This window comes from Cibotium barometz, chromosome 63 (assembly GCF_041138505.1).
Source record: "Cibotium barometz isolate CiBa-2024 chromosome 63, ASM4113850v1, whole genome shotgun sequence".
In the NCBI taxonomy this organism is placed as follows: domain Eukaryota; kingdom Viridiplantae; phylum Streptophyta; class Polypodiopsida; order Cyatheales; family Cibotiaceae; genus Cibotium; species Cibotium barometz.
Genome location: NC_141108.1, coordinates 77,438 through 221,616, shown reverse-complemented (window position 1 = coordinate 221,616; position 144,179 = coordinate 77,438). Strand labels below are relative to the sequence as shown.

Below are 144,179 nucleotides of genomic sequence, written 5' to 3'. Positions count from 1 at the left end.
CTTGTATATAAGTAAATTTTTCTCATAACACAAATATACTCTCCCACAATCAAGTCTTGCTCCACTAATCATCTTCCTAATTAGATGTGGGTGAGGTGAGAGGAGGGACAAGGACCTATAGGCAATGACAACACTCGTTGTAGGAGAGAAGCGATGAAACTAGCTTCCCAACAAGGAGGCATGGGAGCTCTTAGCTACCTTATTCTAATAGTATTTGGAATAGAGTTTGAGTGTTTTCCTTGTGTCTAATCCTATATAGATGGCAAACTTGGCATCAATGTTCAAGAAGCTTGATTGTAATGTTGGGAAAGACAATGGTGGCTATGCACTTGGTTGTGCTCATAAGAGGAGCAATTAGCTCTTGTGGTATGTTCTCCTCCTAGCTCATAGGTGGAATTGACCGGTTATGCCCAAAGAATAAAGTTTACTTTTATGCAAAATAAGGTCATGTGAAAGGATAATTTTGGTTCAAGTTCAAATTTAGGGAAGAGTAGCAGTGGAGAAGAAGATCATGATAACTTAGACAGAGCAACATCTTGGATGTGAAGACTACCAACAACTGATAACTATGGGTTGAGGGATGCTATTAAAAGAAAAAAAGAGGATGCTCATAAGCAAATAAGGGGAAGAAGCCATGAATGATGCAGCAAAGGATTTGGAGGTTGCTCCTCTGAAGTATATTCTTCTCAAAAAAGGAGAGGTAAGGGCTTTAAAATATCTTTAGGATGGTTTGAAAGTCTCTACATCTTCTAGGTAGGTGATGATGATGACAACACATTCCAATATTCGATAAAATTTTTAGATTCATTTTAGACGGCTTGTCAATATTTGGCTCATGCCATGACCCCGGTGAGGGAATTACATGAATTAAAAGATCTTAGATGTAAGATCCCTCTCATGAGTATTAAATTGAGTATTCACAATGCAAATAGAGAAACTATGTAAATTCTTTATAAAAATCTCATAATTAAATTATTAAAAAAGTCATTTTGAGTAAAATTATCAAGGTTCATATGAGGAAAACCCTTGTGTGCACTGGGCATAGGTGCATTTAATTTAGGTCAAAATGAAAAAATGGTGAAGTTAATTGGAAAAGAAAATAAAAATTTATTAGGTTAGTGCTAATATTTAATTAAAAATATTCATGCCAAAATCGTAAGGGTTCTCATGGAAAAATAAATTAATACAGTGTATTGTGTATGGGTGCACAATAATTTAATTTATAAGGTAAAGGGTAAATTTTTGTAAGGTTCATAAAACCATGGTTTAGCTAAAACTAGGTGGATTTTGGTTGGCGGGTGGTATTTAAATTACCCATGGTATTTATTTAGTGGTGGGTGATTTATGGCAAATGTAAAACAAGAGTTGTGCATTTTATTTTAGGTCAAAAGGGATAAAGTCCATGCATAAAAAGCAAAGGTGGAGTTTAATCCCCAAAATTCTATGGTTTGCATAAAATGCATGGTACACATGGTCTGACAACCGCTTATATAGTCCATGCACATGTAGGGCTCTCATCACTCTATTCATGTATAAATATCCCTCCACCCCTTCTCAAGGAAAAATCCATGATTTTTTTCTCAAAGAAAGAAAAGTTTATTTTATTGTTTTTAGTGTCTGATACTTGTCAGAATCAAGTACAGTCAATTTCTTTCAGTCTTCTCATTCTAAAGTACTTATTTTATGCCAAATTAGGACCTGTATAGCCACCTAGGGAAAACTCATGGCCTTCTAGGGAGTTGTGCATCCCATCCAAAGGCATCTACTCCAAGCATTAAAGCGATGGCTAGAGGTACTTTCAACATCTATACCTAACTTTTAAAAAAAAAATCATTTTCATGTATTTTTTTTTGTTTTTGATTGGTTAAAATTAGTTATTTCAAATTTTCTATTCGACTCGTTGGTGGCCAATAACCAACCTACTAGGGTGCGACCTCTTGTGGCACCTTTACTTTATAGGTCGACTAGTCCCATCGCCTTCCCCTTCACAATCAAGGCAGCCTAGCATGGTAGCCTCACATGAGGTCGACCAACCTCGTAATATTTTGCCACCTCTAAGGTGTGTAGCTAGCTTGGCTCCAAGGCGGCACCCACAACCAATCGGCCAGTGCGTGCTTGCTTGCTTGCATACGTGGGTTGCCTATCTAGAGCATGTCAAGTTGGATCCACTACAGATGGCTATGGAAGCTTGAAATGTTTCTATTGTTCCACACCATCAACTTGCATCTCTGAATGTCCTGGCAAGCTAGTTATTTTCTTGTCCTCAAAGATTACCGCCGGTAAGAGAATAACCAGAGGGATTATTCATCTTGGCTATCACTTGCACCCTATGGTGGGCAGAGGGTGTGACAAAATAAGAAGTGGTGGAGGTCCAAGCAAGAGTAAAGGACATGGTATCTAAAGATTTTCAGCTTAGAAACACTTGCTTTTCGACTACTTCCAAAGCATGGCTTTTCCTAGATAGTTAGAGTTCTATGCTTTGAAAGGTGTCATGTATTCAAAATGTTAACCCAAGAGGTTAGTAATGGTGTGGAGCTAGTTAATAAAATGAAACCAGGTGGTGAATTAGGGAGCTGTTGGGTTTGCTTTAACTTTATTAAGAGGATGCATGAATGGACAACAATGGCTTGCATGTTTACAAACCCTATGTGTCGAAGAGATGCAACTCATAGAAATTGGAGACTTCAAGGTGGAGGACATAGAAGCACAAACTCTTTTCTGGACCCTATTGAATTGATTGATGAAGAGGAAGGGATACAAAAAAGACCTCAACAATATGGTATAAATGCCACTAATGTAATACTTTTGATGCAAAAGACCCATGTTGTATTGCGGAATGCCCTCACAAAGACCTTACACCAAATCCCCCTTGAGATCTCCGAGCACTCTAAATATTGTGCCAAATCCTCACATATACATGTTATAAGTGTGGATTTAACCATGCTTATAAGGATTATCCCAATAGAGTTATAATTGCCCTCATGGTGGGTAGAAGCATCTACTACTACCACTTCAACGAGCCTTAACTTATCAAGCATATAAGGAGGACTTATTCATAGAGTTATCCTTAATGCCATCACAAGGCTCCAAGCTAAGATGAGGGTGGTAGCAAAAGAAACATCCAAGACTACCAATAAGAAAAAAACCCATGCTTCAACTTTAAAGCAAGCTAAGATGAGGGTGGTAAAACCAAGGAAACAACCAAGGCTACCAATAAGCAAAAAGCTTAGGCTTCAACTTTAAAGCAAGCAACAAAAGAGCCAAAGGTGCAAGCCCCAAATGTTACAGTGGCCCCTAAAAAGGCTAATGAACTAGAACCAGAGGTCCAAAAGAATAAGACCTCAAACACACAATCAATTATCAAAGGGTAACAAGAGCTTTAAGGCTATCCCTCTCCAAACCTATAAGCATCGTGCAAGATACACTCAAGACCTTTGGATTAAGCTTCCTTTACACATTCAAGGTGATGGATTTTCAAAGAAGAGGCTCATACATGATGATCCTTGGAAGGCTTTACATGAGAGAAGCAAGGTTAGTTCATTATTGGGAAACTTATCACATTTATATATAAAAGGGCAACCAATCTGCAAAGATAAACCTAAAGACAAGAAGACTCATCCTATGGGTTGAGGCATCCTTGCCAATGATTATGACACAACTATCCAAACCACTTTAGTCACAACAACATGTGTAAATGTTTCAATAAGTTGCTAGATAGTGAAGATGAGAACCAAGACTACAAGTCTCTACCAAATCTTGACAACTCTGAGGATTGGGTCCATGTCCTAACAACCATGGGCACTCTTCCATAAAAACTTGGGACAATGTTTTCATGATTGGACAGTGCCAAAATCACATCCATGTTCGTGCTCGATCTATTGGAAATAGAATCAATTGTGGAACCTAATCGCCTCCTTGAGTTAGACCACCTACTTACATGGCCTACCTTATTTAACACAGGGACTAACCACAATGTGCTATCTTAGGAGACGTGGACCTCATTAGGCCACCCACCCCCTACACCATCTATAGCAACCGTTATTGTGTAAATAATTCCCAATCCATGATCCTCTTAATTGTTTTGAAGTTGAGCTAAATTTTATATTAGAACTTGTATCTCTTAAAATTTTTATATGACCCCCACAAGTATAATGAAATAGAGCATTATCCTTAGGATGGGATGTATTATGGCAACAACTAATTGTGTAGTCAGTTGGTGGAAAAGAGCCATGAAGCTTGAGCTTCCTCATGAAATGGTTACTGTATCCTTGGTGGATGATGAGGGCATCCCACACCTTTCAATATCCCAAGCCTTGTCCTTCACTTATAAGCCATCACCTTACATAAACCCTAACACTTAACACTCCTCTCATCTCTCGCCTCACCACATAACCACCCCCTAAACACTCAACACTCCTCTTGCCTTACTATGTATCCACCCCCTCAAACCATTATAGAGATCTATAACCTCAAACCATTATAGAGATCTATAACCTCTCGTCAAAGATGAAGACCACCCTTTCAAGCCTCAACCTCAACAACCCTTCAAGGAGGTCACCGAAAAGGAGTGGGTACCCAAGAGTACCCTTTCCAAGGAAACTATGATGCCCAAGCAAAGACCTAGCAGCCACCATCTAGCTAGAGGTCACCAAAAAGGAGTGGGTACCCAAGAGTACCCAAGAGTACCCTTTCCAAGGAAACTATGATGCCCAAGCAAAGACCTAGCAGCCACCATCTAGCTAGAGGCCTACCCATGAACAAAGATCTAGAGCCCCATTATGCAATAGAGTTTTACCCAACCCCTGAGCCCCATTAGATCCCCATCAAGATGTTATAAGCTCAAGGATTCTATGAAGAAAACCCTTCTGTTTGGTTCCAAAAACCTCATGAACCACACCCGAATCTCCAAAGCCACAGAGAGTCAAGTAGTTAGCCTTGAATGCTAGTTTGAGCTTAGCAGCCAACATTCAATTAGGTTGTAACCAAGATATAGAAGTGTAATATTTATATGAAGGTTATCCCTACATGTGGGTTTCAAAGTCACAAAAACCCACACCACAAGCCTTTGTAAACCACGCCATCATGCCTAACCAAAGATAGAGTGGAGACCAAGAACCATACCTGTGATGCCAGCCCTAAAGATTAAGAAGGGATGTAGAGTAGCGGGTTTCACCTCGACTTATGTGCTAACCCCACCTTTAGAGAAGTTGGAGGAGTTAGTGGTGGATGCAAGAAGCACTACCTTGCCTTAAGAAAATAAAACAAAATTGAAAAAAAGGTGTACCATGTTGCCAACGTAGGCTCATGGCAGTGCCACATTATCATAAAAAAACCATTCAAAAAAAAAATTAGTAATAATAATAATAATTTATTTCAATGCACACATACACACACACACACACACACACACACACACATGTATGTATGTATGCATGTATGTAGAGAGAGAGAGAGAGAGAGAGAGAGAGAGAGAGAGAGAGAGAGAGAGAGAGAAGAAGAAGAAGAAGAAGAAGAGAAGCAGTGAGAAAGAGAGAGACAAAGGGAGGGGGAGAGAGAGAGAGAGAGAGAGAGAGAGAGAGAGAGAGAGAGAGAGAGAGGGGGGGGGGCACACGAGGGTGCATGAAAACCTCCCTCGAGAAGGGAACCAGAGGATGAGAACCTAAATGGGGGGAAGAGCTGATAAAAGCCTAAGACTCAATCGGGCTCGGCCTATCTAAGAAGGCACAAAACATGCCCATGACTATGCTATCAAATAAGGTAGAGATGCAAAAATTACTACTATACAAAGCTACATCCCACGGTCGACAAGCCAAGCACATTGCTCGCAGTTTATACCAAAATATATGCCATTAGTGGGTGTATTAAATTATCAAATTCTCATGGAAAACTTAACCTCTTTCACACTTGCTTTATATTGACCAGCCTTGCTACACATAAACACTCAATTGCATATCTCAAACCATGTGTAAGAGTTAAAGAAAGTAAACAAATAAGTGCTGAAGAAAGCAATATGTTAGAGTTTTCACTAGATGGAGCTTCTATACGAGCCCATCTTTTACCCAACACCCTTACATGACACATGTTATATACACAATGGGCTCATAATCTAGTAGACACATCAATAGGCACATGGATATCATAAGCACCTGCATTAAGCCCATTGTTGATAGTTGTACATATATATTTTTGGATGGAGGGACCATGGTAGTAGAGGTGCAAGCTTGGCCCATGGTACTGTCAGAATGCACAGCGAAAATGAAGACAAATGCTATAGAGAGCAAAACCTAGATGAGAGAGAGAGAGAGAGAGAGAGAGAGAGAGAGAGAGAGAGAGAGAGAGAGAAGCTGTGTAACTCTGCTATATACATTAGAGATAATCCCAAAAATACACAATGGGAAGTGTGGGGCCAAGGGGCCATTTTATATGGCCCCAAGTTGCTGGTCGGCCAGGCCGACAAGCTCTAGAATGCCCACCGACTAGCAGGTGCTTGAAGTCGGCTAGGACACCCGACTAGGTTAGGTACTAGAATTGCAGTTGGCAGCCAGCTTTTGAGGATAGCCAACAACCCTCCACACCTTAGGGAAAAAATGGGAAAATACATGGAGAGTGAGGAAAAATGGGAAAACGCTAGAACGGGCAGGCACACCTCCACAACAGAGGCCTTGGTATAGTGTACAGAGACAGGAGTTGACTCGTTACACCCCCTCTCAGCTCTTGGATGTGGAACCAACCCCAGTGAGCTGGAGTGCTGCCGGAGCATAGCCTGAGGTAGAGACTTCGTGAAGAGGTCCGTCGCATTGTCCTCTGCAAACAATAAAGAAGCAAGATGTCACCAGCCAACATCTTCTCACGAACAAAGTGATATTGTATCTCTATATGCTTGGCCTTAGCATGGAAGACCGGGTTCCGAGTAATAGCGATACAGCTCTGGTTATTGCATTGGATGACCATGGGCTCCTCCTGTGGAAACCCAATCTCACCAAGCAACCTTCGTAGCCACACAACCTTGCAAGCAACACCACAACAAACCCGGTACTCTACCTTTGTAGATGACAAGGCAATAGTCGGCTGCCTCTTGTTGCTCCATGAAATAGCTCTTCCTGATCCAAGGGTAAAACTGTAGCCTGAGTAGATCTCCTCGTGTCTACATCTCCTCCCCAATCTGAGTCACTCCAACCATGGAGTCAAACTCAGTCCTTCGTTTCACCTCCACATAGAAGTGTCCAAGATCCTTCGTACCCTACAGATATTGCAAGATCCACAATCCTGTGTCCTAATAAGACTTCAATGGCATCTGCATAAACAAGCTCAACAACCCCATAGCAGGAAAGCTCAAGTCCAATCTAGTGTTCAACAAACAACCAGATCAATGAACCAACCAGCTTCCAATATAGAGAGGCATTAACTGGTTCACAAGCTTCGTGTTTGGGTCCATCGGTGACGTGATTGGCTTGCAGTTCTCCATCCCAAAGGCCTCAAGCAACTCATGGACATACCGCTACTTAGAGACAAAGAACCCCCTCTGGGTCTGCTAGATCTCTAATCCCAAGAAGAAGTGGAGTAAGCTAAATTGCTCATCTCAAACTCCTTTGACAAGGCAACCTTCGTCACTGCAATGTGCTCCACATGACCACTTGTGAGAATGAGGTCATCCACATGAAGGATAATCAACGTGACCATGCCGCATTCCTGAAAGAGATATAGGTTGGGATCGTGGTCATCCTCGCTATCGATGCAAAAGTATTCTCATAGTTGATGCCAAGCCACTGAGCATAACCCTTAGCCCACAAGTCAGGTTTTGTGTTTGTCCACCAACCCATCTAACGTATACTTGGTTTTAAAGACCCATCTAACGTATAGGTTTTAAAGACCCATCTAACGTACACTTGGTTTTAAAGACCCATCTAACGTACACTTGGTTTTAAAGACCCACTTGACACCAATGACAGACAGTTTTGATGGCCTCGGAACCAACTCGCAAGTTTTATTCTTCTCTATGGCATCCAGTTCCACTTGCATGGCTTTCCTCCAAGTATCCTATGCAAGGGCTTCCTTGACGGAAGTGGGCTCTTTGTCCCGCATGATACGAGACATCAAAGCATAATTTACCTATAAGAGGTTCGCTGAATGACTTTTATCACAAACTCTATGCGATCTTCGAGGTCCGTCCTGTGTGGTCCATTCGAAGGGAAGCTCTGTAACTCTTGACTCCCAAAGGGTGTCTAACAACCACCTGGGTACTCGAACAAAATGCGGAGGCTCATCTCCAACCGCGGGCTCAACCTCCTCAACTGACTGAGGCTATCTAATTCGAACAATCAATTAGGAATCATCATTAGAATCATCTTGGTCTCCAAGAAGTGGTAGCTCATAAACAGTGGAAGCTGGAACATGCTCATCAAAAACCACATCTCTGCTACTGCTGCTGATGATAACCCCATTCTGCTCTGGATCATACAACCTGTATCCTTTGGAAAGAGAGTTATATCCCACAAAAACAAGCTTGTGGGACTTTGAGTCAAGCTTCCCCCTTTGCTTCTTTGGAATGTGAACATATGCATCACTCCCAAACACACGAAAATGGGAGACATTTGGTTTCCTGCTAAAATACGCCTCAAATGGAGTCATGTTCAGTACTGAAGTCATCAAAGAATGGTTGAGGATATGGACAACGGTAGCCACAACCTCTCCCCAAAGTGGACGAGGAAGATCATGATGCTCCAACATCGTCCTCGCCATCTCCACCACAGTCTTGTTCTTATGCTCAACTACTCCATTCTCTGAAGGAGAATCTGTATTGGCCAGCTCCCACTTAATGCCATGTTCCACACAAAACCACACAAATGCATTAGAAGAAAACTCTCCTCCTTTGTCAGCCCTGAGAGTCTTTATCTGCAAGCCAGACTCTTTCTCCACCATCATATGTCACTCCTTGAATCGAGAAAAAGCTTGGTCCTTCTAGGAAAGGAAATAAACCCAACTGAATCTGCTATAGTAATCAACAAGAAGCATAAAATACAAATAACCCCCCAACAAGGATAGTGTCTCCATAGGTCCACACAAGTCAGTGTGTATCAACTCCAAAGGTTTCAAAGCCATCTTGGAAGCCTGCTTCGGAAAAGATTCCATGTGCTGCTTACCATGACTGTAAGAACTACAGCGTCTCTGCATGCTGCCAACATCTGGCAAGCCAACCACCATTTGGTCCCAGAAAGCTCGCAGCGCATCCACATTCAAGTGGCCAAACCGAAAGTGCCACAAGTTACCAATCTGAGAGCCAGTAAGAGAGGAGAGTGCTGAGAGTTTGTATATACTGTTCTCCACTCAGCCTTCCAAACAACCTAGCCTGTCTCTTTGTCCCGTAGAGCAACATAATGCTCCTCAAACTCCACCCGTCGGAAGCCAATCTTGCAAACCACATGCACTGACACAACAGATGAAAACCAAGTGCGGGGATATAAAGAACACAAGAGGAATGCTTCCCCCCTCTATTATCGGGAATGATCTCCATCCAACCTTTACTGTGAATCAGTATGCTGGAATTGTTGCCAATGAAAACCCTGGCGGTGAAGCCAACTGCCTCCTCGCTCGAAGAAGATGAAGCATCTGTGTCCAAAATCTCCAAGTGCACAGAGGCTGGAGTCTTTGCAGCTAAAGCTGAAGAATCAGCACTCTTCCCGTTATTCCGCTTGGGACACTTCCTCCAATAGTGGCCTTTCTTGCCACAATCGTGATAGGTTTGCTTGGCCTTCAGTTTCTCACGATTTGAATCGGGCTTCTCTTAGAAGACTTCCCTTTGCCCTTGTTGTTGTTGTTATAGTCTTTCGACCGCCGCCGCTGGCCAGTCAAGGCCTCAGAACCTCCGCCATGTGGAGGGTTCGTAAATCGCTCTTCATGGTCCAAGACCATTGGGAGAAGCTCCTCCCATGTGATGGGGTGATGCGCCTGCCATTGGGGATCAAAGAGGAGTAAAATGCTGAGTACTGAGAGGGCAAATGGGACAGCAACGTGATGGCCATATCCTCGATGATATCTCCTTCCCTGCTTTGGAGAATCACTTGCTGAAGAGCCCGCAACTTGTTGATGTGTTCCCACATCATCGACGACTTTGCAGGATTCATCACCTACATCTGAACTTCCAAGGAGATCCTCTTCATGGGTGATACCCTGTTGTATAGAGAAGCCAAATGCTGCCAAATCCCACTGGCGAGCATTACATGCTTTATGTGATTGATCACCTATGGTGTGCAATTTAGGAAGATAAAAGAATGGACACGGGCATTGACATGATCCCATAACTATGCTTGAGCCTCCTGTTCCTTCCGTATAGAGGGTAACTCCCCGTCTTCCAACTCCGACTATGGAACCCCAACAACAATGAAATCAACCAAGTCATAAGACTCCAAAACGGACTCCATCATTACCTTCCATATGCCATTTATTAATGTCCTCAAATGGAGGGGCATATTTGTTAATCTAAAATGGGATTAATATCTATAGTATTAAGAATAGGACAATTAAAGAAAAAAAATCATTTGGGTATTTTATAGTGTCAAGAACACAACAATTAAAGAAAACATAGAGATAAGATTAGACTATCTGCATAGATAGATATGATATTATACTTATCTTTTTTTTTATGTAATCCATAAATTCTTTGTGTGTGACGATTATTTCCATTGAGTATGTGGATCAGTTTGCCTTTAAGGTATGGACCCCACTCTACATCTTTATCCAAGATTCTTTCAAACTTTTTGTTCATGCTCTTCCATGCATCACTCCATGACTCCCTCCTCTCATTTGTGGGAGGGATCTTCTCCCCTTTAAATCAATGATGGATATAATGAAGGCACCTGTAACCACCCATCTTCATAAAAGACCTTGAGATAAATTTTTTTGTTGATGGACTTAATTTTTTGATTGCTTTATTCTGAATAAGCCTACATAGCGGTGACATGATCATGTGGCCCTTCACAATATACTTATTTCTCCTTGGAGTAACCTTCTTGAAGGTCCCATGAAATCTAGTCCCCATTTCATGAATAATGAATCTAGGGGTTGAATAGGATGTAATGGCATTATGTCACTTGGCATAGGTCTTCCTAGTGCCTTATGGTAGATCAAGTGGGTGAAACCATATTAACCTCTTGAGTGGTTAACATACCCTCCTTCGTAATGGTGATGACTGCATCCTCGAGTCACTAAAGTCGGTGATGAAGTTATTTTTCTAGGGTGAAAAGGTCTGGATGGTTTCGGACGACACACCATCATGCAAGGTTAAAGAATATGATTTGGGACCAAGCAAGATGTAGGGCAAAGTGGTGGAAAGCTTTGGGTAGTCTTGGTGTGGTATAGGCAACGTGTCAAACTGGCATGGAAAGTGAGAAGGGATGTAGAGGGTCTTCATGCGAGGCCTCCTTCTATTGTAAGAAAGGCAAGGACCTTTTAAAATTTGCTAGTTAAGCCTATTGATTAGCAAAATGAGTGCTAGGACCATCATGTAATACATTTGTATGGGTAAATGGTGATCTAGGTAGTATGATATTATCATGGCAAATACATTATTCTTGCAACCGGAATCTTATTCTAGGAATTGATTGTGGAAAAGTAGAGAATTAATTCAATCATAAAAACCATTGCTTGTAAGCTTCAACTAAATCAAATCAATTGGAATTTAAACACTAAACAAAATTAAAAATACTTAGCTCATAGACCATATTGGGTGCAATCTTCCCCCCTCTTGTGCGTGGCCTCTCCCCACACAAGAGTATTTCTTTATTAGCTTTCTTTTTCACCAAAATTATGCCATAGCCCCCAAAATATACAAGATGTGCTTTTTAGAGAGCACGACACTCTTCTTTAACAAAAATAGAGTGTCAAATTGGGACTAGGGTAAAGCCATAGGCTTTAATAAATTCCACATAAATAAATGTATCTTTCCTAAAGTTCAAAATGGAAAAATCATTTGATAAGGTTACAAGCTACTATGCTTGCCAAAAATGAAATGTGATGAACCAAGACATTTCTTCCAAAGTAATCTCTTCAATTCCCATAGTCTTCATCACCTGAAAATATAAGCCCAATTAATTATTAAATTAATCCCATAAATATTAAACAGGCACAAATCATCACCAACTCATGATGACTACCAGGCGTAAGTACCCTAGGAATCACCCTGCCATACAAACCTAACTGAAATAATCATAGGTGGCCTCAAACATACGTCATATACCGCACGTATTAATATTTATAGTGGTATCACCCACGATATTAACCTAGCCGGCATGACGCAAGAGTAATCTAGGCGTCCCCAAATTACTCAAGAGGGGATAAATATTTCTAGAGGACTTAAAATATATTCTCATGACATCCCTCTTTCTTGAGTTTGCAATTGTCCTCAATTGCGGATTTGCTGGGTTTGAAAAGAATGAAGAATTTCAGGGTAAACTCGAAAAAATTTCTCAGGCATCCATTTAGCATCTTCTTGTGGATGATTCTTGAAAGTCAAAAGATACTTGAAGTATTGATTACCTGTCCTTGTTGTTGTTATCTCTTGGTCAATGATAGCATCAGGAACTAATACTTCTTCCTCTCCTTCAATAAGAGGTGGTTCCTCATATGTTGGGTGAGTAGGAAGTGTTCCTCGAAAAGGTTTCAAGAGATGGATATGAAAAGAATTGTGGATATTCCAATTAGATGGAAGCTCTAGTCTATAGGCCACATCATTAATCTTTTGAAGGATTTTAAATGGCCCATAATATCTAGGCGCTAGCTTCACTACAGGGAATTTTTCCACACTTTTTAATCGACGTTTTTCAATTCTCAAAAGTACATAATCACCTTCTTGAAATGAAAAATCTTTGCGCTTCCTATTTGCTTGAGATGTATACTTCTCTTGAGCTCTTGCAATACAATCACGCACTTCAGCTAGAATGCGATCAAAGTCTCTAACATATTGGTCGGCAGCTTCAATCTTATGAGAGAGTCTAGTAGCTGGAATAGGCAATGCTCTTCCATAGATAATCTCAAATGGTGCTCGACCAGTAGCAGTATGAGGAGTATTATTATAAGCAAATTGGAGTAGGTGTATGTACTTATCCCATGCACTAGGTTGCTGGGAAACATAGGCTCTAAGCATATCTAAGATAGTGCTATTTGTAACTTCGGTTTGTCCATTCGATTCCTTTTGGAAAGCCGTGGAAAAATCTAACTTAGTGCCTAAGTTTGAGAAAAGAGCAACCCAAAAGTGACTACAAAATTTAGAATCTCTATCAGAAACTATCACTTTGGGTAGACCATGATGAACAAAAATTTGCTTAACAAATATGTTCGCGGCTTGCTGAGAAGTTAGTGTCTTTTTACATGGAATAAAATAGGCTTGCTTATTACTAAATCTGTCCACTATTGTCCAAATCATGTCATGGTGACTGGAAGTAGTAGGAAAGCCAGTAATGAAATCCATAGACACTTGTTCCCATGGTCTATCAGGAATAGGTAGAGGCATAAGCAATCCTAAAGCTTTGCCTTTGTAGCTTTTAATTGTTTGACAAATGTTACATTCAGCTACAAATTTAGCTACATCATTCTTCAAATGAGGCCAATAGAATTCTCGAGAAACTACTTGAAGTGTTGCGGAAACTCCTCTATGTCCCACAAATGGTGGTTGGTGCATCTCTTCCAAGACACGTTGTCTATAAGGTTGAGTAACACACAATCTTTTCTCAAAGAAAAGATAGCCATCATTATGAGAATAACTTCCGTGAGGTGTCCAATTGTTTTCACGCAATTTGATCCATATTTGAGAAAAATCTGGATTAACTTCATAAGTTTCTTTCATAAGTACAAATGGTTCACTTTCAATAATGGAAATGTTGTATGGTCTTCGACTCAAAGCATCGGCAACAACATTTTCTTTTCCAAGTTGATATTGAATCATAGGTTGGAAACTTTGAATGAAAGCTGCCCATTTGATATGCCTATCTGAAATAAGAGGTTGCGTAAGCAAATGCCTATGTTGGTCTGTCTTGATAAGAAATTCAGAGCCCATTAGGTAATGCTTCTAGATTTTCAAAGCATGCACTACTGCTGCTAATTCCTTGTCATAAGTGCTATAATTTTGCTCTGCAGGCTTAATCTTTCTACTTTGATAAGCAATAGGATGGTTGTCTTGCATAAGAACAGCTCTAAATCCTTTGCCACTAGCATCAGTCACTACTATAACGAATGGTCTTTGAAAATCAAGTAGTGTAAGGACTGGTGCTTGTGTTAAAGCATTCTTGAGTGTTGCAAAAGATTTATCTTGCTTTTCAGTCCAATTGAAATTTGTAGCTTTCTTAAGGAGTTCAGTCAAAGGATGGGCAATACAAGCAAAATTCTTGACGAACTTCCTATAATAACTACATAGGCCAAGAAAAGATCTAAGATCATGCATGTTTCTAGGCGTAGGCCAAGAAGCAATACACTCAATTTTCTTAGGATCTATACGAATTCCTTCAGCCGACACTATATGACCTAAGTATTCAATCTCTTCTTGAAAGAAAGAACTCTTTTCAGGATTGACATACAATTCATTTTCTCTCAAAAGGTTGAACACTTGTTCCAAGTGTTGTTCATGCTCTTGTCGATCCTTGCTAAAAACAAGAATGTCGTCAAAGAACACTATAACAAAACTTTGAAACTTAAGGAATATGCGATTCATCATACGACTGAAAGTAGCTGGAGCATTGGTCAAACCAAATGGCATAACCAAAAACTCATAATGACCAGTTTGGGTTCTAAAAGCTGTCTTGAAAATGTCAGATTGAGTCATACGGACTTGATGATACCCAGACTTTAGGTCAATCTTGCTAAAGACCTTTGATCCTCTAAGCTTGTCAAGAAGATCATCTACCCTAGGAATAGGATATCTATTCTTGACAGTAATCTTATTCAATGCACGATAGTCTACACACATTCGGTAAGTTCCGTTCTTCTTCTTAACAAGAAGTACTGGAGCTCCAAAAGGTGAACTACTAGGTCGAATAAGGCCTCTCTCTAGCAAGTCTTCTATTTGGCTTTGGATTTCTCTTTGCTCTAAATTGTTGACTCTATAGGGAGCTTTACAAGGCGGGGAATTTCCAGGCAATAAGTCAATACTATGATCCTCAGGCCTAGACTTAGGTAATCCTGGAGGCAGATCTTCCATGAAACAGTCACTAAATTTGGAGATAAAAGAATCAAACTTTGGTCTTTTGGATGTGTCCAACTCAGCATCAAGCTGGTTAACCCATACCATATAAGTCTTGTCTCTTTTTCTTAGAGCTCTCTTTGCTTGAGTGTGATGCAACAAAGGACTCATTTCTCCTTTGACTTGACACTGGAGGATAATATTTTCATTGTCCTTCCTTAGAGAAATGCTATGAGTGTCATAGTCTATAATAGGATTGTATTTGTGTCTCCAAGGCATACCCAAAATTATATCTACCCCTTGTAAAGGTGCAACTAAGAAGTCCCTCTTTTCTGTTAAAGGTTTGATGCATAAATCCAAATCTTTCACCTCTTGCATGCAATTATACTTTGTTCCAGTAAATGCTGCTTTGACTTTATAGTGCGTAGGTGAAGAATGAAGATTTAATGCTTTAAGTACCTTTTCAGAAATGAAATCATGTGTACTACCATCATCATGCAAAATAAGAACTTCATGTCTATTTATTATTCCTTTTATTTTAAGCAAAGAATGAATATGAGGTTTACCTTCTTGTTCTGAGTAATCTGGATCGGAATTACCCTCTTGCTCGAATGATTCTTCTTCATTGTCGTCTTCTTCAATCATATTGACTCGAGCTGCTATGCTGCTGGTGTTGAATTCTTGGTACGCTCCGGACAATTCGGTGCTATGTGACCTTCTTTGTGGCACTTGAAACATTTGATAGGAGATGTCTTCGGTTTGCCACCATTAACTTTCTTACTGGTACTCATGTTGCCTTTAGCCTCGTCCTTGCCTTTGTCATAACCTGGTTTATGCATCTTCTTTGAAGCATAAAAAGATTTAGTAAATGGTTTAGAAGAAGTACCCTCATGTGCTTTAATCTCTTTAGGAAAACCATTTTTACGTTTTGAATTAGTTGCCAAAGATATTGCAGAAGATAGTGAATGAGGTCAAAATATATTCACATCGGCCCTAATGGTAGATCTAAGGCCCGATATGAACTTCTTTTTTTGATCCTTCTCGCTGACTCTATCCACAACCTGCACCTGTAATAAAGTATTCCAGAACTTTTCTACATACTGTGACATAGTTTCCTTTTCCAATTGATGCAAAGTGTCCCATTGGTGCCTAACTTTGGACTTGAATTGTGAGGGTAAAAAGTGCTTTTTAACCAGCCGTTGAAATCTTTTCCAAGAATCTGGCTTGTCGCGACCTTGCTTTATTACACTCCACCATAAAGCTGCACTGTCTACCAAATGATTGACTGCACATTTAATCTTATCACTTTCTGAAAATTTTTCTCCAGAAAAAAGTCATCTAGTTGACTAAGCCAAGCTAAAATGACCCTAGTATCCTTCTTTCCATCATAATTTTGAAATGTGAAAGCTTTCCGACTAATCTTGGATTCTTTTTGTGACCTTTGTGCTTGCAATGTAGCATTTACAGCCCTTTGAATAGTGTCATCTTTGTCATCAAAAGATAGCGAAGAGTCACGCTTGCGTCTACAACTCGAGAGCTGTCTCTCCAATTCAATACGCTTCTCTCTTTCTTTTACAATTTGATGTTGTAAAGAAAGGAGTTGCTCTTGAATTGATGGCGAGATAGGCAAATCTGCCATAGTGCTTGTGCAAATGATGTAGATAAATAAAATTTTATTTTATTTGATGTAAATAAATAAAGCAAAAATGAGTACTTATCTTGTTTTTCTCCCGCAATTTGATCTTGGTTGAAACTGAACAAAGACGTTGTTCAATGGCTGAATTGAATTCTCGTCGCCTCAAACAAATCCCGAACGATTCCGCGTGATTGAAGAGTCTTGGGCTAGTCGAATTGTTGATGAAATAATTTTTCTGCACTTTGAAACCTACTGAAACAGTCGTGTATACCTTGCCCAATCTCTGTAATATTTTTTTGAAATTTTTAGAATTTTTCAGAAGCGATTTCGGAATTTTCTGGCCTTTTCTAGGCAATTTTCAAGCTTTTTAAAACCTGTAAATCACTTTTCTGCACCCAGAAATTTTCAGAATTGGGAACCTTTGAATTTCTCTTCAAATTTGAAAATAAGAGAAGTAAAGGTTCAAAAAGGAATGATGTGACTTGTATGGGGATTGGGAAAAGTAAGAGTAGGATTAGAGAGAGATTAGTCTTATGGAGGATTAAGCTTTGGGATTAAGCTTTTTTTTTAAAATCTCCTCTCCACGCTGTTTTGCGCCGGCAGGCTGCCGCCGTGCGCCTCCTTCTCCAAAAGTTTCTTGATATTTTTTTGATGGCTTTTACACAGATTTATCTACTCCATCCATTATAGATTTGCTCATCCTTGAAGCTGCGAAAGTTAGCGGATAATTGGGGACAATACCTCCAAAGTGTCATGTGGTGTATCCCGCAACCTCATGACGACGCCCAATTAGAAATCGAAGAGAAGCCGAAACTAAGTCGTACTGCGAGAAGGCGTCAAAACCAAGAGTTAGCTCAGCAAAAGGAGGCTGAATTAAAAGAAAAAAGCCTGGCACAACAAGAACCAGTAGACTTACACCCCGCACCCGAGCATTTCAAATCATTTACCACAGGGGAACATAAAGTCGTCTACATAAAAGCTCAACGAATGCCTACCAATGGGAGTAGCGGTGTCCACGATGGCCCAGCGGTAGTTAAGGAGATAGAACTAGCAGATCCAGGTGAGGAGTCTAACCCAGTTTTTATTGCTCAAGACCTCACCTAGACGGAGGAAGCTATAGTCAAGAAGCTTCTTAAGGAATTCAAAGACATATTTGCTTGGACATATCATGATATGAAGGGTGTTCCACCCTCTGTGGTGCAACACACGATTCCAATGATTAGCACTGCTAAACCAGTCCAGCAACGTCCCTACCCAATGAATCATAAGTATGCAAAGATTGTACAAGAGGAAATTGAAAAGCTTGTAAAATGTGGATTCATATATCCTATTGAGCACTCAGAATGGGTTTCTTTGATAGTCATCGTACCAAAGAAGAATGGGAAACTCAGAGTGTGCGTTGATCTCAAAAAGGTTAATGCAGCCACCCACCAAAAGGGATCATTACCCCTTGCCGTATTCTGAACATGTGCTTGAAAGAGTTGCAGGCAAGGAGGCATATAGATACTTTGGTTACAATCAGATCACAATTGCAGTAGAGGACCAAGCTAAAATAGCATTTATCACAGAGTTTGGAGTGTTTGCCTTTTGCGTCATGGATTTTGGCTTGACCAATGCACCTGCAACATTCCAACGATTGATAAACACAGCCTTTAAGGAATATCTAAGGGACTTTTGTGAAGCTTTCTTAGATGATCTTTGTGTTCATTCTTCTTGGGATGAGCACTTGATGTGTTTACGAAAAATATTTGAAAGGTGTAGATTATATCGCATCTTATTGAATCCTTTTAAATGCCAATTCTGGGTTAAACACGGAGTTATCTTAGGGCATACAGTGTCCAAAAATGGGATTTCCATCGACGAGAGTAAAATCAAGGTCATTCTGGAATTGCCCCCACCCACCAACTATAAGGGAGTCCAACACTTTATGGGCCATGTTGGTTATTATCGAAGGTTTATTTTATTCTTCGCTGAGATAGCTCGACCATTGTATAAGCTTCTCATCGAGTTTATTTGGACCGAAGATTGTGACCGTGCATATGAGCTGTTAAAGAAGGCCTTGGCGAGTGCTCCAATCTTGCGAATGTCTAACTGGGATTTAATCTTCCATGTGCATATTGATGTATCAAACTTTGCTATTGGGTGTGTGTTAACTCAACCTGGAGAACACAAACTAGACTACCCCGTTAGCTTTGCCAATCACCAGTTGAATGATGCTGAGATGAACTACACCACTACGGAGCGAGAAGGGTTGGTAATGATATATGTAGTAAGGAAATTTTGTTATTACCTCCTTGCTACCAAGTTTGTTTTCTATGTGGATCATCAAGCATTGTTGTATCTGGTAAACAAACCATGCTCCACAGGAAGAATCACACGATGGCTACTGATTCTTCTTGAGTTTGATTTCACTGTTGTTGTGAGACCTAGCAAAAAACATGTCATGGACTAATCATTTATCTCGCATACCTAATGGTGAAGCTCCTACGGGAATCGATGATGACTTACCTGACACTTCCCTGTTCATGGTGGAGACAATGCCTGAATGGAGTGAGAAGATTGTTAACTTTTTGGTTAATGGCTTTCCACCCAAGGAGCTTCATAAAGATCTAGCTCAAAAGCTGATCAAGGAATGCGAACCCTATTGCCTGATAGCCGGGACTCTTTATAAACGAGGAAAGGATGATGTTCTTAGGCGTTGTGCCCGAGAGGATGAGTATCTATACATTTTGCAAGAGGCACATATGGGCGTAGCCAGTGGTCACTTCTCAGGAGACTTAACTGCGCGAAAGATCTTACAATCAGGGTATTGGTGGCCCACTATGTTCCAAGATGCATCACTTTTTGTAAAGGGTTACGAGCGATGAATGCCAACGATACAAGAAACCCCAGCGGAAAGATCAGATGCCCCTACATCCAATTAAAGTAAACCAACCATGAATGCCAACGATACAAGAAACCCCAGCGGAAAGATCAGATGCCCCTACATCCAATTAAAGTAAACCAACCATTTGAAAAGTGGGGTTTAGACTTTGTAAGTCCGATTAGCCAAGCGGCCCGCAACACACAATCTCGCTATATTATTGTGGCCACCACTGACTATATGACCAAATGGACTGAAGCGAAAGCGACACGTAAGGCAGATGCAAGGACAACAGCCAAGTCCTCTTTGAAAATATAATCACACGCTTCGGTTGTCCTTTTGAACTTGTGAGCGATACTGGTACGCATTTTATAAATGAAGTGATTAAGGAGCTCACAACAAATTTCATGATATCCCATTATAAATCTACTCCGTATTATCCGCAAGCGAATCGCCAAGCCGAGAGCACCAACAAGACCTTAATATCTGTTCTGACAAAAACTGTTGAGGCTCATCACATGGATTGGGATCTAAAGCTTATGACAGCTCTATGGGCCTATTGTACTGCATACAAAGTGGCTATTAATTGCACACCATTCAAAATGGTATATGGCCAAGAAGCAGTCATGCCGTGGGAATTTGCCATTCCTAGTCTTCGTGTTGCTACTCAAGAGGGTTGGGATGGTAATCCCTTAGTAGAGCGTCTGTATATCCTTGAGCGGCTAAACGAAGAAAGACAATTGGCTGTGTACAATGCCCTTGTGGAGAAGGATAGAAGGAAAAAATAGTTTGATCGCCACCTAAAAGACAAGGACATCAAGGTTGGGAATAAAGTCCTCATGTATGGAGTGCGTAACGAAAAGAAGAAGCTCAAATATGCTGGTAAGGGACCGTATAGAGTATGTGAAAATACCCCGCAAGGTACCATCCGGGTGGAGACTCTCGACGGAGTTGAAACTATTGGATTCCTTAACGAGAGTAAATTCAAAAGAAACTATGACCCCCTGAGCCAAGAGGAGTTACATGCAATCCATCAGAAGAAGGCAGCTAAAGAACAAGCTGAGCTTAAGAAGATACAAGCAAGAATTGAAGCCAAAGAACGTCAAAAGCGTGCTAGGCGCCAATAAGAAGCCAACTTGGGGATCACACAAGCATTTTTCGAGGAGGCACAGGAGGATTCACTGGAATCTGACCCGCCTCTAAGATACCTAATTGAGTTACAGAGTTCTTACGGGGAGGTGCTGTATAATGCATTATTGGATACAGGAGCTCAACACAATTTGCTATCATATGGCGTGTGGTGTCAACTTGGAAAACCACCTTTATCCAAGAGTGCTATCCAAGTTAAAGGAATCAACAAGAAGAAAATCCCTGTCTCAGGAATTCTGCACACGCCGGTTGCCTATGACAAGAGGACCGTAATTCAAAGCTTTTTGGTTTTGCCTGCTGGTACCATGGAGGGGACTGTAAACTTAGGGCGCAAATGGATGTTAGCCACCAAGTGCAATATTCATTGGGCAACCAGCCACCCCTCTAACGCTTCAATGCCAAGAGTGGAAACAGGAAGTGTGGTCTCCAAGGCTCCGCTTACTATGCCAAAGAGTACATACACTTGTTAAGCTGGCTGCACCTTATCACAATTAATTGCCAGAGAACTATACATGCTAGGTAAGGACAATGTCTTAAGGAGATGTGTGTAGGAAGAGGAATTTGTCACAATATTAGATGAAGCACACTCAAGGATAGCTGGAGGACATTTCGTTGGGGAAAGTATAGCTCGCAACATGCTTCAAGAAGCAGGACTATGGTGATCTATGTTATTCGAGGACGCCATGGAGTTTATTAAAAGGTGCAAAGAGCAATTTGTTATTCTGCAACAAAGGGACAACATGCCACTTACCCCTATTATTGTACGATAACCTTTTGAGAAATAGGGAATTGATTTTGTTGGACCTATTAGTCCAGTTGTGCATCCATCACAAGCCTGATATGCGATCGTGGCCACAAACTATTTCATGAAATGGACAGAGGCCAGAGCCTCTAAATGAGCTGATAACAGCTAAGTTCTTATATGGATAAATTATTTCAAGATTCGGTTGCCCATTAGAATTAGTCAGTGATCAATCACAGTTCACACTTCATTAATGAGGTGATTGATCACTTACTTGTTGGATTCCTTGTAGTCCACTGGAAGTCATCCCCTTATTATCCATAGGCTAATGGTCAAGCGGAGAGTACAAACAAGATTTTGTGTACTATCTTGATAAAAACATTAGAAGCAAGTCGAACGAATTGGGAACTTAAGCTAACGGTAGCTTTATGGGCATATCAAACATCATATAAGGTAGCGATGGGATATACTCCTTTTCGTGTAGCTTATGGTGTGTTGAAGCGGTAACGCCTATGGAGTACCTAGTTCCAAGCCTTAGAATTGCAGTGCAAGAACGATTGACTAAGAATGCATTAGCCGAAAGACTAATTGACTTAGAGAAACTTGATGAAACTCGACTAATTGCACACATGGTCTTATGGTCGAAAAATTACGAAGAAAATGTTGGTTTGATAATAACTTGAAACAAAAGGAACTAGAAACATGGGACCTTGTCCTCATGTATGGTATAGGAAGCACCATTAAAAAAAAAAACTCAAGTATAGAGGATTAGGACCTTTCTGAGTGTCCAAAATCACACCTCAAGGGTCAGTTAGAATTGAAACAATTGATGGTGTACAAATGGAGGGTTACGTCAATGGAAGCAAGCTTTAAAAATATTTTGGACCACTGACCCGAGAGATGCTCGTGCAAGAGCATCTTTTAAAACAATGAAAGGAGCTCAGAAAAGAAAAAATTAAGCAAGCTTAGGAAGAAGCTAAGGCAAGAGAGGCCAAGGCCAAATAGATACTCCAGAAGAGGGTATTGTATGTGAACATGGCTTCACTAACCCTCCTTGATGAGGATGAACTAGACATTGAGCTAGCACGGCTCAGGGTGAAAGTCTCTATAACTAAAAGTCATACGATGAGCATTGCATTAATAGATACGGGATCAAGTCATAATCTGATCTCATATGAGACATGGGTAGCTCTAGACAAACCACACCTTGAGGCCACCAATACACAAGTACAAAGTGTGCACTACGAAAGTTGAGGGATTTCTAAGTGTTAATGTTTCCATAAAAAATAATCCCTTGGTTGGAAGGTGTTTGTTATGCCTGCAGGATCTATGGAGGAAGAAATGATCCTGGGACAATCTTGGATTTGCGCTAGTAATTGTAATATCCAATGGGAAAAGAGAACAACACAACTGATCGATGGCAACAATGTCATTTTCGTGCCCTTATAGAGCCCAATAAACAAAGGGAAGCAAGCTATGATTGAGAATATGAAAACAGCAAGGATGATAACAACAGCTCACGTACCAGAGAAGACATCAACCCCATAATCCATACACAAAAAACAGCCAAAGTCACTAGATACTTAGCAGTGGGTGCCTAAGGGTCAACTTGGAAACTAGCTATACAATGATGCGAAGGGAGTGATTAAGGAATCAGGGAAAAAAGTTCAAAGTACAGACAAGGGACAGAGATGGCCTTCAAATGTTAGCCGAAAATATTCCAAATGAAACCGCACTCCATAAGGTACTCGTAAGCAATGGATTCGAAAGGAATTTCTAGCGGTGGCAAAAGGCTATTACCAAGGCAATACAACAATATGGGTGCCCAAATCCCACCCAAAGCCCATTGTTGCAAATACCTTCAGAAACAAAGAAAGGGATAGTAAGAGCAACTAAAGCCAAATCCTTGCTAAAACAAATGGTAGGAATGCACAAACATTGGTGTGGAGAAAGAAGCCAAGTTAACAAGATGAACCAAAGATAACAAACCCGCCACTTGTACCCACCACTATAAAGGAGCTGGGCAATGTTATTGAGAAGAAAAAATAAAAGGTGCAACAAATGGACACAAATACACATCCCAATCAACAAGATTCAGTAGAAGCACTCTTCAGTTGGCTGGAGGGAGTTAAAACAATTGTAACAACAAATTCCCAGAAGTGCTAAAGTACCATCTTGGTTCCCATGGCAATAAACAAAAGGAATTACAAAGGTATCCATTACTCAAAAGTGAATACAAGGTAAAAACAAGTTAAAATGACAAATAATTATTCACTTCATTCAAACAACTTTTGATTGCATAATTGAGTGTTTGAGAATGAAAAGAATGTAGGGTATCAAACTTGCATACACTGTAAACCAAATAGTTCACGTCGTGAACTGGTTCCAAATAGTTCACGTTATGAAACAATCCAAACAGTTCACGCTGTGAACCGGTTCTCAATGGTTCACGCTATGAAACGATCACTTTTTCTTCCACCAATCATGGGAGGCCACATGGCATACTTTATTAAGGCAGCCGCCCAGTCCGACGGTCGTGCCATAAAATCTAATTTCTTTCCCTTTTCATGCATTCTACATCTGTCATTCTGCATCGTGTGTGACCCGCAAGCTTGCATCTCCACACCTTCGATTTTTGACCAATCATCTACCTGCGCAATCGACACATCTGAGTTAAGGTGGGAGCTTGTGCCTTGCCTTCGCGTTTTCTTTTCGTTTTTTCGGTTCTTTTCTTCTTGAACATAATCAAAACTGCATGATAGGAAATTCATACAAGTACATGACTTTATTTAATTGCACAAGTGTGTTTGATTGCTTTCCTTATCTGCATAAACCTACATTCTTATCGTTTCATAAAACTCCACAAATCACATTTGTAACTCACATCCTGCACTCTCATTACGGTACTACATTTTCACAAAATTTGATTGTTGCATACGAGTGTTTTGTTCCTTTGACCTTAACATGACATAAAACTACACTCACCAATTAACTCTCAAACAGGGTATATGCACAAACAGTTTCACGGGATTACACCCTGCAAACAGTTTCACAAGATCACACCCTCCAATTTCACGAAAAATAGTTTCACGAGTTTCACGAGTTTCACACCCTGCACTTTCACAGTTTTAGACTATTTCACGGTTTTAGACTGTTTCACGAGTTTCACGAGTTTCACGGAAAACAGTCTCACAAGGTTTCACACCCTGCATTTTTACGGTTTTAGCCCATCTTACGGCTTTAACCTATCTCTCAAAAAAACTAATTCACGGGTTAAACCATCTCACGGTTTTAGCCCGTCTCAGAGTTAACCTATCTCACATTAATTGACCTATTTCACGGCGGAAAATAGTCTCACAGAAAACAGTCTCACAGGTTTCGTACCCTATCATCTCACGGTACATAAACTTGCACTCTCACGATGTGCACCTTCTCGCCTATAAATTCATACCTCCTTAATTTCTCACACCACTAACACACTTCTCATCAAATATAACCTCACACACACTTTAAAAGAATAAGAAGAAGAAAAAGAAGAAGAGGAGGAGGAGGAGAAAACAACAAGGCATGTCACATGCTCTCACTAGTCATCAGACTGACCTTCTTCTCATTCTTACAGATGTCGGCCTCATTTACCTTTGACCCGGAATCCGAGGCAACTCCGGCAGAAACACAAACCAGTGCAACTGGATCACCAGTTAGCAGAAAGAAAAGACCCACAAGAGGCCCAAAATTAAGCTATTTGGGTTAGTATGCACAATCATTCCATGGCTCCATCATAAGCAAGGAAGTCCAGACTACAAGATAGCTTTGTAGTACCACAGCCCCCAGAGTGCTTATAGATCTTGGAGGATGCAGAGGTCAAACTAGAGAAAGTTGGCCTAGGGCGAATGGCTGAATGTCTCCCCCGAACCATCGATATAGAATTGTGTGCGGAGTACCTCAATCCCTACAACAAGGCCACTAAGAGGGGAAAGGTGAATAAAGCAAATGGAACCACATAACCTGTATTACTCTCAGAAGATTTTATATGGGAGGCTCTCTAGTTACCACCACCTCTTAAAATACATTCTCACAATTACGAGAAGATGCCCCTAAATGCCATGCTGAAGAAAAGTTCTTACAACTCCAATGGGGCGGCTGAGTATGACAACATTAGAGATGAGGTGACAGAAAAAGCCTACAGAGCTATGTCCCTCATAATGCAAGTAAAGCTAGTGGACATGTACAACAGGGTTCCCGTAACAGAATAGCCAAAGTACATGAAGAAAAAGAGGATGACTGGGCATGGTATATCCATAGAGAAATGGAGAATTATCTGAAAGCACACCAGTTATTACAGGTATGCAATCCGTACTTGATGAGACAAAGGTGTTGAATCATATAGCACAACGGCCTCTTCCAGATCTAGAACAAGAGAACAGATGCAGTTGGCAATATAGATAATACCACCACCACTTACCTTTGAAGAGCTATAAGAAGGACAAGTCTTATTGAAGGACACAAAAGAAATCATGAAGGAGGTCAAGAAAGGCAGAAAGAAGAAAATTGAAAGGAAAATGAGGGGAATGATGCTTGATGTTGCAGAGGAAACATAAAGACTAGAGGCCGAGCTAGCCTAAGAGATAGAATCTTACCAAGAAGTACCAGGGCCGCGGGAAGCAACAAGTTTAAGCTTATCAGCACCTCCAGAGGGGACAACAGCAGAGACACATCAGCAAACCCCACCTCCAAGTCTGGCACAACTGATTTTCAAAAACCTTTCCCCTCTTCAGAATCCAGCTATGTTAGATACACCTGCTTCCGCTGAGCTGCATCCTTAAAGAGGCTCAACATGAAAAATTGCCAGAAGAAGAGCACCAAAGCCAAGAAGAAGCCACACATAACAAGAAGGACTCCCTGAAGAACGACTCGATACAGGAAAGCAAAAAAGAATTGAGTAGACACCAAGCCCCAACAAAAGGCAATGTTTGGATGATGCAGAGGGGATTCCAGAGACGTATTTCCTTCATAACATGGACTACGAGAAATTCCATCATGAGACTATGGAAGGCCTGGACTGTCTCTTACAGTTGCCACACTCTAGATTGGAAGGAGCGACGGTGGGAATAAGTGCTTCTCTTTGGGAAGAACAAGAGCAGAGAGTGTGGCGATGCCATCTCCATGACCAACTCAAGAGGTTAGTCACACTCTACCCCAAGATACTCTTGAGCCATTTACTGATAATACTATTCTTGAGTCTTTGTCTGCTGGTGCAGAATACGAGGGTTTAATTAGAGCAAGGAATCCTCTAGTCAAGCCAAAGTTAATGTTCAAAGTGTTAATGCAAATAACACCTTTTGAACCTACTTGGTGGATCTTGCCAGAGGCCTATTTTGATGTTACTCCAACAAAGCAGCCATATGTACCATACCCTCTTCGAGCAGCAAAGCCAGAATTAGAAGAGTTATTGCCCTTGGATGGAGAGGGCACATTATGGTCAAATGTGGCACGACATACAAAGCTGGTAAATTCGCACTTGGCAGATATACCTGGCAGATCTACCTGAAATCAGAATTGTTACATTCATGATCAGAATTGTTACATTCATGATCAGTTAACTGCTTCCGCAGGTGGAGAAAGGCAAATCTAGTCCATACACAAGGGGGATATACAACCATTGTCACAGATGATGCCAACCCCAAAGTGGAAGATTTTGGTATACAGCCAGCATGGAGGAAGGAGTATTTGACTATTCCATAATATAGTCATCTGTATATGTGTACGCCACCAACACAGAGAGTGGACCCCTTATATATGCCAGTGAAAAGAAGGTGGACACCATTAGAATTCCAAGAGGCAAAGTAGAGGGATTCACATGTCTACTACAACTTTTCTTTATTCTTGCCAACAACATTTATAGATATAGGACAGTAAAGGAGCTCGCGGACCCAAACCACAATAAAAAGATCAAAATTTGCTTGCTTTCTAGCCATCCCCCCTACTTATGGTTAGTCAACATTAAGGAAGAAAGAAAGAAAGACCAATAAAGAGAGGATGTGATGTTCAAGGAGCTGGAGTTGGAGAAAAAAGACAAGGACATCATAGACTCCATTAGGAGATACTGGGTAAACCATAGCAACCAAGCACCACTGATCCTTGAATGCCAATTCCACAACCCCAAAGTTTCTATTATGCAAAGAGGAGTTTGGGTAGTCAAGAGAATTACAGCTTCTCGTGGATGTTTTGGGCTAGTAAACTTTGTTATCTCCACATTGTTAGGTTGTTGTAATCATCATTGTTGAGGATTGGTTGGCAAGTCCACTACTTAATGTTATTATAGTATGTGAGTTTATCAAAGGAGCAATTGAGAGTCTATAGGAGTTAGAAGAGTCGTTGAGCCCCTATAGCTATTGATGTCTTTGACGTTGTGTGTTGCTGTAGGTTGATGTAGAGTGATGTTTGATTTGCTAGTCGTCTATGGCCCCAAATTATTTTACTAGTTATGGCTCTTTAGGGGTCTTCTCTTGATCACTATAAGGAATGTTATGTAGCTCGAGAAAGGGCCACTCACATTGTAACTTGGAAGAATGAGAAAAGAAAGTGGATTGTTTAGGACTACTTTATTTTCTTTCTTTTTCATACTCTTGGTATGTTATATTATTGTGGATTTCTCTCTAGTATAATGTAAATATGTTAGTAAGTCATCTGACTCACATAACTCTTGCCGAGGACACATCGTTCTCAAGTTGTGGGACCTGTTAGAGAGTCTAGATGGTCTCAGATGGCCATTGTAATCTACTATTCAGAGGCTTACTTCTTATTTGTGTCCCTTAATTTTGGTTCCTATTATTTGCCTCGAAACATTCTTTGTTTTTCTTCTTTGGGTACTCGTGCATCTTCTCAAAGTTACTAGCCTTCCTTAGTGGCATCATGAAAGTTAGTGGTTATACTTCCCTTCACATGAAACATGATCTTGTCATCTAGATAGTCCCCAAGCTTGCTAGTCAAGGCTTGGTCATCAAACTCGGGTGCATACTTCTATAATTCTAAGAATTGATGTCTATATTCCTCCAGAGTTTTGCCCTCCTATTTCAGCTTGAGGAATTCCATTTTGTACTTAGGAGGAAAATACATCTTTTGAGCATACTCCTTCAAGTGATCGGACCTGCTCTTCTCGAGTTCCTATTCGCCATCACCCTTTTCCACCATAACTTGGTAGATCCCTTTACTTGTAGCAAAATAGGTATCTCAAAAGGCTAATGGTTGGGAAAGTGCATATGTGGACATGCAATTGTGCTACTCATTGTTACATTTTTTCATAGCATGTGATGTGGGTAAAATAATGTCCCCAAGAGTCTAAATCCATTGTGAAATTTCTCAATGCAAGCATGGGCAAGGCAACATAATCATCATCAAACTGTTGTTGACTTTGAGGCTAGACTAGACATAGCACGAGGCCATATCAAGTCCCCAAGGGCAAACGATGGCATGGTCCATGGGTACATTAAGGCATGTTATTAGGGTGCCTGAAGGCATGTTATAGGAGTAGCTTGCCTGCAAAGTGTTTATGTTTTCTTAATAAAGTTGAACAGATAGACAAGATATCATAATAAGGTGAGACCTAGCTTCCTTATAAAAATAAGTACACAAAATTGCATGTAGTAACATATTTGAATTGTATGCAAGTGTTATTTTGTAAGCGACTGACACGTTGAGCTCTCATGTCTGTGAAGAGCGGGTTGGGCACTGACCCTGTAGTGGGCGTGACCGGTGGTGCCGCCAAGAAGAAGAGGGAGTTCAAGGTCACCAACAGGCTGCAAGAGGGCAAACGACCCATCTACGCCGTCTGCTTCAACTTCATCGACTCCCGCTACCACAACGTTTTCGCTACTGCAGGCGGCAATCGGGTATGTGTTGTTCTTCCAGATGTATGTGATCCATCCGAAATTTTGGGGGGGAAAAAAAAAGAGAGGCTGAAATTGGGTGCATCAGTGGAGGGTCTGCATCATAGCATTGTTGGGTGCAAGGTTGAAAAAAAGCATTGAACTAGAACGAACGCAATTTTGCCTTAGCCTTACCGACAAAATCTTGGATCAACTGAGAGCATGAGATAGTCCATTGCTCTCACACTAAAGCTGTGGAGTCATCCTTCTTTAGGGTGGGTGAAGTGAATCCAAGAAATCTAGCCTTCTTTAGGATGGCTATCGCGACATAAGTGGACTCATTTTTTGCTCTGCATTACTCACAACGGGGTTGCATTTATAATGCAACCGTTGGGACATTTTTTGCTCTGCACTACTCACAACGGTTGCATTTATATTGCCACTATATCCTCCTTTATAAAAGCACTGCTTGGACGTTGGGTTCCCATGATGCCGTGCCTTGTGCATACACGCCATCAAGGCCATGATCATTCTATCGTGGGCATAAGTGGACTTATTTTTTGCTCAACACTACTCACAACGGTTGCATTTATATAATGCAAGTATATCCTCCTTTATAAAAGCACTCCTTGGACATTGGGTTACCATGATGCCGTCCGTGCCTTGTGCATACACGCCATCACGGCCATTTGGGTTCCATAGTATGGGGAGGATGAGGGTTCAGACTCCTTGCCTTGTGGTGGGGAGCCAGGAGAAGTGAACCTAGGACTCAAAGGACTACCTTGGCCAAATTCTAATTCCCCAAGAAATGTAGGTGTGGGATCCCTGTGTGGATGGTTTTAGGAGTTGTTCCATACTAAGGGTGGCCGGAGTCGCTCCTCCACACCATGGGGAGAGTGGAAAAGGACTCATTTCAGCTTATCCGCAAGCTGGCTAGGAATTTGTTCTCATATAAGGTAGGCTGGTGGGAGGTCGCATTTGTGAAGATCCACTAGTGGCCGAGATGCTAGGTTCCACTAAATTAGAGTGATGGACCGTGTGTTTTTGTGAGGGGGATTGCATGAACCTTGGAATGATGTTATATGTGTGGAGGTAAGAAGGGCCTCATATCAAAGGTTATTTGTATGGGTTGTGTGTTCAAAGGTTGATTTGGTTGGTAGATTAGTTAACAGTAAGTGGTGAAGAAGATTTGGTAAAAAGGTAGAGTGAATCGTGTGATTGAGGGGATCAAGGAAAAGAGGTGGAGATAATCGTGGATTTGATGGAGAGAATCAAGGAGTGAAAAGCGGATGTCTATAAATTGATATTTTTCAGTGGTTTCAGCAATGAAGTTTTCAATAAGCTTTCATTATCCAGATTCCACATTCCAATAAAACGAAAAAGTACAATCTCCAATGAATCATGGTTCATGAAGTGAAAAGAGTGAAATCCTAAAGTTTCAATTATAAATGTCATCTCATAAATGTGGCAATCACAAAAAAAAACATTCTCAAGAGCAATTGTAAACACAAAAAAAAATTGTTGAAAAAAACTACAAAAAAATGTCTTGTACAAGTATGAATCGTTTGAAATGCGTTTTTTTTGCAACCACGGTGACATCATCACCCTCTCATCCTCATCCAGAATTTCTAGCATAGGTGAGTCTATGATTGTTGAGTGTCTCGCAAGTCCACTCTTAGTAGGGGGTGTCTCTATGTCGCCTTAGAATTTCCCCTATTTGGAGTTTTTGCATGGAGAGTTGTCGTAGACTTGGGCCCTGTGGATGCCAAGTGTGTTGTAGCTAGTGGGAACAGTCTAGGGTGACTTGAGGAGGACGAGGTGGGACATGGGGGTGGCTAGTCCTCCGGGGTGGATCAAAGGGCACAAGTACCTTTTTGGATTGCTGGGTGGTGTTGTCGTCCTGTATCTCTTTGATCCCTCGGATCCTGTAAAGCCTGGCCATGACTCTTTGGCATGGGTGAATCAGAATGCAATATGAAGAAGTTGTCCACAACAGAGCTCATACATCCTCGTGCCACCTCGAACCTGCCTATATGCCCACGCGAGCCTATACTCGACCGTACATCCCCGCGTTGTCGTGAACCTATTCGTATATCCTCGTGCGATGCCCATATAGTTGTCGTACTTGTAAACCGTATTGTTCGTACCGTATTTATACTTGCAACGCCCTCAAATTTCAAAATTTGAGGCTTTCTGCAATTACAACACAATTTGGGACATTCAATCTTCAAGGTGACGAAATTTTTCATCAATCATGCTTTCGGCTTTCAATTTCTCTCTCTACAGGACTTTTTTGCAGTTAGCTACAAGGAGTTTGCAGTGTGTTGCATTTCCCAATTGGAAGTTGACAAAAAGCATTTCAGAAATTGTGTGCAGTGCTGCCCATGCATTTGCAATTAGAAATGGCACAAAATGCTGGAGATGTGTTCAGTGTGTTGGCAGAGGAACACAAGCTTGGCAGGAGTAATTACTCCTTGTGGAGCTTGATGATTAAGAACTTTCTTGTGGCCAATTATTAGCAATATTAATACTGAAAATGACCAATAACACTTGACACGAGCATTGGGGTCGGAAAGGGCCGGCCCTCTCCTCAATACATTTGTATTTCTTGGAGTATTTATATGTACAAGTGTCATGGGCCAATAGGCCAGATTTCTCCTCACATGCAGTGAATATAACTCAAACAATAGGGTACTTGTCGATGAAGTCTGGACTGTCGAAGAAGTCCCAAATCACAAGTACACTTCTCCCTTCACTGGGTGCACACTTGCCGTTCACTGGTCTTCCCAGACTGTGCACCAACAGGCACGCTCGTACTAGCACAGGCAAAGGGGTACCCCGTGGAGGGAACATTGCCTGGTTCTCCTAGATAAGCTTTGCTCCCAAATTCCCTAGTGTGTCTAACCTTCACTGGCTCTCAGAAGCTATGAGGGCACGGTTAGCACTACCACTCAGGGAAAAACTAACCACACTAGGAAAGCTTTCTGAGCATGGCTAGCATAAACATGCTTTATTTCTGCTCTGCATAAAACTTAGAGAAATCTTTGAACTAAATTTAACAAATTTTAAGTTTACACAAATACGAAACATGAGGCACCTGGTACAGCAAGTACAATTCAGGTACATAAGATACAATTCAGGTACAACACAGGTATTGGGTAGGTACAGCACACGTGTAATCTGCAGCAGTAGGTACATGGCAGGTACAATACTTGCAGCAGGCACAATCAGCTAGGTTTAGGGCAGGTACAGTACTTGCAGCAGATTCAGCACATGGGCAGCAAGTACAGGTAGGTACAAGTGAAGTACAGGAGGCGGGAGGTGGGTACGGTAGTTGTACAGCCGGTACAGCGGGGCAGGTACAGGTTTTACAGCTGTACAGCACACAGGTGCAGCTGGAGGCGGGTATAGATCAGAATACCACCATGGGCAGTAGGCGATGGAGAGAGAGTTATTAAATTCTAATCAAAGGTAAGTTTATGGGCACCCACACTAGAAAGTAAATGTCCAGTCCAAATTTAAATGTGAGTGAATACATTAGCTTATAAACATTAAGGTTAACCATAACTTATGGATTTTACCCTTTAAAAGGGCCAAAACGGTAATACTTACCACCTGTTCACACGCCACACCAATGTGTCAGCAAGCAGCACTCCCACGGTACACTGGGCGCGTCTCCGTCCAGTGTATTGGCACGGAAAAACAGGCAAACAAATCATGCGAAAACAAGTTTATGCATGCAGTCATAAATGCGTGTGCACATGTAATGGACGAAATCTCCCTTTCATGAAACTTGTACAAAAAGTTCTTGTCGGGCACAAAACCGGCGCGACGGAAATATGAATATATGAATATATGTCCTGGTCTTCCTATGGAGTGACAATCCCATAAGTAAGACTCCATCCTGGCCATACATGGGTGGCACCAACAGGCTCCCGTCCTTACAGCACAAAGCAAGTCACACACGGGTGGCACAAAATTGGTTCCCGTCCATGTGATGCAATACTGGTCACACATGGGTGGCACAAATCTTTCTCCCATCCATGTGACACCAAAAGATTGGCCCTTTCACATGGGACACTGGCCTGGCCCCATGTGAACATGGCACAAATCTGGCCGCTCTATGGAGTGACAATCCCATAGAAGTGGCTCCAAAAATGGAGATGGACCAAATGGTGACAGGCCTACGGGGTTTTGTGAGTGGGGATGATACCTGTCTTGTAGACAATGTGCTTGGTACGCCTCAAAGAGGTGATGGGCGAGGTGGAAGCCCAACTTGCACACCTCTTACACCCTCAGAGGAGCAAAGAAGATGGGATGTGAGAGTTGTAGAGGCCATGTCCTTAATTGCTTTGTCGTCAAGAGGTCAATTATACCTCATATCCAGTCTAGCAGGACGCCAAAGTATGGTTGGGATACTTTCGGGGCCATGTATTCGGCTAGGAATGAGGCCAGGGTTATGTATTTGAAAAGACAACTTGATGGTATGCATATGAATGACGGGGACAATATGTCGGATTACTTGACGAAGATCGAGGACCTTCGTGAGATGGTGCCATTGATGAAGTGATTCCAGACAGCCAACTAGTGTCTATGACACTTAACTCTTTGCTTGAGTCATACTTTAGCTTCCACACAACACTCAACCTGTCTATGAGGGGAAACCCTAACCCACTCACATTCCAAGAATTGGTGGGGCTTTTGTCGCAATGAGGAACAGCAGACAAGGAACAATATGTTTGGGTATGCATGGCCATGATCAAGCATTTGTGGCACATAACAAAGGCAAAGGCAAAACGAGTGGCAAAACGAGTGGCTATCAACCAAGGGATGATTCCGGACAGCCATCAAACAAGGAGAAGGATGATGTTGGCAAGCCTAAGAAAAAGGGCAAGTGTCATTACTGCAAGAAGCCATGGCATTATATTGATGAATGTAGAAAGAGGATAGCCAAAGAGAGAAGAAGAAAGAATCTGGTATGGTTGTTGGTGACTCTTCTACTACTCCCATGGTTGTCACGGTACGAAAATACGATACCGTACGATACGATACCTTACGGGAATTTTTGGTACGATATGAAATTTTCGGATACCGTACGATAAAATACGGTTTTTATTTTTTACACTTACAACCTATGGAGCTTCAAGCTTGAATGTGAGGGAAGGTTGGGAGGGGAGGAGTCTACAGTGCTTGAGGAACCAGAACATGGATATATGTCTCTCCCGGTTGGATCTCCCGATTGTCTCCAAAAAAGAACTTGGATGGGTAATGCAATACCAAAGGTCTCCCAGTGTAGTGTTTATGACGAAGGGACCGTCCTTGCACAAATACGAGGAGTGCATCTAGGGTGATAAGTTTAGGGACTCCACTCTAGATCAAAATGGCCATGTCCAAATCTTCTCCCTCGTGCAAGCCTACCTATACCAGGGATCCCCAAGTGATGTAGCAAGATTCTCTTATCCTACCAATCAAGTGTACACTACCAGTCTACCTCGCCAGATTTTTTAGGTCTCTCAACAACCCCATATGGAATACTGAGTGGACACGAAAGTTGCGAAGTATTGCGAGCATTTGGGATCTTCGTAAAGCAGGGTTTCTATATTTTTTTTAGCATTTGGAATTTTTTTTAAAGGAAATTTTTTGGGGGGGGGGGGGGGGAACTCGCACCGTACAATATCGTACGATATCGTACCGTACGATATCGTACCGTACGAACCCATTCGTACCGGTATGAGAAACAACTATGACTACTCTTGTAGGTAAAGATGATGCATCGGCAAATTATGTGCAGGATGATTGGGCTTTTCTTGTATGCAGTTACAAGGCTTCTCAAAAGCGTATGTCTCTTAGTGTGGATGAGAAATAGGTTGTATGAGAAATAGACACATTGCCCCAGAAGATAAGAAGATCTCATGTGCAAGTAGTCATTCTTATCTTGTGAAAGGCATTGGTGAGATTGTACTCACAATAGTTGATGGTACAGATTTATGCTTGCTAGATGTACTATATGTGCATGGGATTAAGAAGAATTTGTTGTTAGTGTCCTCTTTTGTTCAAAGAGGGTTTGTTGTCGATTTCGATGATGGCAGATGCATAGTGAGAGATTGAGAAAAGGACTAAGTGATAGTCACTTTTGGGACACTATACCATGGACTCTTATCATCTTGATAATTTTGAAAAGAGAGCTGTCACGTGCATCCCGCACTTGGATGCCACGTAGACATTTCTGTACAGAAGGTGCAAGACCTGGTATGGTGAACTGGTCCCATGTGAGCCCAGTCTGGGACGAGTCCGCCAGGGATCCATCTCAATTGTCCGAGGTCAGGTGTGCATTGTCTTGCACAGGAGTCTAAGGTCAGGTGTGCACTGTCTTGCACAGGAAACAGTGCCAGTCCACGCTGTGAGTCTCCCTCTAGAATGATGTCAGTAATTCTGTGTATCTGGTATGGTACCGGATGCCAGATCACTAAGTAGATAGTGGTTAGGACAAGGGGCCAGCCCATAGGGCTACCCCGGATCTTAGTGTGGGCATGGGAATGGTGTGGAATCACCCCCATGAGGGCCAGGAAGGCCCAGGCTAAACCCACCAGCCATGGAAGGGCTGTAGGACAGCCCTAGGGCAAGAATAAGGCAATTTCCAGGAATTTACAGCCTTTACATGGCTGTAGGGCAAGTATGGGGCAGCCCATACAGGCTGCCCAGCCCTTGGATTGTGGGCAAAAGGTGTGCCCAGCCCTCTGGAAGCAAGCGCATCCCTTTTCAGCTAGCTAGGAATAAAACGCAGCATTTATGGGATTTATTTTAGCATTTATTGCTGAATTTGCATAAGTCGTGGGACTTTTATGCTGGCCGCCTGGATGTATGTTGGTCGACTGCTCAGGAGGAGTAGTATAAAAGGCTTAGCCCACAATCCCATTCATTCATCTCATTCTCCACCAAGAGCTCAAGCATAAGAGCCTAGACAAAGCCAAGAGGGTGCTAAGCAAAGAGGTGAAGGATTCAGGTCAAGGGCAGGGTATTCCCAGCCAAGAAAAGGTCCAAGATTGCTGTATTTTCTTTCAGATTTCTCATCATTCTAATAAAGCAAATACACCATCCGTGGTGGGGGCCCTACAGAGGGTAATTGGGACCCAATACTGTCTTTTCCTTCTCTCTCTATTTTCTGTACATCTCCTTTCAGTTTGTGCGTTAATCTGTCGCGAAAAGAGTGCTGAATTCTGAGTATTGAAGTTACCGATGCTTCTCCAAAGCTTCCGCATATTACAGTGGTATCAGAGCCTACTTCAAGTACGAAGATTCAGCAAAGAAACCAGAATTTTCTCTCGCTCGTGTGGTTGGTTTTTAGACGCCGGTGGACTACCCCTTTCAGAGTGACTCCTGTCCCTTGAAGGACGGTTGGTTTTTAGCCTCTGGAAGTCTTCGGACGTCTTCCACACAGATAGTGGATGGTCAGATTGCGTTCCGGAAAGGAATTGCATTTTCCTGCTATGGCGAGCTTCGACGACGAGAGAGACCAAGAACCATGGGACCAGAGTGCACCAGGCAGCCCAGCTAGGGCACCAAGCTTGAGTGTCATAGACATGTTCCAGCAGATGATGCGAGCAATCGCAGAACAGACAGCCAAGTTGGATGAGCAAAAGGCGCAGATCTTGGCTTTGGAGGAGCGTACCCGCTCTCCAGCGTCGCGTTTTCCATCTCCTCCTCCCTCTCCTTCCGTATCCCAGATACCAGATCCTCGACACAGGGACCCTCTCGCGGGGTCACAGCCGCAGCCAAGCTCTTTGCTTGAGTTGCAGATGCGTGCATTGGAGATCCGACAACGAGAAGATGAAGTTATGCGACGCGTGGAACACGAGCGTTACCTCAGAGCTTTGGACGCCAGATTGACACCGGCGGCGCCCTCGAATCATTTTCCCAAGAAAATGAACTTTTGTAAGTATAATGGTAAACTCGATCCCACAACTCTTTATTCATGGTTACATCAATTTGAAGCTTACTTTGCCACAGTTAGGAAAATAGATACTGATAGAGTGATCTTAGCCAGTTGGTACTTGGAAGGTGAGGCCATTCCTTGGTGGACTCGGTGGGCTCATGCCCACACCAAAGCAAGTATGGCAGCTTATGTATGGGATGAGTTTGTCCGCAACCTTAAGCAGCGGTTTCTACCGCCCCACTACCTTGAGCGACTTGAACGAGTTCAGGGGAGCGTGTCAGAATGCGCAACCAGTCCTTCAGTTTGCCAATAAAATTTTGACCTTATGTCTGCAATTAGGCTTATCTGATACGGACAAGAAAGGGTAGTTTTTGTATGGCCTGGACATGCAAATCCAATGGGAGGTGTGTATGTTTAGGCCAGCCACCTTTGAGGGCATACTCTTGCTTGCGGAGAGTGCAGAAATGAAACATGATGGTAGCAAGCCCAAGACTTCCGAGCCGGCTTCTCCTAGGGCTAGTGCCTCGGGGAGCAAAAGCCAGAACCAGACGGGGTCTTCCCCAAGACAGAGCCCGGGAGCCTCTGGCTCCAAGAACTTGAACAATGCCAGACCAGAAAGCGGAGGCAGGCAAGACAGGTGGCAAGTTAAGTGCTGAGGAACTTTCTCAGTACAAGAAGGAGGGTAGCTGTTTCTTTTGTCATACAAAAGGACATACTTCTCGGAATTGTCCTAAGAAGCCTCCAAAGCCAGCCGCTGCTGCCGCCTCCACAGCTTCCGTGGTGAGCTTAGCTCCCACACAGACCCCAGCGGCTATCCCTAGTTCTTCAAACCCCGGTGCTTTAGTTGGAGCAATTAGTAGCCGGGAGCTCGAAGATAAGCAGAAGGGCGCCCATGACCAGGAGTATGAGCGCAACGAATTGCTCAAGTCCTTTGGCTACATAGGTGGCCAGAGAGTTGTCGTCTTGTTTGACGGCGGCAGCACAGAGGATGTGGTCACGGAACAGGCCGCTAGGTGTGCCCGTTTCGATCTGACTTCGGTGGACAAACAGGTTGAGGGTTTTAGCACAAGCATGACAACGAGCGTCAAGTATGAAGCTCTAGGTGCTAAGTTAGTGATTCAGGGCATAGAGTTTGTGCGTGATTTTATGGTTGCCCCTCTTGTAGGAGCAGACATAATTTTGGGTATTCAGTGGTTTCACAAGTTCCTTCTTGATGTCAAGTGGGACAAGCACATGTTTCAGATCAATCGGAATGTGTCAAACGCCCAGTGACCATTAAGTGTGAGCCAGGAATTCCGAACTTTCCGCTCATAAGTCACTTACAGGCTAAGCGAGCAGTCGGGAAAGGCGCACAGTGTGCGATGATTTACATCCACACAGCCCAGATGGTGGCCAATGCTTCCAAGAAGTACTCGGTTCTCCATGAAAAGTTTCAAAAGATTTTTATTTGGGACAGCCTCCCTCCCCAGCTCCCCCCGTCCAGACCGGAGGATCACAAGATAGACCTCCTCCTAGGCTCGGAACCCTCGAGCAAGTTTCCGTATCGCCTTTCCAAGGCAATGGAATCGGAGTTGGACCGCCAACTCCAAGAATTGTTGCAATCTGGCTTCATCCACCCTAGCGTGTCGCCATTTGGAGCGCCTATCTTATTTGTCAAGAAAAAAGATGGGTCTTCCTGTTTGTGTGTCGATTATCGTGCACTCAACAAGCTGACTATCAAGAGCAGATTCCCGATGCCTCGAATTGACTATATTCTCCAGAGGCTGAATGGAGCAAAGGTGTTCTCAAAATTGGATTTAAAGAGTGGTTACCACCGGGTGCGGATTGTGGAGGGGGACATCCCCAAGACAACCTTCTGTACAGAACGGGCCCACTATGAATTTGTGGTCATGCCATTTGGCTTGACGAACGCCCCAGCTACATTTAACCGCATGATGATGCGTGTTTTCCGGGATTTGATTGGAAAGTGTGTGTTCATATTTTTGGACGACATACTAGTATTTTCAGCTACGGTTGAGTAGCATGACGTTGATGTGGAGAAAGTCCTTAAGTTGCTAGAAAGCAATGAGCTCCACGTCAATGAAAAGAAGTCGGAATTTTATCTGTTCCACGTGCATTACTTGGGATATATAATTAGTGTTGAAGGCATTCGACTTGATCCGGCTAAAGTGGTCGAGATTGTCAACTGGGAAGTACCTTGGACAGCCTATGACATTAGATCTTTTGTGGGTATATGCCAGGCATACTCCACTCACATCGACAAGTTTTTTGACCTCTCGGCAGATCTCACCGATTTGCTAAAGGGAGTGAAGACAAGACGGCAAAAGATTCGAATGACTCCACGAGCGTTGGAGGATTTCCAGAACCTCAAGGTGGCTTTGTCAGAAGCGCCTTGTTTAGCACTTGCCTCGTGGGACAAACCATTTCAAGTGATCACCGATGCGAGTAATATCGCAATTGGAGGTGTATTGCAACAGAATGGTCATCCAGTAGCTTACATGTCTCGTAAGTTACTGCCCGTCGAGAAGAACTACCCAGTCTATGATCGTGAACTCCTAGCAGTTATACAGGCCTTGAAACATTGGAAACATTTTCTGTATGGCCGTGACTTCGAGGTTCGCACTGACCATCAGGCATTACACTGGATTCAGACAATGCCAAGTGCACAGTGGAGTGATCGACAACACTGCTGGAGTCAGATATTCCAGCAGTTCGGTGGTATGATTGAGTACCTTCCAGGAAAGGCCAATCCAGTGGCCGATGCTTTGAGCAGGAAGGGACAAGTGTCTACGATTCAGACCACTAGACTTGATCTTGTTGGTACAGGACTAGAGGACATGAAGCACACGTACGCGGATTCCGAGGATTTCGGTACACAGTGGGAACAGGCACTGGATGAATCAGGACCTTGCCACTTTCTGATACGCGATGGTTGGCTTTTCTACAAAGGCCGACTATGTGTCATGAAGTCGTTCAGGGCAGCTCTTCTCCATGATGCCCATGACGCCATTACAGGTGGTCATAGGGGCATGAATTCGACTCTGGAGAAATTAGAACGGCAATACTATTGGCCAAAGATAAGGCGTGATGTGTTTACATATGTACAACGCTGTGACATTTGTCAAAAGGTGAAAGCGCCTCGTGGAAAGAAGATAGGGTTGTTATAGCCCTTGCCAATTCTTGAGGGCCCTTTCCAAGACATTTCCATGGACTTTGTCACGAATTTGCCTCCCAGTCCAAGTAAGCGTAATACGCAATGCTTAACTATTGTTGATAGGTCTAGCAAATTTGTTATGCTTATTCCTTGCAGGGCCAATGTGACCGCCGAGGATGTTGCCCAGTTGTTCATTCGGCATTGGTACCCGATTGGCGGGATTTCTAGGACCATAGTGTCAGACCGAGATGCCAAGTTTGCCAGTCATTTTTTGAGGGCATTGTTTGATAATTTTGGTACTAAGTTGAATTTTTCCAGTGAATCTCGTGAGGACTCTTAAGTCAAAAATTAAGATTTTGTGCCCTGATATAGGTGGTGAGTATAAAGACAAAACTTTTACTGATTTTTGCAAGCAAGAAGGCACACGTCAGCAGTTTTCCACTGCCTATGCACCACAACATAATGATGTTGCCGACGCCAAACCTCCATACCAGACAAGAAATCAATCACCATTCGTTTGAAGATATAGAAAAAGAAAAAACTAAGAAAGGAGGACTTGTATGTGTAAATATGTTTGAGAAAACTTTCTTGGCGCCAGAATTCGAAATCAATTTTGTGTATTTATGTGTCCCCTATTGGTGACATTCAAATGAGGCAATGTCCTGTAGTGTCCCTATTGGCAACACTCTGGGCCTCGAATGGTTTGTTTATCAGGCTTTAATGGCATGGCTCCCTTGATCAAATACTGTGCTAGCCAGCCAGATGGTTATATGTATGTCAAAAGTGGCCATTGTTCCTATAGCAATAGTTGGATGTTTAGTGGACCATGGATGTGTGCCATTCTTCATATTTTTTTCCTATCAAAAGAGATGCACTCTTTTTTAATCAACCTTTACGAGGGAGTTTAGTGAATGCCTTGTTTTCCATGTTTATTTGACTTTTAAATCTCCTATGCAAGCTTAATCTGTGGAATTAATTTGCAGGTGACCATTTATCACCTATTGGAAAACAGCGGGATTGCAGTTCTACAAACTTACGTTGATGATGATGTACAAGTCACTCAACTTCAATGCCATTATTTTTTATACTAAAGTGGTTGACTTGATAAGTTTCTGTCAGCTCTCTCTCTCTCTCTCTCTCTCTCTCCCTCACCCTCACCCTCACCCTCACCCTCACCCTCACCCACACCCACACCCACACCCACACCCACACGTGCACGTACACATGCGCACATGCAATAAATGGGGCCTGGTCTTCATAAGATTAAGAAGTATTGAGATCAGGGTGGTGAGAAGTAGTTTGTGCATGCACCTTAGTGCCAAGAATTGTTGCTGATGCAGAAAGATGAAGCATTCTACACTGTAAGCTGGGCTTGTGATGACTCAAACTCTTCTTTGTTGATCGCAAGTGGAAGCAATGGTGTCATCCGTGTCATAGATGCAGGCAAAGAGAAGCTTTACAAAGTGAGGTTCTTTATAAGAAATACATTGCTGAACTTTTTTAAAAGCTTTTTACAGCTAACTGTAATCGAATTGTTTTCGTAGAGTTTTGTTGGCCATGGTGACTCCATCAACGAATTGAGAACACAAGCTCTCAAGCCTTGCTTGGTTGCATCTGCAAGCAAAGTAAAAAATCTCGAGCCTCTGAGTTGGCTACGTCAATGTTGCTCAGTTCCCTTTTATCATTTATACACTGCTACTTGATATCTGGCAAGCTAGTGACATAAATGAGGGCCTTGTGTGATTGTAAGGACCCTTTCACTTCACCATGGTGCTTAGCACTGTAATTGAGATTTCTATGTGATACGAAGCCTGCTTCCTAATTGTGAATCTTTTTTAGGAAATTTGTCTCTGTAATGGTAGCACCATCAATCACCTGAGTGGGTCTTTCAATCTTCTCCATATATGTGTGTGTGTGTGGTGGTTGTTGGGGTGGTGGTGTGTGTGTAGGGAGGGTGCAAGCTAAGGCCTCATGACTAGACTACATGCAAGATAACATGCAATAACATGTGAAGCTGCCAACATTAAAACTGCTTTCAGAGACACAAGATACACAACGAGAGACACATGAAGTAGATTTGTGTTATTGAGTACTGGAACAAAAGTACATCGAGTTTCTTACCTTTTTTTAATAGAAAACCTTAGCCTCCTCATTGGAGTGGGCTTGGATCACACACACAGCCTTTTTGACTGGACAAGTGGTCACTTGACCAAAAACCTTAACCTCCTCTTCGGGTGGCTTGGATCACACACTTTGTCTTTTTGACTGGTCAAGTGGCCACTTGACTTTTGACTCTAAACTTGACACACTTGCCTTTTTGAGTTGTTGAAGGGCTACTTGCCTTTTGATCCTAGACACGAGACTCTTGCTTACATCACATGATGTAGTGGGTATGTACATGAAACTTTTTACAAGATCTACCAATGACATTCATTACAAGATAAGTGTATGAGGTATAATTGGGCATTATCTCCACCACCCTCCCTTCCTGGCTAATGCTTAGGTTTCAACACAAATCTCGACGAGATCTAGCTAATGACATTTGTGCAAGATAAGTTATGACGTGACCAAGAGTAATCATCTCCAACACCCTTTCTTAATTTCTAAGGTTGACTTGAACTAGGACATGCTGGTAGCACAAGATCTTGCAGTATGTCATAGCTAGCTCATGCTGTATTTACAAGTGCGTGTGACTGATTTCACAATTATCTCAGCACCAAGTCCCCAGCAGCACAAGCGTACATGACAAGATACAAAGAGGACCAGTCCCGATAGAAGATTTCCTGCTGTTCATGATGACTGGATATTATTCCCCCGCAATGGCACTTCTAGAAGTGCCAGAAAGTTAATTTAGCTCATGGTGATTGACATTGTTAAATATTAATAGTGAATCGTGATGAATGTGAGAATAAACAGGTGCTAGGTGGTTGTGTAAGCTGGCACCTAATAACTTAGTATTCTAGGTTTAAATAAAGCCGTTCTAGTGTGAACAACTGCTAGTGTGGGGGTGCTTTTATGTGTGGGAACAACCTCTTAAGAGGATCTTATGTAAGCAATGATGTATGTAGGTGGGACACTTGGCATCATAGGTTTGACATGTGGCATACGTGGTGGTAGCATATGTATACACCTTGTAAATTATTATAATGATTTGAGTATGCCTAATTCTTCAAGATCATCTCGTGCCCTCTTGCTTAATCACTCTTGTTAAACCTAAGTGGTTAACTCAATTCCAACATCTGTATTAGAGCTATTGTCCTGCCACTTCTGTGTGCCTCCAGTCACCTCTGTCAGTTTTTGCTGCCGACCACGGCTTGTCCAGAGCCTGTTGCCGTTGCCCAGAACCTGTTGCTGCCTGCACAGAGCTTGCTGCCGCCTCTTTGTGTCACCATCCGAGGTAGAGCTAGCGGCTAGTGAGCCACAGCCGCAGCACCGCCACCTTGCCGGTGGCACTAGTTCAGAACGCGCCACCATCACTTGGGTGGTTTAGTAACTCAGCGCCAGCACCAGCGTACCTACTGGCCAGTCCTCTTTTTTTTGGGTTTTCTTGACAAGGCACAACCATCAAAAAAGGACATTTTAGACTAGCGCTATCTTGGCATCGGAGGTCAGGGCATTCATGTCCAAGAAATACTTTGGGATTTTTTGTTGTAGGGATTTCTCTCAGAGATATTAGGCATTCATAGGCACTTGTGAATTCAGTGCAAATCTAAGCACTCTTGCATTAGTGCAATCAACTATCCAGAGCATTGTTTAAGCTCACTCAGGTGTACATCTTGTTTTTGGTATACCTTGGCGATCACATCTTACATCGAGTCAAATCCCGGTGTCTTGTGGGCACAATCTTGTTCTTTTCCCTTACTTTCTTACAAGCCTGTTAGTGTACAAAAAGTTCCCATTCAAGCGGGGACTGTCTTGTTTCTTGCACAAAGATGGCACAAATTGGATCAGATATCTTTGTGCATATGCTTACTGAGGATAGACTAGATAGGTCTAATAACTCTTTGTGGAGATTTATGTCGAAAAGTTTGTTGATAGCCAGAGGCTCATGGGAGATTATCATTGGGGAGGAACGTCATTCTCCATCCTGTCCTCCTTCTCGGAAAAAACAACTGCACAAGCTTGTTTAGTTTCTCAAGTAGTAGTTGGAGTCACAGAGTCTACTTCCTCCATGGATGCCCAAGCCATGTCCATGATGACTCTTTTTGTGAGGAAGCTATCTATCATACCTCACATTCGATCTTGTAGCTCTGCTAGGGCTGCATGGCAGGTCCTTGAAGCCATGTTCCAAACCCGCAATGAAGCTAGAGTCATGTACTTGATATGGGAGCTGGACAACCTTGATATGCAAGAGGAGATTGTCACCATTTGGCCGCCCAAGTGGCTCTCTCCGATTTCGTGCCAAAGTACGGGAGGCCAGGGAGCTTCGTGTCACGTGTACTAAGGCCAAGACTCGTGTCACGTACGGGAGGCTGGGCCTTGTGTTACTTGTAGTGCGGCCAGGACGTGGAACCCACTGTCACAGATCCCAGTTTTAGGCTTCCCACTTAGCCAGTTGCGCTCGGGAAGACTTGCTATTTATAGGTTCCAGTAACGGGAGATATATGCATTGCATAATGCATGTTCATGCATCTTTGCTTGCATGAAACTGATTTCGCGTGATTTGTTTTCGTGTGACTGCCTGCTATGATGTGTCCAATTCACGGCGGATAGGGGACGCCCACCCATGAACCGTGTGAGTGTCGTGTATTTTGACATGGTTTGGGCATGTGAACAGGTGGCAAGTATTCATTTAAACCCTTGATTGCTATTCTAAAGGTTTTATAACCTTTGTTGTTCACATTCATTAAAGCTGGGCACCAGCCATTGGCCTGTGCCCGGGGCCCAAGCGATCTAGGTGTTGGCAGCCCAACCTGTGGACACCCTTTTGATCATGTTAACACACGTGTGTGTGTGTACACCCAGAAGAGGAACCCACCTTGGTTTGAGGTGGGTTGTGCCATGTGGCACACAGGGGTTGGACCCCTCCACCTCCTGCCCACCGTCCATGCACACAACTCTCTCTCTCTCTAGCAGTGGACCCATGAACAGAGGACCGATATAGAGACATTTGACCGACTATTTTAGTATTACTTTGCAGGTCACCGCACAACCCCCGACTCCCTTAGCATCTACACCGAGATCTGCCTCTTGAGGAGTGACACATGATCGGGCGCGACAGCTCAGTGGAGCCAGACGTCTGAGGCCCAGAGGACCCAACAGGAGTTCGCGTATGCACCGGAGGATACAGCTGATCATAGCCAGGCACCAGTAGAGGTCTACTAGGCACTTTATCTCGGATGAGATTGGCCTCATGTTACAGCGTCCCATGCGAGAGTTTCTTAGATGACCCCCCCCCCCCCCCCCCCCCCCCGGCGAATGCTATCACTCATCTGATTGTACCCGTCTTTATATTGTCTTCTTGTTCCAAAAGACAGCTTGTATCGGACCTTTGATTGTAACTTTTGTCTCATAGGTCATTGTGGCCTTTTGAAGATGTTCATATGACATTTCATTTCATTTCATTTCTCTCTCTCGCTTGGATGTTTCGGTGAAGTTGCATCATTCCCTGCTCCTGCATCTGAAAATTGACACACTCAAGTGCTCCCCTTGTTGTCCTATAGTGGCCAACTTGCTCCAGGTTGCCGTACTGAACTTGCTGTACTTGACCGCTGAACTGTATCTGACTGCTGTACTGTACTTGCAGTACTTGATTGCTGTACAGCCACTTTGCCACACATTACTATTTTACATAATATCCTTCTAAGAGGCTGTTCCCACACAACAAACTTATACAAACTAGCAGTGGTTCACACACATTGGAACTGCTTTATTTGAAGCCTAAATAGAGTGCTAGTTTACACAACCACGTAGCACTTGTTTATTCACACATTAATCACTATTAATATTCAACACATCAATGAGATAGTAGGAGACAGAAAGCTGTTCACCACTACTCTCAATTCCTTACCTCCTTTCTATCAAAGCTTTCACACTTCTCGAAATCTTTCTATGAGAGGTGGAGGCAACCCTATTTCTTTTGAAGAGTTGGTTGGGTTACTCCTTCAGAGTAGACAAGGAAGAACAAATCGCGATGAGATGCTAGTAGAGAAGTCCAAGCCTACTTCTCCAAGGGCAAAGGCAAAGTGGACTCGTCTCAAGGTGACACCAAGATGTCATTACTTCCACAAGCTTGGGCACTACATCAAAGAGTGTCAGAAAAGACTTGCCAAGGTGAAGACTGAGGATGAATCGACAAACTTTGCTATCTCTACCTGCGAGCAACGAGAAGGAGCAAGAAGATGCGACAAACCTAGTCCAAGATGGTTGGGCTTTCTAGCCACATTATCACTATGGGGGGGGGATGTTAAAAATCAATAGTGATGAATGTGGGAATAAACACGTGCTAGGTGGTTGTGTAAACTAGCACCTAATAACTTAGTATTCTTTTTTTCCGAGAAATAGATCCTTCTATTAGTTAATGAAAAACAGTCACGATGGGCTAAATACAACCACGAAGGGCTAGATACAATCTCGCCTCATGTACAGGTCGGGGATCAAATCAAAAGGTGGAGAAAGATACACTTCCCTTCAGCTGGCCGCTCTATGAGGAGAAGGCTATCTCATACAAGGGGGGAGGGATAACCACACTGGTGGTTTCTAAGGCCAAGTGGGATCACCTCCTCTATCGGTGAGAAAAGGGCCAGGCCGCCAAAGCCTCAAGAAAGCTTCCCGCCGCTTCCGCATGCGGTTAGAGCCACCCTGCAACTTCCCCCACTGACCGCGGAGGGTATGGATGATATTGAGCCAAATGCCCCGGATAGACTCCACATGCGGAGACTGGAGTGTGGGTGCCCTCGATGGCTTCGCTGCATCTAGCTCGCCATATGTGCCAGGCTGCAACGCTATTGCAAATCTCCCATTGCTGACATGAGCCTGGTCTCCAGTGGTCAGTAGATGGGGCTTAGTATTCTAGGTTTAAATAAAGCGGTTCTAGTGTTCGTGAACAATTCAACAACCGCTAGTGTGTGGGTTCTTTTGTGTGTGGGAACTTATTAAGAAGATCTCATGCAAGCAATGATATATGTAGGTGGCACCTCTTTGGGACACTTGGCATCATAGGTTTGACATGTGGCATATGTGGTGGCAGCATATGTATTCACCTTGTAAAGGGGGGTCTCCCCTAAAAAAGGACCATTATTATAATGGTTGAGTTTGCCTAATTCTTCAAGATCATCTTGTGCCCTCTTGCTTAATCACTCTTGTTATAACTCTTAATCCCAATTCCAATGGACATATTATGGTTTTCAAGGGTCTATTTGTCTCTTGAGGGCTGCAAAGATAGAGAAAATGGATTCAAGGGAAGTCTTGAGTATGCTTGATGGATGAGGTACCACTTGATGTGAGTTCTTGTGTGGGTGTTTATGACAAGGACACATGGGTATTTCTTCCTGCCTGCACATAAGTCGCTGATTTGATACCTGGCAAGGAAACATTTGGTTGAAACTGTGCACGAGTAGCTGATTGGTTACATGACAAGAATTCATGAGGTTCAGCCTGCTCATAACTGGCTGATCGGTTGCATGACGAGGAAACATGAGGTTCAGCTTGCACATGAGTAGCTTGACCAGATATATGATGAGCAAGGTTGATCAAATTAGGGGTACATGACTAGCAGTTTGAGTAGAAACATGTTTATGCATTGGTCACGTGCATCCCACACTTGGATGCACGTGGACATGAATGTACAGACAAGTGCAAGACTTGAGGCTGGATAGTATGCATTGTTGTGAGCCTTTGTCCAGGGACAAGTCGCCAGTGGTATCGCCCCAATGGTGGTCAAGTTTAGTTGTGCAAGTCCTGCACCGACAAGTCGCGCCATCCCTCACAACCAGATGTAACCCTTTTGTATGATTTAATGATTTACAGGCAGCTTGGGCAATTATTAGACCCCAGGTTAGGTGCCCAAACAGCTAGTCAAAGTTCAATGTCGAAGTCAAGCAAGTCACGTGTGCAAATCCATAGGTCCATGGTACTAGTGAAGTCCAGTCTCTTCCTTTCTCTGTGTGCACACCTCCTCGCAAATTTTCCAACCATGCTCAATAGTCAATGATTAAATGCACATTTAGTCCAGCCCGTGTTTGGTCCAGATTCAGCCCGTGATCATTGTACACATTCATCTACACATTAAAGCATATACACCTTTGGGTGGGGGGCCTTCAAAGGGTATTCAGGACCCAATACTGTGTACGGTGCATTGCTCTATCTCTGTTCTCTCTTTTTTGCAAGTTAACACACATGGTTCTTAATGCATAGCTGACAAGAAAAGTCTTCAAAGCTTCCACATGTAAAAACATTGTGGTGACCAACATTACCTCATCACACTTTACTAATCTGATCTTTTGTGTCTGCAGGATGAATCCGTGCGGCTATGGAATGTCAATTCGGGTGTTTGTGTCCTCATATTTGCGGGATCTAATGGACATCGGAATGAAGTTCTCAGTGTGGTATGAATCACTGTACAAGTGTCTTGTGTATATGTTGGCACCAAAAATGTAGCTCCTCCTTTTAACAAAGCTCTGCTTATGTCTCCACCAACAGGATTTTCATCCATCCAACAAGGACCTGATTGCCAGTTGCGGGATGGACAACACAGTCAAAATTTGGAGCTTGAAAGGTGCCATTTACTCATAATAAATCTAATGGGCTGAAGGTGTACTGTGGAGGTTCATTCAAATCAAGTGCCATAGATAGTACATGCTTATAAGATAAGTTAATACATGTGCAGATTTTTGGGTCTATGTTGAACAATCATTTGACTGGAATGATTTGCCATCCAAGTTAATACTAATAGATACATGTGCAGATTTTTGGGTCTATGTTGAACAATCATTTGATTGGAAAGATTTGCCGTCCAAGTTTCCATCGAAATATGTGCAGTTCCCAGTAAGTCATTCTTTTTGCGTGGCTGCTTCTGGCTTTCAAGACTCTTGTTTGTCCTTGAAATTTGTAGCATTCAGATTTTTGATTTGGTCAAGAGAATTCGATAATGATGAAAGGGTTAGGAACAAGAACAAAAACTCGGGGTACTCCATCAGAAGTGGCAATAACTGCACTGCGGAAGCAGATGAAGGTAGCCCTGGAAGGACCGGTACTTCCAAGACCTGTCCAAATGCAGCTCCTATGAAAGGCAAAAGCTTCCAAAAAACCCATGGAAGAGCGGGAAATCTGAGAGAGATCGGAGTAAGGCACTGCTCCTCTGCCACAAGATGGCTCAGGATACCAGGGCCATACTGATGGCTACATCTTATTACAGAGATCAGATGGCTCACATTTTCAGCAAAGGATGAAGATTGCTAATAGACCAGATCAATGTCGTATTTGCTGCCCCCAGAGCAGGGTCATATTGCTAGAGATTGTCCCAGATCCTGAGGCCCCATTAGGAGGCAGCGTGGACATGTTCATCAGATGTCTCCCATTACTTGTGCTCCTGCACCTCAGCACACCACACAGTGATGGGTGATGGTCAGGGTGGCAGGTGTCCCCAGACCCCCATCCCTGCACCGACATCTATGCACTAAGTGGAACACCCTAATCTGTGGTGGTATGTCCATTTTGAATTCCATCCTCTCCAGGACGCTCGGAAGATTCAGATGGGGCCTCTTGAAAGGGAAAGCCTTGTCATGGTGGAGAGAGCTTTGGAACAAGCTTACTGCTTGGGCTAGTTTCGAGCAGATGTTCAAGGATGAGTTCCTCTAGGTGGAGGATGAGTATGACGTGGTGTCCAGATTTGCAGAGCTGGATATGAAGACCATATCTTTTGACACCTATTTGCGCAAGTTTAGAGAGTTGCAAGCGAAGGCAACGCAAATGGATGCGGTCACCTTGCTTGGTTTTTTAATGCGGGGATTCTCCCCCGATCATAAGCTTCAGGTGAGGAACAACAATTGCAAAACACTTGAGAATGCTATCCGATTTGCAAAGATCTATCAAGAAAACATTAACAACAAGAGTAAGAAAAGTGTATTTCAGATGCAAAAAAGCTTAGGCAACTCCGAATCATACAATGTAAGTTTAGGTTTGTGAAGGCTTCCAGAACCCATAAGCATACCTAGACTTCGGGTCAACCCATTTCCAAGAAGACTCAAGAGGATTGAGCAGAGCCTCCACAACATTCGGGAGGTCTACTGCTTTACTTGTGGCTAGATAGGGCATTGGAAAGGGAGCTGTCTTAAAGCGCAGAAAAAGCAAAAGCCTAAGGGAGCTCACTTGACCAAGATTACAGGTAACCCTAGGATTACTTCCGTTCATACCAGAGTTCTTGATCATAGTTCTTGCATGGATTGTAACTTTAGTGTGGCAGTTTTTTGGGTCCAATGATCATACATGGATCAATATTGGGCAAATCTGTACACATCCTATTTGATCCTGGTAGCACTTACAATTTTATTAATGTCAAATCGGCGTAGAAATTGGAAGTGGAGACCTGGCCAATCGATCATGTCTACCGTGTGAACTTGGCGGCGGGGCATGGACAGATTTGGGACATATGTGTGACCCAGCTGCCTATATCTATCCAGAGATTTTTTTGTTGATGAATCTAGATAGGGTAGACATTATTATAGGTAAAGAATGATTTCATTACCATGATGTCCATGTTAACTCGAAGGATCATACATTGTCTTCTTCACTAGAAGATGCTTCAGTTTGTCTCAAAGGTGATTTTGGAGTCTCACCCTCTACTCTTGTAAACTTTGCAGAACTTCATAATATTATACGGAGTTCATATTTTGATTATGAAGTGTTTTAATGTGTTCTTGATCCTCTTTCATCTGATGCTACTTTTGTTTGTAAATCTAGTAAGTTAGATGTTTGGGAGACACATGAGCTAGAAAACATCAAAAGCCAAGTTTGCTGATGTTTTCCCCACAGAGTTACCTCATGGTTTACCGCCTCTGTTGGTTGACCATGGGATTGAGTTGATTCGAGGGTCTCAACCTGTGAGTATTGCATTTTACAGGATGAGCCAGTTGGAAGAGGATGAGGTTATTCGATAGTTGTCGGAATATCTTAGGATGGGACAGATTCGTCACAGTAAATCCCCTTGGGGAGCTCCATTGCTTTGGAAGCATCAAAAAGATGGAACATGGAGGATGTGTGTCAACTATAACAAATTGAACAAAGCTACAATCAAGAATAGATACCCCCTTCCTAGAGCGGATGATTTGATAGATAGGCTCCAAGGAGCCAAGTATTTTACGAAGATTGATCTTATCATCAAATCCGGATAGCCGAGGAGGATGTCTTTAAGACAGGTTTTTGAACCAGATATGGGCATTACGAGTTTTTTGTATTACCTTTTGGGCTCACAAATGCTCCTGCTACTTTCCAATAGATGATGAATTATCTCTTACAGAATTGTTTGGGAAAATTCGTTGTGGTATTCTTAGACGATATTTTGATATATAGCCGTTCTTTGGAGGAGCATGTAGACCACCTCAGGTACGTCTTGGGGATTCTAAGGCGTGAACGACCGTATGAAAAATTCTGTAAGTCTGAATTCTCTTGTATAGAAATCACATACCTAGGTCATCAAATTTCTAGAGATGAGATGAGCATATTTCTTAAGCAGATCCAAAAGATTTTGGATTAGCCGGTACCTCCGACTATTAGACAGGTTCGCTTGTCTTTAGAATTCATTGTCTTTCTTAAGAAGTCGGTGAGAGAGTATTTAGACGCAATCATTCCCCTTTCTAACCTCCTCAAAGGATATGGAGGAAAGTTTGATGCTCCTATTATCTGGAATGAGGGGCTTGATCATGCTTTTAAAAAGATCCAAGGTGGAAAGGTACGTAAGGTACGGAACGAATTAGGTACATAAGGTACGGTACAGTATGAATTAGGTACGGGTTGAGATTTTGAGGTACGTTAAATACGTAAGTTACGTAAAAACATAAAAAGTATACTATATAGTGTACATATATATACATAAAAATGAATTAAAAAACAATTCATTTTTGAACATTTAACAACAACACAATTACCAGAATGAGAGCTATCAGTAAACAAAAACATAACTAGGTTTCACAAAATGGAATCACTCAAACGTTCAATACCCATGACTCAAATGCCACGGGTTACATACTATAAGCATTGAGCAATCAATCGAAATTTAAAAGTTAAAAGGTAGTTTACTATCTAGAGAAGCGAAAAAATAATAGTTCTAGTCACTAGTGCTACAAATTGCAGAGCGCTCAATGATCAATCCACTTCATCACCATCAGATGATGAAGAAGATGAAGATCCAAGATCTCCATCTCTCAACATGTTTCCTTCACTATCATACTCTAGCTTTGCAATGGCGGTGACCGCAGGAGCTGGCACCGCATCATCATCATCATCTCTCGCTGCAATGTTTGTATCAATGAGAGGAATGGCTACGTTCGCACGATTGTGAGGATTCTGAACTGGTAGCTTTCCTCTTCTGATGCTCTCTCTCCGTGTAGCCTTTGGATTTGGGTCCGGCTCCTGTAACTGTATATCGTAAGCTTGGGCACGTGCTCTCATCACTCGCCAATCCACGCTTAATCTTGATGTTTATGAAGAGCGAGTATGAACTCCAATTACGCTCACACGCACTAGCAGAGCAATCCTACAGGCACAAGCATAATGTTTATACCATAAAAGTTAGACTGTACTTAATGTTTTGGGACAATGGGACCCATGGCCGAATATTTAAGATTAGTAAGATTACTTGAGGTAAAATACGAAGGACCAAGTGGCACAATTTTGGAAGTCCATGCCACATGGTAACCATAATTTTGCCACCATGTCAAAGGAGACTTGCAAGTCTCCTTTCTCAAAGCAATCTTCCTCGAAAAAGACGGGCCCAAGCTTTTCATATAGCTAATCATCTCCTGATCGAACTACATTTACTCGTCTTGTGAATATATCTTGTCGAGGTATGCATCTTGCATAGTCAACAAGGTAGCCTGTCGAAATAGCTCAGGTGTCTTGTATAAAGGATGGAACAATGCAGCCATCCCATGGATGGGACGACTCATATACGTCCATCTATAGTCAACAATGGCTATAATGTCATCTCGTTTGCAAATAAATCAAGATTCAAGAATTAGATAGTCAGAGAAACCCACCCAAGCTCCCAAAATCCAATTTAGGGTTTACATGTCCTCACTGTAACAATTAAACAATGTAAGGTTTGGGTAGAAAAAATACCGTTGCTGTGTAAGTGATGAACAAGCTCTGACATGGGCCTTCATCTCCATGAAAAAATGGTAGACAAGCCCCAAAGTCGACCCCTCCATGTTGGTCATGCGTAGAAGGACAAACAATGGCTTGAGAGCCACTGTGATGTTATGCACCTCCGTCGAGAACTGCTCATCAAGCACTTTCCTCTGTATATACCTTGTGGGCTATGATGCATCAACCTCCACGCACCCCACAATTGATCTCTCGGCTAACTTCCGAATCAGAATTTCTAGCATGGAAATTTATGCAGTAAATAGATGGGTGGAAGAGGGTTGTGGGTTGATGGCCGAGGAGTCTAACTGAGCATCCACTCTCTCTCCCATTGCCTTGCAGTTAGACGCCTTGTCCATGCCAACCTGTACCACAATATCCACGTCCACCTCAATGATTTCCTATCCAAAGTGTGAAGATGAACTCGCCGGAATTGCGTTCACTTGCCTTCCCAACATCAACTGCACGTAAGAAGTATGTGCGAAGGCAAGACGACGCAAGGATATTGATGATGTGTCGTCTGTGGGTATCACTCCAACCGTCAGAGATGATAGTGCAACCAAACTGCTTCCACCCATCTCTCATGGGTGCCAGGGCCTTGTCTATTACAGCCTTCTGATCATCCAAGACTGTAGTGCGCATCTTGATGTAGTCAAGGCCTGTCCATGTGTCAGTATGGCCAACTTGTGCTATAGCCCTAACCATCCTCTTCCATTGGTCAGTGCGCAATACATTAAAGGAGATATTGCACTTAATGAGAGTGCGTGCTATCTTCACCTTTGTAACCTTCTGTCTGTCCATTACCCATGAATGTGCATTGATGCGTGATTGCAAGGTGGATTGCCTTTGCACAGGTGGGGGTACACTTCCTTGTGCACGAGTCTATGCCGCTACGTCCACGTCCTCCTCATCACCAAGACGAGCTCTCTTTATGCTTCCTGATTCCTTTGTTTGTGTTGCATGAGGCATAGAGGAGGGTCGTGTCCCTGACTGACTAGGTAAAGGCTCGAGTCCATCGAGCAATACATCCTCAAAAGCATCCTCATTTGCGATAGGAGCCATCAATGATCGCTCACGGATGATTTCATCCTTCACTTCCGTAGGCACCTATTCACATGCACCAATATTCCCAGTAGTGCCTATCCCTGTCAAGTGACAAATAACACGAGTGATTGTACTCGTGCTTGTCTTCGAACATTACTTGCATTGCCACTGACAAGTTCCTGTATTGGATTGTCCTGGGGTCCTCACTATACAGAGGACATTGGTATGAGAATATGTGTTTACTGTGCAAGGCATAGTGTAAGCTGATTGTTGCGGAGAAATAATATTGTTGTCAGAGAGCCAAAATATAGAGTCTAGACTATGTACATACTACTGTGTGAAGGGAGAGAGAAAGAAAGAAAGAAAGAAAGATTTTATTAACGTCTTCCAAAAGACCGAACTCGGCCTATGAGACAAATCGGAGTACCTGTATGGGGTATCCTCTGTCATCCCAACAAAATGAAAAAGTACTGAATAAAAAAGCTGAATCTGGGTGTGCAGGGGATGGAGCTCTATTACTAGGAGAATGCAAAGCTATATGCATGGAGTATACAATCATGATATGCAACCTAGCTAGCTCCATCCTGTACCATACTGGGGGTATAAAATGGTATACATCAGTGAAGGGGGTGTCCACAGCTCCCTGAAGAACATGCCTGGGTGTGCTCTGAAGCGAGCCAGTCGCTCCGCACCCTCTCTGTGAAACTGAGCTCTGATCTCTGTCATCTCTCTCTGGTATAGGCGTGGTGTTCGAAAGCCAGGTGTCCTCTATCTCCTGCGGGCTCTAAGTGTCTCTGCTCTCTGGAGAGTAATTCCTTGCCATGTAGGGGCTGGGAGGGGTATGGATCTCTGAAAAAATGTAGTAATCTGTGTCTGTCGCCCCCCCTCTGGAGCTGTCTGAGCCTGTAATAATGTCTCTCTGTGGCGCTGTATGTCTAGAATGTATCTCCCCAGTATGCGCTGGTCTGCTGTCTCAAAGATCTGGCGTAGGGAATGTGGCTCTCTGAATAAAATGGGATATCTCTCTCTGATGGCTGTATATGCTCTGCATCTGCATACATAATGCTCCTCACTCTCCACCTCCTCTCTGCACAATCTGCATACCCTCTCCTCTCGGGGGATCCGTGCTGCTCTGCCAGTCTCAATCTCCAATCGGTGTGATGAAACTCTGAGCTGACCAATAGCCACTCGGGAGCCGTGTGGTAAAAAGCCCTCCATGTATCTAGGCCTCTCTATAAATCCATCATCAGTGATACTCATGAAGTGATCTCTGTAGTATAGCATCTTCGGTGGAAGAGGCTGTGTAGGCGATATTCATGTCTCTCGTGTATAGAGCTGCCATAGATCCTGTCTCAATACTCTGTTCCTCTCACTATGAGAGAGACGGATATGTGGTGCATCCCTGTCATACTGGAATGGTGGTAGATGATCCATGTCTAGGCCATGCTGTGAGAACCAATGTGTGACCTGTGCATACCATGATCCTCTGTCTCCTGCCTCAGCCAACTGTCTAGATGCCTGAAAAGCTCTGTATGATAATCTGTCCTGTGGCATCTCTCTGAATCTGTCTAGCAGGCATATAGTCTGAAATATGGCCTCTACCATCATAGGAGGCGCAACAAACTCTGCTCGGATAATGTCATGAGGTACTGACGGTTTGCTGCGTATCATGCGTGCCATCATGAGGGCTTGTGGTCTCTCTATCTGTGTCCACCAATGAGTAGCAAGGCCTGGCGCCCATACTGCTGCTCCATACATCAATGCCGGTGTGACTAATGTGTCAAATAGCCACCCCTTCGTTCGGGGCTCCTGAAAATGCGCCTGGTTGCACTGTCTCTCTAGCATAGCCAATGCTGCATATCCCCGTGTCAATCTAGCTCTGGCTGCTGAACCCATGGTAAAGCGTGTGGCTGCTGCAGAGAAGGTAACTCCTAGGTACACGTATGATGTCACCACCTCCACCTGGCATCCTGCGAGAGTGAATGTCAGCTGACTCCTGCCCTGTCTCGATGTATGAAAGACCATAACCTTGGTTTTCCCAAGGTTCACAGTAAGACCCCTCTGTGTGCAGAAATCATGGAGTGCATGTAGATGCTGCTGTAGACCACCTGGGGACTCAGACACCAATACAATATCATCAGCATAGAGCATAATATGTACTGAGGTACCTGCTAAATCAACTCCATCTCCGCCTCCCCGTGTAATGAAGTCAGCCACCTCATCAATGTATAACCCAAATAGCGTGGGGGAAAGTGGGCATCCTTGCTTCACACCAATGGTGCTAGCAATAGTCTCGGACATACCTCCTGGACATCTGACTCGCCCAAAAACCTGCTCATATAATGCATAGATGCCCCATGTCATATCTGCTGGTATGCCAAGAGACTGCAGGCGCTGAAAGAGCCTCTCTCGTGGTACTGTGTCAAATGCCTTGCGGAAATCCACAAAGCAGCAATAGAGCTTTCTCTTCCTCACTCTGGCCTGATCAATCATACATCTCAAAGTGAATACATGGTCAGTGGTAGAGAAAGCTCTCCTGAAGCCTGCCTGCCCTGATGAGCGTAAACCTGCTCGCTCAGCATATAAGCTAAGCTCCTGCTCCAGCACTGCACCATAGAGTTTGGCTAGCACGTGGCCAACCATAACCGTCCTGTAGTTGCTCGGATCGAGCATATCCCCTGTTTTGTGAATCGGCACAATGGTGTGCATCGTCCACTCCGCAGGCAAACCCTCTGCTAGTGCCCTGTTAAACAGGTGTGCAAGAAAAGGAGCTAAAGAATCTACTGCATATATGAGATGCTCACCCTGCAGGCCCATATGGTCGGCGGCCCGTCCATGCTGTAGGCGGCGGATAGCTTCCTATACCATCGAGTGGGTAAAGAAGCTAGCTGTGGTAGGTCGAGGCTCCTGTGGCTGAGGTATAGGTGGCTGCTGTGGGGCATGGTATAGACCCTCTGCATATGTGTGCCATGTCTATGGGTCTGCAATAGGTGTCGGGGTCCGGGGCTCTCTGAAGTGCCGCCATGAGACAGGGCTATCTCTACTCATGAAGAAATGAAAGATCTCTAGCTCCTGTATCTCTGCAAAGGCCCGCCTTTTGCGGCGAGTAAGTCTCCTCATCTCTCTCCTCGACTCCTGCTCTGTGATGGCTCCCAAGGCTCTCTGTATGCGGAGTCGTGAGTATAGGGCTCTGCACTCGTCATCATACCATCTGTTCTGGGGCATAGTCCCAGGTCTCGCAGGCTCTCCTGAGTGTACACGATGTGGGAAGCTCTGTAATGCAGCCGTGTGTAGGAGTGATGCGAGCTGGGCTGTAATGGTATCCATAGATGCCAGGGGATCCATGAGTAGGAGCCCATCCTCTACTCTGCCAGTGTATATGTCTGCCATGTCATGTGTGAAGTAGATGGTAGTGTGTGGCGTCGGTATATGGGGGGCTGGTGATACTGGTGATCCGGCTAGTGAAAATGCCAAGTATGTATGATCTGCCCCAATAGGATGAGGTGGAATGGAGAATGAGGTGACAAGCTGTGATGCCTCCAAAGACCCCATAATGTAGTCTACCACCGTGCCTCCGGTCCGTGTATGACCCCCATGTGGGAAGCATGTCAGCCCTCCTGATCCCGGCCACTGTAACATCCCGTTATAAATAACGAGACGATGCCTGGCTCCCAACTCTAGTAAGTGGTCCCCATAATGCATGGAGAATGAGGTGACAAGCTGTGATGCCTCCAAAGACCCCATAATGTAGTCTACCACCGTGCCTCCGGTCCGTGTATGACCCCCATGTGGGAAGCATGTCAGCCCTCCTGATCCCGGCCACTGTAACATCCCGTTATAAATAAGGAGACGATGCCTGGCTCCCAACTCTAGTAAGTGGTCCCCATAATGCATGGAGAATGAGGTGACAAGCTGTGATGCCTCCAAAGACCCCATAATGTAGTCTACCACCGTGCCTCCGGTCCGTGTATGACCCCCATGTGGGAAGCATGTCAGCCCTCCTGATCCCGGCCACTGTAACATCCCGTTATAAATAACGAGACGATGCCTGTGGGAGCATCCGGAAGCAGCAACTAGGGAGAGTGGGAAGCTAATGCTACTAGTCAAAATGGGGTACATGAGTACATGGATACATGAATACATGAATATGGGGGAGTACAAAAGTGACAGTGAGTACAACAGTATATGGCTGGAGTGGTAATCATCCTAGGAGCTCTAGCATGGGTCTCTGCCGGATGGCTTGGATATTTGCCATAGTGAGGTGCCTGGTCGGACGAGCCCGATGCCTCGCAATGATGCTCTGAATCCTCCGGTGTAGGCACCGTCTCCGATGTGAGGATCCGCGAACCCTCGGGCGTCTGGATTTGCCCAACTGGATAGCTCTCTCAACTAGAGTCCCACGGGGTGCCTGTTGCTGGGCTGTCGGCTGTCCTCCTGGGTAGTCCCTCTAAAGAAGTCAGTAATTTGTCTCTGTGTGGACTCCCTGCCAGTCGGGCGTCTGCTCTTGATAATGGACTCTCGGAGCCTGCGGATCTCCAGGAGATAAAAACCCAAGCATCTCTGATCACAATAGTCCATGACTCTAGCCAGTGGTCCAAATCCCTCTCTGAAAAGGCAATGGTAGCGCCCTCGAATCTCATAATATGCTGTGCAGCGACAGATGTAGTGCTCCTCCGTCTCTGGCTCTATCCAACAAATCTGACAAATCCTGTCCCCTGGAGGTATGCCTCTAAATTTGCCTGTCTCTATCTCCAACTGATGTGAAGAGGTGCGGATCTGCCCAATGGCGCACATCAATCCATGAGACAGATGGGTATCCATGTAGCTCGGTCTAAGTATAAAGCTATCCTCAGTGGTGCAAAGAAGATGGTCTCTATAGGAAGCCTTTTCCCCCCAACTCCTGTGAGGGCTCTAGCCATGTCCTCCTAGTGTCCAACTGAATGAGGTCCTGTTTGATGACTCTACTAATCTCAGAATGTGTCAAGGTGAGAGAGGGTGCCTCCAGAGAGTACTGGAAGGGTGGAAGTCTGTCTAAAGTGAACCCATGGAGCTCAAACCAGGATGCTATCTGCGCATACCAACATGAAGTGTCTCCCTCCATGGCTAGCTGATGAGAGGACTCTAAAGTAAGTCGTGCATACCGGTGTCGGGAAGGTCCCAGGTGCTATGAATGAAGGACACTGATCCGGCAAGAGCCTCGACTACGATCGGTGGTGCTCGAATCATCTTGGAGATCATGGACACAAGTGGTCTCTCCATCGATCTCCTTCCATCGTATGTGCGTCCTGATCGACTGTGACGATCTAGGCTAGGCTCCCAGATGTGTACTCCATATAGCATCGCCGATGTGACCAGCGTGTCCAAAAGCCACATCTTAGTGCATGGCTCCTGAAAGTGTACCTGTGAGCACATCCTCTTTAGACCTCCTAGTGCTGCATATCCTCTAGTCAGTCTGGCCTCTGCTGCCCTCCTTTATGGAAAATGTGGGCCGAGTGAACACCACTCCAAGATATGTGTATGAGTCAACATACTCCACTGTCTCCTGTCCATATGTGAAAATTGGCGTTGATCTCCAGACCCACTGAGCTGTAGTATTAAACACCATAACCTTGGTCTTACCAAGGTTAACTGAGAGTCCACTGTCCTGTAAAATTGCAAAATGAGAATTGAAATAGAAAATGAACTCTCCAAAAAAGCTAGCCTCTTATAGCTTACCTTTGAAGAATAAGGAAAAGATAGCCAAATCGCGTCTTTGAAGGCTTCACGAGATCATACTTGTATATAGCTTTAAAGAGAGCTAGTGCTTGAGTTTTCTTTGTAATGAATGTAATGATTTGTGTGGTCTTATAAGTGTAGACTGCACCCACTCTAGCTTTGCAATGTCCTACATCATCAAATCCAAAGAATGGGATGCACATGGAGTCCAGACAATGGTATAATAATCCCTGTTAACAAATTCATTCATCTTGGCAGAATCGGAGCCATTGTCTATGATAACTTGGACCACATTTTGAGGCTCAATCTCTTCAATGGCCCGCCTAATGTGGCCATATATCTACTCCTGAGTAATACTCAAGCCAAGAGCAGATACATCAACGACGTGCAACAGTGTGGCGCTACCACAAGGTGATACTAGCATATTTATCATGTGACGACGCCATTGATCATAGAAAAACCACGCATTAGAGAAAGAGGAGAGATCATAAATATACGAAGTTTAAACCTTTCTTAAAGATTTTACAAAGCATTGACATGAAGTATAGTTGTGGGGACTTGTAGTTTGTGACTCATAGTGTCACTCCATCTATCTAACACTATGCTGGAACCATAACGTTGCCAACAAACTGTCAATTTGATGAGCTCATCCTCAAATCTACCTCACTTGAGCTATTTCTCGTACCGGTATGAACCAATTCGTACCATATGGTTCGTACGGTGCGGTATAGGTAGGCTAGACAGTCAGATCCTCAAGTTATGTACGAGGGAGAAGACTCGGACATGACCATTTTGATCTACAGTGGAGTCCCTAAACCTATCACCCTAGATACACTGCCCATATCTGTGCAAGGACGGTTCCTTAGTCATAAATGTTACATTGGGAGACCTTTGGCATCGCATTACCCATGCATGCTCTTTTTTGGAGACAATTGGGAGAGACACATCTCCATGTTGTTGTTTCTCAAGCAATGTGGACTCCTCCTCTCCCAACTTTTCCTCACATTCAAGCTTGAAGCTCCACAGTTTGTAAGTGTTTAAAAAAATTATTGTACGGTATCCCAAAATTTCACATCATATTAAAAATTCCCGTACGGTATTGTATTTTCGTACTGTGACAACTATGTCTCAGAGACTTGGCGTTCATTAGATGTATGCCTATAGCTCCCACCGCGACGGCCGCCGCCAGAAGTGCATTATAAAACTTTTGGTATGTTGGGCAACGAGCTATGTGAAAGGCAAGGTTGCATTGATAAAAGAAATGATGCTTAGCAATTTGGGTCTCTTGCTTCAACTTTGGAGCATAGCTAGTATCGAGCGTCATTTGGCGTCTTGGAGACTTTCTTCCCCTTTTCCTTGTGGCTGTCCTAGAGTGCACCTAGGAGAGCATTGGCATCCATTCATACTCACTAGCACCCTAACAAAGCCTGATGAACTTGGAGAGGGCATGGCAATGGGCGGCACATCACTTGTGTTGACATTAGGCAAGGACTCACCAATGCTAGATGAATCGAGAGTGACGGAAACTTGAGAAGAAGATGCGTAATTGGGGGGATCAGAAAAAGAGCTGAGTGTGCATTGATCTGTGTGTCGGCGTCCCAACTGTCTTCTGTTCAACCAGCAACACCCTTAGAGTCTGCTTCCATGGTTCCCAGACATCATGTTGAGGAACGACCTCCCATCCAAGATTTCACTCATTCGTCATGAGGATCGTTGGATTGAGTTGGTCCTTGGGATAGATCACCTAGTAAGTTTCCCTATCGCCTATCTAAGGCATTAGAGGGTGAATTGGAGTAACAGTTATCTCAGTTACTCTGGGTTAGATTTATTTGTCCTTCATGCTCACCGTTTGTTGTACCCATCTTATTCATGTAGAAGAAAGACAAGACCACACATTTATGTGTGGACTACATGGCATTGAATAAGCTTTTTATAAAAAATAAAGTTCCCAATGCCCAAGATCGAGTACATTTTGGAGTGTCTCAATGGTGCTAAGTATTTTTCCAAAATAAATCTCAAGAGTCGCTACCATCAGGTTGGGATTTTCCTGGCTGACATTCCAAAGACGGCTTTCCGGACCGAACGTGGCCATTATAAGTTTGTGGTGATGCCGTTCAGTCTCACCAATGCATCAACAAAGTTTAATGAAATGATGTCTTGGGCATTCATAGAGCTAATCGGAAAGTGTGTATTCATCTTCCTGGATGATATACTTGTCTTTTTGGCGTGAGCAGCATGAGCGGGATGTAGAGAAGGTCATAGAACTTTTTGCCGGACAATGAGCTCTACATCAATGAGAAGAAGAGCACATTTGGCCTATTAGAGGTCCATTATTTGGGAATCGAGATGGGTGATTAGTGCTTTGGATATTTGCCTTCACTCTAAAAAGGTGTTGGCTATACTGGATTGTGATGTTCCCAAGACCGTTCAAGAGATTAGTCCATATGTGGGTCTTTGCTAGGCCTACAATATCCATATGGACAAGTTTTTTGACCTTGCAGCACCTCTCACAGATTTGCTCAAGGGCTTGATTGTAGGTTTGCTTCTTGCAATGAATTCTTCTTCTTTTCCTACCTTTTGTGAGAGAGAACCACTGTGAAGACGGATCTCATCTTGCCTCCATCTAGACATTGAGAGCTCTCAAGCTTCAAACCTCCAAGCCCTCTAGCCTCTCTCTCTCTCTCTCTCTCTCTCTCTCTCCTCTGTTTGCCGCCCTCTCCTCTGTTCGCTGCTGCGTTCGCCGCCCTCTCCTCTGTTCGCCGCCCGCTGCTCTCTGTTCGCCGCCCTCTCCTCTGTTCGCTACTGTCACCGCCGCCTTCTCCTTGGGCCGCCCCTTCTCACCGCCGCCTTTCGCCGCTTGCTTCACTTCGCGCCTCTATGCATAGCCGCCCTCTCTGTTCACCACTGGCGGCCAGTACTGCTGGCAATATGCTGGCCCGCCTCCCTCTCCGCTAGGGTCTACGCCCCCTTTCCCCACCCACCCTTGCTCAGGTCCCCAAGGCAGAAACATAACTCTCTCTCTCTCCTCAATCTCGAGGAATGGCCCCGAGTCTCCAAGAGAAACTCGAGGCCCTCGAGACGGCAATGAAGGCACTAATCAAGGAGAATAAGAAGAAATCCGATTCCAACCTCAATGAGGTGGAGAACAAACTACACCGGCACATCACGGCCCTCGAAGCATGGGTCACGGGCCTTGAACAAGAGAACACAGCACTCAAGGAGGAGGTGAGTGCATTGAAAGTGGAACTGGTAGTCGTCAAGAACACCGAGAGGGAAGAAGGGGAGATCAATGAGAACACTCTCACGGCCATCAAAGAAGAGATCTCCAAGGAGATCACAAAGGACATGGAGGGAAAACTCGAAGCCAAGCAGTCAGGATGGGTTGAGGTGGTGAAGAAGAACATCTGCAAAGAAGTGAGGGAGGAGAAAGGGAAGAACATCAAATCATTCACACCACCATTGAGGAGGAGAAGATGAGGCATGCCCGCCGCCTCAACATTCGAGTCACAGGTATAGCGGAGACACCCAACTCCACTCCCGAGAAAGATGGACAGCTTCTATGCATGAAGCTAGGCTACAGGGAAGAGGACCCTCTCCCCTTCACCAAAGCGTGGAGAGCCGGGAAAGACTCAACACGCAAGCGAGCCCTCATCCTCCAGTTTGCAGGAGAGACAGAGAGGGTCACCTTCATGAGGAAGAGGGTCATACTTCGAGGCTCAGAGGGAGCTCCTATTTTCTTGGATGATGATCTCACGAGGATGCAGCTAGAGCATAGGAGAGCTTGCATGCCACGAATCTTACACACGAGGAGAGAAGGCAAGAAGGCCTTCTATCGAGACGGTCGGGTCATCATTGATGGCCGGCCCATGGATTAGCGGTTTGGGGCCTATGGGACACAGACCAGGCCACTGACAGAGAGATACACATGGCAGTATGGAATTGTAATGGTTCACTATGGGTGTAGCCTAGACGACTGGAGCATGTTATGGTGGGGAGAGACATCATACTTCTGATAGAGACACATCAGAGCCTAGAGAGAGGGCTACCTCGAGTAGAGGGATTCCAGTGGGAGTGAGCATACAGGAGGACCACACGCCAGGGTACCTCGAGAGGGTTGGGGGGAGTAGCAGTTCTATTCAGACGGGAGCTACAGGGGAGACTGAGAGTGGTAGCACATGATCCAGAGGCCAGATACATTTGGATCAGCTTACAGCTCTCACAGGACAGGGTTATATACATAGCCCTATGTTACTTTCCTCCATCAAGATCCTCCTATGTCATTACAGAGGACATGCCACAGGAGGAGGAGACAGGAGCCTCGCCATACACTTGTTTGTCAGAGGAGATTATGCATTATTCTACACTAGTGGAAGTATTTCTTATGGGCGACTTCAATGCCCACACACAGAGCAGACAGTGTGAGCTGTATGACTATGATGACATAGAGATCCTCCACCCAGTGGATCCGGAGGAGATGGGGGCTAGTCGGGCATCAGAGGACACTGGACCAGACAGAGGACATTATGGGGACCACTTACTAGAGTTGGGAGCCAGGCATCGTCTCGTTAGTTATAACGGGATGCTACGTTATAACGGGATCAAGAGGGCTGACATGCTTCCCACATGGGGGTCATACATGGACCGGAGGCACGGTGGTGGACTACATTATGGGATCTTTGGAGGCATCAGAGCTTGTCACCTCATTCTCCATCCCACCTCGTCTTATTGGGGCAGATCATACATACTTGGCATTTTCACTAGCCGGATCACCAGTATCACCAGCCCCCCACATACCGACGCCATGTAGATGGTAGTGTGTGATGGAAAGTGGATGTGTGAAGCGTGGCTGCAAGCTGTGTGGTAAGCTCATCAAGTGGTATGTGTGGGTTGAGGTCGGAGAGGGTGCATAAAATGTGGTCAGAGTAGACAGAAGAGGTATCCCTGGTGAAGTGGTATCTTGGGTAGAGGTGGTGTGGTATGGCTAGTGGCTGGATGGTGTATTGGCAGAAAGCCAAGTATGCATGATCAGCCCCAACATCAATGGGGCGAGGCGAAATGGTAAAATTTGAGATGAAGGGTACCAAGGAGGAGAGAGCCCACTATACTAGCTCCATGTCCGAAGGGGTAGCAAGTGAAAGCGCTGGAGCTAGGCCACTGGGCGAGGCCATTATAAATGGCTTATCCATGAGCTCCTCCAAGGGCTAGGAGGTACTCCCCATAGTATGTACGGGCTTTCATGTCCTGTGATCATAGCAACAAAGAAACGCGTTTCTTTCGAAAAGAAACATATGGGACGTTTCTTACAATAAGAAACATTTCTTTCATAAAAAACGCGAGGTAAGGTTTTTTTTTTAAAATTGACTTCAGCCTTAGCAAGGTTTTGATGTTTTCAATCCCTTGCTCGCTCTCTCTCTCTCTCTCTCTCTCTCTCTCTCTGTGCCGCGTTCTCTGAGCTCTCTCTCCACTATTGGGGTGAAATAGGGCTGCCCCCTTTCTCCCACCTTATTTGGGATGTATGTGGATGAGGTTTCGGACTATGTAGAGCGGGAGGGTGACAGAGGAGCAGAGCTAGCAGGGACATGGATTCCGCTGTTATTGTATGCTGATGATATTGTGTTGATCTCAGATTCTCCAGAGGGGATGCAACGTCATTTGGATGCATTGCACACGTTTGCACAGGACAGTGGATTGTCTGTTAACCTTGGTAAAACCAAGGTGATGGTGTTTAACACCACAGCACAGTGGGTTAGGAGGTCAGCACCCACCTTTACATATGGTCAGGAGACAGTGGAGTATACAGATGCATATACTTACCTTGGTGTGGTTTTTAGTGGCCCACTATTTTCCTTGAGGAGAGCAGCGGAGACCAGATTGACCAGAGCTTATGCAGCATTGGGGAGACTAGAGAGGATGTGCTCGCAGGTTCAGTTTCAAGAACCTCGAACAAAGCTCTGGCTCTTTGACACTTTGGTCACTTCAGCCATGCTGTATGGAGTGGAGATATGGGGACCCTCAGTGGATCACCACAGCCGAGCTGGTAGCACTGATGGATGGAGATGTATGCGGAGGCCCTTGGTTTCTATGATTTCTCGGATGATTAGGGCCAAGGCTTCCGTACCACATGATATTATCCGTGCAGAGATGGCTGCCCCCCCATTGGTAGTAGAGGCACTCACTCGATCAGTCTCCTTTATACATAGCACTTCCTAGAGACAGATATGCTCGCTTAGCCCTGGAGTCTTCATGATAGTTGGCATCACAGGGAGACGGATCATGTTGGTATGCACAGATGACAGCTTGGTTCCAACTGCATGGCTTTAGTATGGACAGGCTACCTCCATTTCAGTACTCCCTGGATGCACCCTCCCTCTCTCTCACACGGGCAGAGATTACCAAACTTACTAGGCAGGACTTGACTCAGCTGGACACTAGGAGGACATGGATACAGCCGACACACGAGCTTGGTACGAAGATGGCTTTCTATAGAGATCATCTTCTCCAGCTCATGGAGGATGGGTTTGTGATTAGACCCAGCTACATGGATACTCATCTTTCTCATGGGGTACGGTGTGCTATTGGTCAGATGCGCTTATCCTCACACCAGCTAGAGATTGAGACTGGCAAATTCAGAGGAGTACCAGCTGAGGTTAGGATTTGTCAGTTGTGCCAGATGGAGCCAGAGATAGAGTTACATTACATATGTCATTGTCCAGTATATTATGAGATATGAGGCCGTTTTCACTGCCTGTTCAGAGAGGGTTTCTGACCACTTTCCAGAGTCATGAGATACTAGGATCAGAGATGCCTCGGATTATACTTGTTGCAGCTGCGTAGACATAGAGAGGGTCTCTTGAGAGGGAGGGGATCAGAGAGGGAGAGACACCTACAGAGGCAGATTACAGACTTCTTTCGACCAGAGATTGAGCAGTCAGGTCAGTAGGCATTGCAGCTAGCCCCAGAGTATAGCCGCACCAGAGGTACACTGATTGATCGGGCTATAGAGCTGGGGCGGTCCAGGCGCCCCAAGATGAGAGGCCCATCTCGACACCGGCAGAGACTACAACAGAGGATCAGGACCATACTAGCACGGCATGGGGGACGTCCAGTCAGAGTACTCACCATGGAGGACATTGAGGATATCTGCCATCGACCGATGAGAGACATCTTTGGATAGTGATGTATATGATGCTTACCTTTGTTGCTGGAGTTTTCCTTCCCAGATGTTATCCATTAGGAGCTCCTAGTACCTTACTTTTCCTCATAGTTGTTGTTTCAGTTTTAGTTAGTTGTTTAGTTGTTTTAGCTTTTCTTACACAGACATTGTATCAGATCCACCAACTGTTGTAACCTTTTTGGTCTCATAGGTCATTTTGGTCTTTTGAAGACGTTAATATATCATTTTAAGATGCAGCCACTGCTTGGCGATGACTCAGAGAGCCACGCCCCCCCACCCCGATTACTGATCCTCAACGCTGGCAGAGTTATGCAGAAGGGCTTTATGATGTTCCGCACCAGCCACTCATCCCTCGCCTCACCGAGACTCCACCGACCTCATCGGTTTTCTTTACTACCGATATGGTATCTCGAGCTATACATAGATTCCAACATGGGAGAGCTGAGGATCACACCGGCTTATAGGGTGAGCATTTCATTTATGCAGCTGACACACTCTCTCCTTTTATTGCTTACCTCTTTAACAGGGCTCTGGTAGAAGGTTTCCCGGCTGAGTGGACGATGCAGACTATTGTATTGATCCCCAAAGCTGGGGACATGTTGGACCCCGGTAATTACAGGACTATCATGATTGGTCATACTTTGGCCAAACTCTATGGGGCTATCTTGGAGGCAAAATTGAGCACACACGCTGAGAGGAGGGGCTCCGTGCCCCTGGTCTGGCAGGTTTTTTGGCGAGCCTTCTCTACTATTGATCACATTTTCACCCTGAGATGCCTGATTGACCAAATTCGGGCACGGAGATAGAGACTCTATTGCTGTTTTGTGGACTTCCGCAAAGCCTTCGACACAGTCCCGAGAGAGCGCCTCTTCCATCGCTTATAGACACTGGGCATACCCCCCGACATGATGTGGGGGATTTACAGATTATATGAGCAAGTGTTTGGACGAGTTAGATGCCCAAGGGGACTATCAGGGCAAGTGTTTGGACGAGTTAGATGCCCAGGGGGACTATCAGATATGATTGCTAGCACCATTGGTGTGAAGCAGGGCTGCCCTCTCTCCCCGACACTCTTTGGCTTATACATCGACGAGGTAGCAGACTACATCATACACGGAGGAGGCTCTGGGATTGACATATCAGGTACGACTGTACACATTCTATTATATGCTGATGACATCATTCTTGTGTCGGATACTCGGACAGGGCTACAAAGGCATCTACAGGCCCTGGATACTTTTTGTGCGGAGCGAGGACTCACAGTGAACCTTGGGAAAACCAAGGTTATGGTCTTTCATACATCAGCAGCAGCAGTCAGATGCCAGACTATCCTTACACTAGCCCGGGGACAGGTAGAGGTGGTGGGCTCATATGTATACCTTGGGGTCACATTTACCAGCCCATCAGGGAGATTCTCTATGGCACAGGCAGCCAGAGACAGAGTGACATGAAGGTACGCAGCACTAGCAATTTTGGAACGCCAGTGTCACGAGGCACACTTCGAGGAGCCCCGTACTAAGGGGTGGCTATTTGATACACTAGTTACTCCAGCATTGATGTATGCAGCAGCAGTATGGGCACCAGGTTTGGCTACATCCTCATGGACACAGATAGAGCGCCCTCAGATTTTGATGCTCTCACGGATGATCCGCAGCAAACCTTCAGTACCACATGATATCCTTCGAGCGGAGTTTGCTGTACCACCTATGTTAGTAGAGGCCATGTTCCAGACTATATCTTTTATACACAGGATGCGGGAGCTCCCACTAAATCGGGTATCTCGGGCTGCTTTTGAGGCATCCAGACAGCTTGCTGAGGAGGGACATACCTGGTCATGGACCATGGTACTCCCAGGTGGTACAGTGGATATCATCACACAGGATTGCTATGACAGATTACCACCCGTACACTATGACCTAGCTGCACCACACAGACGCCTCTCTCAGACAGAGAGGAACAGAGTCATGAGACATGACATTTGGCAGGGCCACATACAGGAGACTTGGCTATCTCCTAGTCAGCCACTCCCGACGAAGATGCTCTACTATAGAGACCACTTCTTGAGCACCTCCACAGACGGCTTCATCTAGCGACCACGATACTTGGAGGTCCACTTATCACATGGAGCCAGAGTAGCCATTGGGCGACTAAGTGTCTCATCACACCAACTAGAGATCGAGATTGGGAGAGCAGCACGCATCCCTTGAGCAGAGCGCATTTGTAGATTATGCCAGACGGGGGTAGAGACAGAGGAGCATTTTGTTTGCCAGTGTGGTGCTTTGCAGGAGATCAGGGCATGCTATCCTGAGGTTTTTAGAGGGACCACATCACTTAGACAGATGTAGGAGAGATCGGACCAGAGACAGACCAGAGACAGCTAGGCAGACTACTACTAGCACTACAAAGACACAGGGAGATCTTACTTCAGACACCCGCACATCATAGCGGAGGAAGACAGTCCCAGTTGGTAGACTTCTTCCAGAGATTGGCACTAGTAGCCCAGCCACACACATTGGGAGTGACATCTCAGCGAGCGGAGGAGATTCGAGCTAGGCGACGACCCAGACTAGCCGGCTACCAGACACCACGGCTACACCACAGAGAGATCGCGGCCATCCGGTCTCGACACCAGCAGCAGGTCCAGGAGCAGCTGGCACATTTTCGCTCTGATCCAGGACGCATGTTCCAGACATTTACGGCATCCTCAGATCTGATCTATGACATATTGTACCCAGACTATGGGACTGGATGGAGTTAGGAGTAGATAACATATCATACTTGTATCACCCCTTTTAGCATATAGAGATGCATTAGTAGCCCTAGTACTCCATCCACACCCTCTCGTTTGTACACCACCATTGAGTCCCCTATGGTCGTGTTGTCATACTTGTACATTTTATTCTCACTCCACATTTTCCTCTTGATGACTGGAGGAACATCATTGTACTACTTGTTTGTGTCATAGGCCAATTTTGGCCTTTTGCAGACGTTAATATATCTTTCTTTCTCTTTCTCTATCTCTCTCTCTCTTTCTCTCTCTCTCATCGACCGCGGTACATGGATGTATACATGCCACACAGCTCTCGCGTTGCTATTGGACAGCTACGAGTCTCATGACATCAGCTAGAGATAGAGGCTGGGAGAGCGGCACGGGTTCCTAGAGCTGAGCGGATATGCAGATTGTGCCGTGAGGAGGTGGAGACTGAGGATCACTTTGTATGTAGATGTAGAGCCCACCAGGCAGTCAGAGATAGATATGCAGGATTGTTTGAGAAGCACTCTTCACTACATCAGTTGATGGAGGCCTCGGACCAGCGACGACAGCTTGGCAGACTACTACTAGAGCTTCATAGTTCTCGATAGAGACTCCTCCAAACACCTGCTCCCACTAGGGGTGGGAGACAGTCCCAGCTCACAGATTTCTTCCAAAGAGCTATGCCAGTGCCAGCTGATGTACCACGTGGGGTGACCGCACAGAGAGCAGAGGAATTGAGAGCCAGGAGGAGACCTGGACAGACTGGACATAGAGCACCCCGACTCCGTCACCGAGAAATAGCAGCTATCTGAATGAGACACCAGATGGAGATAGAGGAGAGGCTAGCTCGCTTTCATTCAGACTCAGGGTACATGTTCATGCCATTCACAGCCTCAGCATCGGCGATGTATGATATCTTATATCCCTCTTATGGCACTGGATGGAGTTAGACATAGATTTGCATAGCATGCTTGTACTACCCCTTCAGCATATAGAGATGCATCTTGCCTTAGCACTCCATCCACATCCCCACCCCCTTTATATTGTTTGTATATGGGCTCCACCGATCCATGATGATTCACAGTTGTATCCAGACACATGCACACTTTTTCTTTTGTTTCTTTTCTTCCGATGATCGGAAGAACACAGTTGTATTATTTTTTTTGTCTCATAGGCCGACTTTGGCCTCTCGTAGACGTTAATATCTCTCTCTCTCTCTCTCTCTCTCTCTCTCTCTCTCTCTCGTGCGCGCACACACACTTCCTCTTCTTCTTCCTTGCCTCTTCTTCTTTCTTCCTCTTCTTCTTCTGCTTCTTTCTCTTCTTCTTCTTCTTCCCTCTTCTTCTTCTTCTTCTTCTTCTCCTTTCTTTCTTCATCTTCTCCTCCTCCTCTTCTATTCTTCCTCTTCATCCCCATATCATTCTCAACTGAAAATTGAAATCTCCAGTTTCTCCCAATTTGCAAACCCTAATTTCCCCCAATTATGGAATTAGCCCCAATTTTGAGCCGTTTCTCAAAATTGCCCCAATTTTGAGAAACTCCATCCGCTAAGTGACAGTGACAAGTTTTAGCTTCTTACTACTTTAGCTATAATGTTTAGGTTTGAAACTAAAATTCTATATTAAATATTAAATACCTTTTAAAAAAACGACGTTTCTTATTTTGGCTTGAATTTTGGAAATGTTTCGTACACGTTTCATACGTTTCTGGCTGCTATGCCTGTGATGTCCGCCCGAGATTTGTGCCCATAGTGTCAATCTCTCCTGGTGCATGGGATCCTCTGTCTCAAAGAAAGATACTTGTGTAACGGCGGTGCGGGCGTTGATGTCTCCAATAAGGAGGATATCCCCTAGATTGGAGAACTTCAAAATGTTCTCATAGAGTGGCAGGTATGGAGAGTCCCCATGGGTGGCATATTTGGATGTGGATGGTGCAAAGTAGCAGCCTGCAAGGGAGATATCACTGGCCATCTTCGTCCGGATCCTCACCCACATGAAGTGTGCATCCTCGTCCCGTTTGACGACCTGTATCACATGTTGTAGTCCCTCTCTGTATAATATGGCCACTCCGCTTGAACCTCTAGTGGCGCCTACTGTGCGTGGCTGTGGGTGGTGGACAGACTCCCATCTATATCCCCGCACCTCAGGTAAATGTCTCGCCTGGCACTGGTGTGTCTTTGTATAAAGGACCATGTCACGCCCTCTAAATGTTGCTTCGAACAGACTTGCCTCTATTCGTAGAGCGCCATTGCAGTTCCAGACCGCAATCTCTAGTGTGGTCCCATAGGTCGCGCACCGTCATGGAGAGCGTCGCTTGGTGATAATCACCCTCCCTTCTCTGTACAGTGCCCACTTTCCTGCCCTACGCGCTTCCAGTATGCGAGGTAGGCATGCACTCCCCTGGGTGTGCAATGAGTACAATGAGAGAAGGAAGAGAGAGTACAAGATAAGACACAATAGATTGGGCACAAAGTACACTACTTGCTTGATTGATTGATTTGTGAGTATGTTGGTGCCCGTTTTATGGGCTGAAAGTACAATATCTTCTTTGACCTTATTGAATGAGGTGTGACATCACTACTTGCCTCAAGAGAAGATTCCTAGGCTAAAAGATTGTTTCCACACTTAACTTTGATTTTCCAACAGGAGACAGTTGCTACAACATACGTTTCTCGATTTTCTTTCTTAGAGAGATTTTATTTCCAAGAGTGAAAACATATGAGGAGGGGAAGTATATTATGTACTTGGAGCTGATCCCCGGATTAGCAGGCCTAATCCAACAGGGTTAGGGGGCCCTGGGATTAGGAGATAGTAGGCAGATACAACGGGCTAAGGTTCATAATTAATAAAAATAGGCTACTGGCTATCTATAGTAGGTTAGCTATTTATAGCGTTCATTATCACTATATAAGTGATGCCTTCGATTATTATTGGCAGTGAGTTGTGTGTTGCACTTCTCATGGGTCTATGCCTAGACCAGAGTTTCTACTCTTGCCATGGACATGGCAGATCATAGATAGTCTTGCCATGGGCCCCTATGGGCAAGCATTGGTGGTATGGGACGCCAATGCCGACTGGCATGTGTTTGTGGAGTGGAACCTTAGTCCCTGGCTTGGGGGTGGATTAAAGTACTGATCCTACGGTTGGGTGGTGAACTTGCCTGCACCCCTTATATTTGGTTTCTCTAATCTTGTGTTGGATTGTGTTTAGGAGATCTTGGTTAGATAGGCGTGGGAGGCCTCTTACATGTGCCACTTCTTTCATCTACAAGCGGTGGTCTACTGCCAAGCCACCTTGCGGTTCCATGTCCCATAACTGTTGGTATGATGATGAATGCCGAGCCACACACTCCTGTCTTAAGCATTAGGTGGGGCTCTCTATCGAGTACATCTCACATGCCAATGATACCTGGTGCCCCGACTAGCCTACATGTTTAATATAGCCCTTTGTAAAGGATTTCCGCCGTCTTGGTCTACTACCACCACATAGTTGCAAAGAAACGTGTTTCATTCATTTTTTATGAAACGAAACATTTCAGAAATGTTTCTTTCGAATGAAACACGTTTCTTTCTCTCCTACTTGTTATCAGTATGAGTTGGGCATTTTTTTAAATCCATAGAGCTCTTTTTTCAAAAAAATGTCTACATATGCTTGTGAAAACCAACGAAGAAGCTACTGCGTAAGATACTCGGTCAGATCAAGGAAGAAACTTGCACTTGGATCATTGGGATCAACGCTTTTTTTCCCATCAAGGAGGCACTGCCCACCATCTCTCAAGTTGGTGTGGTGATTTGTGATTTTGCCTTCGATTTTGCAAAAAAAAAAAAGATTTTGAAATTTGGGGGCTTTCATGCTAGGGTGCCAATCTTACCCTTCCTTTGTCAAGATGACTCGCATTAGGGATGCCATGTAGGCCCATGTCACTCCTATATCAATATTGGGGGTTCAGGCACCCAAAAGTGGAATTGTAATTTTTGCTGGTTTGCTCAGCAAGTACTTTAATCCGTGTTAAGGCCCATCTCTCAAGTTTAATCGGGAAAGGCATCGGTGTATGCAAATTAGTGCTTGCAAACATCAAAGTCGAGCTACAAGAATGCAAAAGACATCAATTGGTAGGATGCGGTTGTGGGCCTCTGGTTGAGGATATTGATGCTAGTGAGGATATAGGTGATGCTTCAAAGAGAACTCAGAACACGGTTGGACTCAGAGGAGGATGCACAAAGCCAAGCAAGATTCGGGGGTGTTGATATTTCTATCCCCACATCAACACGAAGCCCTTTGCCAGTAGGACCTAGAGCCTCTCTAAAGAGAGCAAGCATTCAAGCAAGAATGCAAATGTAGGTAGTTAATGATGCAACTAGGGAACTCAACAAGAGAGTTTATATGGTCACACTTGCAGGGGGCTATCATGGAGATAGGCCCATGAAACACTGACAATGGTAGCAAGCGTGTCTCTATGGGAGGGATGCTTGATGAAGAAGGGTTTGTGGAATATTGCAAATGGGAGAGAAATGAGAAAGCACTTAGCCTAATTGTTTTAGGCTTAAGTGATAGTTATATACACCATATAGATGGGAAGGATACATCTAATGAAGCTTGGGAAGAGCTAGATGTTCTATTTAGAGCTCAAGTTAAAATCTAGATGTCAATTAAAAGCTAGATTTACTATTTGGAGCTCAAGTTAAAAGCTCTAAAATACGCCTTCTCTTAAGTTTTGTGAGTTGACAATGAATCCAGGGGATTCACTCCCAACTCACTTGAACTACATGAAGAGCATATTGACACAACTTGTAGATATGGTGGATTGATGACATCTTTGACACTGCGCATAGCTTGGTGAAGTTTGTCACCAAGAGGCCGAAGGTCTTGGCAATGTATCGTGCCAATAGTGACCTTGAGCTCCTGAAGCCCTCACAAACGAGGTTTGCATATATGTTCATTGTGGTTGAGAGGGTAGTGAGAGTCCATCGGGGACTCGTGTGCACGATGGTCCGTCGAGAGTGAATGAGTTGGGAGGATCATGGCAGTTGCTTTTGCACACAAAGTGATGCAAGAAGGTTGGTGGAAGGAGGTAGAGGCTTTGGTGAGCGCCCTTCAACCAATTTACTATGTTCTTCGCATCATTGACATGGAGGGCAACATTCTTGGACTCTTGTACAAGTTCATGGACTGGATTGGAGAGGCTCTTAACCTTTGCACTCTCTTGATAGATGAGAGGTACTCAACATGCCGAGTTCCAACTTCCACCTATATGGGAAAGTACTCTCCTACTATAATATACAACGGACGGTCCATAGTGTGAACCTGCTTATATGTACTGGTGCTATAAGTTATAACTACGCTATACTCTTGTCATCCATTGGCGGCATATCAGCTATAATCTCACTGACTGTGCCAGTGGCATAAGTGTGGAAGCTATCACCCAGGCAGGCCATTGATGTTGGTAGCACTAGTTGAGCTCGATATCTCAACAACCACTATTAGGGAGAGCTCCACTCCATCCACGTACCCAGTGTCCCAAGTCCACGGGACGCCAAACACGATCCTCATATGCTTCATATTCTCATGTACTCGATGAAGAGGCTCTCTTGTACTCCATGTACTTCCTCATGGTGATCATTGTATCAACCTCTACTTTAAGAGAGCTAAGTTATTTGTCCTTGATTTGTTTTTCTTTTCCATGATGAGACATACCATGGATAGCATTGTGTCTCTTTGGTCTCATAGACCCATTGGGTCTTTGGAAGGGGTTCAATATAACTCTCTCTCTCATGTTCCATGTTCTTGGTATTTCATGATGAGGTTTCCATGCACAATTTTGTATCACCCCAGTGAGATAGCTATGTTTTGTTGCTATTTTATTTTCCATTCCATGATGAGATATGCCATGGACATTATTGTATCACTGTGGTCTCATATGCCCGTTGGGTCTTTAGAAGACGCTTAATATATATATATATATATATATGTATATATATATTGTGTGTCACTTTGGTCTCATATGCCCATTGGGTCTTTAGAAGATGCTTAATATATATATATATATATATTTTGTGTGTGTGTGTGTGTATTGCACCATTGTGCTCACTAGAGGTGGAGACAGAGGAGCATTACATTTGGAGATGCCCTGTATATTATGAGATCAGAGGGAGATTTCATTGTCTTTTCAGAGATGGATTTGGGCCACTAGCTGGGGTCATGGATTACCCTGATCAAAGGTGTCTTGGACTATACCTCATGGAGCTTCGCCAACACAGAGACAGCTTGATGCATGCATAAGAGAGTCATAGGCATGATGCCCCCTAGACCTTTACCACCTAGACCTCTATCACGAGCTTCTTTGCCCCCTTGTCAAGATAGCAGTCTTAGACGACATAGGGAGACCATAGAGGGGGCCTCATCCACCATAGGTCAAGCATCGTCTTCCAGTAGTAGCCCAGCCGCCCACACTCAGGTTCCCAGCAGTATTTGTTGGGATTCAGAGTCGTATATGTGCGTGTCCATCTCCTGTGTCCACACTGTGTCCACCAATGTGTAAGTGTACACTGTATAGGTTTGATTACCTATCTAGGTGTGAACACCCCATATATTTGTGTGTGTGAACCTACTACTCTTATGAGTAGGTAAGATAAGTGTGTGTGTGTGACCTAAGCAGTCATGTCTCCGCATGTGACGTGTCACTGTTTAGTGTGTTTGTGTGAGTCAAAAGATAAGGCTGCTCTCCTACAAAAGCATGTACTTGGTGCAATTATCATTCAAGTCACATCATTGAGTCGTGCAGCACATTCTCTATCTTGAGCCCGCAGGAGACAGAGGACACCTGGCTTTCGGACACCACGCCTATACCAGAGAGAGATGACAGAGATCAGAGCTCAGTTTCACAGAGAGGGTGCGGAGCGACTGGCTCGCTTAAGAGCACACCCAGGCATGTTCTTCAGGGAGCTGTGGACACCCCCTTCACTGATGTATACCATTTTATACCCCCAGTATGGTACAGGATGGAGCTAGCTAGGTTGCATATCATGATTGTATACTCCATGCATATAGCTTTGCATTCTCCTAGTAATAGAGCTCCATCCCCTGCACACCCAGATTCAGCTTTTTTATTCAGTACTTTTTCATTTTGTTGGGATGACAGAGGATACCCCATACAGGTACTCCGATTTGTCTCATAGGCCGAGTTCGGTCTTTTGGAAGACGTTAATAAAATCTTTCTTTCTCTCTCTCTCTCTCTCTCTCTCTCTCTCTCTCTCTCTCTCCACCATAGCTGTCACTGTCAAACCCTAACCGTGGGCAGCCTGTACCATCATTTGGTGTCAGAGCACAGGTTCCCGCTTGCTGCCGCTCATGCATTTGCTGTTGCCGCCCACCTGTACTATATTGTGCAGCTGCCACTGCCTGCTGTTGTGACAAGCCACCGCCTGCGCCACTGTGCTGATAGTCAAGGGCGCCCTGTGCATCTGGCTGAGCTGCTGCCCGTGCCCCAGACTCCACACTCGTGTGTGCTCCACCCACCGGTGCTCTTCCGTGTCCAAACTGGTTGATTGCTGGCACTACAAAACTTCCAGCCACGCATCAGCTCATCACATGTCATGTCCTCCACCGGCTACTACAACCTCCACATAGTCATCTGCAGCCGCCTCGGAAACAGCTCCACTGTCGAAGCTTCTGCTGCTCACCCTCGACCGCCCTTACATGGAGCTGCTCGCCCTGGTCGCCATCAGCTTCTCGTCTGTGTGCGCCATGACAAAGCTAAACAATAAGGTTTTCCAAAATCTTATTTTTTAGGTGTGTCAAGTGCAAAGGAGCGCAGCCTTGTCAGTACTGTACTTGCAGATTCAGAAAATTAGGGGTTTTCAGATTGGGCCTTTTAACAAATTAAGGTGAAATCATCTAATTAACATTCATGCATTTCAATAAAATTGGGGCTTTCTGCAAAATCAGCAATCTGCATCAAAATTGAAGCTCTTGTATAGGCTCAATTTTGGGGCTTTCCTCAAAATCAGGTGAAATCAACAAATTAAATCCCTGCACACCTATAAATTTGGGGGCCTTAGCCAACCAAATTAGCCAAAATTGGCAAAATTGGATTCATCTAGGTGTATAAAACTGGCAAAATTGGACCCGCTGGCAACACATTGAAGACTCCATAACGCCATGGAAGGGGCGGTAGCTTGGAAGCGACGCCGGAAGTGTTCCCACTTCATTGACACACGCCTGGAAAGTGTTTAAACTTCCAAAAATAATTCGTGATTTTGTGTGTTGTGGTTTCCCACGTGTGTTCCCGCCTTTATTATTTTTTGTTTATTTGTGCGTCATGGGTTCTATACCTTGGATGTCCTGCAAAACGAGATGTAATAATCTTTTTGTATGTTTTTCTGCCTTAATGTTATAAAAGGCTAGTTGTTTCTGTAAGACCCTGCCTAGAGCAAGGGGGGGGGGGTTGTTCCTTGGGTAAACTAATGTATGTTGCTAGGGGTGGAGCTCCCATAAATCAGGCCTGGAAGGGCATTTCTAGGATGTTGGTGCCTTGGTCCTCTAGACCTTTGAGTTAGGTGGTCCTCGTATACAAGTATGGCTAAGATCTATGGGGCGGTGCTTGAGGATGTAATTGGCACAGTATCTGGGTAACAAGGCAGTTAGTGAGGCAGGTTTCATGAGAAATTTCTCCACATTGGACCATATATTCACTCTACGGGCTCACATACAGAAGTATGGTTCACGATGGAAGTGTGTGTATTGCTGGTTTGTGGATTTCCACAAAGATTTATATTTGGTCCCTTGATCTCGGTTCATTGGACACTTGTAGGAGCTCTAGCTACCACATTATGCGATTTGTCACTATATGAGGTAGCAATGGGATTGCATTTGTGTTTTTAATGTTTTGATAAGCATGCTAATGAGGGGATTGCTACTCCTTTTTTGTAAAGCCAAATCAATTCGGTTGTGCAGCCAAATCAACATGGTTTGCTTCAACAAATGATTTGCATGTGCAGATTTTCACTGCAAATGTTCATTCCAACTATGTGGACTGTACCCGTTGGCTTGGGGATTTCATTCTTTCAAAGGTATGAACATTGGTGTTGCAGGCTGTATGCTTTATAATCTTCGTTTTGCCTCAATGCCTTGAAGGGCTAGTCATTGATGGCTTGTCTTCTTGACTCTAGAGTGTGGACAATGAGATAGTTTTATGGGAGGCCTTGATGAAAGAACATGGTGGAAGCAATGATGTAAGTAGATCTCTGGTGCATTTGATTCAAAAGAAAACACAGGTTTGTGCTCCTAAATAATCTTGCATGGATTTATTGAAGACCTATAGCCAGACTTATCTTGTTGCAGTCATGCTGGTGTATGTGAATGTGCTTTTCACATGGAATGCCATCTTCATAATGCTGGCTGGCTTGGTACAGGGTGCTGTGGATGTTCTACAAAAATACCCTGTTCCTGACTGTGACATCTGGTTCATCAAGTTCTCATGTGATTTCCACTTCAACTCTTTAGCAATTGGTATGCCTTTGGTTGATCGAATCCCACATTTGCCTTTCATCCTTTGTAGTTTTATCATAGTTTTTGAGAGTTAAATATTATATATTTTGGGTATTGGGTTTCGAAATCTCACCCTCTTCTGGACAGCGTGTTGAGATAGGGTCCGCAGAGTGTTGATAATACTTCTGGCCTTGCTGAGTTCCTCTTAGGTTGATTTTCCAACTTTCGGCGCATATGCTTGAAACCTGACCTATCTTAGCTGAATCAATTCCAGAAGCTCCCCCGAGCGAGGGGTTAGGGTTCCACTCCCCACAGGCCAAGCCAGTCAGCCGTGGCGTCCCATACCACGAGAGCCTGTCGCAAGTTGCCTTCGGCAAAACCACTGATGAACCACCATGTCCATGGCAGGAGTTTGTTCCAGGCATAGATCATCAGCCAACTCTATGATTGAATGAATCACAATAACCCACAAGTCACTTATATAATGACTACTATCGCTTTAAATAACAATCTATAGTCACCTGTGACCTACCCGTGGCCTTGCCCTAATCCGAGAACTCGCCCACACCTCCTCCCTCACTTCCCTCTCGCCATCCTTCCTCTCTGCTGTTGCCCACCTCTTCGTTGCCTCCCCCCCTTCCTTCAATGCGCACCCTGTCTTTGCCTTTCCTTTCTCCTCGCGCCCCCACCTCACTGCCCCCCCTTGCGTGCATCCATTTGCCGCCTCCTCTCCCGGCTGGGAGTCCTTCCCCCTTTCCCGCTCTCGGCCTCCTATCTTCCTCCTCTAGTCACCCCCCTTGCTTGCCGTCCCCCCCTCTGTTTCCTTCCAGCAGGTTTTTTTTTGCATTCGGACTATGTTTGTCTTCCTTTGGTCTTCACCCCCTCAGGAGGACTCCATGGCAGCTGCTCCATCACCCCCCTAACCTAGGCCGCCACCTGGTGCTTTTTTCTAGCTCCTAGCATCAACAGTAGCCTCCCTCAAAGCCTCAACACTTGCATGCAAGATTGTGGGTAGTCGACCAATGCGCAGTAGACTTCGTGACTTGCTCGAGGCTAGCCTCCTTGGCGAGCCGGGCAAGATCATAGATATCCATACCCTCTGGCACGGCTACTACCAGGTGGAGTTCGACACCCCATAAGCTTCGGACAGCATGCTTCAGCTGAGCCTCGTGCTGCTGTGCACGACCCAGACATTTTTCACATGTTGGCAGCACCGCTTTGATCCCACCTTTGACACTCTTGCTGGAGTACCTGGATTCCCAGTCACAGTCTGTTTTCTAGGTCCCCAGAAAGGAGCATCTTTTGCATGTTCCTGTCATTGGGAGAATGATAGGATAAGTGCTGGAATCCCTCACGACAGCCGCCACGATGTTGGCACATGTGGCTGGGATCCCTCAATTCGTATCAGCATGCCCTCACTGGAGACAGCACTGCACGTCAACTCTCTTTGATGCCTACAGGGGGGGACCCATCCTAAAGTGGGTGGAGTACTCATGCCGTCCTGGCCAGTGTTTCATTTGCTCTCATAGATGGGCCACCTCGCTAGAACTTGCTCTTGTTGCTAGTCTAGCCGAGCTACGCATGCCGGTCTAGCCGCCCCCCCATGCATGCAGAGTGGAGAGGGCAGACCGAGCGCCCTAGTGGCACCTCCCCCCTCCAGCTAGATGGAGCCCTAGCACCCAAGGACGAGGATGGGGCTAGGTGAAAGACGATTGGGCAGAGGCACTATTGATGAAGCCCAGCCGGAGCAGCACGCCACCACCAGGCGAGAGAGTACAATGGGACCTAGGTGCAAACGGTCGTATTAGAGAACCGTTCTGAGTATTTATCTCAAGATCACTCATCTGGAAAGGAGGCCCCACCCGCGCCCGAGAGGGTGCTATCGTCATGCCCAACCTAGAGACTGGTTCCACGGAGTGGTTGGGTACAAATCTTCCCGAATTTTTGGAAACAAACACCCCCCCCCCCCCCCTCCCCCGGAAAAAAAAAAACCGGAGGCCACTGCCTGAGCCTTTTTTTTGAAGCAGACCTCCAGCTCTTAGCATTAATAGTAGCCTCCCTCGAAGCCTCAACACTTGTTTGGAAGATTGTGGGTAGCTGACCAACGTGCAGCAGATTTTGTGACTTGCTCCAAGCTAGCCTTCTTGGCGAGCTTGGCAAGGTCATAGGTATCCACACCCTCTGGCACGGTTGCTGGGAACCTAGAAAACAGACTGTGACCAGTTATAAATTGCACTTTCTTATAAGGTGAATTTGGGCATGTTCCTGGATTCATCTAGGTATATCTTTATGCTGTATTAGCGGACATGTTTCACATTATGAAGTTTTCGTCCAAGTTGCAGCCAGCTGATATTGTGCCAATTCTTTCTATCTTTAGTGGTGCATATGCCCTATCAACTACCTTTTTGTTGTAATAATTCTTTCTATTTGTTATGATCCTTAGTGCTAGGCTTCTACTGCTGACGTTAGTGGGGATGTCGTAGTATCTAGTCTGTACTATGCATGATGGAGTTGATGGTTTATTTTCTTGTGGATGACTACCATGAGGTTATAAATTGCATTTTCTTATAAGGTGAATTCGGGCATGTTCTTGGATTCATCTAGGTATAGCTCTTGCTAGAGTACCTGTATTCCGGGTCACTGTTTGTTTTTTAGGTTCCCAACAAGGAGCATCTTTTGCTTCTTCCTGTCATTGGGAGAACGATAGGACAAGTGCTAGAATCCCTCACGACAACCGCCACGATGTTGGTGCATGTGGCTGGGATGGGACCTAGGTGCAAACGGTCGTATTAGAGAAACGTTTCGAGTAATTATCTCCGGTCACACATTTGGAAGGGAGGCCCCACCCACGCCCAAGAGGGTGCTAGTGTCATGCTCAACTTGGAGAATGATCCCACGGAGTGGTTGGGTACCAGTCCTCCCGAATTTTTGGAAACACCTCCCTCCCCCCTTCCCGCGATGAGGATCTGATCCCCCACCAGCAGCAAGTGGCCTCTCATGATCAAGGACAGATGTTGTTCCCCCGCCCCCCCGCCCCCCCCCCCCGCCCCCCCCCTCTTTTCCCCAAGCGGCTTCTCAAAAGCACTCCTGCCACCCGCTTGCAGTCCCTGACCCTGGGAGGAGCTGCCCGTCGGGTTCAGTTTGCAGACTGATCCATCACTTCTCAGGGCCTGTAGCAACGATGGTTGTTGCTTCCTTGGTGAGATCCATGTCCCTGGAGTCTCGAGGTGATCCCATCCCTTCGGCCCCCCCCCCCCCCCCCCCCCCCCCCCCCTCCCCAAGCTGTGGACAACTACTAGATGCCTACTAGCGGATGCAGGTGCCTTTGCAGAGACTTTGGCCCATCTGCAAGTCTATGCTATATTTCACCGATCGAGACTGGCCACTCCTGTGAGAGTGGTGCAGTGATCTTCTCCTTCCCCTGAGTGTAGCAGCAGAGCAAGAGTGGAGTCTGGAGACTGTCTCCTCCACTATTCATCGACATGTGACTCTGTGAGAGAGCTCTCTCTTCACCTTGGGGACCTGCACCTCACTGACATTGTCACTCACTTTTGGTCCTTGGCCTACATGAAGCTTGGAGGATCATGCCACGGAAACCAAGATGGCGAGCTCGAGAACTCTAGTTTCGAGGTGATGCTTTTCGTCTTATCTTCATGTATCACTGGTGGTCTCCCTGCCCCCCTCCTACAGATATCTCTACTGTGATAGTTGGAGCCCAGTTTATGCATCTATCCGGGCCAGATCGGTGGGCCCACATGGAGCACAAGATCAGGGAACACCTCGGACGTCTGCACACTAGGACAGACTGTGACTACTCGCCGTCCAAACCCTTACCCAAGTCTCAGAGGGTGGAGGGCAGCTCAGACAGATTTCACCCCACTAGACCCCTTTGATGCGGATGGTCTGTTGGAACATTCAAGGAGTCCATGGCATGCAAAACTGCTCTAGGCGGGGAGTCCTTTGTGAGGAGCTGCACAGAGCATTAGTGGGAAGCTTTATTGACATTCTCTTTCTCCAAGAGCATCACATGTCAGCTGGCTGTACCCGCAAATGGGGGAAGGCTTGCTGGGCAAGAGCCATACCTTTTGGTCACCTGCTTTCAGCCAGACTCGGATCCATGGAGGAGTATGTATCTCAGTTAGTGAGCAGCTTCTTCCGGCGGTGGAGGACTCGGACACCCCTAAGAGCGCACTTATGGAGCATGATTTGATAGGGCCTTCCCGAGGCTGTTTTTTTGTGTATGGGGGGAGACTTGAATATGCTGGAGACCGTGGATTATAGACTAGGTGGAAGGCGGTATTGTTTTTGGTGCAGAGCTTGCGACCTTGGAGTAGCTTGTCTTCACCATCAGGGGACAAGACCCTTGGCATTTCCTGGAGTTTGGGCATAGCCCGGGGAGTCTGAAATTCTTTCTGACTGGAGGAGCAAATGCCCCAGCCTTTCCCGTTTCGTTTCTATGTTGATGAGTGGGACTGTGGACGAGGCGGTTTGGTGGGTATTTTAGCCCGCACTACTTTTTCAGACCATTTGCCTGTCATCCTCTCTCTAGAGGACCCTTGGCTACAGGATAGCCAGTAGTGCCTCCGCATACGCAAGAGCTTGATTGAGGACTCTGAGATCTGTAAGAGGTGGAATGAACCATCTCAGATATACCCTGAGTAGTACGTACCTGCCCCACAACTGTCCTGTATAAAGCCATGATTCCCCAAATCAGCTCTGTGGGCACTCCCATCTCCTGTAGTCTGCGCATCTGTCTGGCTCTCGGTACTGTGTCAAAAGCTTTGTGGAAATCCACAAAGCAACAATAAATCCTCCTGCCATATGATCTGCCCTCCTTAATAATAGCTCTGAGTGTCAAGATATGGTCAAGAGTGGAGAAACCTCTCCTGAACCCTACTTGCCCTGATGCACGTATGCCCTCTCTCTCTCTGCCCATCTACTCAACTCCTGCTGAAGAATAGATGCATATAATCTAGCCAATGTGGGACCAATCATGATGGTACGATAATTCCCAGGAAGCATGGGATCCCCTGACTTGAAGATAGGCACAATCGTGGACATATTCCAAGTCTCAAGAAAACCCTCACACATGGCTCGATTAAACATCATAGCAATAAGCTTTGCAAGCATATCTCTGGCATGAATACAGTGCTCTACTACCAAACCATCATGATCATATGCTCTCCCAATCCTCATCCTGTCAATAGCTTTCCTTACCATCTCAGTAGTAAAGAAAGCACATGTCTCTGGGCATGGCTCCGATGGGTCTGGCAGGGGTGGCTGTCCTGGTGCTGTGTACAGGGATGCTGCATACTCACCCCAAATCTCTGTGGAGGTAATGGCTGTTTATGGTGAATGCTCATGGAATAGTCTCCATGCCTCGCCTGAGTCCTTACTCATAAATAACTGATACAAATCCCTCTCTAAGTGAGCAAGATAAGCCCTCTTCTTCCGTCGCACTAGGCGCCGGAAGGTAATCCATGACTGTTTGTGAGTGGTAACACCCATGAGCACCTCTCTCTGTAATCTGATCCTCATCTCTCTGCACTCCTCATCATACCAGCTGTTCTGGGGCATGTTCCTAGATCGTCTCCGTGTAGGCCGACTATGGGGATATGCCTCTGATGCGGCAGCATGAAGCGTCTCTATCAATATGTGAGTGAGCTCATCTAATGGCCGTCCCGGCTCCTCGGCATATAAGTGTCTGTATATCTCATCCGTGCACACGGTGTCAATCTCCCTCGTAAAGGTATAACGAGTGTGTGTGGAGATGTGTCCCAATGGAGCTGTGCTGAATTGAAATGTGAGAGTGAAGGACAAGATAGCATGATCCACTGCTACTCCAACCGGCCTAGTGCCTACCATAAAATCCTGAAAAGAGGGAATGAGACTGGGCTGAGCCATAACATAGTCCACTGTACTAGCATCATGCCGATGTGGAAAGCAAGTGAAACCGCTCGCTGCCGGAATATGTGTAGGCCATTCAGGATGGCCAATCCATGTGCAGTCCCCATGTCTATCAAATACCGCCCATACTCAGTGTGTTCCTCATCCTGTGAGAGTCTAGATAGGCCCATATCCCTAACATCAAGCTCCCTCAACATCTCCTCTGAGGTATCATAAAATACTGTCGGGTTATGGGCGGTCCTGGCATTGAGGTTCCCAAGGAGAATGATGTCACCATCCCTGGAGAACTCCCAAATGTCATCATCCAAAATAGAAAAGGGAGACTGCCCTCTAGGTGATGCATACACTGATGTACTAGGAGCAAAATAGCATATAGCAATGTAGAGATATCTGCCCGTCTCTGCCCTCAGTCTAACCCACATGTACCTAGCCTGCTCATCTCTGCGGACTATATGTATCAGTGGCTGTAGCTCCTTTCTAAACAATACTGCTACTCCTCTTGAGCCCTGTCCTCTATGCTCTGAACGAGTCTCCTGTCTACAAGCTGTCTCCCATCGGTATCCACTAACATGTGGCATGGACTGTCCAGGAGCCTGATGCTTCTCGGAGTAGAAGATGATGTCCCTTCCAGTGAAACTATCCTGAAAAGCCCCTACATCAAGGCGTAGAGATCCATTACAATTCCAAGTAGCAACTTTGAGTGTAGTCCCATAGGTCTTGTGCCGTCATGAAGAGCGCCTCTCCATAATCACCACTCTACCATCTCTATAGAAGGCCACTTTCCCTATCTCTCGGGTTGCCCTTATCTCGGGCATAACTTCTTTCAGGTGGACAAGCTGCGAGAGTGTGAGGTCATCTCCCAAGAAATATTCCCGTCTTCTTGAGTGTAGGACGTCCTTCAAGAAGTCCTTCTTCGCTTCCATGGAGGGGAAACGAATGATAATTGCTCTCTCCTTAGAAGATTCGCCACTACCTTCTCTCTTCTTTCCCACTTTCCATGCCTTTGTGTGCGTGGCTTCAATGCCCATCATAGAGAAGAGCTCCTTGGTTTCCCCTTCCGCATCATCATGGTCTTTTAGACCGGACACTCGTACATGTAAGGTCCGGGTCTTCCTCCTTTGCTCCTCTTCAAGGGTCATGTTGATGATGGTGGGAGTAGGGATGGGTGGCGATTCTTTACCTTTCCCTTTCTTGGCGACCTCGATCCATTTCTCTGCCTCGTCCATCTTCTTTTGTGTCTCTCTAATCACCTCCACCCATGAAGATGTCTTCTCTTTATGTTGCTCCTCCTCCTCTCGAATGATCCTCATTTGTTCCTTGATGGTATTCAGCTCTTCAATCAAGGAGGGCTGAAATTTTCCATCCTCAAGCTTGCCTTGTGAAGTGGCTTCCAACTCCTTTTTGAGGGCTGAGATTTCAGTCGATTGACTTTTAGCATGCAATTTGGCCTCCACTAGTTCCTCCTTTAGGACTGAAATCTCAGCCTCTTGCCTGGATGTTCTCTTCGAGCTCTTGGATTTTGTCAAATCCCTTCTCGAGTTTGGAGAGGCGGTTTATGATTGCGGTAACGGAAGAGTCGACCATCTTCTTGTTTTCTTTGATAATTGTGTTGAGCTTGTCCTCCACCTTCACGAGCTCCTCTTCAACTCCGGTCTTGGCCATGACTTTTTGCAGTACTTCCCACAGCCAATGAACTGGAATTTAATCCATGACACCTGTGCGCAGTGTGAAACAGCAGCAGTGGGGGGGGGGAGAGAGAGAAATGAAATGAAATGAAATGTTATATTAACGTCTTCAAAAGGCCATAATGACCTATGAGACCAAAAGTTACATCATGGTGGATCTGATACAATGTCTGGATAAAAAAACCGAGAAAATGAAAAAATAAAGATGATACTACTGGCACCTAAAAAATGAAACTGGAACTGGAAGGTACACTATGGAGGTACCTCCATCTCATAATATGTGCCGCATCGGACACTGGCGGATCTCCTCAATATCCTGTGTGGTCAGCACCCTGACTGGGTGTCTCGCATGCCTCGCAAGAATAATCCGAATCTGCCGCTGCAACATCCGTCTATGCTGGGATGCCCTCCTCCGTGGTCGTGGGCGTCTGGACCACCCAAGCTCAATCGCACGATCAATCAGTGTACCTCTGGTGTGGGCGGTATCCATGTCCTGCTGCTGCTGTGGTCCATCTGGCGCAGTGATGGCCGGACTAAAGAAGTCTGTAATGTGCCTCTGAGTCTGGCTCTCTGTGCGCCTAAGCAGGCTATCTCTATGTCTCCGCAGCTCAAGCAAGAACAATCCCAAACACCTCTGGTCCTGGTACCCCATGACTCTGGAAAGTGGTCCAAAACCCTCTCTGAATAAACAGTGGAAACGACCACGTATCTCATAGTATGCAGTACAATGGCATATATAATGCAGCTCTGTCTCTGGCTCCCCATGGCATACTCGGCATATCCTGGCCTCAGCTGGTATACCTCTATATCGGCCAATCTCAATCTCAAGCTGGTGTGAGGATGTGCGAATCTGACCAATAGCACATCGTACTGCATGAGACAAGTGTACATCCATGTAACTGAGAGAGAGAGAGAGAGAGAGAGAGAGAGAGAGAGAGAGAGAGAGAGAGAGAGAGTTGTATTAACGTCTTCAAAAGGCCAAAATGACCTATGAGACCAAGAGGTTACATCATATCCATGAGGCACATCGTCCTGGGTGTACAAAATAGTAATAAAGAAAGATAAAAATCTAGAACTATAAAATCTGTTCTAGGTACATGAGCAGAGAGTTCTCATATCACCCTAATACATCCCTCATGGGCCGTTGTGACATAGTGCTCAAGGTGGTAAAACTGAGCCGGCGCGAGAGGTCCTGCGATGATGGGAGATGATGGCCCGGATCCTCCTGTGGTGGCGTGGCCGTGGGCGAGGGCCATGGGGTCTGGGGCGTCGAGCTGTGCATAACTTAGTGGCTCTGTCGAGTGTCACCTCTCTTGGCCGAGCTTCTGCACTAGCCTGTGGTCTGGGTATGATGGGTGGATTGGTCCTCGGAGTGTTGGTATGGAAGAAGTCGGTTTGAGCTCTCTGTGCTGGTCCTCGAGCAAGTACAGTTGATCTGGATCTTTCTAAGGGCTCCTTGTGTCTACGGAGCTCTAGAAGAAAAAGTCCCATGAATCTCTGATCCGGGAAGTCCATGCTCCTGGAAAGTCGTCCGAACCCAGCGCGGAAGAGGCAGTGGAACCTCCCCCGAATCTCCTGGTATACAGGGCCTAGGCCCATATCTGGCAGTCTCAACACTTTGTTGGTGGGAGGAGGTGCGGATTTGGCCGATCGCACATCTCACCCCAAAGGATAGGTGTGTGTCCATGTAGCATGGGCAGATGATGATCCCATCCTTTGTCAGGCATAGGAGGTGATCTCTGTAGAAGGCCATGTTTGTCCCAAGTGGACGACTAGGTGAACTCCATGTCCTCTGAGTATCCAATCTGACAATGTCCTTCTTGATAACCCTATTCCTCTCTCTGCGGGCTGAGAGCAAATGACGGGGCCTCTATGCTGTACTGGGACGGGGAGTGTCTCCATCTGCATACCGTGCATGCCAAACCAGGTGCCTACCTGTGCATACCAGCATTCTGTATCTCCCTCAATTGTCAACTATCTCGAGGACTCCAGGGCTAGCCAAGGGTATCTATAGAGCCTCTTATCACTATCGGTGCAGCCCCCATCCCTGCCCGCACAATCTCATGTGGCATTGATGGCTTACTCCTAATCATGCGTGAGATCATCGCCACTAGGGGCCTCTCCATCGGCTTCCACCCATCATATACCTCCTCTGTATCTATCTCAGCCGGATCTGTCCTCTGTCTCCTCCTGTGGTATAAGCTAGGACCCCAGATGGGGGCACCATACAATAGTGCAGGTGTAACTAGGCTATCAAATAGCCAAAGTTTCCTCCTCGGTTCCTGAAACTGTATCTGGTAGCATTGCCTCTCTAGCGAGCCAAGGGTTGCATATCCCCTCATCGATCTAGCTTCGGCCGCCTTCTGCATCGAGAACTGAGGTCCAACAAAAGTGATCCCAAGGTATACATATGAGGTAACATACTCCACAGGCTCTCCACTGTATGTAAACTGTACTGCAGATCTACTTATCCATTGTGAGGAGGTGTTAAAGATCATGACCTTGGTCTTTCCAAGGTTCACAGTGAGGTCCCGGTCCTTGCAAAAGGCCCATAATGCATCCAAATGCCTTTGCAGCCCCTCTGATGAATCAGAAATAAGAACAATATCATATGCATACAAGAGGATCAGTATCAAGACTCCTTCCAAATGTGCTCCTGGTCCTCCCTGTCTGTCTATGTAATCCGAGATCTCGTCAATGTATAGACCAAATAGAGTAGGAGACAAGGGGCAGCCCTGCTTCACCCTGAAAGTACTGTGTATGATCTTTGAGTCACCTCCTGGAGCCCGTACTCTGCCTGTGACTGAAGTGTAATGATCCCCCAAAGCATCTCTGCTAGCACTCCCACATCCTGCAGTCTCCTTATCAGTCTGGCCCGTGGGACGGTATCAAAAGCTTTGTGGAAATCCACAATGCAGCAGTATATCCGATGCCCGTGAGCTCTCCCCTTCTCAAAGATCCCCGTAGTGTAAAGATATGATCTAGTGTGGAGTGCCCTCTCCCGAAGCCTGCTTGCCCCGGTGCTTTGAGTCTCTGCTCCTTGGACCATCTACTAAGCTCATGCTCCAAAATCAAATCATAAATCTTGGCCAAGGTGTGACCAATCATGATAGTCCTGTAGTTGTTGGGGTCCATGGGGTCACCCGCTTTCAAGATAGGTACAATAGTATTCGATGACCAGCTGACGGGGAGGCCCGCACATAAAGCCCTGTTAAACATGTGAACCAGTAAAGGGGCTAGTGTGTCCCTAGCATGGGAGAAATGCTCGGTGAGGAGTCCATCATGATCCTTTGCTCTCCAAGTTTGCATCCTGTCAATAGCATCTCTCACCATACTGAGGTGAAAGAAGGAAGAGTGTGGGGGACGAGGTTTGGGTGGATGGGGGAGAGGTGGCTGCTTGGGGACATGGTAGAGAGAGATGGCATAGGTGTGCCAGGTGTTGGGGAAGTAATCAAAGTCGGAAGGCGATGATCCTGGAAGATCCTCTAGGCCTCCTTTCAGTCCCTTCCATAGTTGTTATGAGGCGCACCTCTAACCGTTAGAGGCATTCGAGGTGCACGAGTCTTCCGAGGCGTTCGAGGCTTTGTTCGAGGCGTCTGAGCATAGCTGATTTTTTTAAAAACTGTTTTTGGATTCTGCCCGTTTTTGACCATTTGGGATTTGCCCGTTTCTGACCGTTTTTATCTGTTTGAGTCTCTAGACGAGGGCTATAAGGGCCCCTCCAAGCTCTCAAGACTCACACACACTCTCTTCTCGAGTCTCTCCCTCTCTCATACACACTCTCTCTTCCTTCCTTAAGGCTTAAAACTTGCTCAAGGCTTGCTCAAGGCAGCCCCTCTCACACACTCTCTCTCTCACATACACACCCAGGTGACACCCTCTCTCTCTCTCTCTCTCTCTCTCTCTCTCTCTCTAATAATCTATCTATCTATATACATATCTATCATTTATATATATATATATATATATATATATATATATATATATAACAAACACCTCTAACATGCCTCTAATGTCTCTAAAAAATATGAGTCTAACGAGGCGCGTACCATACCCGCTCATACCAAACGCCTTTGACGCCTCTAACAACCCTGGTCCCTTCCAAGAAATAGTTGGTATAGCTCTGCTCTCTTCTTTCTCTGTGTGAGACGTCGAAAGATCACTCGCGCCGCCTGCTGGTGAGCCCTCAAGGCGCCTTTGCAGTTCCAAACCACAATCTCTAGCTTGGTCTCCTGGGTCTCGCACCGTCATTGGGCACGTCTCTTGGTGATGATCACCCTCCCATCTCTGCACATTGCCCATTTCCCTGCCTTCTGTGCATCCAAGATGCGTGGCATGCACTCCCTCCTGTGTGCCACCTGTGCTAGTGTGAGATCGTCTTCGAGGTAAGTCTTTTCTCCTTTTAGTGGCCGCCTTGAAAGTCTTTTCTCCTTTTTGAGAGCTTGAAAGGGGCAGCAAACGACTGCAAGAACGGGCGGAGAGAGAAAGGGGCAGTGAAGAGAGAGAATTATTGTAGGAAGGGGGGCGGAGAGAGAGAAGGGGACTGTAGGATGGGGGGCGTAGAGAGAGAAAGGGGCAACGAAGAGAGAGAACAACTGTAGGAAGGGGGTGAAGAGAGAGAAAAGGGATTGTAGGAAGGGGGCGAAGAGAGAGAAAGGGGCAGTGCGGCATTCGTCTCCTATGGCGGGTGATGATGGCTCTAATCCACCGGTGATGAAGCGGCCGTGGACGAGGTCCTGGTAAGCGTGGGCGTCTCGCTTGACAAAGTGCTATGGCTCTATGAAGGGTGACTCCTCCTGAAGGACGTCTATGGGACGTTTGGCTTGCCGAGGGGGTAGTGGAGGTCTTGGTCGTATCTGTCGGGGTGGTCCTGGCCCTGACAAAATCTGTCATGGCTCGCTGGCGGGGTGGATCCTGGTGTGCTGTCCTGGCTCGTAGGAGAGCCTCTGGATGGCGTCTGTGCTCCAATAAGAAAAGCCCCAAATACCTCTGATCCTCAAACTCCATCACATGTTCGTAATGGTCCAAAATCCTCTAGGAAGAGACACCAGTATCTCCCTCGTATCTCATCGTACACAGTACATCGCCATATGTAGTGCTCCTCTGACTCCACTTCCTGGTGACATAGCTGACAAATGCGGTTTCTTGGCTTGATCCCCTCGTATCTGCCAGTCTCTACCTGATGAAGTGTGGATCTGTCCAATGGCACTGTGAATGCTATGTGAGAGATGGGTTTCCATGTATGTAGACCGTGTCACAAAGCCATATGGGGAGAGATGTAGAAAATGGTCCCGATAGTGGGCCATCTTCGTCATAGTCACAGGGAATGGGCATTTTTAGACTCGGGAATGTTGGGGATGGCAGCATCTTCCCGTTCCCATTTCCGTCCCATGTCACTCTATAGTCGCAGGGAATGGCCATTCTCAATCTTTTCCGTCCCTGTTCCCCGTCCCCATTTCGCATCCCATGTGACTATGATCTTCGTGACTAGTGGTGGGGGGGGGGGGGGGGGGGCGGGGCACTGGACCATGTCCTTTCTGCATCTAGCCTCACGATGTCCATCCTGATCACCCTATTCTGCTCAGAGCGACTAAGGTTCAAGAAGGGGCAGTCCAGGCTGTAATCAAATGGAGGGAGTGCATGAATCGTCATGCCATGTAATCTCAGCCAGGTACACAGCTAGGTGTACCAACATCGTGTATCGCTGTCTGTTGCTAACTGCCTGAAGAGATAAGTGCTAGGTGTGGGTATCTCTGTTTGGGGAGCTCCCATATCCTCTGCAAAAATGTCATTGACTGGAACAGGGCTTCGGTAACCACTGGTGCGGCTCCTATCTCTGCTTTGACAATCTCATGAGGTACTGATGGTTTACTCCGAATCATGCGTGCGATCATAGTTACCAGTGGTTTCTCTAGTACCTGCCATCGATCATAGAAATCTCTCTCTGGTCCGCGGACCTGGTCGACAAGCGGCTCCCTCTTCATGTTGTAGAGGGTGGGTCCCCATATGGGTGAGCCATATAAGAGTAGGTGTGACCAATGTGTCAAACAACCAGAGTTTGGTGCGCGGCTCCAAAAACTCAATGTAGGCACTTTGTCTTTCTAGTGCCCCTAGGGCTGCATATCCACGTGCCAATCTAGCCTCTGCTGCCTGCCTCATAGAGAACTGTGGTCCGCTGAATGTGACTCCTAGGTACGCATATGGTCCAGTGTACTCCACTGATTCAACTCTAAAAGTGAACTGATGGTCGGATCTTGTGCGGTATTGAAGACCATAATCTTAGTCTTCCCAAGGTTCACTGTGAGGTCCCTATTTGCACAAAACGACTGCAAAGCATCCAAATGTTGTTGCAAACCCTCAAGGGAGTTTGCAATAAGTACAATGTCATCGGCATATAGCAGTATGGGTATCCAAACCCCTACCAAACTGGCACCCTGCCCCCCCATCCTGTCAATGTAGTCGGATATCTCATCAATGTAAAGTCCAAAAAAGGGTGGGTGATAGTGGGCATCCCTGCTTCACCCCAATGATGCTAGTGACTCTATCTGACATGCCTCTGGGAGTCCGCACTCTGCCTATCACTGCCTCATATAATGCATAAATGCCCCACTGCATCTCCCCGGGAACATGAATGTCATGCAATCTCCTCATGAGTCTGGCACGTGGCACCGTATCAAAGGCTTTGTGGAAGTCCACAAAGTAGCAATATATCCTCTTCCCCCGTGCTCGTCCCTCCTCAATGAGAGCCCTGAGAGTAAATATGTGATCCAAAGTCGTGAAACCTTGCCTGAAACTTGCCTGCCAAGGTGCTCTGAGTCCATGTGTCTCAGCCCATCTACTCGGCTCTCGATCCAAAATAGATCCGAATATCCCTACCCTGGGGAACGGTGGAATGCGTTCCCGCATGGCCAAGATGCCCAGGACGGATGGAACAATGCAGGGGGAACACGTGGTAGTTGGAACGGTCGGGGGAACGCTCGGAATGAAGGGTGAACACACATATGAAGGGGGAACACCCATATGAAATGCTTGGAACGAAGGGGGAACGCCCATATGGAACGCTGGGTTGCCGTTTCCCCACGTGCAACGAAAATGACGTGGTCAATTAAAAAAAGAGAGGGAAAAACGTACCCAACGCTCGTACTTTTTGTTCTCACCCATTGCTTTCGTATTGTTGTCGCCTCATGCCTGTGCATACTATTGTCGGCTCACGCCCTTGTGTACCAGCCTACCTGCTACTATAGCCTGTCGTCCCTTCTCGTGACACGTGTACCAGCCTCTAGGGTCCAGGCCTGTGCTGTTCAGTGTTGACAGAGTGTGTCAACAGTCATGAGTCACGACTCTTGAGTCTTCTTTATCTTTCAACAGTTCCAAGGCAAGCGAGCAAGCTGTTCTCTCTCTCTTCTCTATGGCAGAGATACACATGGCAATATGGAACTGTAATGGTTCACTATGGGTGCAGCCTGGACGACTGGAGCATGTTATGGTGGGGAGAGACATCATACTTCTGACAGAAACACATGAGAGCCCAGAGAGAGGGCTACCTCGAGTAGAGGGATTCCAGTGGGAGTTAGCATACAGGAGGACCACATGCCAGGGTACCTCGAGAGGGTTGGGGAGAGTAGCAGTTCTATTCAGACGGGAGCTACAGGGGAGACTGAGAGTGGTAGCACAGGATCCAGAGGCCAGATACATGTGGATCAGCTTACAGCTCTCACACGACAGGGTTATATACATAGCTCTATGTTACTTTTCTCCATCAGGATCCTCATATGTCATTACAGAGGACATGCCATAGGAGGAGGAGACAGGAGCTTCGCCATACACTTGTCTGTCAGAGGAGATTATGCATTATTCTACACTAGGGGAAGTATTTCTTATGGGCGACTTCAATGCCCACACACAGAGCAGACAGTGTGAGGTGTATGACTATGATGACATGGAGATCCTCCACCCTGTGGATCCAGAGGAGATAGGGGCTAGTCGGGCATCAGAGGACACTGGACCAGACAGAGGACATTATGGGGACCACTTACTAGAGCTGGGAGCCAGGCATCGTCTCGTTATTTATAACAGGATGCTACAGTGGCCGGGATCAGGAAGGCTGACATGCTTCCCACATGGGGGTCATACATGGACCGGAGGCACGGTGGTAGACTACATTATGGGGTCTTTGGAGGCATCACAGCTTGTCACCTCATTCTCCATTCCACCTCGTCCTATTGGGGCAGATCATACATACTTGGCATTTTTACTAGCCGGATCACCAGTATCACCAGCCCCCCACATACCGACGCCACACACTACCATCTACTTCACACATGACATGGCAGACATATACATTGGCAGAGTAGAGGATGGGCTCCTACTCATGGATCCCGTGGCACCTATGGATACCATTACAGCCCAACTGGCATCACTCCTACACACGGCTGCATTACAGAGCTTCCCACATCGTGTACACTCAGGAGAGCCTACGAGATCTGGGACTATGCCCCAGAACAGATGGTATGATGACGAGTGCAGAGCCCTATACTCACGGCTCCGCATACAGAGAGCCTTGGGAGCCATCACAGAGCAGGAGTCGAGGAGAGAGACGAGGAGACTTACTCGCCGCAAAAGGCGGGCCTTCGCAGAGATACAGGAGCTAGAGATCTTTCATTTCTTCATGAGTAGAGATAGCCCTGTCTCATGGCGGCACTTCAGAAAGCCCCGGACACCGACACCTATTGCAGACCCACAGACACGGCACACATATGCAGAGGGCCTATACCACGCCCCACAGCAGCCACCTATACCTCAGCCATAGGAGCCTCGACCTACCACAACTAGCTTCTTTACCCACTCAATGGTACAGGAAGCTATCCGCCGCCTACAGCATGGACAGGTTGCCGACCATATGGGCCTGCAGGGTGAGCATCTCATATATGCAGTAGATTCCTTGGCTCCGTTTCTTGCACACCTGTTTAACAGGGCACTAGCAGAGGGTTTGCCTGCGGAGTGGACGATGCACACCATTGTGCCGATTCACAAAACAGGGGATATGCTTGATCCGAGCAACTACAGGACGGTTATGGTTGCCCACGTGCTGGCCAAACTCTATGGTGCAGTGTTGGAGCAATAGCTTAGCTTATATGCTGAGCGAGCAGGTTTACGCTCATCAGGGCAGGCAAGCTTGAGGAGAGCTTTCTCTACCACTGACCATGTATTCACTTTGAGATGTATGATTGATCAGGCCAGAGTGAGGAAGAGAAAGCTCTATTGCTGCTTTGTGGATTTCCGCAAGGCATTTGACACAGTACCACGAGAGAGGCTCTTTCAGCGCCTGCAGTCTCTTGGCATACCAGCAGATATGACATGGGGCATCTATGCATTATATGAGCAGGTTTTTGGACGAGTCAGATGTCCAGGAGGTATGTCCGAGACTATTGCTAGCACCATTGGTGTGAAGCAAGGATGCCCACTTTCCCCCACGCTATTTGGGTTATACATTGATGAGGTGGTTGACTTCATTACACGGGGAGGCGGAGATGGAGTTGATTTAGTAGGTACCTCAGTACATATTATGCTTTATGCTGATGATATTGTATTAGTGTCCGAGTCTCCAGGTGGTCTACAGCAGCATCTACATGCACTCGATGATTTCTGCACACAGAGGGGTCTTACTGTGAACCTTGGGAAAACCAAGGTTATGTTCTTTCATACATCGAGACAGGGCAGGAGTCAGCTGACATTCACTCTCGCAGGACGCCAGGCGGAGGTGGTGACATCATACGTGTACCTAGGGGTTACCTTCTCTGCAGCAGCCACACGCTTCACCATTGGTTTACAACCAGAGCTAGATTGACACAGGGATATGCAGCATTGGCTATGCTAGAGAGACAGTGCCACCAGGCGCATTTTCAGGAGCCTCGGACGAAGGGGTGGCTATTCGACACATTAGTCATACCCGCACTGATGTATGGAGCAGCGGTATGGGCGCCAAGCCTTGCTACCCATTGGTGGACACAGATAGAGACCACAGGCCCTCATGATGGCACACATAATACGCAGCAAACCGTCAGTACCTCATGACATTATCCGAGCAGAGTTTGTTGCGCCTCCTATGATGGTAGAGGCCATATTTCAAACTATATGCATGCTAGACAGATTCAGAGAGATGCCACAGGACAGATTGTCATACAGAGCTTTTGAGGCATCTAGACAGCTGGCTGAGGCAGGAGACAAAGGATCATGGTATGCACAGGTTACACATTGGTTCTCACAGCAAGGCCTAGACATGGATCATCTACCACCATTCCAGTATGACAGGGATGCACCACATATCCGTCTCTCATAGTGAGAGGAACAGAGTATTGAGACAGGATCTATGGCAGCTCTATACACGAGAGACATCGATATCGCCTACACAGCCTCTTCCACGGAAGATGCTATACTACAGAGATCACTTCATGAGTATCACTGATGATGGATTTATAGAGAGGCCTAGATACATGGAGGGCTTTTTACCACACGGCTCGCGAGTGGCTATTGGTCAGCTTAGAGTTTCATCACGCAGCACGCATCCCCCGAGAGGAGAGGGTATGTAGATTGTGCAGAGAGGAGGTGGAGAGTGAGGAGCATTATGTGTGCAGAGAGGAGGTGGAGAGTGAGGAGCATATGTATGCAGATGCAGAGCATATACAGCCATCAGAGAGAGATATCCCATTTTATTCACAGAGCCACATTCCCTACGCCAGATCTTTGAGGCAGCAGACCAGCGCATAGTGGGGAGATTCATTCTAGACATATAGCGTCACAGAGAGACATCATTACAGGCTCAGACAGCTCCAGAGGGGGGACGACAGACACAGATTACTACATTTTTTCAGAGATCCATCCCACTCCCAGCCCCTACACGGCAGGGAATTACTCTCCAGAGAGCAGAGCCTCAGAGCCCGCAGGAGACAGAGGACACTTGGCTTTCAGACACCACGTCTATACCAGAGAGAGATGACAGAGATCAGAGCTCAGTTTCACAGAGAGGGTGTGGAGCAACTGGCTCGCTTCAGAGCACACCCAGGCATGTTCTTGAGGGAGCTGTGGACACCCCCTTTCATTGATGTATACCATTTTATACCCCCAGTATGGTACAGGATGGAGCTAGCTAGGTTGCATATCATGATTGTATACTCCGTGCATATAGCTTTGCATTCTCCTAGTAGTAGAGCTCCATCCCCTTCACCACTCATTGTACTTATTGCACACCCAGATTCAGCTTTTTAGTTCAGTACTTTTTCATTTTGTTGGGATGACAGAGGATACCCCATACAAGTACACCAATTTGTCTCATAGGCCGAGTTCGGTCTTTTGGAAGACGTTAATAAAATCTTTCTTTCTTTCTTTCTTTCTTTCTCTCTCTCTCTCTCTCTCTCTCTCTCTCTCTCTCTCTACAACCTTGAACACTCTACAACATCTCTCTCTTTCTCTCTCTCTACAACCTTTCAACAGTTCCAAGGCAAGCGAGCAAGCTGTTCTCTCTCTCTTCTCTCTCTTCTCTCTCTCTCTCTCTCTGCAACCTTGAACACTCTACAACATCTCTCTCTTTCTCTCTCTACAACCTTGAACACTCTACAACCTTTTTGGTCTCATAGGTCATTTTGGCCTTCTGAAGACGTTAATATATCATTTCATTTCTCTCTCTACCTCTTTTGCTTCACCTCCTTCGCTCTCTCGTGTAGCTGCCGCTTCGCTTCGCCTTCCCGCTCTCTCGTGTAGCCACCGCTTCGCTTCGCCTGACCCTTCCGCTTCCCGTGTAGCCGCCGCTCCCTTCCTGCTCGCTGCCCACCGTGCGACTGCTACACGATTGCTGTGCGCCCCCCCAGCTGGTCGACTCCACCCTCCTCCAACTCCCCCCCTCTCTTTGCTTCTCTCTGTTTGCTCGCTTCTCTTTGTTCGCTTCTCTCTCTTCGCTTTGCTTCTCTCACTCCGCCCCCACATGCTCTTCGTTTCTCTCTGCTTGTTCCAAAAGGACTCGGCCATCTCTCTGTCTCTCTCTCCTCGTAGCCCCCTCCCGCCTCTCTCTCTCTCTCTCTCTCTCTCTCTCTCTCTCTCTCTCACAGCATGGCCTAGACATGGATCATCTACCACCATTCCAGTATGATAGGGATGCACCACATATCCGTCTCTCTCATAGTGAGAGGAACAGAGTATTGAGACAGGATCTATGGCAGCTCTATACACGAGAGACATGGATATCGCCTACACAGCCTCTTCCACCGAAGATGCTATACTACAGAGATCACTTCATGAGTATCACTGATGATGGATTTATAGAGAGGCCTAGATACATGGAGGGCTTTTTATCACACGGCTCCCGAGTGGCTATTGGTCAACTCAGAGTTTCATCACACCGATTGGAGATTGAGACTGGCAGAGCAGCACGGATCCCCCGAGAGGAGAGGGTATGCAGATTGTGCAGAGAGGAGGTGGAGAGTGAGGAGCATTATGTATGCAGATGCAGAGCATATACAGCCATCAGAGAGAGATATCCCATTCTATTCAGAGAGCCACGTTCCCTACACCAGATCTTTGAGGCAGCAGACCAGCGCATACTGGGGAGATACATTCTAGACATACAGCGCCACAGAGAGACATTATTATTGGCTCAGACAGCTCCAGAGGGGGGTGTTGGGGTAAAGGCCCCAAGTATGTACAAGTGTGTACATGTGTATAAGTGTATGCCCATTATTTGGTCCGTTTCACATTCACTTATTAATAAGTGTGGAGTGCACTCCAAGTCATATGTGTGGAGTGCACTCCAAGTCATTGTAAAGGTCACTCTTCTTATAAAGGGGTTGTGGTGTGCCCCTAACTACAACAAGCCAACTATTCACACCCACCAAACATTGGTGTGCTCTCTCTCCCTCTCTCTCTCTCTTACTCTCCCTCTCTGTGTATGTCTCTCCCATGAAACCCTAAAGCCGCAGGTCCTCCTTGCTCCTTCAACTGGTATCAGAGCCTGGTTCTCTTGCTTAGGGTTTTGGCTGCGGTGCTCTTCTGTTCTCCTCTCATCTCCCTCGACCTTGGGGACTACTTTTGTCGCGAAGAACTCCAATTCTGTAGCAAAGAAAGCTTGGGGACGACTTCTGTCGCGAAGAACTTCAACTCTGTCGCGAAGAACTGCAAGAGCTTGGTCGCCGGTGCTCCCCTCCCTCTTCTCCTCTGCTGGTCGCCCCCCTTTCTGCTGGTCGCCTCACTTTTGCAGCTGGCCGCCCCCCTTTCTGCTGGTCGCCTCACTTTTGCAGCTGGCCGCCTTCCTTTTGCTGGTCGCCCTGCTGTTGCAGCCAAGAAGGCTGCCCAGGCAGCTCAAGGGGGCTGCCCAGGCTGCCCACGCAGCCCACAGGGCTGCCCAGCCAGCCCACGCAGCCAGCCAACGGGGCTGCCCAGCCAGCCAGCCACCCAGCCCACGTGGCTGCCCAGCAGGCCCACGGGCTCCTGGAGTGCCTCCCTTTATCAGATCTGCAGACACACAGCCAGCAAATTTCAAGAGGTATTTTGCTTCATTTTCTGGGGCTTTTTCTTGTTTTCCATGCAATTGTGCAGATTACGCAGGTAATGGTGGAAAACAATTGGGGCTTTTGTCAATTAAAGCCAATTTGCAGACATTGAAGCCGAAATTTTGGGGCTTTTCATGTATTGGCACCGGACAGTCACAATTGCAGGCATTAAGGTGTTAATTGAAGCATTATTGCATCAATTGAGTCCAATTTTGGGTAATTGACCGTCAATCGAAGCTCATTGCAGTGGCAATTTGGGGCTTCTCATGTAATTGGACAATTGGTGATGCATATGTCTTGTGGTAACACTGTCCATGCATATTTGACAATTTTGGGTCAATCTTGACCAAGTTTGACTGTCAAAATTTGGGGCTTTTGGCAAATGTATGTGGCTGCACTGTTTATGACAGTTTTGGGAGATGTATTTTATGTCATTGTGTCAGTTTGATCATTGACAGTGGGAGTATTCCGCAGTGGGAGATATACCTTGGGAGAACATTTGGGTGCAGTGTTTTGCACAGATTCCGCAGTGGGAGATATACCTTGGGAGAACATTTGGGTGCAGTGTTTGCACAGGGTTGAGCACTTTGTGTGCATTTGGGTGTAGTGTTTGCACAGGTTTGTAGAGAGTCAAGTATTGACTTTGGTTGTACTTTGCTATGGCAACCACAGGTGAAAGTTCTTCTTTGCTTCACATCAAGAAGCTTGAAGGCTCTCATAATTATGACATTTGGCAAACTCAGTGCTACAATGTGTTGCTCCAGAAGAAGCAGCACAAGCCTATCAAAGAAAAGGGTGTAATGCCTGCCTCTCTTACTGCTGAAGAGTGGGAAGATGTGGATGAGCTTGCGAGATCCACTATCATGTTGTCTGTGTCAGACTCATTACTTTTCAGCATTCGTGAAGAGAAGACTGCTTGGGGAATGTGGCAGAGATTGCAGGACTTGTATGCCCAACAAAGTGCCTCAAGCAAAGTGTATTGGTTGAAGAAACTCATAGGCCTTCAGATGAAGGAAGGGGCTTCTATGACAGCCCATCTCAATGAGTTTAATGGTATTGTCAGCCAGGTTATAAATCAAAAGTTGGCAATGGACGATGAGTTCAAAGCCACCTTTTTGTTATGCACTTTGCCAGAGAGTTGGGACACATTCAGGACAGCCACTAGCAATTCGCATGCTATGCTGTCATATGCAGATGTTGAGGGTGCTCTTCTTCAAGAAGAGATGAACAGGAAAAACAACTCTGTTGGAAAGTCCAATGCAATGAATGCACGTGGGAGATCCCAGCAAAGGGGGAAAAGCCAAGAAAGGGGAAGGAGCAAGTCTCGCTCCAAAAAGGACTTGGAATGCCATTATTGTGGCAAGAAGGGACACTTCAAAAAGCAATGCTACAAGTGGAAAAATGATCAAAAGGAAAAGGGAAAAGGCAAAGACAAGGATGAAGCAAGTGAAGCCAAAGATGCAAAGCCAAAGGGTAAAAGTGGAGTCAAGATTGAAGAAGTCAATGTGTCACATGCAGGTGACAGTGTGGATGAAGTCCTATTTACGTCTTCACTTGATGCCCATTCACTTCTTACAGGTGGTCATGGTATGCACTCATGGATCATTGATTCAGGTGCCTCCTTTCATGTCACAGGTTGCAGAGACTTGTTTGTCAGGTACACTGCTGGCAATGAAGGAGTTGTTTATTTGGGTGATAACCATGCATGCAAGATACTTGGCAGAGGTGATGTGAGGCTTGTATTTTCAGATGGCTCACAGCTTATGCTCCATGATGTCAGGCATGTGCCTGAGATCAAGAAGAATCTGCTTTCTACTGGACAGCTTGATGATGCTGATTATGTTACCACATTTGGTAGTGGAAAGTGGAAGATTAGTAAGGGCTCACTGGTTGTTGCCAGAGGCTCTAAGGTTGATACTCTATACTTCATGTATGCTGGTGTTTGTCACCATGCCGATGTGAATGCAACCGAGTTGCCGCAAATCTCTTTGTGGCATAACCGGTTGGGACACATGAGTGTCAAAGGAATGGAGCTCTTATCTCGTTATGGTTATTTGCCTTCTCTTAAGTTCTCAGGTTTTCAGTTTTGTGAGCATTGCATCTATGGTAGGCAACTACAGTGCCCTCACAAGAAAGCTCTTGGACAGAAAGATGCTCAGTTAGAGCTTGTGCATACAGATGTATGTGAGATGCCTCAGCTTTCATTGGGTGGGGCAAAGTATTTTGTGTCATTTATTGATGATGCCACACGTAAGGTGTGGGCATATCCTCTTCGTCTGAAGAGTGATACATTTTCAGTGTTTGAGAAGTTTGTTGCTCATGTTGAGAATCAAACTGGCAAAACACTGAAGGCTTTGCGTTCCGATAATGGTGGAGAGTATATGTCCAAACAGTTTCAGGACTTTTGTGATGCTAAAGGCATCAAGAGGGAGCTCTCTACTCCTTATGATCCTCCACAAAACGGGACAGCAGAGAGGATGAACAGGACCATTCAGGAGAAGGTCCGTTCTATGTTGTCACATGCTGCATTACCTCATGGTTTTTGGGCTGAAGCTGTTATGACAGCCGTTCACCTTATAAACAGGTCACCTAACACGAGGCTTGGTGGGAAAGTGCCAGAAGAAGTATGGACAGGGAAGCCTCCGTCATACAAGCACTTGAGAGTGTTTGGTTGCGTTGCGTACGTGCACATACGCAGGGAAATGCGCACCAAACTTGATCCTAAGTCTCATAAATGCATATTCCTAGGATATGGTGACAAAGGTGAAATGGGGTATAGACTTTGGGATCCCATGAATAGAAAGATCATACGCAGCAATGATGTCATTTTTGATGAAACATGCATGTATAAGGAGCCTGCAAGGCAACAGGAGCCTGGCAGAGTCATCTTTGATGATGATGGACATCATGGACAACAACAAAGGGCTGTAAATCAGCCATTACAGCAGGAAAACCAGCCCTTAAATGGTGCTGAAAATGGTCCAAATGGACAGCCAGATATGGCAGAAGATATCCCTATGGATATACCACAGTTAGAGGAGATACCGGGCATGATTTTTCAGCCTTATGGCATGGAACAGGAGCCACCGATGGGTGATATGCAGGCTGGACAGCAACCTGCAAATGATGGTCATTGGGTACGGAGGTCCACTAGACCCTCCAGAGTCCCTGACAGGTTTGTTCCAGGGGTTGACTACTTGATGCTCACTGACTGTGGGGAGCCCTCATGTTACAAAGAGGCTTTACAGAGGGCAGATAAGGCTCTATGGGAGCGTGCTATGCAGTCAGAGATGGATTCTTTGCATAAGAATAGCACATGGGATTTGGTGCAGCTACCTACTGGCAAAAAGACATTGCCATGCAAGTGGGTTTACAGGCTCAAAGTTACACCTGGGACTAAGCCAAGGTACAAAGCCAGATTAGTGGCAAAGGGCTTTAAGCAGGAATATGGTGTGGACTTTGATGAGATCTTCTCTCCAGTGGTCAAAATGACTACACTTAGAGCTGTGTTAGCTTTGGTTGCACATGAGGATCTGGAATTGGTTCAGATGGATGTGAAGACAGCCTTTCTTCACGGAGATCTCCATGAGGAGATATATATGAAGCAGCCAGAGGGTTATGCAGTGAAAGGGAAAGAGAAGCTTGTATGCAAGCTGAAAAAGAGTCTTTATGGGCTCAAACAGGCACCAAGGGAATGGTATCATAAATTTGATACATTCATGAAATCCCAAGATTTCAGGAGAAGTGACATAGATCACTGCTTGTACACCAAGAAAGCTTTGGATGGCAGTCTATTGATCCTCATCTTGTATGTTGATGATATGTTGATTGCCGGGAAATCTCGTAAGGAGATGGATGCCTTGAAGCAGAGGCTGCATCAGACCTTTGATATGAAGGATTTGGGTGATGCAAATCACATCTTGGGTATGCGGATTCTTCGGGACAGAAATCAGCATGTGTTGTATTTGTCTCAGAAGGAATACATTGGCAAAGTCTTGCAGAGGTTCAATATGGATGGGGGGAAGAAGACTAGTACTCCGTTGCCTCCATATGTGAAACTCAGTGCTATGGACAGCCCACAGTCAGATAGAGACAGGGCTGATATGGCCAAGATTCCGTATGCCTCAGCTTGTGGCAGTCTCATGTATGCCATGGTTGCTACCAGACCAGACATTGCATTTGCAGTTGGTGTGGTTAGCAGATATATGGCCAACCCTGGCAAGAAGCATTGGGAAGCAGTGAAGGGTATCATGAGATACCTAAAAGGCACACAGGATATGTGCATTTGCTTTGGCAAACAGGATGCATTAGTGCATGGTTACACGGATTCGGATTATGCCGGTCATCCAGATAACCGGAAGTCTACTACCGGTTATGTGTTTACATTCACAGGAGGTGCAGTATCATGGATATCCAGGATGCAGAAGTGCATTGCCTTATCTACTACAGAGGCCGAGTATATTGCAGCCACAGAGGCTTGCAAGGAAGCATTATGGCTATCTCGGTTAGTGGCAGATTTGGGCTATACAGGGGATATTCCATTGTTGCATTGTGACAGTCAGAGTGCCATCCAGTTGGCAAAGAACCCTGTCTTTCATGCAAAGACGAAGCATGTGGATGTGAAGTATCACTTCATCAGAGAGGTGATAGAGGACAAGCTGATTCAGCTTGTCAAGATTCATACGGATGACAACCCAGCGGATCTGTTGACCAAGAGTTTACCTCCAGAGAGGTTTGCTCACTGCAGGCACTTGATGGGCATTGGATGATCAGACATCTGCTGATCTCTCTCCTCTTTTAGGCACACACTGGCCTTTAAGTGGGAGGTTGTTGGGGTAAAGGCCCCAAGTATGTACAAGTGTGTACATGTGTATAAGTGTATGCCCATTATTTGGTCCGTTTCACATTCACTTATTAATAAGTGTGGAGTGCACTCCAAGTCATATGTGTGGAGTGCACTCCAAGTCATTGTAAAGGTCACTCTTCTTATAAAGGGGTTGTGGTGTGCCCCTAACTACAACAAGCCAACTATTCACACCCACCAAACATTGGTGTGCTCTCTCTCCCTCTCTCTCTCTCTTACTCTCCCTCTCTGTGTATGTCTCTCCCATGAAACCCTAAAGCCGCAGGTCCTCCTTGCTCCTTCAGGGGGGAGACAGACACAGATTACTGCATTTTTTCAGAGATCCATCCCCCTCCCAGCCCCTACACGGCAGGGAATTACTCTCCAGAGAGCAGAGACACTTAGAGCCCGCAGGAGACAGAGGGCACCTGGCTTTCGGACACCACGCCTATACCAGAGAGAGATGACAAAGATCAGAGCTCAGTTTCACAGAGAGGGTGCGGAGCGACTGGCTCGCTTCAGAGCACACCCAGGCATGTTCTTCAGGGAGCTGTGGACACCCCCTTCACTGATGTATACCATTCTATACCCCCAGTATGGTACAGGATGGAGCTAGCTAGGTTGCATATCATGATTGTATACTCCATGCATATAGCTTTGCATTTTTCTCCTAGTAGTAGAGCTCCATCCCCCGCACACCCAGATTCAGCTTTTTTTTTTGTTCAGTACTTTTTCATTTTGTTGGGATGACAGAGGATACCCCATACAGGTACTCCGATTTGTCTCATAGGCCGAGTTCGGTCTTTTGGAAGACGTTAATAAAATCTTTCTTTCTTTCTTTCTTTCTTTCTCTCCTGCTTCCCTCTCCTGCCTTCTACTTATCTTTCTCTCTCTTCGCAACAGCCCCCTCTGGCCTCTCTCTCTGTGGGAAGCGCTGCTGTCATCGTGATCGTTCCTGGTACGAGACGCGAACCCTGCAAACAAACGAACAAACAAACAAGAGGGTGCAGGCTTGACTCACCTCCCAACCATAGTCGTGGGCAAGCCCACATTCTTGGCTGTCCCCATCGAGCCACAAGCTGAGCTAACTAGGTTGACGTACCGACCAATCTCCTCGCGACGTCCCATACCGCCACGAAGCTACCCTCGCGGGCCTCGAGATTGCTGCCGGCCTCGGTTGCATAAAGCAGGTGCATGTTTGCACTAGATCCAGGCTCCAAGACCATATAGCTCTCACAAAGTCGCGAGACTCTCTATATCCCAATAACTAACCTTGGCGACCCTTTTATAGGCTCTTGGTGGCCGGTCATTGGGCGTCCACACTTGGGTGCCCGCCCGTCCATACTTGGGTGCCCGCCCGTTAGTCTATCCCTAACTCAGCTCGTCAATCAGCGTGCCTAGCTCCAAGCTTCCCCAAGCCTCGAAACTAGTCTTGCGTGTGTGTAGCACACGATAGATACACACTGTGCACATGACATACTCCCCTTCCTCTAAGAGCTCACTCCTGAGCTCACTAAAAAGCCAGGGTAATCTCTCTGAAGCGTAGTCAATGTCTCCCATGTAGCGTCCTCCTCAACACGGTCCTTCCACTTGATCTTGTATTCTGTGATAAGCGTATTACGCAATCTTCTTTCACGAAATCCAAGAATCTTTTCAGGTTCGTGCAGGATAAGTGTCATGTCCTCGACATCTATAATTTCTTGAGGAGTAACTAACTAGTCTGTTCCACCCAGTACTTCCTTAAGTCTACTGACATGAAATACAGGATAAACTTTCACATGAGAAGGCAAATCCAATTCATATGCAATTGAACCAATCCGTCGTGTAACACGAAATGGTCCACAGTTTCTAGGAGATAATTTTGGAGATCGACCTGTCCGTAAAGTCTCGGAATCTTTCGGAATTCGCAAATACACCATCGTTCCTTCAGAGAACTCTTTGGGTGAACGATGTCTATTAGAATAAAACCTGTCTCGGTCGTGAGCACTTCTAATAGATTCCTTCATAACTTGTAACATTTCTTGCATATCTTGCAAAAAATTACGTGCTGCATCTGCATCATGCTGAAGTCCTGAGAATCCTACTGTAACAGGTGATCTAGGTTGAAAACCATACATAAGCATAAAAGAACTAAAACCTGTACTCGTATGCTTAGTACTGTTATATGCAAATTCTAACATAGAAAGATAATCCTCCCATGAACTCTGTCTTTTGGATACATATGCTCGAAGCATATCCTTCAAAATCTGAGTCACTCTTTCAGTCTGGCCATCAGATTGAGGATGATCAGAGGAATTGAAATCCAAAGTTGTTTCCAACTTCTCAAAAACAAGTTTCCAAAAATCACTGGTAAAAGAGTCCTTGTCACTGACTATGTCCTGCGGTAACCCGTACAGTCTAAACAATTGCTCGATAAACTGCCGTGCTAATTTCGTAGCTCTAATAGTCTTCCAGGTTGGTAAAAATCTAGTCATTTTTGTCAAGCGATCTACCACAACCCAAATAGAATTGTGGCCTTGATGTGTTCGTGGCAATCCGGTAATAAAATCCATGGAAATACTTTCCCATTTATTACCTGGGATTTGCAAAGGATGCAACAACCCAGCCTGTCTAAAGCGTTCAGCTTTATTTGCCTGACAAATTTGACACTTGAGAACATAATCTTCTACATACCCTTTCATCTTTGGCCAATAAAAAGTGTGTTTCACTAACGATAGTGTTCTGTGTACCCCAGGGTGTTCGGCAGAAGGGGCGTCGTGACACTCCTTAAGAATCTTGGACCTAATGTCCGGGATCTGTGTTACACAAATTTTGTCATTACAGAATAGTAAACCATTCCGAATCATCCACTAGCCTCCTGCAGCCTGAATGGTAGACTGCTCAGTCATTGAACCTTGGTCAATCAATGAGCTCCCGTCCTGGATCTTCTGCCAAAATGGACCAAAATAACTATCAGTCTTGCAAAGCTCTCTCAATGACTGAAATAAGTCAATAGAAATCTCGGTGAACGACAAAGAATTCACCTCTCGAATTCGACTAAGCGCATCTGTAACACTATTCATGGACCCTTTTCGATAACGGATCTGAAAATCAAAATCTTGCATTAACTCCGCCCAACGAGCTTTCCTTCCTCTCAAATCATCCGCATCACACACATACTTGATTGATTGATGATCAGTCCTTCTCAAGGGTTGGCCAACGAGATTGAGTGTCGTCTAGCTTTTTACTTTCAAAAGCAACCAATCTACCATCTTGAAATAGAGCAGCCCCGATAGCATAATCACTGGCATCAGTTTCAAGAACATAAAGCCGACTAGGATCAGGTAATGCTAAGATAGGTGCTTCCTTGACTTTATCTTTCAAAAGTCTGAAGGCCATATCCAAATCGTTATTCCAAGTGATAGGCTGATTTGACTTACGTCCACGACCTTTCAATAAGTCGGTAATCGGTAGTGTGAGTTGAGAGTACTCCCACAGAGATTTCCGAAGAAAAACAACAAAACTGAGAAAAGAACGAAGTTGTTTCACTGTTCGCGGTATAGGCCAGTCCAGAACCTTCTGAACTCGGTCATAGTCAATGCTCAATCCATCTCGAGTGAACTTGTGTCCCAAGTAAATGATTTCTGTCATAAAGAACTCACATTTACTTAATTTAACATATAGTCGATTCTGTCTTAAAATAGATAAGACAATCGTGAGGTGTCTGACATGATCCTCAAGAGTACGGCTATATATCAAAATATCATCCAGGAACACCACCAGTCCAGAACCTTCTGAACTCGGTCATAGTCAATGCTCAATCCATCTCGAGTGAACTTGTGTCCCAAGTAAATGATTTCTGTCATAAAGAACTCACATTTACTTAATTTAGCATATAGTCGATTCTGTCTTAAAATAGATAAGACAATCGTGAGGTGTCTGACATGATCCTCAAGAGTATGGCTATATATCAAAATATCATCCAGGAACACCACCACAAATTTTCCCAAATGTTCACGAAAAAGATCGTTCATCATTTACTGGAAAGTGGCTGGAGCATTGGTTAATCCAAAAGATAATACGAGAAACTCGTAATGGCCATACCTAGTCCGAAAGGCGGTTCTTTCGACATGCCTTTCATGAATACGTATCTGGTGATAGCCAGTACGTAAATCTATCTTCGTGAAATATTTCGCCCCTGCTAACCGGTCAATCAGGTCATCTGATCTAGGGAGAGGATAACGGTTCTTAATGGTTAGCTTGTTCAATCTCTTGTAGTCTGTACACATTCTCCAAGTATTGTCCTTCTTTCTCCTAAGCAACACAGGTGCACCCCAAGGTGATTTACTTGGACGGATCTGGCCCATCCTCAAATAATCTTCGAGTTGTTTGGCCAACTCATCTTCCTCAGCTTGGCTCATCCTGTAAGGTGGAATACTGACAGGATGAGCACCAGGGATCAAGTCAATACGATGATCTACTGCCCGCTCAGGTGGTAAACCCGATGGCAGTTCCTTAGGAAATACATCTTGAAACGAATCAAGTATCTTCTGTAATTCTTTGCTTTCAAACACACTTAATTCATTTACATCCAAAGAAGGGATGAGAAAGGAAGAAGTGGAATCAATACACAATGGAAAGCGGTATACAAAGAAGAATGCATTATATTTCCAAAATCAATTGTATTTACAAGAGGTCCCTGAGAGGGATGAATACAATCACCTAAAATACTATACTGGGTGTCCCTATGCTGAAAAGAAAAAATATGACTAGACCAATCTATCTGGACTTGAAGAGTCTTAAACCACTCAACCCCTAATAACAAGTATACATTTTCTAGATGCATTACAAAGCATTCCAGAGTATCTTTGTAGTCCTGAATCTGGATTGGAAGCATCTCCACCTTTCGATCCCATACTTGCTTTCCCGCAGGTAGGCGTACCTCATAAGTATGATCGTTGGGTGTCGTATTAAGACTCAATTTCTGCACAAGTTTGTAGTTAACAAAGTTGTGTGAGCTGCCAGGGTCTAAAAGAATGTGAATCTTATGGCCATTCACTTCTCCATAAACTCGGAGAAGATCATGCAAGCCAAATACTTTAGAATTGAACAGACAATCAGAACAAGTACTAGGGCGAGAAAGTACAGTAATTGACGTACGTGTCAGAGACAATTGATTAGCTGCCTTTGGCTTGGGTCCTGTGTTTGTCTTGGCACCCTTTTGCTTTGGGTACTCCTTACGCATGTGTCCTTTTTCTTCGCAGATAAAACAACGTCCTTCCTTCTTGAGCTTTAAAGCCCTAAGGAGTCGTTTCTTCTTCGCTGGAGTCGAACTTGAATTCTTCGAAGGTTGGTCCGAAGACTTGCCTTCTGTCGTGTTAGCCATAGGTGCAGAGAACTTTCTTTTATGCTTGTTCCCCTGCTCGGTAACGGGTTTCGACTTGGAAGAGACCATTGTATCATCATAGATACGAGCTGAATGAATGGCCTCGTCCAATGTTTTGCATTTGTTATTTTTAACCTGTAAACCTTACGAGTCTAGTAAACCAGCTACGAAGAACCCCAAAAGAGTAGCGGAATCCATCTTTGTAGCTTTCATCTACAAGTCCCGAAACTTCTGGAGGTAGACCTCATAAGTGAGGTGCTGCGAGGTCATGGTCAAAGCTGAAAAGCGGGCAACAACATCATAATCATCCTCTTTCTTGAGGAATTCTTTCTTGAAGATGTCTTCGAATTGTGCCCAAGTTGTTGGCTTAGGGTTGAGTTCCTTCTACCAAAGCAAAGCTTTGCTGGACAGGAAACCTGCTGCTAACTGGATCTTTTTCCCATCATCATATGGATGAAACTGAAAGTGAACTTGCCACTTACGTAGCCAAGTGTCCACGATCTCCTTGGTGCGCTGCTTTTGCTCGCCCCCGAACAGTTCCGGAGTAATGTTGGGGCCTAAAGCAGAAGCCAAGGTATCCATACCCGATAGAGTAGAGAGGGTAGTGGTCAAAAGAGCGATGGAGTTTTGCAAAGCTTGCATCTCGGCTGCGATTTGTGCGTGACGTTCCAACGAAGAAGCTTCGAGAGCTACTTTGAACTCTTGGAAATCTGATTTTGACACACAATCGTCAAAAAGATCGGCATCGGTATCTTACGTAGCCGGCAAGCCTTCGCGTTCCACAAGGGGCTCCAACTCTGATTCTTGGGTCGACATCGTGAAGAGGGTAAGTAGAGAGAAAATTCGATCTTTGCACAATGAAAGTGCAAGGGATCTTGAGAGCTTGAAAACTTGAGAGATGTGTGGCAAGAAGCCCACTTAATGGGTTTATAAAGGTTTTCCCAAAAGCTAAAAATCCCCAAAAGCTATCTTTAGCTTTTGCTTTAGTGTTTATATATATATATATATATATATATATATATATATATATGGATATATATATTTTGTTTTCTTAAAAAAATAAAACACCTTTAAACCTTGGAGGAGGGGTTCTTAAACTTAAAAAAAAAAGTTAAAAAAAAAAACGAAAGCCCAAAAAAAAACGAGTGCTTTCCTTGTTTTTTTTTTCATCCCTCCTGGATTAGCCGTCGGCTAGTGTGTTGCAGACGTCAATCTTCGGCTGCTTGCGCTAGTCTTCCTGTCGGCGCCACCTCGCCTGTCGTGTCGGCTGCTGTCATCACTTGCGTTTCAGCCGGTGTCTTCTCGCCAGCCTGCGCCTGCGACAGCCCCGTGTAGGCTTGGCCACAAGGCCACATGGCCTGGGCGCCTGCCTGGCCTGGCCTGGCCTGGCCAGGGCGCCAGCACTAGGTTGCGTAGGCCTGGCTACGTAAGCCTAGGCGCTCGCCAGCCTGCTGGCCGCCTGGCTAGATAGCCGTAAGCGCCTGCCCACCTGTAGTTGCCGGTAGCCCACTCCAACACCCGCCAGCATGCAAACGCGCCAGCATGTCCACCTTCTCACACATGTGCTCTCTCTCTCACTCGTTCAACGAAAAGCAAACCTGCTTTTTTGTTTCTGTTTTCTCTCTACGTTCATGCGACTGCACAAACGAATCATGCCTCTTCTTTGCAAAGCAAGCGACCCTACCAACTACCTTCCCCATCAACATGGGTTTCTTTGATGAAAAAAAACACATGCTATTCTGAAAACAACAGTATGCACAGAAAAAACAGCAAGCTTTTCTAAACACATACCTTTCTTCGACCTTATCTTCTCTACCTACCGACTTGCTCGTTCACGAGGTATGCTCTGATACCACTGTCAAATCCCCACTGGATCTTTATCTTGATGCGTACTTTTTTTTTTGTACTCATACAAAAACAATGTTTGAATTCTATTTACCTTGGTTGTATGAGTTGGACTGTGTATATTTTGCTAAAGAGTCTTCATGCCAAATTGATTGGTTTGGTTGGCTTCGTCTATGTTTGGTGTCTCATGACTTGGTACCAAGTGGTGCTACAGGGCAACCAAGTGGTGTCAACTCGTGTGTCCCATGGTTGTTTGTTCCAAAGCCTGGAAAATTCTACCAAATGATTTTTGCATATAGAATGAGGCAAAAGACCACCATTGCTGGCTGAAACAGCCGTAATTGTCATTATAGCCATTCATTATATGAATGCTGGACATTTAGCACTCATCACTATTGCCGGTGGGACATTGAAAGCACTTGATGCTTGCGTCCTTAGCCATGAGGAGTATTCTTTCTTTCTTTACTACATAAAGGTAGGGATGTGCATGCAGCTCCTTAATTTTTGTGCAAGATTATTAACCTCTTTCTTCCATTACAAGAGATTATGGCTGTGCTAATGGCAGAGCTGAGGGCTGAATGTTGCATCTTCTTTCCTTTCACTTTGTAAGGGATGGTATCATGTATGCAAGCAAGCTTTTTTGCCGAGGAGCAAGGCATCTCTCCTCTCTTACGCTAAGCCAAATATTGTAAGGTGTCACAAAAGACTCCTAGTTTACGCTTGAATGCTACACATACATTTATGGTTCATTGTTTCTCGTACACTTAACATGCTCAATCATTCTCTGTTTCTTCTTGAAACTTTGAGGAGGTCATACATGTGTTGGGAACAGTCCTTTGGCACTTGTGAGTTTGTGAATATCTTTAAATTCACAACTTTGTTGTGTGTGTGTGCAGGGAACAGGGAAGGGAAGGTGTATGTTTGGGAGCTTCAAACAAGCCCTCCTACCTTGTTGGCTAAGTATGTTTTTTTTGCCCATCACTGGGATGTATTTGTTGTGCTGGTCAGGCCAATTGGCTTATTTTAGAATTGTCTTGTGCAGACTATCCTATTCTCAGTGCAAGTCTCCAATTAGACAAACTGCAATGTCTTTCGATGGGAGGTTAGTGCACTTTGTATGATTAGACGAACATGTGCTGATCTTAATCAGCTGTATTGAAGCCTTAAAAATAGTAAAGGTTTAGTATCATTTTTCAGGTGATTGAATGTTCCTTTTCTTCCTGGTTTTTTTTCGGGGGTTTATTGTTCTAGTTTTATGTTGGTGCAGTACCATTTTGTGTTCATGCGAGGATGGCAGCGTTTGGAGATGGGATGCAGTGCCTTAAGGCTGCCGCCTTGGTTTGGATGTTTGTGTATGTACCTAGGAGATTATAAATTTGAGACTAGCTTGGAGGTGAAATTCTCTGGGTGTTGTATATCATCCATTTTTAATGACAGATTTTGCAGCTCATTAGATTTACTGGATGCTGGGGCGCCATTAAAATCAATGGCCCAACTCAACCATCCCTCCTGAAAACATGTCAAGTTTTGTAAAATTCAAATCGTTCGTAAAGTAAGCCATGATATCCGCCTTGAAGCTTGTAGCAGATAAGACATCAGAAGCCCTTATTCTCCACGTTTCTTATGTCAGGGAGTTCCAAGATGCCACGTGACCTATGGATTTTTGTAGAGATGTCGCCCCCCTTATGAGCGACCTTTTGTGGGTCTTGAAAGCATTGCAAGCCCATTGGATCCCTTTGTTTTGAGCATCTGCTTTGCAGAGCAAACAAGCTGGTTGCTGTTCATTGTGAATGCATAGTCCTGTGGCTACACTGTGGCATTGTGCAGATTGTGATCTTATTCTATGCAATTGGATGGATTGCACTCACCCATCATGGATAGTCATCCTTGCATGAGGCAGTTGTGGACCTGATCTGGTGTCCTAGTCAGCCAGCTTTAGGATGGGCGCTTCCGTCACCTGTGTCAGCCTTCACGCCTTACGGCTTTACAATGCTGCATGCCATGTGTAGACCATTCATTTGTCCCAAAAGACTCCTAAGGGTCTGCTTTGCCCATTCAGCTTCTTAATCACTAGTCTTTTGAGGTACCTTTTCTGCTAAATAGTTACCACCACGTCATAATTTTTCCCTCAATTGAATGCAGAGATCTGTAGTTGCAATGCGTGGCCTTGAGCATATTGTGAGCTGTGTAAAGCTATTGGATGGATTTCACTCACCCATCATATACCCTTTCATGGATGGTCATCCTTGCAAGAGGCCATTGCAGGCTTGAGCTGGTGTCCTAGGCGCCCCCAACTCAATCCAATGGCGCACATGCTGCGTCTTCAAGACCTTTGCGATGCTATCTGTGACAGGCCTTGATGTACCTGCCCTCTGAGCCATGTCGCCAGGAGTTTGATGATGGTCAAGAAGCAAGTAGTCCTTTGAGGATTCAAAAGAGAAGTCTCTAATTTAGGGTTAAAGGTTAAGTGACCACTTGACTAGTGAGAAAGCAGGTTTGTGGTCCAGGCCACTCCAATGAGAATTTTTTGTCTGTGTAAAGAGTGGAGTTTCTTAGGATTTGGGTTGATGATTCTTTTCCTTTTGAACAGAAGTAGTGGATAACCCAAGAGTAAAAGCAACTCAACAGTGGTTGTGGAGTAAATGTTCGTTGTTACATTTCCTGGGTTGCCTCCGTTCCTGAGGTTTGCCTGAGGACATTATAAGCTCCTAATTGGGGGCTTCAACAGCCCTCTTTGGGGCCTTCTGTCCATTCATTTTGAAGCAACAGCTTTGTTTTCTATTCCTCGTTTACAATAGCTTGGGTTGCTGGCCCTTGCTCGTGTCCCTTCGTTGGGAAAGCTCCTTCCTCAGTCCCTTGCCTGTTCACATTTTCTGGCTGACTAGCTGACCTCTCTTTCAGGATGATACATTGATAACCCAGGTTTTGGAAGGATTTGTGAGCTACTGTTGACGTGCTCCTTCATTGGCTAGCTGATTAGTTATCGATTACAAGCGATGGGTTGTTGCGTAACCTACAAATCAAGGTGCATACTGGCGATGGTGTCTCATAATGAGTTTTTTTGGAGATTTGCTTTTATTTTTTTGGGACATTAAGTAGACTCGTGGGCTTTGTTAGAGGTTAACCTTCAGAGGCCATGGTGACAGTGAACCCACTAGCTCCAGCACCATGTCTGAGCCTGTTAGCCACCACCAGCTTTTCAACTCCCTGCATCAGCTTTGTCTCTTGCTCCTTGTCTGTACAAAAAGCAAATATATTAAGATCAAGAATGTGTTGAGAAAATCATTTTGTAGAAATGAGTAGTGACCTTGGGTTTAAGGTGTACAGGCTACCAAGGTGGTTAGAAACTTCATGTATGTTTCAAATGAAATACTGATTAAGAGAAGGTTTGTGAAGTACACCCTTGTTTTTTAAGTTTGAACAGTATAGTAATAATATATGCTCTATTAAAAAGAAGCTGTGTACTTATGATTCATACAAAATGCATATGGAATGCATGATATTCCCAATTTGCTACATGTGTTTTTTTGCAGCATCTTCTCCAAAGACCTTGCATCCAAGCACGACAGTAACATGGCATCTGAAACATGTTCAAGGATTTCCCCCTTGCGAGCATCCTCCTTAGTCCCTGCCCAAGAACAAAAGCCAATGGCAAGTCTTAACTTGCTAAGTGTCGTACATGATGTATACACCCAAACTGTCCCACTCAATGCTATCACATAAATCAAAAGGAGGCCTCAAGGAACAAAGGGGTTGAGGGACAACAGACTTGGGTCTTTCCCCTTTTGAGGAGGTTCTGGGCCATGAGAGTTGCCCCCAAGACCCGCACATGCATTTAGGCTGCAAAAACAGCCTCAAACATGCCAAATTATCTTACCAAGATATCGGCTACAATGGGAAAGCATGCTCATGTAGCACTCACAGATTTGATGCATATGACATGAGGCAAGAGAACACAGGTAACGAGTGTATTATTGGTTTGTGGACTTTCGAAGGCTTTTGATTTGGCACCAAGGCAATGGCTTTTGAGATGCGTGCAGAATTCTTTATCTCCTTTGGAGATGAGATGGGGGATGATGGCGTTATACAAGTCTGTGATTGGATGGGGTACCATCACAATGTCTATCCGGTGAGATCACCAATACGATAGGGCTTCCCACTTTGTGCTATTGTACAGTAATGAGATCTACGAGTTCATTGGGAGATTGGATTATAGAATTAAGAATGACCATGATAATCTCTTCTTCCACTATCTTATTTTATAGTGGAGAACCCTTGAAGCGAGAGGCTCGCATTGAAGTACATATAAAAACAGAGGAAAAACACTTGTAGTTTTGATGATCGATCTGTTGCATCTCAAAAGTACCATGCAATGACTGACGTAATGATCGACAGAAGTGAATATACTTGTCGATCCTACGATCCAACTATTTTATCCATAAAACCCAACATCTCACCTAGCCAAAGAAAAGAGCATATTCATGCAATGTGGAATGATATCAATCTTCCAAACATCAAAAACATTTCCCAGATGTCACCCCACGGAATCTTATTCGCATATCCGAAGATTGACGATTTAAAAACTTCCTTGTGTTAGTACACGTCGATAGCAAATGATAAGTACTCTCCATTTGATGATGGAACTGCAGACAATTTGGAGCCAAATTTTTTCGCTTTGCCAAATACGGAGCGTTTCCATGAGAAAAAACTTATGTTTTAAAGGGAATTTGCTTTGCCACTTCTTCCCCGAAGTACCTTTCCACCAGCCTAAGGATTTATTGATATGCCACACTTGATCTGCATGTTTGTTTATCCATGGTTGTGGAAGCATTATTTTGTATGTTGTCGTTGTCAGTCCATAACGAGGAAACTGCATAATATAACCTGGTCGGGTGTTTTTTAGCGCCCAATCATTTTGATTTTGCTCAATTGATATATAGGACATATCCCCATGTCTTGGTAGTTGAGCAATAGTAAGTCTCCATACATGGCGGTAATGGGCTCCCTATTGCCATCATCGTTGTGCTTGTGGAAACAAGGTCTGTTGTTAGTCGATATGACATCTCTGACGATCGTGAAAAATTCCTTTTTGTGCTAGACCATGATAATATCACCTTTTTTGTATATGAGCAGATGACTTGTTTTGATTGCATAGTTGATGGAGGGGTTGTAGAGACTCAGTGCACTTTATTCTTCTTGTGAGTATGGATCTTATAGTGAATCTTGGTAAAACCAAGATTATGAATGACACAAGGTTGTTGCCACAGTCTCTCTCTCATTGAGGAGATTTGGCTCACATCTGGTTAGTGTATGTATATATCTACGGATTACCTACCCATGTCCTATTCTCATGCCTATGTTTTTTTGTTTTTGTTTTTTGAGGATCGATTGTTGAAGCTTGTTTAGTGAGAGGATATGCCACCTTGTCCAAATTAAAGAGGCAATGCTTTCACTCATTTCTAGGAACTTAAACCTAAGAGTTGGCTCTTTAACACCTTGATCTTGGCATATGCAAAGCTTCTTTTTGGGGTGTAGAACTTGGAGAGGAGGATTGGAGGAGGGTTTGCAGGTGATGATATTCTCATGCATGATCATGAGCAAGCGTTCGATGCGATATGAGATCGTACAGACTGAGTTTGGAGTAGCTCCATTGGTTTTAGGTACCCTCTTCTTGATTATTGTTAACATGCATTGTTTATATATATTCGATTGCTACTTACATGCATTGTCTATGTACACTCGACTAGTACTTACATGCATTGCCTGTGTACACTCAACATAGAGTGCCTCTCCCAAGATTAACGGTTGAGTATCCTTGTAGAGAAAGGACAAATTAGATCGTGATAGAGAAAATATTTGCACATTTCTCAGTTGTCAAGTGAAAGGCCACCATCTGGACCTCTCATCACCTTGTGCACAAAGTGACATTGATTCTCAATGTGCTTTGTGGGTGCATGGAACATGGGGTTCTTTACAATGACCAAGCAACTTATATTCTTGCAATGTAGTGCCATTTCGTTGCTCCAAGGCTACTTCCAGGTCTAAAATTTTTCCTAAACTAGATCGCTTCACATGAAGTAAAGCATGCAATCATGTACTCAGCTTCAATAGATGAAAAAGCCATGACAGGTTGTTTTTTAATGGTCAATGAGATAACTTTAGATCTTAGAGAGAGTGAGCAAGAGAATGATATCATGCTATTTAAATCACCTACCTAATGTGTCACATTTTCTAGTCAAGGTCAATATAGGTGATGTCATACTCGTGTTTATCTTTGATGTATTTCAACACCCGCATCCATCTCTCAGGGCTTATTAGAGAACCTAGTCAACACACACCAACTAAAAGTTGATGTTTCATTGTGTGTTGTGTACATGAAGATTGGAATTTACACGACGCATCCACTATTGGAGAAGTCTCTCTACAAACTACTTCGTAGCATACTACATAGGGATGCTAAGTGATTTGCACTTAGCCATACCAAGTTCCTTCAAATTATCTCACTTACGTATTAAGAGATGAAATTACAATCTGGTCGTTGCCAGGCTAAAAAGCATGAGCCAATGCATGGCATTTTAAACTCTCAGCCAAATTTTTCCTTAGTCTGTTAGATCTTCTTTTCGTGGTTCTCCCATTAAGATGTGGTTTTCCACATAAAAATAATGATAATCATGTGCTTTGCCTTGCTCATCTATCTACATGACTGGCCACCCTCTTGTATAACTAAAGCGAGGATTATGCGAATTGTAATCCTCGGACCTGTGCAAATCCTTTCGCTTTTAGCCTTGCTTTGTACTTATTCAATTAGACCCTTGAGATATATACTTGGCTTTGTACACCCATTGGTATCTAACCTTTTTTCTCTTCAAATGCTCCATAAGGTCAAGTGGTTACTGTGGCTACATGGCCCCTTTGTACACCCACTTGGTATTTGACCTTATCTCTTTATACACTCCATAAGGTCAAGTGCTTTCTTACAAGACCCCCTCTTATTTTCTACTAGTCCCTAGCCAAACTATTGCAAGGTTTTTCTAGTATCCTTTTTGCCTTCCACCCCTCAACATCATCCACAACATCATGGCTATTGTTGCTATGGCTCCGATAAGGCACACAAGACATCTATGAATAATGTTAGGAAACTAGAGGAGACGGAGTGTGTGTGTGACAGTGTGTGTGTGTGTGTGTGTGAGAGAGAGAGAGAGAGAGAGAGAGAGAGAGAGAATAGGTGTAACATAGACTTGATCAAATTGAACTCTAACTTTCTAGTGAAGAAGAAGAGAGGAGGTCTTCTGACTCCTTAAACAAAGTGGTAGATGTCTCCTTAAAAAACCACTTCTTTTCTCACATTAGATGAACTTTTCCCTCCTCAAAGTAAGTGGACCATTTTTTAAGTTACTTTTCCTTCTATCCCTTTCCCTCGTGAAAATATTTATGTGGCCAATTTGATGCAATGCATGGAATACTCCCCCTCTCCCTCCCATTACGTAGTCCATCGTACGTTACTTTATACATGTAAAAGCTTCCACCTTAAGACTACTAATCCTCCAAGAGTGATGTTCTAGTGATATAAAGCATCTAATCAATTTTCAAGAAGCTCAATGAGATTTTAATAAAACTACATTGAGCACACACTAAGCTCGCATGAATTAAGAATAATACCAAAAAAAAATCAATGATCAAGCAACATGATGCTAATCACAAAAAGAAAACTTAATAAAGGTGTTGTCACTATAATCAAGCTTAAGAAAAGACCTATGAAAAAAGCATGGAGATGATCTTGACCAAATATTCCATAAACCTTCTTGTTAAGCTTTCATTATCATGGAATAGAAAGTAAACAATGTTGTCAAAGGTTATCTCATGTACTTTTTTGGCTTTCAGTAGATTACCATGAAATAATTTTGGAGCATTTGAGAGCTAGAGAGGGTTGCTACCACATCTAGCATGACAGATGTTGAGCTATGGCATTCACGGTTTGGACATTTAAACTTGGAAATATGCATTGGACACCGTTCCCTCCCCCCCCAGAGATGGTTCGGTGAGGGTTGTCCAAAATTACAGCTTGTAAATGGTGATGTATATGGTCCAATGAGGACATGAGGATGACCTTTCTAGATTCAGGTGGGTCTATGCTATGAAGCAAAATTCAGAGACATAGTTGAAAATATGTCAGGGTGCAAAAAGTGCAGACTCTATTATGTACAATAGAGGAGGGGAATACATCTTCAAAGAATTTAATTCATACTTGTCTGAGGGGGGGGGGGGGGGGGAATTTAACACCAATGTAGTATGTCATATACACCTCAACAAAATGGTGTAGCAAAAAGAAAGAATAGATCTCTTATGAAGATGGTACGATGTATGGTTGAAGGCTTGAATTTGCACTGCAGGTTTTAGATGAAAGTTGTTATGTGTACGGAGCATATGTGCTTAACATGTGTCCAACAAAAGTTGTGTTGACTACAACTCCTTACGAAGCTTGGCATGATAGAAAGCCATCAATGGCTCATATGTGTGTCTTTGGTTTCTTGGCTTATGCCCTCCTAGATCTCTCTTAGGTAGATTTCCTTGGTAAGTGCCGCTTTAAGGAACTAACCTTGGATGTCATATCTGTATCGAAACATTGAAGGTCAAATGTCATGAAGGCTATTACACACCCAACACATGAATATTAGTAAGTGTCACTTTAGGAAACTAAAGTGTAAACAAGTGGTGAGTGTATGTTATGTTTGTGCCTATTAATGTTTCATATTGGGATTAATTGTGGAGATAGCAATTAATTGGAACAACTAATGTGTTTTACGTTTGTGAGATAGGTGATGAGTAGTGTGTGTGTGGCACATGGAGGATCTTGTCAATATCATCATTATTATTTTGTGTTATTTTTTCCTCTTGATTTTGTGAGAGAAATCATATCAACATGTACTTGCAATGATGCACACTAGCAAGATGACTTTGGGGCTTTTAAGGTTTAGTCATCGAAGAATGATCAACAACAAAAACTACGCACTCAGGTAAAAATTTCAAGCAAGTCTCAAGTAAAGGTCATCCTCATTGATATTCAAATCAAGAACAAAGTTAGACTCAGACTCATGAGATCTAGCAAGTGTTATTGGCTAGGTAAGAGTGTGTGCAAGTACATTTTCCATTGAGGAGGAAATGTCTTGAGAGTGGGCACAAACTCTCGAAGACTTCAAAAGCCGAAGAAGTGTGGATGTCCTCTCAAGGTGTGCATAGAGTACCAATATGGTGTGGATGAAGTAACCATATCTATGATTGGGAATCATGAAGGACATGTTCCAGGCTCACGCAATGATCTTTACCACTGGCCTGAGTAGCCACAAGTGATTCAATGATGCGATAATGACTTTTTTAATGTGGGTATGTGTTGACATGTATCAAGGATATCCATTTCCAAAGAGAAATGGCACCTAGAAAGCTCATCTCGTTTGGGGCGCGTCATCTTCAGGTTTTTAATGATTCCAAGGAAAATTCAGATGCTCTGTGTAGACTTTCAAATGATGAGTGGACGTCAGGCGCTGTGCTTGAAGGATCAAAAGAGGGTATTATGTAAAACTTCAACCCTTGTCAATGGAGTTATGTATGGTGTTTTGTGTTGTTTGTATTCCATGTGATCCATGTGTTCTCTTAGGTTTTGTACTTATAGCCTTATAATCCACATGCAAGCAATGACAAGGATAAGCCCGTGATTCTTATCATTCAAGATGATTGGATGTTGGAAATGGAAGTTTGCTTTTCTTGGAATAAATCTTGGGCAGTGGATAGTGCCTTTAAGACATGTCTTTGGACTATCATTGTATGCTACTGTATTGCCAAACTAGCTTGGTGTTGGCATTCCTATTTGGTTTGTGCTATGTACAAATGATGCTAGGACAAACATGGAAAGTATTGCCTTGGAGACAGCCTTCAAGATTGTGTTCTTTAGGTTGAATGCAACTAGGCCCACAGCAATTAATGCTAGCAAGAGCTTGAATTTGTCTTAAAGGTCGTGGATGAAGACCCTTATTGTTGGATAGTAGAGCAACAAAGGGCCTCCAAAACAAGTTGCATGTCATGTTTTATTGTGTTGGTTTCATGTTAAGAAGGCATGGGTCGAAAACCTTCTTCCACTAGTAAGTTATCCATATTTTTCTACTGCTCATCTTCATTTCATATGGAAGGCTTTGTTGTATTCAATTTTGTTCTCCATCAAGTCTACATTGCAGTTCACTAGTTTATTATGAATTGCCTTGTTGAATGTGGCATTGCCATGGTTTATTGTGTAGAGTTTTTGGGCCATAAAATTGCTTTGCACTGTGTTCTGGTTTACTATGCAGGGTAGCTATTGGGCTTGCTTTGCATTGTGTCGTGGTTTACTATATGTAGGGTGACTATTGGGCTTGCTTTTCATGGTTTCATGTGCACATGTTTAGGGCCATAAAATTTCTTCGCCATGTGTCTTGGTTTACCGTGTAGAGGTGGAGTCCCTAATACTGCTTTGCCCTATGTCTTGGTTTACTATGTAGGGTGACTATTGGGCTTGCTTTGCATTGTGTCCTGGTTTACTATATAGGGAGACTATTGGGCTTGCTTTGCATGGTTTACTGTGCATAGGTTTAGGGCCATAAAATTGCTTTTCCCTGTGTCTTGGTTTACTATGGACAGGTGGAGTCCCCAAGATTGCTTTGCCCTATGTCTTGGTTTACTATGCAGGGTGACTTTTGTTGGGCTTGATTCGCATGGTTTATTGTGCATAGGTTTAGGGCTACAAAATGGCTTTGCCCTATGTCCTAGTTTACTGTGCACAAGTGGAGTCCCCAAGATCGCTTTGCCTTGTGTCTTGGTTTACTGTGCATAGGTGGAATCCCCAAGATTTCTTTGCTCTATGTCTTGGTTTAGTGTGCAGGGGTTTAGGGCCACAAGATTATTTTTCACCATGTCTTGGTTTACTTTGCACAAGTTTACGGTTTACTATGCACACGTTTACGGTTTTGTTTACACTATCTTGGTTTATTGTGCACAAGTTTACGATTTTGTTTACACTTTCCTAGTTTATTGTGCAGAGGTTGGAGGCCCGGGGGTTACTTTGTCTTATGTCCTGGTATATTGTACATGGGTTTAGGGCCACAAGATCACTTTGCACCATGTCCTAGTTTTGTGTGCACAAGTTTAGGGCCAGAAGAATGCTTTGCACCGTTTTGGTGTTGTGGTCATAATTCGTGATATACCTTGATGTGTGTAGGTTCTTCAAGACTTACCTTTTCTTCTTCTTGTGTACAATGCTTATTGGGTAGTAGACCCTCCTCTAGTCGACCATCTTGATGTACCTTGATATACCTTGATGTGTGTAGGTTCTTCAAGACTTACCTCTTCTTCTTCTTATACAATGCTTATTGGGTAGTAGACCCTCCTCCAGTCCACCATCTTGACTTGGAATGGGGCTGGTTGCATTGTTGTGATTCCCAACTTCCTTGCTAGGCTATTTGATAGTGCATTGGCACCATACCCTCCATCTAGGATTACTTGTGACACCAATTGTTCTTTTATGTTGGCCGTCACACTATCACACAGCATTGATAGAGATGTCACAATTATGCACTTCTGCCACACATTAGGAAAAAATTAGGATAAAAAATAGGCATCATAAGGAATGCCATGTCATCAAGGCCTATAAAAATGGGAGGTCGTGGGTGAAACTTCCCCATCTTATGTTAGAACCCCCTCATGTGACGTATCATTGTTGGAAAGCTTGTGGATGACTAAGTAGGTTCTAAATATGTAACCTCTGACAAATTTGAAGTTGATATTTTCAAGATATGCCTTTCCTTTCAAAAAGTAATTTAAAATCTTTGTAACGGGGCCCTTAAACTCATGAGTTGAGACATCATACTTTTGGAATCTTCCAAAAGCTTACATGGCCCATTTTGTACCATAAGACGTTGGAAAGGTTCAATTTTCAAGGGGCACTCTAAGGCCACAACACATTGAAAATTGGTCCTTTCTATTGCACTTTGGAATCAAATGTGGTCCGATGGTAACCATCTGTCCACATATAAATTCTCATAACGTTTAGTCACCATCGGACCACATTTGGTTACAATGTGCATTGGAAAGGTCCAAGTTCAAGGCGGCTCTCTAAGGCCACAACACATTGAAAATTGGGCCTTTTCTATGCACTTTGCACACAAATGTGGTCCGATGGTGATCAAAATTCTCAAGAGTAATGGTGGGGTCCACATTTATACTCTTTTAAAGTTTGGTAAACCATGGGACCACATTCGGATTACAATGTTAATTAGAAAGGCCTAATTTTCAAGGGGCTCTCTAAGGCCACAATAGATTGAAAATTGAACCTTACCAATGCAAATTGCAACCAAATGTGCTCCCATGGTGACCATACTTTGCAAGAGTATGTATGTAGACTCCATCCTTACTCTTGCATATTCTGGTGACCATCAGACCACATTTTTGTACAAAGTGCATTGGAAAGTCCAACATTTTTAATTTTCAATTCATGTATTCCTGGTTCACATTTACGTTTTCTTGCAAGAAGGATTTCTTTTTTGTAGATTGCGTTTGGGCTCTCTTTGGCACTCTCTTTTACCCCTTCCTTTATCATATCCATACTACCTTGTGGCTTATTTCACGTGGCGATTTCCTCTCTTTTCTTGGTGGCAAGAAGAGTGATTTTATCCCAACTATCCTTAGCTCTCGCTCATGAAGGCATGGATTCTGTTGCATTGTGCAAATCACTCCTTGTGGATACCCTTTGTTGTCCCACCCATTGTTAAAGCTTTAGCTAGTCTTCTGGATTAGATCTCTTATTTGCCGATTCCTTTACCAATCCTCCTTGAGATCTTTTTACAACCATCACTTCTACGGGATTTTCCTATAATCTTTTGGGTGTGGCATCCCAATTTCACCATAATCACATTTGGATCATATTAGCCCATTCCTAGGGTTAACAAGATCTACCGTCATTATCTTACATCAAGGAGCCAAGGTAGATACACCAAAAGGCATACATTCAAGATGTGAAGCAATGGTTTCCAAAGCTACAACTTGGACGGGAGCCTGTAATGGTCTGATGGAATACTTATGGCGATTTTTACTTCAAGAGCATGTGGTAGCAAGTTAGGATGAAGTCCCATGTGATGTACTTCAGAGATGTATTATGAGAGTAGTTATTGTAATAGCATTAGGCCTCTTATAAGTCTCAAGTGTCTGGCCGGCCATAGTTTAAGTGAGTGTGAACAGTTATGGCCATGTATATAAGTGAATATCTCTCATAATAAAAAGGACTCTCCCATTGTGTAATAGAGTCTTGCTCTTGCTAATCTCTCTTTAATCCATGCTAGTGAGTGTGTGTGAGTGAAATGAGATGAGTATATGTAGTGCAACGCGATGGTGTGACAATGCTCGCAGGAGACACTGTGGAATTGCTTCTCAAGGAGTTGTAAAGATTGGAGACCTCAAGGGTTACAAGCTCGGACATTGGAAAGATTCTCATGATAGTTGCGGTTCATAAGGCAATCTTCTTGTTTGATGTGTTCCAAGGGGGGTTTGGGTGAGCTATAACATTTTTGGCGTTGTTGTCAGGGCATCCCTTGGCTTTTTTCACTGCTAGCTCTCTAATCTACGCATATCCTTTGTCCATTGTCTTGATTAGTGGGTTTCCATGAAATAATGTGGTTTTGATGGAGATTTTTGTGTGATTTTATGAGAAATAGCTCTCTTTTTTGTTTTATAAAGAATGCATTTTTGTTGTTAATAATTTGGTTTTTAATGTTCCTAGGGCTTGCACATAGAGTTTTCTAGGCCTTGTTTGCTTCCATTGTATCAAAAAATTCAATAGGATGTAATTTTTGCATTAAAGTGTTAGCAAGTATTAGGATGTATACATTAGAGTGTTAGCAAGTATTAGGAGTAGCTTAATCATTTGAAAAATTTCACAAAAATCCAAAAAAACTCTTGAAACCGACTAATCTTTCTTAATTGACTGATTTTTATCATTAAGGGATGATTAATATAGTTCAAGAGGTAAAAAAAACTAGAAAATATATTTTTCGACGTCAAATTGGATCATGTAAGAGGTCAAAATTAGTGTTTTTGAGTGTTTTGAGAAATCTCCATCAAAACACCTAATTGCATCAATTTCTTTATCAATTAGAGGAATTTCTTTCTCTTTTGCTTAGTTTTGCATAAAGAGAAGAGACTAGAATTAAGAGTTTAATTAATCTATAATTATGAGTTAATTTACACATTAGTTGATGCACATAGCTTAGCAATTTCATGCTCTATCTGATGATGTGCTCAATGGTGTGAATTAATGAGTGATTAGTGGTTAATTAGAGCTCTTGATTAGTCTAAAATAGAAAAAGATTAGTGAAAAGATTAATCTTTGATTAATTTTTAAGCATATTTTTTTCATAACTCACTAAGACTAATGAGCATTAAATGAAAAGATGCCAATGAGTTGTAAATTTGTCTATTTTGGGAGTCATTTATGAAGAGTGTAAGGGACTGTCATAAAAGTGCCACTTACCTTTTTGGAAAAATGTCCATATCTCTCAAATTTAAAATTCAAAAAATATTCCCTCCACACAAGGAAATTCGAATTTTTCACTAAACTAAAAAAAATATCGTAAAACTCCATTTCATGCAAACTAGGACTAGCAATGAGAGAATGATCCACAAAAGAATAAGATGCATGTTGAGAACCTACACGTGTTCTCCTAAATAAAGGAGGAATAGCTTTCCTGTAATGTCTGCACTACTATAGTGATTTTGGCATACTCTTGGGTGCGTGCATGGTTGCCCTTTCCTCATCCATTGCATCATCCATAATTGCCACATCAATAGGTTGATTTGTGGGTTGAAATTCAAGTTGATTTTTAACTAGACTGATTTTCAACACTTTTTGAGCATTTATTTGCTCCATATATGGTTGTGCTTGGCATTATACAAAGGTAGGAGTGTATCAAAGACGTTATGTGGCCATTTATTTGCTCCATATATAGCTATGCTTGGCATTATAAAAAGGTAGAAGTGTATCAAAGATGTCACGTCGGCATACCTTTTACTATTTTTTACATAAAAGCATAGGTTGAACTAAGTTCCAATAACAAAGATAACATCTCTACTTACCAAAATCTACTTTGTGGGGATGGTAGAGTCTATACCCTTTGCTTTCTAAGATGTATCCCAAAATAATACATTTTACTGCCTTATCATCTAGCTTATTGTATTATTGCTTAGGAATATGAGCATTAGCAAGACAACCAAAAACACACAAATGAGCCATAGAGAACTTCTTGCCATTCCAAGCTTCCTACCATTCTAAGCTTCATAAGGAGTAATGTTCTATAAGCCCTTGGTGGAGTATGTGTTTAACACATAAGTGGCACACATAACTGCCTCCAACAAAAAAACTAAGGATGCAAAGGGAAGAGTTGCATGATGATGATGATTGGCACATGCAAGATGATTTGCATGACGATTGGCAAGGGAATCTTGATCATGGGAACCATAAAAGAAGGCATGATGAGTTCAAAGGTGTTAAAGATAAAATAGTGTTGCCAAAGTTCAATGGAGAGAATAATTCCAATGAAGACTTTGAAGAGTGGCTCAATAAGATAGACTTCTACTTTGAAATGAACCCTAGAAGTGAGAAGGCTATGGTTTACTTTGCAACGTTTCATTTAGAAGGGTATGCACATGCTTGGTGTGGACGCATTTACAATCTCAAGCTTATGAAGTTACCTCGTGGAATACTTTGAAGGATGAAATGAGAGACACCTTTATCTCTCAATTGAATCAATACAAGCTTATGTGTGATTGGGATGACTTGTAAAACAAAGGCAAAGTAGTGTCAAAGACTACACCCACAAGTTCATGAAGTTTATGCTACATGTGTATGGGTTTAGTGAAGAATTCAAGAAGGCAAAGTACATCAAGGGTTTGAGGACCAACATCGGTGTAGATGTCCAGGCTCAAAGGCGTTACAACTACTCTCAAGGAAGCCATGCTTTTGGTGGAGATATATGAGGAGAAGTGCTTAAATGCATGGTTAAATCGAGGTAGTTTCCGTAATGATTCAGCTCCTAATGCCAAATCTACTTATTTTGTGCCCAAGTTTCCAACGGTGTATGGAAGTGGAGGAAAATCAAATTATAGGTTTGGTAATGCCTGTCATGGTCCTTAAAAGTCAAAAAATGTTGATGGGAAGCCTCCCAATGTGGTGTTGACAAGAGTAAGTTCATAAAGGAGGACTGCATGAATGAATTGAGGAGTAAAGACTTGTGGAGAGAAATGGAACAAGGAGCCTTACAAAGTTTGCAAAGCAAGGAATGTCAAGCTTAATATGGTGTATTTCAAAGTCTTGGAAGATGACAATGAGAAAGAGGTTGAAATTGATTGTCGAGACTTTGAGGAGAGGGACCATGATTATGAGCCAGATGGTGAATTTCCTTTCAACCCTGATGGAATTAATCATTGGTTACAAGTTTATTATGATGATGGCTTACATTGTGTACTTAGGAGGATACTTGCATGGAACCAACCTTATGTACATTGTCCCATGATTCGTATGCTGGGTGCAAAGGTGCAAACACTTTTCGACAACTGAAGTTTGTACCTTATTAAGGATTTTAAAGGGACTGTAGTATCTAGGGAAAAAAAAATTATACTTTCCTATCTTTCAAGTTCCCGACTTCACAGCCAGGGACTTTTAAATATACAAAGTCACCTTCAAAGGTTACTTTTTTGAGACCCTTGTCTGCATATGTCTTTGCATGATCTTGTGCGCTATTTATGCTATCTTTTGTTTCTTGCAGCATATCTTGTATGTCTTCAAGGAACTCCTTGATAGACTGCAACTTCCCCTTCTCTAGCCCTATGGCTATAGGAGATCTCGGTTGAAAGCCATACATTAACATTAATGGACTCGCAGAATGTTTTGAACTATTATAAGCAAAATCCAAATATGGTACCTACTCCTCCCAATTGGATTTATTTTTACTAACATACGCATGAAGCATGTCTTCTAACACTTGGTTAACTCTTTTTGTCTAACCATCAGACTGTAGATGATCAGTTGTACTCATACTCAAAGTAGTGTCTAACTTTTTGAAGACTTATCTGTTAGTGGATTATGCATTTATATAGTCATCTAACCTTAGATGAGGTGGCACCCATTCATATGTGCCTTTTGGGAGCACAACTCTTTCTCTTCCACACACGAATGTAACTATCAATCATTATGCAATGAATATACAACAATGGAAAAAGTGACTATTGAACTTTATATCTTTATCAAAGACTATATCTTTGGGCATGCCATATAGTTTGTAGAGATGTTCGATGAACAACCTAGCTAGCTTAGGTGTTTTCACCGTCTTTTTAGTAGGTATAAACTATCTTGGTCAATCAGTTAACCACTAAATTGAATCATTCCTTTGATTCATTCTAGGTAAACCAGTGATGAAATCCATGGAAATACTTTCCTATTTCCCTTTGAGAATATCCACTGGTGGATGCAGCAAACCTTCAACCTTGAGGCGCTCATGTTTATTGACCTGACACTTCTTGCATTTCAGCACAAAGTTGTGGACGTCCTTAAATAAACTAGGCTAATAAAATTGTATTTTGACTAGTGCATGGGTCTTCTGCAACACTCGAACTATCGTGACTTTCTATAAGAATTTGGGTCCAAAAATCATCAATAGCTAATATGCAAACTCTACCTTTGTAGAGCAGGTACTCATCGTCTATGGAATAGTGTCTATACTTTTCCCTTCGATGAATTTTATCACCCCCAAGTAAACTAGTGTTAAATGGTTGTGAAGGGTTCACCCCCAAGCTCTTTGTCTTGGTACATAACCCAAGAGACTCATCTAGTTGCTCCCGACTAGGAGCTGCTCCTCTTCCCACAGAAACCTTGACTAATCTCTCTGGAGTAGTACTCCTTTCTGTTGAGGAAGGGGGCGACGACCGCATAAAGCAGGCCATACCTCTGAAAAAGATGAATCATGCTCACATAAACTACGTAGTGACTCTAAAAGTATATTCTTGAAGGTGGTGAAACTTAACTCATTCACCATTAGGATGCAGCTCAACACATCCGCTACTGCGTTAAATTTACCTCTTTGGGGTAACGAAGTGTAAGGTCAAACTCCTATAAGATCTCCACAAACCGAGCTTTTCTAACTTTCAACTCACCTTGACTTAAAAGCCATTTGAGACTTTCATGATCCATTCGGACCTCAAACGTAGCGCTATACAAATAAAGTCGCCTCTTTTTTAGAGCATGAATAATAGCAAGTAACTCTCACTCTCATAAGTGAGTAGTTATGATGGGCGTAGTCAAGCTTCTTACTTTCAAATGCAACACGGCATCCCTTTTGCAATTAAACCATCCCAATGGCCTCCCCACTAGCGTATGTCTTTAAAACAAATGGCTCATTGGGGTCCACAATGCTCAATACTAGTGCTATCATGATAGCCGTCTTAAGATTCTCAAAACTTCTTCATTGAGGATTCCCCAACGAATAGTTTTATCCTTTATCCTCAACTCATCGGTTAAGGGGATTGTGATCTTCATGTAGTCCTTTACATACTATCGGTAGAACCCCGACATGCCTAGAAAAATCTGTAGTTCCTCGATATTTCTAAGTTTAGGTCATCTGACAATGGCATCAACACTGCTAAGATCCATCCATGTACCATACATGGAGATAATATGGCCTAAAAAATGGATCTCCTTAGCAAAAAAATTACACTTGGATTCTATGCCAAATACCTTATTTTTTTAAAGGAGTTTGAACACTGAGCCCAAATGATGTAAGTGTTCTTCTTTTGACTTACTATATATAAGTATGTCGTTAAGGAAAACTACTATGAATTTTTTCAAATATGGACGTAAAACCTTAAACATCAACATAATAAATGTCGTTGGAGCATTTGTCAAGTCAAACGGCATGACTAGGAACTCATAATGTCCAAAACGAGTCCTAAATGTGGTCTTGGGAATATCATGTTCTCTTAACTTGGTGATATCCGATCTAAGATCAATCTTAGAAAAGTATTTTGTACCATTAAGTTGGTCAAACAACTTGTTAATGTTAATCATAATAGGATTAAGAGCACGGTAGTCTATGCACATTCACATAGACCCATCTTTCTTTTTTACCAAAAGAATGGGTGATACCCACGGTGAAGAATTCGGGCGTATAAATCCTTTCTTCATATACTCGGCTAACTGCAGTTCCACTTCTTTTACCTCGGATTGGCTCAATATGTAAGCAAGTTTGCTTATAGGTTTTTACCCTAGTAGCACATCAATTCCATGGTCAAGCTTCCTAGACAATGAAACCCCATCTGGGAGATCATCGGGAAACACATCCCTAAACTCTTGCAATAAATCACTCAAAGCAACTGCGTACTTTTGTTTTATTGTCTCAGTTTTAGCCTTGGTATTTACGTTTTGTTCACAAAAAGACAAAAATAGGTTTTGGAAAACAATGGTCTCGACTAAGGCCATTTAAGTTATCATAACTTAAATTAGTTTCAACCAACGAAAACTTTGTCAACCACATTTATTTCATCCATGGAAATAAATTATGCAAGAGAGTACAAACATATACCTAATGTATGTCGTCAACGTCGATGGCATGGCATAACTCTAGGGATGAAAGCATGGGTGAAACATCTTGTTCACCCTGTAGCCTCGTTACTCTCCTCTCATGCACAAACTCTAGGTTGTTATCCTAGTAGCTACGACTCAAGGTAGGGCCGCCGACATTATACAATCACTCCTTGCATAAATAAATATTGACTCTGGTCAAGTGCATGACCTCAAAATCCAAATTGGCCTTATGGCCTTGCATAGCTAAAGATACCCCCAAGACCATTGTGTTCCAAATGGTTTATCGTAACCATTAGTCAATGATACAATGTACTTATGGTCGCTCTTGGTCTTTGGCAATTGTAACTTCTTAACTAACACATAGTTAAGGAAGTTGTGAGAGTGGCTCCATGAACAATCATGACGGTGACTCTACGGCCACCTAACCTGCTATATAAGCGGGCCAAATCATGTTATCCCATTGATGGCTGCCACATCACCTGGGTAACACAGCAAGTGTGGGTACTATCCGTGTGTCCTATAATCACCTCTCTACAATCACCTCTCTGAACTCTATGGAATTAAGACGTAACCGCTGGATAGTATGTAGTTGCCGAGAGGATTTACCATCCTTCTTAGCATCACCCAAAACTACCTCCAGTTGCCTGCTAGCTTTGGACATGCACCTTTGCTATGTCCAGCCTCGAAACAATTAAAGCATAGATTTTCCTTTCTAGTGTTCTCATAATGTTCTTTCTTAGTGGATTTAGATTGGTTTTTCTCTTCGTCCAATGCCCACTCTGCCCTCTCTTCTGCTCAGTCTGGCCCCCTTACCCCCCCTGTCACCCCCGAAAGAATTTCCTCCTAAAGTTATAGCCCTCTTTACCCTTAGTTGTTTTGCTAAGCCTGGGTTTAGAGTGACGTGAAACATCGTCATGAATCTACGCATATTTTATGGCCTCACCAAAATGTGTTGGTTGCTTAGGCTATACAAAAGCCTCATAGTCTGGGTGTAAGTCTCTCATAAATCTACATAAAGTATGGAATTCATTGATTCCATTTAATTTCAACACAATCTCATGAGATAATTGGAGATGTATTGTGTGGGCGAAATGCCATGCATCGAGCATTTATCCCAATCACGCAAGGACCTCTGCAACTCATTCACATGCAAAAACTCTTTTCGAAACATCATTTTGAACTCTACCCTACTTGGAAGTCTTGCACTCTCACGCAGCAAAACTCATTCACACCATTTGTATTCCTTGCCTACTATCAATGAGAGGCTGGCCCCTACGGGCCTCACCTCCTCTAACACATTCTTGAGGTTATGGTCTGATTTCTCTCCAATGCGTTGGTCCTTGCAAACAACTAGGCTATGGATCCCCTCGAGTATCCATCTCGGCCTCTAACTCTACAATCGTGGGTCGAGTATCATCTCCATAAGCATCCTTATCATTAAGAAGATCATCTCCATAAGCATCCTTATCGTTAAGAAGATCATCCTCGAAGTAATTTTCATTAGTGCCGTTAGACTACAAGGGCTGCTCATCCACTAACTCCTTGCTGTTCGTTGGTGTGTGGACAGATCTACTACGAGATCATCTCCGGACAAGGAAACATCAGGAGCTACGTAAACAGGAACATCCCCGGTCCCTGGCGAGCCCGAAAGAGATCGCGTCATCTCGGTCTGGCGAGTGTCTTGACAAATACGATCAAATAACAAAATATGATAAAATAAATAAATAAATAAATGACAAGGCGAAAATTGGAACTAACAAATAAATAAAATATGATAGAGTGTGCTAGCGGTGGAGATGGAGTCTTATCGATGTCACTGTCGATGTACCGGCGATGGTCGATGCATTGTGGCATCGATGGGGCGTGCTACGATATTGTCTTGCTGTCGATGTCGAGGCTAAGGTGCACCCACCAACAGTGGTGCGAGCATAGTGATGCTGCTGTTGGTAGCGCAAGGGGTGGGCCCGGGCTGCCCCTTGGGTGGCTGGACTGCCCCTCAAGCAAAGAAAGAGAGAGACCCCACCTGCGAGCTGAAATGAAGAGAGAGAGAGAGAGAGAAAAAAAAAATCCCTACGCCCTTCTCCTCCCGGTTGTATATACAGAGAGAGAGAGAGAGAGCGCGCGCGCGCGCGCGGGAGCTTCAGTTGGTTGCTGCTGGCTTACAAAACAAGAGCAATAGGGCCAGCTTTTGGCCGCCAGCTATCCAGCCCCCTGTTGCACGCAAAACTGGCTGCTGTTGTCCACGCACGTGAGATAGAGAGTAGGCGGCTGCTGTCTAGCACAAGAGAGAGAGAAAGAAGGTGAAAGTTTTCCGTTTGCCTGTTGTCAAGAGAGATACGCCCCCAAAACTTCGCAAGGAGCTTGGCTATGGCGGCTACTTCTTCTTCCTCCCCACCTCAAGCTGCTGTGCACACCTCAAGCTACCCTTCTACAGAGCACAAACACCTCAAGAGAGTTTGCGTTTGCGACTGCGCACACCTCAAACTATCCTTTAAACACACACAATCGACTCTAGGGAGGGCCTCCTTGCAGGTGTCTTGCGCAGCACCATGCACTTCTCACATGTGAAGCTGCCTTTGAATCCATGATGATCCCCTTTGCTTGGGTGCTGCTGCAAATGTTGGAAGAGAGAGGTGTCGCTCCTTCCCCCGGCTGCCATCAAGCGAGAGAGTGAGAGAAAAAGACTACGTTGTATCTTCTTCCTCCTCTATGGCTATGGCGCCTCCTCTCCCGTCCACACAGTCGAGCTCCCCAACCAAAAGAGATTAAGAGATAGGAAGTTTCTTCACCAAACGTACAGAATTGGATATGGTGCTTCAAGCCTCTCCTCCCCCCCCTAGATAAGATTTTTTTTGAAATTTTGAATGGTTGAGAAAAACCTTTGAGTGAGCCTAGCCCCAGTCACGCACAGACCCCAATGAACAGAATGCCGGCTCCGAAACCACTGTTAATCTCCTGTCAACGGAGGGAGGAGAGCTCTAGATCACCACCCAGTCATAGAGGGAATGAGGATAGGGGTTCTCACCGTCGGACATATATAGTGGCCTAGTACGAGCCAAATCTTTACACTATTGTATCAAGCAATCAAATACCATTGTACTTCAAACTTACTGTCGTTTGATTATTTCTTTTGTCAATATTTGCAATTCGATATTGCAATGAAGATGTGTTTTTTTTAATTGAAGATATTGCCTTGTCAAGGTATAAGGCTATGAATATTATAATTTAATTTGGATAGACTCAATTATCTCAACAGTGAAAATCTTTTATACATCATATTCAATAAATTTGATGAAATTTAGCATTGACAATATATTCGCTCTTTTATTTTTTTGGTTGAACTTCTGAGGTATTGGAGCGTTTGTCTATGAAGGTTTAAGACTACCCATATCATGGATGAATTTATGTTGTTGGCACATAATATATTTATTTGAAATTTTGAATGTCCATTAACCATACATTTTGTTTTCAACATGACATGTTGAAGCATATAGCTTTGATTTCAAGTGTACAGAAAACTTACTATTGAGGTGGCACCAATCATTGGTGACTCATGTACCTAGAAGCAAAAGAGTTCCACCACCCCCAGATACAATAAGGAAACAAAGAAGAGTATGAATACTTGAACTCAATGGTGCAAAAATTAAACCCATCTAAGCACATTGTTTTGGCCAAAGCCTAAGTCTATCTTATGGGCTTTTAGTACAAAATGGCTCCAAACATTCTGCACCCAACAAGTCTTGATATTTGTGCAGATCCCATACTTCAAACATTTTGCACCCAACAAGTCTTGATATTTGTGCAGATCCCAAAGCCTAAGCTTTTAGTACAAAATGGCTCCAAACATTTTGCACCCAACAAGTCTTGATATTTGTGCAGATCCCATACTTCAAGCTGCACGTTTAGACCTCAGCAATGGTTTTCTTTGACCTGCAGCAACAACTAATATGGGTTAGGTTAGAATTTGATTATACAGTCACTCAATGTTTAATGAAACCAGACATTATCCTACCCATAAGCTCAAGTAAGCCTTTTATAGCCTTGATATGTATGCTTTTACTACAACTCCACTTATGAGACGACCACGATCATATCCCAAGCGAGTAGCATAAGCAATAGCGTGTTGATCACTCAAAATCCTTGTTTTGTAACACACTTTTAACAAGCTTAGCTGGTCTTTGGATAGTAATGGTACTCCAGCTTTGGATGCCAACATTGCTAGATCCTTGCTTATGGATTCTACTTCTCTTTTTTTCCCTCTTGATTGGACATACTTTACTTATCACCATACAATGGTAAGTGTGAAGATGCACAAGATGAGTTTTCCACTTCATCTGAATATTCGTTGAGCTCTTCTCGCAAAAAGTGGGAGGTGAATTGGAGCCATTCTTCTAGTACATCTTGAAAATCGATAAATAAATTATGACCATGTGTGATAGGAGATTGACCTAGCCGATTAAGCAAAATCATAGACCTAATGTCGTTTGTATTATTTAGATTTAAAAGGTAGGGTAGAAGGTCATTGCACAGTACGTAGTCGTGCCCTCCTTGAAAACTTTCAGGGAAGAGACAGTTGTCTTTTGGATTAACACATCCCTTGAAAGGGCTATCATCAATAAGCAATGTATTCTTCTTATTGCAAATATCTTGGCCTCAATAGTAGGCTTATCTGGCCTATACACTTTTCGAAGATTATGGATATAACATTCTTCTTGTCCCCACACCATAAAGAAATGATATTTCTTATGTGCATACTGTTCAAGAGTGTTTACATAGGCATAAACATTCTTGTGTAGCATGGTGGACCAAATACCAACATGAAAGTACTGGCAAATCTCATCCAAAAATTCAAAACACCTTGGGCGAATAACAACTGTGGTGCGACCAATATCAATTCAAATACAATTTGTTTGTGGATGCCTCTTCTCTTCCTTGTTGAGTAAAACTCCATTAAGATAAAGTATAAGTGCATGTTTCTTTATGGTGATTGCACGAGGAATACTTTCTGCATATGATACACAGAAGAATGATAACACTTTAATGTGTGTTTACATACTTAACAATGTTTAAACAAGTGATCCTATATTATCAATGAGAGCTAATTACAACAAAACATCCACAAGTTTACTTTTGTTTCATGCTCCCATACTCATCTATGAGGCGATGGCTCCTAGACTTAATTGCATTTCTCTATTGATTGGTGAAGATTGAAATACTAATCTATCTCCATCTCTCTCAAAAGAATATAAACTTCCTAGAGGCCTACTCTTTTGTGTATCGGAACGTAGCTCCTCAACACGTTGCTCTATTTCTTGCGCACTTAACTTGTGATTGTTAGAAGTAGCTATACCTATAAAAATAACCTTTGCTGAGAAACATACTTTTTAACACACAAAATTGCTGAATAAATCATATTAAATAACATCCTATTGAAAAAGATCTACCTTTAGTTTTCTTGGCACCCTCTGCCGCCCCGCAGAGTGCTTGATTTCAACTATTCTCCCTTTATTCATAGCATATGTAGCCTCGTCAATTTCTTCAACACCCTTTGCCAACACAGAGTCCTTGATTTTCACTATTTTTCCTTTATTCGTAGCATGTAGCCTCATCAATTTGTTCGACAATCTCTTCTTGTCTCTCCTTTTGGTTGCAAAAGTCTCTTGAAGCTCTTCATTAACTTTATCTTTATTCTCACTAACCTCAACATTAACTTGCAAATCAGGAATGTCCTTAGTCTCTTTAGTCCTATCACTTGAAGGCCTTGAAGATGTTTGCAAAGCTGAATCATCGATGTGATCTACCTCCACCATGTTGTCTTTATTATTTCTAGCATTTGAATCATGAGAGTTGATCTCTCTAGTAGGGCTTTCATGATGATGTTCTAGTTGAGCAATGTTATCTTCGCCTTTCCCTTCTTTGTATATATTTGTAAGATTAAAATAAAATGCTATTACTTTTAGGATTTAAATAATACACCAAGGCTAATACAATACTAGTCATTTTTATATCTACACATATACTTTGTATCCAAACTTAGATTACTCAACATTAAGTGATGTACCATAATGAATTAGGAACCATATTACTTGCCAAGACTTTCACATAAGGGTCAAACTTGAGTTTGAGCCTCACTTACAAGGACAAAGTAAAGATCGCTCAACTTGATATTGTGCCTTGTGTTGGAAGACACCCCCAAGGTTGGACATAAGTGGAGGTACGGCTCAAACTTAAGTTTGAGCCTCACCGCTACACTAGGATATGGAGTAAGTGTAATTTCTTAATAGTAAATGTGCGTCATCATTTGTATTAGGCTCAAACTTAATTTTGAGCCTCACTGCTACACTAGGATATGGAATAATTTCTTAATAGTAAGTGTGCATCATCATTTGTACCAGACATTGGCATGAAATCAAGGATAATTAGAATAGAAATATTCACTTTAATAGAAAAATGTTAAAAGTGAATCCAAAAAAGCCAATGTATTAATCAAAAGACTAATAATTATTTCAACAAATCCACACTTTGAACAAGACCTATGTTAATATTAGTTGTTGATAAGCTTCTTTCAATGATCACCATTCGTTGTACATTCATAAGCACTATCAGTGCACTTTTCTACCTTTCTTTGGTTGAGAGCTTGATGGGCTATGAGCATGGAAAGCCTTGTTGACATTTGTATCCCCAATCTTCTCAACGGCCATAGCAACCCCAACATTTGAAGCTTCCATGGCTTTTGCAGTATCCAATATATCATCACCATTCCCACCTTCATCATCATTTTCATGCCTTCCAATATCTTCAAAATTGTCTTCGGCATCCTCATTGAATAGAGCATCATTCCCTTGGTCCTCTTCATTCATTTGCCCTGCATCTTCAAAGTCTATAGCATCCCCAACTTCTTTATCATCATCTGTGTCATTTTTGTTGTCAATATCATCACCTTCATCTTCCTCCTCTGTACTTGGCGGGTCGTCAATGTGAAGATTTTGAAGGTTCTCTTTTTCTGTATCATCTAGTGTTTGCTTTTTTGTGCCGCCACTTGCACCACACCACTCTTGCAAGGACGGGTGACCGTCTAAAAGAGCAGAGCACTTTGATTCTAATGCCATCGCTTCCAAATCATCTTTGCATAAAGCAATACATCGCTTCCAAATCATCTTTGCATAAAGCAAGGACGGGTGACCGTCTAAAAGAGCAGAGCACTTTGATTCTAATGCCATCGCTTCCAAATCATCTTTGCATAAAGCAATACATCGTCTCTTCTTTAGCAAGCTCTCCTCTAGCACAACTCCACCAAAATATATCTCTACAACATAGCTATGTTCAGGACACAACCCTGTGAGATGAGACCGTCAATAAAGTCTTTGTCGATGAATTCTCTATTTTGGCCACTAGAGCCTGAGATGAATTCTCTATTTTGGCCACTAGAGCCTGAGATGAATATATTTTTTGTGAGAACCTTATCAATGGCCTCAAACTTGTCAACCTTGCTAATGAAAAGAATAACAATTGCAATCTCAACTGTTTTAGATGTCCAAGCATCATCTTTTTGTGTGTGGATCACGCCAAATTCATAGTGCACCTTTGTTGACTGGCTAGAAATCCCTTCGATAAGCATTCCAATGGTGATGAAATCAACAAAACACACAAGAGTATATTCATATTGTGAGTTTAGTGTGTTTAAAGTAAGTGCCAACTTGGAGAAAAATTTTGACGAGAGCTGCTCCTTTGTACCATGTAGGTCCATGATTGCCAGTTGAAATGGTACATGCTCTTCACTACAGAAGGCTATAATCTTTGTCATATCAAAACCCACCCCCCTAATTGTCCAAGGAATAGACTCTTGTTGAGATACAATACCCATAGATGCTCTATATAGGTGATTGAGTAAAGTTACTACACTTTTTGGAAGTGAAGGATTTTTTTTGAAGAACAATTGAGAGTTTCCCTAACAAAGGACTGGCTGTAGCTCCTCAATTAATCATACTCATACTCCCCTAGCTTATATGTCTCACACACCTATTCCCAAGTCATCTTTTCCCTTGTCAGATTAAAATAGAAGGCGATTATTGCATCTTTGAGCACTCGGTCTGTTTTTAGCTTCTAAGCCATCTCCTCCATATCCATTCTTTGATGGGTTTGCTTTCCCTTCTTAAGCAATATTCTCTTGTCAAGAAGTGCTGTTTGAATGTCCAAAACTTCACTCTTTTGAAGGCCTAAACTGCACCTAAACAACGTTGGGCCTAGCGTGACTATTCCTGGTGCCTGCTGAATTTGCTCAGTCTTCAAAGTTGGAAGTTTGGGATTTTGATCAAGACCTTCAGTTTGAGTTTCGCCCTTTGTATTTGGTAGCAAGCCTTTTGCATATAGCCTCATGATCTTAACCCAATTTTTCCATACATCATCATCACATGGAAGTAAGTGTAAATCATTTTTGATAAAATTCTTATGTAGTGTGTGCTCCGTGGTCTCCACAAAGGCCTGCAAAGTTGCAAAGTTAGTCCCCTTACTATAGATATCACAAAATATTAGGAGGAATCATGAATCTATGGGTTTTCAATCATTTGGAGCTTATGCTCAAACTTGAGTTTGAGCCTCACTTGCCAGTGCTGCTAAACTAGTATATAATGGTGATGCTCGATCTTAGGTTTGAGCATCACCTCCGTATGCAAATCTAGCACTTGCAAGTGAGGCTCCAACTTAAGTTCGAGCCACAATTAGATATGCAAGTGCTACACCATCACAGAGAGGTGAGGCTTGAAGTTCAATTTCAAACCAAACTATTAAGTTTATGCAGTTTGAGAAGAAGCCTCACATGCATCTTTCTTATGCTACTGCTACACTTGAAACTATAGATCCGTAAAAGATATTATGAAAAGTAAAGAAGAGGTAATGTATGTCTATGATTTACTAAGATATAGCAAAGAATCAAAAGAGTACCTTCCAAGACTCGTCCATCTTGGGTTGATTGACACCAGGCAAAGGTTTACTAGGATGACCGTTTACTAGAATGAGGAATGGCTCCTTTTGCATTGACTTTGCAAACAGATAAATTTGCATCCTTGGAAATGCCACGTGAAATCTTGGGCGGGTAATTTACAATTATCTTTGATCTCCTAAACCTAAATTACTGACGCAGTTGAGGGATGACTTTAGCCATATTTAGAGCCTGCAAGCTTTTTGCAGCACTAATGGAGTGTCCAGAGATAATCCAATATTCAACTTTATGAATATCTTCTTTTGCGAGTTTATGAAGGGGTTGTTTCGTAACACGATTATAGGGCATCAAAATTACAAGTATCTCCTCTTTCTTTGGGTCCTCAATAAAGTCTTGGGTCAAAATACAAACCCAATCCTTATTTAACCTTCTATACACATAGTTTGAAGGAGCAGGATAACATTTCATCACATCAATGCTGATGAAGACCTCATTTAGACCAAAGGGATAATATTCCTTCTTTATTTCTAATGAGATCATTGCTTTGATGCCCTTGTTTGGAGTCTCAACCTCCATTAGCTCGTCATTGGACGCATTTATCTCCTTTGAACCACTTGCTGGTTTTGTCCTTTGCCTCTTTGAAGAGATTTCTTGAACCTTTGTAGAGTGCTTTGCCTTTCTCTTCTTTGCAAGTGCTTGCTCCTCTTCTTGCGCCTGAGAGCCTGCCATGTCTTCAGCTGCTATTATGCTTACATCAAGGACTTTTGTTTTGTCACCCTCCTTTTTATGTTTTGAAGAAGTTGCACCAGCATTTCTAGATGCTTCAAGTGCACTCTTCACTATGGCCCTGCCTTTTTTCTCCATAATTTTTCTAACTTGAGTGGTTGTTGTCTCCTTTTCAAGTATGGACTTTTTTCGTGAATCCAAAGCCTTCTTTGCATGCCTCACCGCTTTCACTAGGTCCTCCACATTATCCACCCCTGAGTCTTCTTGATTGGAAAAGTCAATGATCTTTAGTCCTAGCTTTACAATAGAATTGTCCTTTCCTAGTTTACTGCCAGTCATGTCTGTTGGGTGAAAAGTGTCCAATGATAAGCAAAACTTATTTGCTTTTGTAGTTTCTCCTTCTGGCAATACATTGCATGTGAAGCATGGGTTTGCTCTTGCATCCACATCATCCTTAGCGCCTACCACAATCCCCATATCTCCATATGATGTATCACCTTGAGACAGAAACAAATGGAGGACTCCTTTGAAGTTTGCACTAGCATCGTAGCTATCCACAAACCATTTTACTCCTTCTTTGTTACTCGATTCGAAGGTTTTATCCACCTTAATTCTAGGAGTGACACTTTTAGCTTGAGTTGTTGTTTCGAGAAGAGCATCCAGAGTAAAGATTGGTGCACCATGTGGTTGCGAGGTAGCGGGTGCTCTGCTAGCTTCCATTCCTGTGAAGCATAAAAAAAGTTTCAAAACCTTAGAAAAAAAATGGATTTAAATGCTACATATCAAATCAAAACCTATCAAACTTAAGAACCTTAATGCATGCTACAATTATTGATGCTTCACTCACTTAGTTTTCTTGAATAGCAGGGGCCTCACTTGCATTTACTTAATCCATACAGAAGCTTAAGCTGGAGCCTAGATCCAAGTTGTGCACTCATATGCTAGGGGTACGCTAGCATAGAGAGGTAAGCCTCAAACTCAATTTTGAGCCTTAAGGCGAAGTTCCATGTATGGGAGGCTTGAACTTAAGCTAGAGTCTAGATCCAAGTTGTGCACTCAGATGCTAGGGGTACACTGGTATATTGGAGCCTTAAGGCCAAGTTCCATATAGGGGAAACCCGAACTTAAGCTAGAGCCTAGATACAAGTTGTGCACTCATATAACAGGGGTACACTAACAGCTAGAGTCTAGATACAAGTTGTGCACTCATATAACAGGGGTACACTAACAGCTCAAGCTCAAGTTTGAGCCTTAAGGCCAAGTTTTATGTAGGAGAGACTTGAACTTAAGCTGGAGCCTAGATCCAAGTTGTGCACTCATATGCTAGGGATACGCTAGCATAGATAGGCAAGGCTCGAACTCAAGTTGGAGCCTTAAGGCCAAGTTCCATGTAAAGTTAAGCATGGAGAATGAGCCTTAACACATAAGTTCCATGTAGGGGAGGTTCGATCTTAAGGTGGGGTGTATATCCAAGTTGTGCACTCAGATGCTAGGGGTGCACTAGCATGGAGAGCAAACGCTCAAACTCAAGTTCGAGCCTTAAGGCGGCCGGAGTACACTAGAATGGAGAACAAAGGCTCAATCTGAAGTTCGAGCCTTAAGGCCGATGTACACTAGCATCGAGAGCAAAGGCTCCAACTCAAGTTCGAGCCTTAAGGTCGGTGTACACTAGCATGGAGAACAAAGGCTCAATCTGAAGGTCGAGCC

General features: G+C 44.1%; 1 protein-coding gene across 2 annotated transcripts; it reads left to right on the top strand.

Annotated features, from left to right (window-relative positions):
- The first annotated feature begins 29,183 nt into the window (after positions 1 to 29,183).
- Positions 29,184 to 114,878, top strand: FIE (Transducin/WD40 repeat-like superfamily protein). Of its 2 annotated transcripts, none has more exons than XM_086796170.1 (13): positions 29,184 to 29,445; positions 41,492 to 41,557; positions 41,849 to 41,971; positions 42,053 to 42,133; positions 48,962 to 49,054; positions 49,149 to 49,224; positions 49,414 to 49,493; positions 79,491 to 79,562; positions 79,662 to 79,766; positions 79,905 to 80,001; positions 114,060 to 114,123; positions 114,206 to 114,265; positions 114,431 to 114,736. In XM_086796170.1, exons 1-13 carry the CDS (start codon positions 29,260 to 29,262, stop codon positions 114,486 to 114,488), a joined length of 1,161 nt encoding a protein of 386 aa, XP_086652296.1. In that variant the 5' UTR covers positions 29,184 to 29,259; the 3' UTR covers positions 114,489 to 114,736. The 2 variants fall into 2 exon arrangements, with proteins under 2 accessions (XP_086652296.1, XP_086652297.1); XM_086796171.1 differs by having other exon boundaries at positions 29,186 to 29,445; positions 79,662 to 79,724; positions 114,431 to 114,878.
- The last annotated feature ends 29,301 nt before the right edge of the window (positions 114,879 to 144,179 follow it).

What these genes read in the sequence shown, in the direction of transcription:
- FIE (XM_086796170.1), top strand. Translation starts at nt 29,260, where the DNA reads ATGTCTGTGAAGAGCGGGTTGGGCACTGACCCTGTAGTGGGCGTGACC. An exon ending in CGAAATATGTGCAGTTCCCA is followed by an intron (nt 49,494 to 79,490) that starts GTAAGTCATTCT and finishes TTGCATGTGCAG; the next exon opens with ATTTTCACTGCAAATGTTCA. An exon ending in CTTCAACTCTTTAGCAATTG is followed by an intron (nt 80,002 to 114,059) that starts GTATGCCTTTGG and finishes GTGTGTGTGCAG; the next exon opens with GGAACAGGGAAGGGAAGGTG.